This window comes from Colias philodice, chromosome 10 (genome assembly GCF_061535455.1).
Source record: "Colias philodice isolate Cphi_HAF_F1 chromosome 10, ilColPhil1 Martin Lab GWU primary, whole genome shotgun sequence".
In the NCBI taxonomy this organism is placed as follows: Eukaryota; Metazoa; Arthropoda; class Insecta; order Lepidoptera; family Pieridae; genus Colias; species Colias philodice.
In genome coordinates, this window is record NC_143095.1 from 159,752 (window position 1) to 303,930 (window position 144,179).

At 35.2% G+C, this 144,179-nt stretch overlaps 3 protein-coding genes across 4 annotated transcripts; 1 reads left to right on the forward strand and 2 right to left on the reverse strand.

The window, feature by feature from the left end:
- Positions 1 to 1,900: 1,900 nt before the first annotated feature.
- On the reverse strand, positions 1,901 to 3,367 carry LOC149484978 (uncharacterized). Its single transcript, XM_089699574.1, has one exon. It carries the CDS (start codon positions 3,365 to 3,367, stop codon positions 1,925 to 1,927), a length of 1,443 nt encoding a protein of 480 aa, XP_089555700.1. The 3' UTR covers positions 1,901 to 1,924.
- Positions 3,368 to 25,283: 21,916 nt separating this feature from the next.
- On the forward strand, positions 25,284 to 119,027 carry LOC149484979 (uncharacterized). Its single transcript, XM_089699714.1, has 12 exons — positions 25,284 to 25,445; positions 43,680 to 43,760; positions 67,376 to 67,453; positions 67,851 to 67,997; positions 91,390 to 91,470; positions 98,858 to 98,943; positions 99,159 to 99,311; positions 99,498 to 99,620; positions 100,938 to 101,048; positions 102,158 to 102,341; positions 102,819 to 102,986; positions 116,686 to 119,027. The coding sequence occupies exons 1-12, from the start codon at positions 25,422 to 25,424 to the stop codon at positions 116,890 to 116,892; spliced, it is 1,443 nt and encodes a 480-aa protein (XP_089555840.1). The 5' UTR covers positions 25,284 to 25,421; the 3' UTR covers positions 116,893 to 119,027.
- LOC149484980 (uncharacterized) lies at positions 73,276 to 76,777 on the reverse strand. 2 transcript variants are annotated; one of them, XM_089699577.1, is made up of 4 exons: positions 76,248 to 76,777; positions 76,081 to 76,158; positions 73,601 to 73,736; positions 73,276 to 73,478 (listed from the first exon to the last, which is right to left on the reverse strand). In XM_089699577.1, exons 1-4 carry the CDS (start codon positions 76,749 to 76,751, stop codon positions 73,306 to 73,308), a joined length of 891 nt encoding a protein of 296 aa, XP_089555703.1. In that variant the 5' UTR covers positions 76,752 to 76,777; the 3' UTR covers positions 73,276 to 73,305. The 2 variants fall into 2 exon arrangements, with proteins under 2 accessions (XP_089555703.1, XP_089555704.1); XM_089699578.1 differs by lacking the exon at positions 76,248 to 76,777 and having other exon boundaries at positions 76,081 to 76,176.
- Positions 119,028 to 144,179: the final 25,152 nt, after the last annotated feature.

The following is a 144,179-nucleotide window of genomic DNA, read 5'->3' on the forward strand; positions in this document are numbered from 1 at the left end:
CCTTTCACTCAGGTAGCTGCTAATCACCCGCCTCATGTTCACCGGACACCCAACTTCGGCCAACCGCACCTTTATGGCTGGCCACCAGGCGCTGTCGAAAGCTCCCTCTATGTCCAGCGAAACCACAACAGAAACCTTCTTCTCCTCCCTCTTATCTCTGATATGGTTCACTAGTCTATAGAGGGCGTCTTCGGTGCTCCTCTGTGGCATGAAACCATACTGGTGGGGGCTTATTTTGGGCAGCAAGTAGAACCTGAGTCGGGCGACCAACATCTTTTCGAAGATTTTGCCGAGAACAGGTAAGAGACCAATCGGTCGATAGGCTTTCGGTACCCGGTATGATTCCCTGCCCGGCTTTCTCAGGACCACCACAGTCGCCCACTTCCACTGTTTGGGGAAGTAGGCGACAGTGAGGCACCTGTTCAACAGCGCAAGGAACCACTCCGGGTTACAATCTACAGCGTGCTTGCAGATGTCGGCCGTGAGGCCATCCGCCCCGGGGGCCTTCTTGGGATTGAAGGACCTAACGGCTCCCTTCAACTCCTCCATGATGAAAGGAGGATCGTCCGGACCCATCGGCGGTTCGGTGTCCAAGGACTCCGCCCGCCGGCGCGTCAGACGATGTTCCTCACTTTCACCACTCTCCGAGTCCACGGGGTAGAAAGTCTCCGCCAACAGTTCTGCAGAGCTTCGGGCGTCGAGGGTTTCACCGCCCCTCGTAAGAGACAGATCCTCCTCTCTCCTAGTGGCTCTGTTCAGCACTCTGTAGATGCCCTCCCAGACCCCCTCTCTATCCTGTTTCCGGCAAAACTCCTTCCAGCTCTCGCATTGCGCATCTTTCACAGCCTTTTCATACTTCTCCTTTTGTTCAAGATACAATCCAACAACGCGGTTTCTGCGAACAAGTGCTGCGTTTCGGATCCTGCGTCTCCTCGTGGCAACTTCCTTTTTCATCTGCGCGAGCTCATCATTCCACCACGACAAATTGAATTTTTGTGTGTGTTTTTTGGTCGGCATAGTGTTTCTGCATGTCTGTGTGATTGCTTGTGTGTAACTGTCTATTGCCTCGTCTATTTGTTGTGTGCTGTGTATTGTGTCTATGTCGTGTGTAGTCAATTGTCTGTCCGACATCAGCTGAGTCAGTTTCTCATGAAACTGAGTCCAGTTTGCCTTGCGTGTGTTAAATATGCGTGTAGTTCGTACTATGTTCGTGCCTGTGGATTTCTGTTGTCTGATGCCGAATGATATGCCGTTGTGGTCCGAGCTCGTGAGACCCTCCTCTACTCTCCAGTTGCCCACTCGGTTCAGCAGATCGTCGGAGCACGCTGTCACATCCACGTAGCTGGAGAATCTTTTCCCCCCTCTCACGGTGTCGAATGTTGGGATGTCCCCGGTGTTGAGTATGTGCATACCCATTGCTTCCAGTACAGCAGACATATCCCTACCTCGCTGGTCTTCCTTGTCGCCACCCCACCACGGGCTCTTTGCGTTCGCGTCGCCTCCCAGGACCATCTTATTGGAACCCAACTCTCTTCCTATCCGCATAAGATGGTCCAGGTAGGGCCCTATTGGCTTGTCAGGTTCGAAGTAGAAGGACACTACAATCATCTCCCAGGCTTTGGTTCTGAGGGTGGCCACAACAATATTGTTGTTGCTAAGGCGTGCATGTAGTTCGACGTCCAGTGAGTCATCGAGTACCACTACAGACGCCTTAACTACTCCACCTCCTTCCCCATCGCACTGAAAGATCCTCACTCCATTGTATGTCCCCATACTCCGAGCCCCACCTACGTAGGGCTCTTGTAGTAACGCTGCGCAAGCCTTACGCTTGGTGGCCTCGAGCAATAGCTCTTTAGTGGCGATTTGACTCCGCTGGAGGTTGGCCTGCAATATTTGGTACTGGAAGTACTCACCTTGAACAACCTTAGCAATACGCTACCGCTGACCTGGCCAGAGCATCCCACCTCTTTCGTTCAAAACATTCACGATCAAAGGCGCTGTGCTCAGCGCTACTTTTCTTGGCTTTAGTGCAGTTAATGCACTGTGGCGCTTCTCCCCGCAGCCACTTATCGCATTCAGTCCTCATATGAGGACCGGCGCAGTGGCTGCATCGTTCCTTTTCTTCCCTACACATCCTCTTGGTATGCCCATACCCAAGGCAGCGGGAGCACTGCACCAGTGGACTTTGGTCCATTACTCTCACTCTGCCCAACCCTATGTGGGCGTATCCTTCATTCATCCATCTCCTCCATACCTGTGGGTTCGCTCTTATCACCACGTGGTTTTGGAGGGGGTTCCTAGCTTTCATCACATACGCTACTTCAACTTTTCGCTCTTCCCCCCTCAAGCCCTCAAGTATGCCTGCGTTTTGGTTCTTTAGCGCAGTGATGAAGTCACCAGTGTCACATTTCATCACATCCCTGAAGACCAGAAGGGGGCTCTTGTTTTTCACTTCTTCCACAACTAGTCCCTCATTCTTTCCCAATCTCTCTTTCACCTTATCTCTTTCTTCTTCACTCACACAGCCGACGACTACTTTTCTATTCTTCACCTTTCGTACTCTTTCCACTTTTACCCATCCATCTTTTGCATCCACAGTCTTTCTAATCTTCTCTAATACATCTTCTCCCGTTTCCTGTTCGTCCTTGGAGGACACCATAACTGAATGCAAAGCCCTTGTTTCGGGGAATCTCTCAGCGACTCCTCTCGAAGCAACGGCTGCGTAACTTGTCGTTTTGGCGACAGTCATGTTGCCCTCCAACAACGAGCTTAGCCTTTCCATTCTCACCTCACTCTCTTTCATACTTCCACTCATCTCTTCTATCCTTTTTGTCATTTCTTTCATACTCTCTTTCATGCTTTCATGCAATTTGTTATTTTCTTTCATGTGTCTCATCAGTGCTTGGTCAGTAATCGTCGGAGCGTCGGACGGATGGGGGGGGTGTAAAGTGTCCCTCCCTTGCCCTCCGCCGCTCCCAGCCCTGGCACTGGTGAGCTCTATATCTAATTCTTTAATTAACTGGTAGAGTCTGTCTAGCGCTGCGATGACTCCCTCTTTTCTTTCCGCTTTGAGATTTCGGGAGTCCCTTATATGACTTTTCGCTTTTAATAGACAGGCTTTACCCTCTATCAAATAAATGGATGCCGTTGGAGGTGGGCTTCCCTCCTTGTCTTCGGCTTGTTTCTTACTTACGACAACTTTCTTTTTAAGAACTGGAGGCTCCCGGATGGGGGGCGAAACAGTAGTGTTCAGAGCCTCCAGTTTGTCAATACTTTTCCGCACTACGGATGCCTCAGCTTTTGTTGGAGCCCTGCTCACGTCAATTGTCAAGGTGTCACTCGTACGTTTTTGGGGTGTGTGGAACATCGTTAATAATTGTTTGTCAAGACAACCTAATCTAGACAGTTGTTCCAATAGGGACACAACTGAATAAAATAATAATTAAATAATTATTTGTCAAAAACAACCTAATCTAAACAGTTGCTCCAATAGGGGGACAGCTGTATAAAATAATATTAGTGTTAAAAAAAAAAAAAAAATAATAATAATTATCTGTCAACAGTATAAAAAAAAAAAAAAAAATGATAATAATAATAATAAATAAATAAAAAACCTAATCTAAACAGTTGCTCCAATAGGGAGACAGCTGTATAAAATAATTATATAATAATTACTTGTCCAAACAACCTACTCTAGACAGTTGCTCCAATAGGGAGACAGCTGTATAAAATAATATTAGTGTTAAAAAAAAATAATAATTATTTGTCAACAGTGTAATTACTAACCTAGCCTAACCTAACAGTTGCCCCAATAGGGGAAACCCTGTCCTTACTTATTAAATATATAGTCAGTGTACGTATATATATATATATATATATATATATATATATATATATATATATATATATAGTCAGTGTACGCTAGACAAAAAAAAATAAAATATTACAATATATACACATATATAGATAACACAATATGTAAATAAAATAATATAAATAGTCTGTGTGGTGATAAATAACGGATGTTCCTATGCTCCCAGAATAAGGCGATAAAACTATTAATAAAAACTAATTGCCCTAGTAACTACACAAATAATAAATATTGTCATTTAACAGTGGCTCCGATTGGGGCTACTGGTCTTGCAATATCCCTGGCGCGGTGTTGCGGCAGCGTCTACTTCTCGTCCGATCCAACGGGCGGAATGTCAGTACTGATTTGCGTAAAAATCAGTTTACAATATTATTATGCTTGTAATCCTTTGAATACACTGGTCAGTGTTATTTATCGCCTTCGAATTCAATTGAAGCGGCAGTCGGGTGAGACAGCAATTATGACAGCTGTCCTTGTTTCACAGAAGTGAGTATGGGCCGCGAAGAACTTCTCGACTTGTAAAGTTTCACGCCACTTTATTCACAGTTATCACTGATTTAAAGGTTATATTTGCGTACATGAACTTTTGAATAATAATTAAGTACGCGACCGCTTGCGAGCACTGCGTGAACGGAACTCTCACTTACATTATATTCTGATACTGGCTGTGAGAAAATATTTTTATAATGTATTGGATTCTGAGTTCGAGTAAATGTTTCACTGTTTCAACAACGTCGTAAATAATAATGATCTCACAAAATATATGTAATATTCGAATGTAAACCGCTACTTTTAGTAGGTACGAAGTAATACAATAAGTTGGGAATACATTTCTAGGAAAATCTGTAGTAATATTATTGTTGGAGAACCAACAGCGTATTAATTAATGCTTTAACGTAGTTGAGATGTGGGTAATAAGTAATTAATAATATGGTCTGCGTCAGAGACACGTGGTTGCTCGCTGATATTAAATCAAAGGTATCTTGTGTATCCAGAGAATGTGTTAGATATTATTATATTATCTAAATATTGAGCTATGTGACACTATTTGTGTGTCAGATTCAATCAAAAGCTATCGACTTTAATGTGGACTAAAAGGAAAGGAAAACTTAAAACAAACAAATTTTAAATAGTTCGATAAAGACTTAAATGAATTTATCTTCTTAAGTTAATTTCAATAAATTTTTTGAACTTGGACATACACTTTTCCGAATTATATTTAATTTGTGGTTAATATTCTAAATTACGGTTGTAATATTAATTAATTACATCAAAAGGAAACCCGATCAGTGCGTATGTGCTTCGGTACTACTACTTAGTACATACATATAGTTAGGTACAAGTCCATATAGAGTTACCTGAAGAAAGTTTGGGCGCCGGACAATGGGCATGTTGGGAAGTCGAAACTCGCAACATGCACTTAACATAAAAGTCGTTCCGTTCGTAGACAGCTTTCCGATTGCGACCAGCCCCGTAATGGGACCTGAAACTTTTTATATTACGCTTTGCTGTTCAATATTTCCAACTCCAAATAATATGGGATTATTTGGTTGGAAATAAGGGTAATAATCTTTGATAAGTAATATAATATGAAATATTTAATATTGGGCATTTTGTATATTGCATATTGGCTCATGTAACGTGCCTTTAACGACAACCCGGATATAGTTCTTAACTTGCGATCATTCTCAGAAATATCATACGAAACAATATCATGAGGCTGAGCTTGGCTTTTAAATATTTATTTTATGAACAAATTGATTCTTTCTTTTATTTTCGATGCGATTATTTTGTATAGAGCAAACAAAATATCAGTATACATATATTCAGTTAGTGTTTATGAAATTTCATAAAGACGGTCAATCTTTATTTCTGTAGGCAGACTCTATAGTTAGAAAATATTACAAGAGAAATTCAAATTAACCTTCATATGAGTCGACGTTGAAGTCATTAATATCAATCATATTTAAATTACATGCCGTATTTAAAGCACAACAAAAACATGGCAAACCGCTGAAGCTTCATATCGCGACAAAAACATCGCTCTGCGGCGATATCCCCACCGCTAATATCAGACTAGTCGACAACTTGTTATTAATCCCGACTACGATATTAACTGCGACAAGAACTTAAAACTAATTTAGAGTTCAGTACTATAGTTTGAATGGATACAATCAAGTGACCTATGCAATGAGAGATATGCAGTTTAACAGTAACTGATTTTATGTATTAGGATAAAAATTACGATAAAAATTATCGCTGCAAGTTTCGTATAATTATAATGTCTTTAATGTTTTATCATGCGTTTGTTCATTGAGTTAATCCTCTTTAATAAATTTACGAAGTTTTAATACTGTTTGTTAATTTAATACGATAAGCGTATTCTGATAATAGCATGTATAATTTCCCGCTGATTTTATTACGAATCGGCGCGTTAACTTCGGCTGACATGTGTCCATACATGTCAATGAAGCGGTTTTATTGGATTTATTAATTACGTGGGAAATAATCTCTATTGAATGGTTGAACGTGGGTTGCTAATTCGGCCATTGTACGGGTTAGTAATACATTTGGAGTCAGCATTTGACGTGATAACATTGCATTACAGAATAAATTGTGATTAAGAGGACATGCGCGCGTTAAGTGCTCAGAGCATAATCTTCAATCTTGTTACGTTCAATTTCCATGTTTATTATAATTTATTATGTATTATTTAGGCAAACTATAATATTGGAAATATTCACATGAACATTCATATCGAAAAGGAGGCACACGAATCATCATATTATGCCCTTTGTATGCAAGTTGAAACGGAAACGCATCAATCAAAAATAACTATTCTTAATCTTTTAATTGAATTCACGTTGTATATAAATGTACATGTATTTATACAATTTACAGGCAAATGACCACAAGATAACTCCTCACAACTATGCCCCCACAGCTCCGCGATCTCAAGTATGCTTTTGTGTCTGCGCTAATTTAATCTCACGAGCTGTTCCAAAGTCTAGCTGTCTTAGCCGCTGGACATGTTAATAAAATTTGACGTGTTTGTAGTAGCTGAGGTAACTTAAGACTGAGCAAAGTCTCTCTAACTAGAGAGACTTTGCTCAGTCTTTTAATTTTGACCTATTTAATTTTGAGTACCAAATAGCCAACTGGCTTGAAAAGTTTTCTGTAATGTGTGTGTGAATGAACTTTAAATGTGTTTGTGTGTTTAGAAAATCGTTTGTTAAAGTTAAAATTATCGAAATCGAATATTATTGAACGCGAGGGAGTAGAATAATTAATCAAACTCAAACATTTATTTATTCAATTAGACTTCTTCTAGAAGCACTATTGAATCATCATTACATATTTGTAACATTTACCACCGATTCGGAAAGCAGTATCTATGGAGAAGAACCGGCAAGAAACTCCATAGTTGCTTATAATATTTACCTTTTATATACGTGTAGACAAGAAGGTCCACGGGCGGTAGCTAGTAAAGTTATAAACATGAGCTGCGTTATCCAGCTCTCTTCTCCAAGTTCTATTATAAGGATATCGACCGCTTTCAATTTCATATCGATAATTCCTCTATAATGGACCATTGTGAGCTCAAATATATTCTCGTATCGCTATCCTAAGTCTAATTTAGCTTCGGAAAAATTTATTTTCTCGAAGAGCTTACCTTTATTTTTTATAAAAGAAAAATTTTTGACTTTTAAAATAAATGCATTATTTATTGGAGATTAATGCAAACAATGTTGTTGGACGGATATAAAAAGAACGCTTCGGATAAAGAGAACGCTTCATGAATTCGATATTTTGATGATGCTTGAAGATGATACTGTTATTATATTTATGTACTAGCGACCCGCCCCGGCTTCGCACGGGTGCAATGCTGATACTAAATACACTACAGAAAAATTGTGAACGTTGTATAGGTATAAAAATATAGCGGCCCGCTCCGGCCTCCGGCATCGCACGGGTATAAAATACATAGCCAACGTTAGCAAACGCTACGTCCTGCAATTTTTAAATCTGTAATATCTTCGAAAATATTCACTTAAATCATACGGTGTAAAGGGCCATATAGATCTATATTAAATGAACAATGTATCCATGGTATTTAATTGGTTAAGGATTAATGCTGTATTGGTTAAAATCGCTTCGAAAATTAGCCATTATTTGTCGTAAAAAGTAAATGACAAAAAAAAGTTATTGTGGGTTATCCATAAGAGTTAGACATATACCATCGCGGACTTTTCTGTAGACCTTTTCAATGTGTATAATACTTAGTACATTATTTTGATAAAACTCGTAGGGTTCAGCCTGCGTTTGCAATGTAAGCGGAATAAATGTAATTTTTTACGACATCACATTAGAAACCTCAAAAATAACAGTACTTCTCCACTACTTGATGGATCTTATTATACATATAAACCTTCCTCTTGAATCACTCTATCTATTAAAAAAAACCGCATCAAAATCCGTTGCGTAGTTTCAAAGATTTAAGCGTACAAAGGGACATAGGGACATAGGGACATAGGGACATAGGGACAGGGAAAGCGACTTTGTTTTATACTATGTAGTGATTTATACTATGGTTACATTATTTTACCTTCACATGTATATATAATCTATCTTTTTTATTTTTAATGTTATATAAATCTGTTTTAAATGCATATAAAATAAACTTGTTTCTGGGATTAAGGTTTTTAAAACCCATTTTAACGTAACAGTCATGTCTTTGACCTCGTAACAACTACTTTCCGCGATCTCGCCGCTAAATTAGCCTTTCATTCCCTCAGCTCGTGCTCCAATTATTTTCATAATATTACACGCTTTACTCATATTTTATATAAAAAAATACAATCAACAAACAAATAGTGTTATCACAATAGAGTTCTATCGAAAAAAAAAAGAATTATCTGTAGTGTACGTCAACAAAAAATACGTATCTATAAATGTGAAGTAAAATAATTTCATATCCCGGATATTCGTATAAAAAGTTTTATTTGAAACTTGGCGATGCGCAGTTCGTTGCAAATATTAAAATCGGTTACATTTACTCCATTTCTCGAATATCGCAAGCACAGTGTAAGTTGTAGTGTTACATAGACAACACACTCTTTGCTCCTCCAAGTGTAATATGTATGTAAATGATGTGCCCGATTATACCGAGCCAGATCTTCTCCAACTTTACTGAACAAATATCTTTATTGATTTTTTTTCCTAAACATTATAAACAATTTTAATGGATGTATAAAAAAATTTCGCTGCGTAGGTACTAAGTAAAACAATCCATTCTTCAGTTTTTCATAAAATTATTTTTATTATAATAACATAGCAATCTACATTTGGACGAAGGTATAGTTAAAAACAAAGCCGAGAAGGAAAAAGTTTATTTTAGCCTGCAGTTTTAACGATCTGTTGTTATTTCCACATTATCCACGCACTACATATTTGAGAAGCTGAGCGAGCGATGCTGATATAAGGAGATGTAAAAATATTCAGTCTGTGTACATGCAGTCATTGTGCGCGGATCTTCTGCCGATTTCCAATTGATGCGACTATCTGGGTTACCGGCTATGATCTTTATTCGCAGATATACGAAACGATGTTATTTACCATATTATCTCTGTTGGGCTTTGTGTTCTAAAGAAAATAGACAAAGTAGTAAAGAGGATGGTTTCATATTATATACGATAATAAAATATTGAAGCAGCCTCTAGGTACATTGTGTTTTGCGTTCTTAAGATTCGTGTTTTTGTTGTTAAAGTTGGGAGAACTTTTATACAAAGCCTTTTTCTTAACGTAGAAAATCACAGAAAATCATGGGAAATTAACCAACAAAATAGTAATGTGATAAACATTACTATTTTGTTGGTTAATTTCGTACGTTACGTTACGTACGTAAGATAAACATTTTTTCGTGAGTAATAATTGTTAGCTAAAACCTGGATTGGTAAGGAATAAGGACTTCCTTTGTCTTTACATGACATTTAGCAAGTAAATGCAAATCTCTGCAAATCTTATTGAAAACGAATTGTAGTCGCGTGCGACACCTAGTAACCAACACAAGATAATAATAGTGGAATATTTTGTAAGGAATAGAAAGCAATCAGTTTCGTTTGTACAAAGCCCACTCGTATTGTGGTCGCGGGAACAAAATATACTTATGAATACAAAAGCCCCTTGTAGTAAGCGATTCTGTTAGTTTCGCTCGACCAAACAACGGCGGAGCTGAATTGATTTTTCCCAAAATAACAAAAACAACATGTCAAAATAGAACGAGATTCCCAACCTGGGCTTGGCGTTGAATTCTCTTTGACCCGCCAATGCAATATTTCATTGGACAGGTATAAATAAATAGATAGAAAAAAAAACTTTGTATTCTTGTAAGCGAACTCTCCTTTGTTTAAAGCAACAACAGTTTTAAAAAACTAGCACAATACGTGTATCAAATACCTTAATCTGTGAATGAATATGAATAAATAACAAATGTAGAAAGCGTTCGTAGTTCTCACCGTTGTGATTCTAAACAATAAAATATTTTAATATAATTCTGTGAAGTTTAGAAAAAAAAATAATACTTAGTAACAGTTAAGTAAAGGCTGCATCAATTGACCGCAACCATGATAGGATTATGTAAGACTAAACAAAACGAAGACTTGAAGGAAAATTAATCAGCTTACACTCTTCAATAATGAAGCGATCAGAACTCGATATTGAAATTTCCCCGGGGAGTTGAACCCGGAAATCATCCTAGCCTTTCAGTTCAAATAAAAAATATTGATAAAATAACATTGTAAAATGAATGGCTATTTAAAAGTATAGAATAATGTTAGAATCTTGAAATCCCATGTTTATCTTCTCGTAGGAAGAAGAGACGTTTTTTATCTATTTCACTGAATAATTTTCAACTGATAGGTAACCTGTTAGATCTTTATTTAAGTTTCCTTCAGGGGATTGAATCCAAGATGTCTTCGCAGAATTATTTATTTTTAATAACACAGATAAATTAACAAAACTTATAAATACAGAACAAAGTGAAACTCGTGCCCGTGTCAGTAATTTAATTAACCTTATAATGTAAGGTTATAATGTAAATAACAATAATGTAAAATTTGATAAGTTATACAAACGAATAACTTGTTTTTACAGTAAGAATATTTGTTTGTGGAGCCTACGTTTATGGCATCAGTTACGACATAACGCGACGATTATTCTGAACAATATCCGCCAGAAACAGTTCCACTAAATAATAAATATACGTCGTTCTGTGCGTGCGAGACCGAAATAGAATGGCTTAGCTATGAGCCCCTTTTTGTTCCTACTTTTAGAAAAAATAGTATATTACTAAATACAATTTTTATTAACTGGAATCATGAAATATTTTATATGTTTCATTCTCAGGCTGAACTGAAGATGTTGAAAAATTGCGCACTTAAATGTAAAAAAAAATAATATCGATACTTAAGAAACAAAAATCACATAGAATATACTTTATAAAACATTGGTTAGGTTAAAATATAGCAGAGGAAGTCTTTTGAGACACGTTAATGCATATTTGTAACTTATTAACTTACCGCTACATTAACTCATTGATCTGTTAAGGAACAGCAAACCGCAGTATAGTGAGTAAGAGGTCGGTGGTTACATCGGGGCCTTGCCTTTGAAGGGTTCTTATGTAAATAATACTTGTACGTGCTGTATTTCATATTTTCTAATTTGTTATTACTACGGATATAATTTTCTGTCTTGAATTTAATAAAAATGTGTTCATCATACTTTCGTATTAAATAATGGATGTGTTTCATTTACATTTATATATTTATATGAAGGTATAACTTATTGTAGTTACCTTTAGTGTTTTAATTATACTCGTTTTAATTTTAATATTAAGAAACGTCCATCAATATAACACTAAATTGAAACATGTTATACTAGTGTGTCGTAAAAAGTAATGATTTTGAATAATATAGCCATACTCTAGCAAAAAACCTTTTATAAATATTTGACTAGTCAACGTATTGTATACGAGATTCTGAAATAGGTTGGCAAGGATACAAACAGAGCTAGTACTCTTTTATAAAAATATCTCACGCAGATGTAACTTGGTTCATCCGATGTTGAATATGGCATGTTTCATGCGAGACCACAGAATGTTCATATAAATGTTTACCCGATTTTCTGGATGTTCTTTTCAAAACTAACCATATTTCACCGAAACCGTATGTCGTTACAAAATTATAGAAAAATATTGTGGATGTAGCGAAGTCCATTTTAAATTTAATTTTAATATATTCCTTGAAAGATGCGATATGCGTTTCCCGGGAAAATTGTCACTGCAAAAGATCCCAATTACATTCTAATAGGATTAGTACATAGGACCTTTTGTGTTTAAACCGAACAAATGACTAGAGGCAGGCAACGGCTGAGATAATGAACAATGCTAGTAGCTACGCGCTACGAGCTACGAAGCCTACGAGGGCCATCCGTCCACTTAGCGGGAGGCTTAGTGGGCACGTTCCAGCCTCCTATCTAATCTGTGACCTGAATTCTTAATGCTTTTATTGAATTTTAGTTGTACTAATTGTGGTTTATTTTGTATGACAATAAAAGAATATTATGATTGAATTATGCATATCATTACGAAACTGTATACACATTATTTTTGGAAAGGAAAAAACATTTATCATGAATATGACGCAAATTATTGCTTAATCGTTTTCTCTACCATCAAAAAAATGTGATCAATTCTTTAAAGTACAACATTTTAATAAATGAAATTCCATTCAGAATGAAAGTATACCGTTTGGCCGTATTAAAGAACATACATAAATTCACTACAACGTGTCTTATGTAAAACTAAAACATTTTCTCATAACATCAAAATCAGTAGTTGTATAAGATTGGATGTAAAGCGTTCGTTGGACCGTGAACAGCGGAGTGGTTTCCAGTTGTTGCTCTTTATTTACGAAGTGCACTTCTTGGAGCAACTCGATCGCTTTGGGATGTATCAAAGGCGGACAAATGCATCGGTTTTGTTTGGAACGTTTCAATAAACTGCCTTGAAACTTTGTTATGTGTTATATTTGATGTTAAAAGTTAGTACATGATTGTAAACATTATTTAGTTCATGAGATTATAAAAAAGTTGTCTATTATTACTGAAACCATATTACAGAAATGGCCTTCCTTACTTATCTTATTACATTCTGTATGATTTATCACAATGTCTTGTTACATATTATGTATTATTCCGCTCGTTATCATTAGTGAATTATCGGAACTCACCTCATTACGCTAATACGAGAAAATACAGTTATTTTACACATTCATTCCCATAGATTCCAAATTCCTTTAAAACATTATTGACGCATTCAAATGTTATAAAGAAAGATTGAAATAAAATATAAAAATACGAAATAAAAATTACATAGAAACTAGAAAATATTTTATGATATTACATTCACTACTTTAACAATAACCGTCATTTTTATTTTCCACTTTATACGGTGAATGAAAAATCGAATATTGCATTAGGCTATCGGGAACGTTTTATAGGGGTCAAAGAACAGTCAATGGCTTTATAAATCTTATAAATGACAACGTATTGAATGCGGAACCACGTAATACTTTGAGGCATGGCATAGAGCAGGCCTGGAAGAAGCTTAGGCAGGAACGAATTGGCTGGTTTGCACCGTGATCCCCTGTAAAATCTATTTCAATTTGTAAGAAGAGAATAAAGATTAATTGCGAGGAGAATTGGATTATAGTTATAGGATGAGATTGCAAAAATGATCGTAACTGAGAGATAGCTTGATTGTTTGCCATACTTGTTCTAAGCGGATAAAATTTACTAAAAAGTACTAAGAATTTGTTACCGTCTAAGCAGAAAAAACGAAATATCTGTATTTCGTTTTTGCGTACTATAAATAAATGAGGCTTTAGAAAATGTACGGTCTGTTAATTTCTCATATTATCATAAGTCTAGTGTCATTGTGCATTCGGTCACCTATAATTTTAAGAGCTGTCTAATAAATTACCTGTATGGCTTTAATGGGGCATTATTTAAGTTAAACGTCTGCTCCAAGCTATTGACTTAGCTGCGATTAGTGCTGCTGGTAACGGATGATCTTGCTCCTAACTAACCTTGCAGTTTAATGTCTTGTGGAAAGCCTTTTAGATGAGAAGTAAGCAGATAGAACACTTAGATTGACTTAAAGGAATGCGCAGTCAAATTATTTCTTCCAAAGCTCTTTTCCGACCTAATTTTAGTGCATTTAATTATGGTTATTCTTTACGCCTTACATATATTATAGCTGTTATTCAAAAAACTAAATTATTTAATCTATAAAAATATCAGAGTAAAGGTTTGTACATAAAATGTTAAATTTTTAACCTTGTTTTTATTGTCTTTACATGATTTATTATCATCTATATCGTCAAAATTCTAACGGTTTTGAATGTAGTTTGTATTTTTTAGAAGCGCTTTCGACCAAAAGAGCAAAATTCGTAGTTTATACAACACGCTTGTCAGATTACTTTACAATGTACGCACGGTAGCTGCTGCAAAGCGCTGAGCTGTGATCGCTGTAATGCTTCAGGCATGATTGCAGGGAAAAGCGAATGCAGTAGCGGGTAGAAAATCGAATATAATATGAAAGTGCAAACTAAACACACATACAGAGTTAACAAAACTAAACGATCATATTAAAATATAACAGGCATTGTCTGTAATTGATTAATTTATATTCGACATAAAATGGCTGGACACCTATTGTTTTGGATTATATTATCTTTTTATTTAATTCTAGTAATGTAAACTGCTAATTTCTTGTTATCACATTAAAATTAATACGACACTAAATATTTTCATACATGAGTGCAATTAAAACTGCATCTATCTACTCTCTTTAATGTTAAATATTAGGTAAACATTACCCTTCTTCATTTTATTTTATAGAGATTTCCACCATTCCATATTCATAATATTGACGATGTATGAGCTTACACCGGAGCGTGGTAGCAGGCGAGCGCTGCACACAGCGTTTTGTTAATTAGAGTACAAGTTGCCAGCGCACGAAAAAACATTAAAAGTAATGGTGTAATAAAAACTCTTTACACACATTTTATTTTGAATGATTTTTTTTTAATTTAAAATGCTTGATGCTTTGTTTTAGTTCCGTAAAAGCAACTTGAAATTATATTTCTTAAATTATAAAGTATGTTATTTCAGTGCAGGATTGAAACTGGACTTTTTATTTTTATTTTTCGGTGTATTTCATCATATTAGAGTCATTGTTTGAAAACAATCAAATTCTCCGTCTAACTTTGAATTTGGAGTAAAAAAAATTTAATTCTTATATAGGTATTCATTTCATTTAAGAAAAACTGCGTGAGTTATTCCGCGTAATATTTCATCTAACTTATCGTTATTTAAACCCTTCATAACTCAATATAACTAGTAAATTACTTTTATATCTACATTGAGCCCAACAAGCACGTAGGTACAGCATCTCCTAAGCTATAAAGAGACTCTCAGACTACAGCGACAGCGACGCGTGGATAATCCCGGGCCTCGGGACACGGGACGCCGCGGCATGAATATTCACCCGGAGATCAGTTAGCGATCTCCGCACGATATGTATCTGATGCTTATTTGTGTATGTAACCTATGTATTAACAACGTCCACGAACATTTGTACTGATAGATTATCTTAGTGTAAGCGTAAAGATTTAGTATGTGGGCAATCCCTATACTTCGATTTGGGGATTTATTTACTTAAAAACAATTTTAGAAAGTACATAGAGTCCGTAAGCACGCTCACATCAGTAAACTTCGAAACGCTGGCTACAATTCAAACCAGAATTTTCCTATTCCATAAAAGAGAATAATTCCCAACCTTTCATCTCCTTATAATAATTATGAAAATTTATATCACATAATGGTGCCGATAACCTCACCTTCTCAGCGAAACGGTCAGCTCGCTCGGATTAAGTAAATTGAAACCGTTTCGCAGAAACATACGGACAGAGATAAGAATGAACCGAAATAAATTACCCTACCCTTCCGCAGAATAAAGGGGAAAATTATTACCTTCTGAATTGTCATTTGTACGTGAATTATTCATACGTTTTATTATGTTAAACAGTTTTTTGTAACGCGTTTTCATGGATTAACAAATTAGCGGCTTATGGCCGAAAGTGTCAAGAGGGATGAAATTGTAATTAGGGATCACTTAGAAGCCAGCAGTTATTATAATTTGAGATGTTTTTTTTTAATATTCCTTCTTCTTTAATCTAAAAGGGTTGTATCATAGTTATATTTAAAAATATATCCCAAAAGGATTTAAATAATACTATTTGTTTAAATAACACACGCACATATTTCGAAATTATTATAACAACAGTTAATAAGATAATAGATTTCACCTGGTTACCTTTACGCATACGTAACAAAACTCGGACATGAGTCTACCTAGATTGTTTCCTTGGCTATTCAAAAAGCTCACAGAATACCGAATTGTCCTTCTCACTCTCATAATATTATGTGTAGCTTAAATGAAAGATGTAATAGTGTGATATGAACGCAACACGTAATCCTAGTGAGATGTGCGCGGTGCGGCTGGTTGCAGTCAGGGGACTCACATGAATATGCAATAGCAGCATTGCTAGAGGATGCTTAGCTGCCTTTGTGAAGGAACCAATCTTGTGTGTTCTTAGCTTTTTTAATTATGCATTTTTAATCATAGGTTATTTTTATTTCATACAGTTAATTGGTTGAGATATTCAGAAATTGAATCGAAACTATTTAAATAAACCCTGCAACAATTTAAAATAAAGAAGGGAAAGAATAGTAAATAATTGTTATAAGTTTTGTTATTTTTTTGGATTCATATAAAATGAAGCATTGAATAAATATAAAAGATAAATCTATATAAATTTTTAGAAACATATTTCTTTATATAAAACTAAAATGAATGTTAGCTTGGTCTCGCTGACATCTGCGACTCATTAAATATTGAGATCCAATCGGAAGCTCAAATCTTTGAAACATAGAAATAGAGTGGTTCTTGTATGATGTGATGCTATCATAGCGAGAGTGTAAATTATTCATTTATATATGTATTTTTTCGTTTGCGAAGTTGTGTTCTCATTTATAAAATAGAAGAAATGTGAACACAAAAAGTAACGTGAACGGGAAAGCATCACATACGTAAATTATTCGATTGTCATTACAAGCGACTTATTTTATAATATAGATTTTAAGAAATTATGTAAACTTGCTCGATGTTTTTCAAATGATCAATATTACCAATGACCTACTTATATTGTGTTGAAGTACCTTAACATAAAAGTGACACTAAAATATATGAAAGAGCATGCTCTATTGTTTGAAACCATATTGATATATTTCTAAGTCCCTGATTAAAGTGGCCATTGCATTGAAACAAAGTAAATCCGGTTATAATATATGACAATTCATATAACGTAAAGCTTGCGGATCACAGAACACAATAGTGTAACTGCACACGTGGCCCCGATGGTGACACTGGCTTTAAACTGATTTACTGCTCTGTAGTCATACAATATTACGTAAGTACTAAGTTTCCGCCCGCGGCTTCGCTCGCTTTTCGTTATAGCGGTTCCTAGTGTCGTTCCTAAAACGTGTTCGTGTTCCTAAAACCCATAGAGGTTGTCGCGTAAAAACCACAGGACAGTTCTTTGGCATATTATGATAATATAATATGATGTTACATATGTATTTTGTAAAATTAAATTGTAAAACTGACTCGATTAAAAAGAGCAACTATGGAGTTCCTTGCCGGTTCTTCTCTGTAGATACTGCTTTCCGAATCGGTGGTAAATGTTAAAAATATGTAATGACGTTACAAAAGTGCTTCTAGAAGAAGTCTAAACGAATAAATAAATGTTTGAGTTTGAGTTTACTACAAATAATACTGAAAAGGATAAAATAATAAATTGTTTTATCAATTATACATCCCCTTGAAGTTGCAATTTTTCATACACTGTTTTTAACATCTATGTTAAAACTAGGTGTAATCAGACTACCATGATACCTACTAGACGACAGCTTTTAATTAATAATCTTAAGGTTTTTGTTTTGTCTTTATTTATTTTTTCTTGCTTACTATTTCTCGAGTTAAGACTAAATGTATATCCAATTATATAATTCAAAATTTGAAGCCATTACCATTTACCATTACCCATTACCATTTACAATAGGGACAGCAAGATTAACCATTGATGTAGAAAATTAGAAGTTCAAAATGGCCAAGTTTAAACAGATACAAGAGATTGGGAAACTGCAGCTAAATCTTAAATTGAATTACATACACGAGGTACAGCGGAATGTTGGCGAATCTCATAGATATACATTTTACTAGATAACGCAAACATAAAATACTTTAGTTTTGAACTTAAGATAACTAAAGATTGATAATTTCAGGCAATATAAGCTTTCATAATATGACAAAAGATTATGTAGTGTCACTATTTATATTGAATTTATACAATCAATAATTAGTAAAACACTTTTTTTTAACAGGGAAAAAACAAGGTAGAGTATAATTAACACATTCGGATGTATATTGTAATACATTATCTGTTATTACAAATGAAAGATAAGCAGCAAAACTGTGGTCAAACATTGCAAAAAGCAAAAGCAAACATTTTTAGAAAAATACGCAAGAGTTATAATCCTAAGGGATGATAAAGATAGCACACTTGATTGACTGACTTGACAATGACGATTCAAAAGTACGTCTAAAAGAAGTCTAATTGAATAAAAAAATGTTTGAGTTGGACTTTTGTACTATTACTTTATTTATTGCTCCATCTAGTTCGCTATATCCACGCTGTATCTCCACTGCACAGTACACTTCACGTGCGAAAATACATCGAACACAATAATCTAATCACAGTTTGTTACTATTCGGAAACGACACGACTTCGCACTCTCCTGCTTCATTATATTACCAACTCATATGCAACTGCAGATAATTGAAGCCTTTCAATAGCGACTAACTGAATACAAACATTTGTTTATTAATTGTTGAATGTTTAAAAATGAATAATATCGTGACAACATGTTCCCATGGTTCATAATCAAGACAAGTAATGTAATGATGTTAGTTGGAAAAGAGTGGATATTAGACGGATTTGGATACGACATGAAAAACAAATTATCAGTGTTTTAACAGATAATTTGTTTTTCAATAAATAAGAAATAAATTGTTAAAAAGGCGTATTATGTTTCATTTCATTTGTTTTGGGTTGAACTAGTATTCTTGTTACTGTTTGTTAATTATTCAACATCATATTTCAAACTCTCCCACAAAGTAATTGAGAGTTGAGACAATCACAATATTCGCTAAAGTTGTATAGTCTGTCGTCGATTCATATAATGCCAAGAAACGGCCTAACTATACAAGTTCAGAAGTAAACTACGAATTGTTATTTTTATTGCACTAGGACACAAATAATGATTATTGGAGGCTGTTTCGTTCCCGCGGGAAATTAAACGATTCTCTCTTATTGAAATGCTCTCACATTTAAGCCGCTTAAGGTTTTCCTCCCGACACAGCGTCGCTTCAGTGATTGCTGAGAAATTATCGCTGAAAATAAATAAATACTCGCTTTACCCGCGGCTTCATTTACTTTTAATTGTAGTGTGAATGTCAAACATTTTAAATCTATGTTGGATTGTAGCTTAAATAAAAATGGCTAACAATGTGTTGTGGTCACAGTAAAATATCCACATTGCAAAGCCATGACGCGTTGTACATATTATACAATCTGTTAGCTGACTCGACTTAATAATCTGTGTGTTATTGTTAAGCTTTGGCTATTATTATTTTATTTTCCAGAATTCCTGAATAATTATATTAATTTTAAGTGCAATCTTAAATCTGATTTTTAGAAAGAGCCTTTCGAAAGATAACTACTTACATAAAAATTATAAATATATTTCTTCTATTACCATATTTTAATATTAGGTAAACATAATTATATGTATAAGGTACTAGATTTCATCAAAATAATAATATTTTCCATATCATTTCTAGAAAAGTGCAATAAACATTAATAATCATTAAATTCATACAATATTTCAGATTTATAAAACGAGTAGAATAGAATTCATAAATATATAGGTTGCATATAATAGAGTGCTCATCATTCATGCTATTTTTCGTTCATATAAATCACAGATAAATTATGTAAAGTGTGCTTTCATTTCGCTGGAAGCATTCTCACATATTTGAGTTTCACTTTTCAACTTTAATTAAATTCCATAATAACGCTCTTATATTATGTACTTTGCAAGAGATGTGGAAGCTAAACTTATTTAGTCACGACCTAGGGAATATGGAATGAATAAAAATGTTTTAGCGTGTGCGTTTTGGATAAGAAGTTTATTTAATCTGAAAGTATTTACCAACTTTAAGCGATGGACTATATTTAAACACTTCCTTAATATAAGCCGAGTATAAAGTCCATATTATAATGACGGACCTTAGAAAAAGGCTGATATAAGGACGGCTCTAAAAATCCAAATAATATAAATAATAAAATATAAACCTAATTGAGATTAAATATGAAGAGTTGAATCGTCTGACTTTCGTCTCATCGAGTACAAAAAACAACGGTTAGATTTTATGCTTATGAATTACCAACTATTATAACATACTATTTTTTTGTAGTCTAAGCTCCTTTTACATTTAAAATCATTTGAATCTTTTTAAAAACTATAAAAACATGATGTTTGAATCTAAGCATTATAGTCTCTGCAACGTTGGTCATCAAAATTGATCGTATGTACAATCTTAGTTTGCCGTATTATTTCTTCTCAGTTAATTTAGCCTAGCGCCAAGGAAAGCAGTAAGCCGACATTAGCGTCACATATCAGCCTGTCAACTGACGGCGGCTGACGGCGGCTGACGGCAGTTGACGGCGTGTTCTGAACGCAAAACGCTGACTTGCCTCAGTTATGTATATCAGAGGTCGGAGATGCCGCGTTATTTGTCATTATTTTCTGTGAATGTTATAACTGATAACATATTAATGCGTTAGCAAAATTTCTACAATATTATATAAAGTTATTTATAAGTATGTGAACATTGCGAGCTGTTATTTAAATTCTGTAGTTTTTGGTTACACATCAAACACATACTTCATTCTAGATAATGTTTCTGAATTTTATTTTAGGATTGCGATATCGTCATTTATAGTACAATAAAACGTATTATATTTCTATTATTCAGGTATATAACTTGTATCAACGGACGGATAAATGTCTCCTGTAACACAGGACATTTCCTAGCATAGGAGACATTGTTCAAATATTACAATTAATTGTACCTACAGCTACGGTTTATGTTTTTCTTTTATGAAGTTATCCCATAATTGCATGTACATATATATTTTTTGTTGTCAAATAAAGAGTTTATTATTTATTATTATTATTTCTAGTTAAGCTCGTGGAGAAAACACGTAAATATTTACCATACTTACTATGTATATATAATAATATATACCATATTATGACATAAGTGATCTATAATATATAGCTAATATATGCAAACTTTAAAACTTAGGGTTGATATACAAAGTATTTTTAATTAATAATAAACGCTGTCTACATTTCGAAAATGAGAGCCACAGCAAAATAGCAAAGCACTGCAAATAAGAGCCTTAAATGCACGTTACATAAATAACTTTGCATTAAGCTTGTCGCATGTCAAGTCTTTACTTTAAAAACCATACAAAATATATGAACGTCAATTTAATTGAGAAGCGTTGTTACAAGTGACAGCATTACATAAATCACGGCATCATACGAGGGCAGAGACGTATTGTAGTCTACGAAGAGGGGTCAAAGCAGGATTAGAGAAATATTATATTTTGTAATAAAGATATACAATAGATTTAAAAGCGTGTGTAATTTAGATTTCATACCACGTATTAATTGTATCACTACATAGTATAAAACAAAGTCGCTTTCCCTGTCCCTATGTCCCTATGTCCCTATGTCCCTTTGTACGCTTAAATCTTTGAAACTACGCAACGGATTTTGATGCGGTTTTTTTTAATAGATAGAGTGATTCAAGAGGAAGGTTTATATGTATAATAACATCCATTAAATAGTGGAGAAATACTGTTATTTTTGAGGTTTCTAAAAATTACATAAAAATTACGTAAAAATTACATTTTTTCCACTTAAATTGCAAACGCAGGCTGAACCCTACGAGTTTTATCAAAATAATGTACTAAGTATTATACTGAATACATTGTTCATTTAATATAGATCTATATGGCCCTTTACACCGTATGATTTAAGTGAATATTTTCGAAGATATTACAGATTTAAAAATTGCGGGACGTAGCGTTTGCAGCGCTACAGGCCGGCCGCCCGGCTATCTATTTTATACCCGTGCGAAGCCGGAGCGGGCGACGCTATGTTTTTATATACAACGTTCACAGTTTTTCTGTAGTGTATTTAGTATCGGCATTGCACCCGTGCGAAGCCGGGGCGGGTCGCTAGTAGTACATAAAACAAAGTCGCTTTCTCTGTCCCTATGTCCCTTTGTATGCTTAAAACTACGCAAAGGACTTGGATGCGGTTTTTTTAATAGATAAAGTGATTCAAGAGGAAGGTTTTAGTATATAATTTATTCCGTTTTAGAAAAGCGGGCGAAGCCGCGGGCGGTAAGCTAGTAATGGATAATGATAATAAAATTAGGTATATTCGATAGGGACAATAATAAATTTAATACTGACCGATAATATTGATAAAAAATATGTTGTGTTAGAATAAGCACGCCATAACATGAAACCTTGTACGAATACCATAATTATTATTCCTCCGAGAAACCGTGAGTCCGGCTCTGTCGTGTTACCTCCTTGTTATAAATAATACGTGAAAGTTTATCACGGCCTGTAATATGTTGCATATCGTGTGCAGCCATCGCGCTTAAAATTCGAGGTATTTTCATATTTGTCATAATCTCATGATCGAATACATTATGCATTACCTTAATTTCCTTGATGTTATTTAAAAATATACTGTAAGAAAATTTCATAAAATTAAAATTGTAATACGTATTTATTGTAATTATACAATAAATCGTAACATATTAATGTTACGACTTATCTGCAATTTTCACAATCTCAAATATATATTTAGACGCTCTATTAAATGGCAGTTATGTATTTGTAACACGATAATTATGTTAGCACTAATTTTGAATTTTTCGTTTAGTAATTTTAGTATATCCCACAATTTTTTATCAATTTATTCACTAATACCAGAGTCCATTCAGGTTTTACAACAGTGTTTCTCTTGTTAATACATAACTGCAAGTAACAATCTCAACGAATAAGGCAATAAGACATTAGAGCAGTCTCCGTCTCCGCAAATGAAGCCGGGAACAAAATGCGCGACGCCGCGCAATCAGCGAGTCTCGACGTCTCTCCTAATGTTTGTTACATCACGAAGTTATGAACAGAATTATCTTATTGTGTGTGCTATTTTGTAGCCTTGATTATTTGAAAGGAGCAAAAAAAATGTAGAGGATAATGAGTTTTGTAAATATTAGACAAAATATTGCGCATTATTTTTGCACTACCACATTTTAAATAGTATTTTATTGAACACCGATTTCTACGCTAAAAACAATAAAGAATGAACAAAACGAAGGAGGAAGTTGCAATCAGGGAATATTCAAAAAGTCAAACACAAAACCTTATTCAGCGCATGACTCTACTTTTTCGTATGAAGAAGTTTTATAAGCAATGTAATAATAGTAATTAATTTATAAAATACAAGGAATACATTGTATTTATGCGAGGCGATATTGGCAAAGGTCACTCACCCCGTTTAATTGTAGGCAGGATCCGATGTGACATCACAATTCGGTCCGACCGGTCCTTGCGCGCGGCCGAGTATCGAGGCCTAGGGTTGCTAAATACTACAAATATATAATCAATAATAAATTATATAATAAATTGATTTGCAATCATTTGAATTTCAAATACGATAATACGACAATATGGTAATATTTTGTTACTTCTACACGGTTGTTCATTATATCATGTGTCAGGTATCAATCGTTAAGGTTTTATGAAATTTTCTCCATGATTATTTTTCCGAAGACTTTTAGTTTATTATCCGTAGATTTAAGTTTATAATAAAATTCGAGTAAATATTTTAAACGATTGTTTGTATTACTATATAAATAAAATACTTAGATGTTTATCTGCAAATTTGTATATATTGCTGGTAAAAAAAATCATTACATTAATCCTACAATAATTGTTGTCTTCTGTTAAAAAAGTTTAAACATTGTAACATTGCCCAGGCAACAGTATTGCTAAACCTCATTCTAGTCACAGTGCATGGTCAATTATTGAAAGTTATTGATGATTTGAATAGAGCCTTTCATCAAGATGTCGACAAAGGCTAGCTCAATATAATTTAAGATGCAGATTGGTTCATCGAACTGTTATTCGTATGAGGTATCCTCTGCTTACAAAGTTGAATTCGGTTCAGAACTTACTAATGTTCGTTTTAAAGGTAATAAATTTGTATCTAAATGAGGACTACGTTTACTTAAATGATTATAAAAACGCGGCCTATAGTTTACTATAGGCCGCGTTTTTATAATCATTTACTCTTGCCACTCACACACGAATTTAATTTAAACGAAACATTTCGCTGCGAAAGTCCCATAACGCTGGTGTAACAAAATTGGGTTACAAACACCGTAACAAATTTTCATTTATTATGTAAGAAGATGATAGGACATTAGATAAACCGTGGTATTACGCCATTTTGTTTGTAGCGTATAACTTGAAGCTTTCGCCTTAAGTTTGTCAGCCAAATATAAAGTTGGTTATTACAATGACTGGATGTAACTGACTTCAGACATTGTTACTTCTAGTTTATAGGTCAGGCAGAACTTCGTAATCCGCGGATTTGCTGTAAAGTTGCTTGTTTGTGTATTGCTACAAGTATTATAAAACGTAAGTGCAATAGAAATTTTGATGAAGTTTCATTTGTATTATATTTGTTAAGTTAATAAACATATTATCTCATAGCTAGAGTCATATAGTACATTTTAATTATTACAACAATTAAGTAAAGTTGATCAAAATCAACGTTTTTCGTTCGTTGATATATTTTTAAAGGATATAATAAAATAATGAACTGTTTTAGAAAAACTTTAAATTTAGAAATACTTAAACGACTGTGGATGGATCTTTTATTAATAAATTTGATCTTTTGTGATGAGAAGGCATTTTTTTTTTCTTCGACATCGTTCCAATTTATTTTATGTTACGGTTGCCAACCCTAGCAAGACCAGTCAAGCCAGCTCGGCGGGCTGCGCACCCGCACAGAGAGCGCCCGCGCCGCCGGTCGCGCTCCCCGTCCGTCCGTCCATCGGTCCGTCGTCCGTCAGTTTGTTTGTTTCGCTAATGTGTGTTGTGTAGTGCTCCCCTGGCCCGTGGGGTGATGTGGCCAACATCGCAACATGTTGGCAGTTCGCCATGCCAAGGTATGATGCTATTTTTATACAAGTTTAAAAATAATAAACTTCGCGAGTAACGAGTATGTTTTTGTATACATATACATATAGTATGTTTTTTTTGCTATATAGGTTTTGAAATGCATCTTATGCAATATTTTTAATGTTATTAGACACAGCGTTAAATAATAATATTTTATTATTTGAACAGATAAACCTATATTTAATTTTTCCATAATAAAAGTTACATAAGTTAATAAATATAAACTTGAACCACGGAAAATCTTGTGAAAATATTTCAGGCGTTGCAAAATAATACGCATGTTGTTATATTCAATAAGCTGTTATTTAAATATTTCACATAAAAGACACTTAAATTTTATGTATTTGTATAGAACTGTTTGTACAAAATCTATACTTACTAATATTATAAAGCTCAAAAGTTTGTTTGTTTGAACGCACTAATCTCAGGAATTACTGGTCCGATTTGAAAAATTCTTTCGGTGTTGGATAGCCCGTTTATCAAGGAAGGCTATAGGCTATATATCATCACGCTTAAACCAACAGGAGCGGAGACACGCGGGTGAAACCTCGGAGAGCAGCTAGTTAAGAATATAGAGTAGGTAATAAGTAAATCATGCTTGGCTATATACCTAAAACACACGACTGAATAAAACAGTTAAACGATAAAAATACCATCTACATCGTTATATATATATGCCACCATCTCATGATTAGTTTGAGTATAACGTACAATATACAACGTACTTGAGTACTCTAGAATCATTCAAAATGAACAATGCTATCTTATTACAAAGAAAGCTGTGCCATTTCACCGTGAAGGTCGTCATAAGGTGAAAGAGCGCTTGTATTATGAATTCGAAAGCCCAGGACCTACTTTAGTGTATTGAGTACATAATTATGTAGGGCGGTGACGTCATAACAATAAGTATTAAATTAATAAACCCATTTATTTTTATTACTTTATTTCAAACACATTTCTCTCCATAAAGAACGACGTCAATATTATTTGTCCTTGGAAAAGTCAATATTTATAAATTCCTTTCGTAAATTATAAATGTCTCTCTCAGAAATATTTAATAAATTAATTTATCAAACTACATATTTTCACCGTTTCTAGGCTTTTACGTAGGATCTAATTTAATTACACGAACAGACTTATTTTCTAATTACTTGATAATATTATAGAGCCTATGGGTAGAAGTAAGTATAATTTGCTAAGGAAATATTCCTGTTGTATCTTTTTATCTGTGTCGACTGACGACTGCTCTCCCCTTACCTCTTAACCTCAATATCATACAACGCTGTGGTATAATTAACTACAGCCCTCTAATCAATAAGTAGCCCGTACTTATACCGACATAAAAGATTATTAATTGATTGAAAAGTAAATGTCAGCCATTTTGATATTAATGTAGATTGCATCTATATTTTTATCTATATAAATATGGAGGAAAAAGCTAATCTTACCTCTGGAATATAAAACTTTAATGTTTTGAAGTATATGATGCCAGCTCAAAGGTAAAATATAATAGAAACCTGCAAGTAAATTGTTTTCTCTTTAGTGTTCAAAGAGTGGTTCTTAATTTTCATCTTAGAAAACTACAAAGTAACTACAGTAACAGGAATTATAAAAAGGAAATAAACTAAGACCATTTCTGTTTAATTTTCGCCACAAATTCACACTATGCAGTTTTGTTATCTCAAGCATAATATAAATAAAAATAGGTACGGTTAAGAACAACAATTATGAAGCGCACGTTGTTCCGTAACTCGCTTCAAACAATTATGTTAAACACCTTTGAACAATAAAAAGCTCTATAATTATGTACAGTTATGCACAGCTGCGAAAAATAATCAATAATCAGTTAGTACCAATAACAAACTTAATGTTTTAAACATAAAGAATGACCAAAATAAACAGATAATTGTATACTTAATTACTCGATGATCAATTAAGAGATAATTAATTATAAACAAGCACGTTTTACTGAAATTAAGAAATTGAATGTTAATTTTAAATAATTAATATCCCGGCCCATTATTTTTCGTTGGGTTAATATCATTAAAATGTATGCAATTTGATACTTAAATATTAAACGTAATAATTACGGAAATAATTAACAAGATTTTAATAATAGTGCAGCAAATATAAAAATAAGACTTGCAAACTTTAAAACTTGCGTAATATTACGACGATTAATCTTGTTTCATATTTATTTTTCTTCAGCTATAGAAATAATTTTTATAATAAGATCCTTTGCAATGTAATGTTCGATGTGATGATATTAAACTATACTATCGCAGAATTAAACCAATTTTGTCAATAATCTTAATATAGAGATTACCAAAACATCTCAAGTGCTTCAATACTACAATACGTGTACGCTCGTAACATTTTTTCATAGTAACGATGACAGTGCAAGTGAGGGACAGCATTCCTCTCGGCCCTCAGAGGCTAATTGTACCTCACAAAAAGACGCACTGACTGACATACTGACAACATTAATTTTATTTCATAAGTACCGTTGTTAGTGGGTATTGATATGACCTATATTACTTTTCAATTAAATTAGTTGAATGGATACGGTGTGGATGCAGTTTTATTTTTATTTTTATAGGAACGTATTTAAATTTTTTATAGGATTTTACAAAGACTGATAATGTAGAGCGATATACCAATATATAGAGCTCTTTATTCTTATTATTGGAGGGATTCATATAATTTGAATACTTTATCCAGTTTTAAATCAATCTATTAGATTTCATACATTCACTCCTCTAGCAAAATTAAACGAGCCTAATTAATTTGGTGGCAAAATTTCTACACGAGTACTAACTCCATAATATTCAAATGCGACCACTCAGTGCCTCCATTACTTCTAATAATACTAATTACCTGTAACTGAATGAGCTCTTAAACTTTACGTACGTCGTAAAATTATAATTACGTTTATCGTTTTATAGGTAAATAAATAATTAAGTGTTAATAGTTGGCTGGGCCACAAATGTTTACTTAACTGAAATTCGTATAATGTTGTTCATATGATCTCCATGAAATGTTTTATTATAATTTTTCTTATTATATGACAAATATTTATAAATTACAATAGCAGGCATACAGTTGATTCGGGTGGTAAAAAAGGAAGCCTGATTAAAAATAAACCTCTCATTATCTACTTAAAATATTTAAGTAGATGAAAGAAAGCATTATATATAAATTAATCATATTATATAATATTTAATGTTCAATTCAATACATAGTAGGAAATATTAATAATATCTACTTTGCATAATTAATAAAACATGTTTGACAAACGTAATTTCACGCAATGTCGTTAATAAAAGTATTATTATAATAATTTACAGCATGAGAACGCTTCATATGATGTTTGCATAATGTATGTTAAACATTTTTGCATTACAATAATTGGACACTAAATAGTAAATTATTCCGAAATCTAAATGCGCTCTAGATAGAGCGGATTTTGGACATTTTATTATATCTATATATTTTTAAATTAGACTGAAAAGTGCATAATAAACTATATCTAAAGTTATTTTATAAAGAGGAAAAAGATTAGTTTTTTTGTTTAAATCTACATACCACATATAATTTTCAAAATATATCTCACCTACCTACACAATAGATAGAATCTGCTGTTACATAGTATTCCAATTGAGAGGTTCAGAAAGGTATCTACGCTTTAGTGCAAAAGGCAGGATTCCTATCTACCGATCCGCGAAAACCGGGTCATGGACATTCTTTTTTATTTTATAAATAAAAAGTAATGTAAGTAATCATAACATTATCTTTACATATACCTAATGTAAATAATTATACAACCTCTTTAATATATAATATATCGCCATTGATTTGCATTTTCCTACTTAGAATCTAAAATATAGCTCATCTACAAATAGCTTAGAATTTAGATGTTTATATCAGGTCAAGGGTACAAATGTGTAGATTTTCAAAGGCCAAGTTCAGTTAGGCCGCGGGCATCGCATAGTTCATCACATTACAGCCTTAAAGGAGAGTGAATGGCTCGCACAATAAAAGGAGCGAGTGTAATTATAGACCACTTGATGGACCGGTCCGACGACGTACGATACGATGGGCTTTGCAAATTTTAATTCACTTCACTACTTATTGAGTATTCAAGTAATAAAAGCAGGGTATGATTTATTGACAGCTTATTATTCTTTGCCATTGAACTTTATAAGTAATAAGTTTAGGAAAATATTATTTCTAACAGAATAAATAAAATATAGTCAAGTCAAAATGTGTGTTAAAAAATATTGTTTACAAAACTACGTACAAAAACTTTCATAGTCTATTTCTTCAACTACACATTTTATTCATTCCATCACCTGCCTTTTCCTATTCATTAAAAATTTCATCCAAATCGGTGCTGTGATTTAACCATCAACACCGAACACAAAGACGTTCGCATTTTGCCCATAAAGTAAATACGAAATATAGGATACACAACTAAGCATTGCCTAGAGCTCAACGAATGTTCTGTGACACTTAACGCATTGTGATTCCTCGTGGAATTTCTTTTTGATCTCGACTTTATGTTAGCTAGAACTTATTGTCCAATAATACCTAGACTTAGAGAGCGACTAAGCTTATCTTTTATAATCTATGTTTATGATATATCTTATATACATTCTTAGTTTATTTTAATTTAAGCACCAATAATAATTATCATCTTACCGTAATATTTATATGAATCTGTTTTTACATCAGAATATTATACATTTCTCTTTCCAACCGAATTCTCCTTCGCAAAAAGTGTCATTATGTACAAAAACCCGATATTACAATATTAAGAATGCAATAGATCACGATAATGCAGCTTCGCACGTGCACCGAACAGTCTGCAGATATTTTTGCTAGACTTTATGTCTTTCAATGGATTTTAAAGTACGCTATCTGAAAAATGGCTTCGGGATCATCCAGAATACGCTTAGAATTGGAAACCAACCGACCGAAGGCGATGGAGTCACTATTTTACCATTACTTTGTTAGTTGAGTTTTTTTTTTTTTTTTTTTTATTCAAAAAACTGTTCAGGCATTTGACCGCGATCTCGCCTGATGTTAAGCGCAGATGCGGTCCGTTTGGTTAGCATGCCTGATCAGAGAGGTATAGCCTATTCACTCTTTTCTTAAATAAATCCAAATTGTACTCATTGGGAAACACAGCAGGAGGAAGGGAATTCCACTCCTTCGCAGTTTTGATCAGAAAAGTGTTTTGATAACGCTTGGTGCGCACTCGAGCACTCAACCACGAAGGGGTGGAAACCGGCCGTTCGTCGCGAAGTTCTTAAGTGGAAAGGAGAAGGCGGTACAAGGCTGTGCAACTCGGATCCGCATTCGCCGAAGTGAAGCCTATAGAAGACCGATAGGCAAGCTATTTTTCTTCGGTGCTCAAGAGTAAGGAGCTTCTTCTTTAGCAGACTTGGATCTCCTATAAGTTTTTTCGCGCGCTTTTCCATCGAATCTAGGGCCCCTAGATGAGTTTTGGCAGCACCTGCCCATATATGACTGCAGTACTCGACACACGACCGCACTTGGGCTTGGTATAATCTGAGAAGTTGGTCAGGTGTGAAATATCGTCTTACTTTAGCCAAAATGCCGAGCTTTTTTGCAGCCAATTGGGCTTTTGACTCGATGAACTGCTTGAAGTTGAGGTCCGATGATACTGTGACACCAAGCAACTGCAGACTGTCGGACACTTCAATTGGCACACCGCGAAAAGTTGGAGTAAGATGGAGTGAACTCTTTTTCGCTGTGAATAAGCAAGCTTGTGTTTTGGACGCATTGAATTTTACTAGGTTGGCATCACCCCACTCTGATATAGCCTGTAATCTGTTGTTTAAGCGCTGAATCATCGCACCTCTTTCAGAGGTTATCGAATCCTTCGTCGCTGCTGCACTAGATAGGTATCTTTCAACAACGGTACTGTCGTCAGCGTACCCAAAGATGTTAGGCCCAAGCATATCATTAATATGCAATAAGAAAAGCGTTGCAGAAAGAACAGACCCCTGAGGAACACCCGCGTTTATATCCAGGGGATCAGACTTGCATCCGTCGATAACCACTTGGATGTATCGCTCACTCAGGAAGTCGGCTATCCAAGTGCAGAAGGCGGGGGGTATTCCGTATGAAGGAAGCTTACTTAAGAGGCCAGCGTGCCAGACTTTATCGAAAGCCTTCGATATATCAAGGGAGACAGCAAGTGCCTCCCCGTGATTTTCGATGGCGACTCTGAGTATGTATTTTTCAACAACTTTGTATAAAAATGTACGACAAAACTTAGAAAAAGCCCCACCTGTTATCACATATTACATTGAGAATTGAATTGAATTGAATCTATCGTTTAATTAAAGATGTAGGTACGTAACCTACATCTTCAATAAAACGATAGATTAAAATCTTAATTTGAAAAAAATATTCACATCATTGCTCTGAAAAGTAACTTTTTGTTTCAGTTTCGTACAGTAACGAAAATGTGACAACATACCTTGAAATAGTCTGTTGTGGTAACTTGAGTTCCAACTGGTCCGAGGCTTGCAATTGTTACGTGTGATTTATTCCCATTGTCTAGTGTACAAAGGAAGTGAAGCCGTTCCCACTATAAGCCCCATTTTATCTAAATAAGCGTAAAAACCTTTTCCGCTCCGTAAACAATACTCGGTAATTAATTCCATCAATTCCCTGTAGATACCATCACTTAATAAAGAAGCATTGAATTGTTGTAGACAGAGAGCTAGTGATATATTTGCTATTTGATTGGATACTTAGTCCGGACTGCATATTTATTTACTTACTTATTTGATATTTCTATTCATCAAGTGTACTGGAAGATATTTAAGCACATAAAGTCTGAGTTTATCAGGATTTTAGATTTTTGAATGAAAGTAAGCAATCAGTATTTTATTTCAGTATACATGACAGACCAAAGTGAAAAACGTGTTGAGTACATAGGATTACACACAAGGATTACGTATCACCACAAATTTCAATGTGTCAACGTACATGATGTAGAGATTTCGGCAGCTGGCTCCTAGTGCATTAGAATGATCCGCTAAGTGTTAGCAGCCGTACGAATAATGGTGATAAGTAGCTGGAACTTTGCGAGTAAATAATATGAAAATGAGTCGAAGCCAGATGGCGCTGGCGGCGCAAATCATAAAACACGCTCAATTTATTTTCAGTACGCGGGAGATTATTTGAATTATTCGATAATTATAGAAACACAAAATCGTCATTAAATGTAGATAAAGACTTGTGTTAAGTTTGTGATAAAATTCATTCAATTTATCGTCAAAAGAATACGTCTCTATTTTCCATATTATGTCACAGATAATAATGTTTTCAATTTTTTATTATAATAAAAACATGTTTGGAGAATATTTCAATCTTCACCATACAATTTGACGAAAATGCGCTTTTTATAACGTGAGTAATTAAATTAAAGAACTGCCAAAAGCGGTTAAATAATTATAATTATAATAATATAATATATTTTATAGCCTTTGAAACGAATGAAAGAGGTGCGAGAAAATACAGAGCTAGAAAATCCCCAGCGACATTAAAACATAAATTTTAATTCAGTCTTATTTAACACGAAACGTTTTTATTTTCATTTGGGGCTTCAGCTCAAAGAGATTTGGCGATTGTGAAGTGCCCTGCTTTAATAGAGTTGTCAAAGGACGAGAAAAGGTTACAAGATATTTTGTAATGTAATTTCACATCATAACGTAATTAAAAAATTTAAAACCATTTATTATATTTTTCCAGTTAAGAAAGTGGAAAAATAATCTTGTCTTAAAGTAAGGAAAATGTAAAGAAATGCGAAATTACAATATTCTGGGTACTGTGGTCTGTGGCTACTTTACAAAAGGACAGAAATTGAAATGATATTATTAATATGAAAATTCAAGTATTTAAAGCTAAAGATTTTGTTTACTAGAAAGCCCTAATCTCGGAAATAATACGATTCCTTGTTTAAAAAACGCTTTCAGTGTTTGATAACCCATTTATGAAGAAAGGCTGCAATAAATCATGACGCTAAGGTAGGAGCGAAGAAATGCGAGTGAAACTTCGAGGCACAGCTAGTCATGTAGAAAATCATTTGACATTTTGTGTAATTCTGATAAATTTTTGAGGTGTAGTTTTGTTAAGTACATATTCAATAGTATAAAATTGGAACTCCAGAAGTTACTAATAGGTATACGGTATACCTATATGTATAACCAATATATTTTCGTTCTTCGAATCACTACGTCATTTCAGTCTTAGAAATAAATGAAAAAAACATACAGTCAAACAATAAGTCCTATTTGAAAAATGTAGATATACTTCAATGATTTTTAGTGGGCAAGTTTCGCAGTCGAACGTCGCTGTAAGCCATCAAAGGAACGGAAGGACATTTCAGAATTCAAAACTACTTAAAATATAATGACGAGGTGCAGTGCAATTGAAGTTTTTCTCAAATAGCAGTTGTAAGTTGTAGCCAATTGGAAACTAAAAGCAATTTCTTCTGCAAAGTTTGCGAGCCACCTTGAATACCTAACTAGCAACGACCCGACACTATTGCTTTAGTTCTTTGATATTAATTGACGTGTGCAAAAAGTTCACTAACTTCCAACTAAGTGAGAAGATGAAGTATTTCATAACGAGTACAATTAACTTGATGTTCACTTTAACGTTTTTGCTGTGATCAAATAAGACTACAAAAGAGTCATCTGCGTCATGCTCTATTTTGATAATTTAAGAACTGTGAACCAAACCCAACCACCGATTTTATTAATACAGTGTTATTTAATTAAATTGGACAAAAATATATTTGTGAAGCCAAAACAATTGGTCGAATTCATAAAGTATTCATATACCCTAATACCTGTATGAAATCAAATTAATTATAAGGGATCTGAAAATTATAAACTTCTAGGCTAGGTAGCGATTAATTAGTATTCAGTTGGGGAGAAATCAGTTTCGCTAATAGCAAAACTGAATTTCTTAACATTGATATAGTTAGTAAGTAATTTATTTTTAGATGAAATCAAATTATTAAAGTTCAAAGTTCTTGCATCAGATTAAGACTGATAGTTGAATAGAAGGTATCATATAAAATATATGATAAGTAATCTTCGTTCATGATCCAGTTAAAATGTTTTTTATAAGTAAGTACTAACTTTCACAAATTCAGATGTGTTTGACTAACGAATAATATGAGAAAAATAATCCATACAACCAAGCCACATATTACTATGTCAGCAGAGCAGCGAAAAAAAACTAAAAATACCAATTCCATCCCCTTAATCAAAGTTTTAAACTAATTTCCCTACGAACGGATACTCACGATGCAAAGTTTATCTCGCGCCCAACAAACATTTTCGAGTGCAATCTGCACAGCCTCTTGAATTAAACTGATGGCTGCTTCAACTTCTACATTTTAAGAAGCGTACAATCGAACGAAATGTATTGAACACAGCAAACTGAGCATACAAATATAACTCGTATTCCGTAGGTGGACATGCTAAGTTCGCGTGGAGGATTATCGAGTGCAACTTGAAACTTCTTTGATTAAAACTTCAGATCGCAAGAGGCAAGTTGAGTGCCGACTGTCTATGATGGATTCGAATGGAATCAGTTAAAAACTATTTAAATATGTATGGAAGTGTTCGCGCACTTCACGGGTGAAACTTTACCTACAAGAAATTTTGCTTGGTTGCTAAAGCAATTGGTAGTTTTCGTTCAGTCAGCTTTTTATAGGAATTGTGTATCTTATTAATTAAACTAAATTTCAAAATAATTGCAGCGGCATTGACAGGTAGTTAGTAAGAATTACAATGGTTTTGGTTTTTAAATTAGAATAATATTCGATATTTATTGCATTTTTGCCGCAAATAACTAGTACGACCATTTCTGTTTCAAAAACTTCACGTTTCAAAATGTTATAAACTGCTCTGCAGTTAATAAAATCTTTCCGCGACCTATTGTTAAAGTTTCGCAAATATTTATTGGGAATTACCATGAAAGTTGTAGCTAATGACGCTCGAGTCTCGAGGGGAAGTTTGCGCAAGTTTGCATGGCAGTGGACCGCCCGCCGGCCGCGCCTGCAAAACGATAACTTTGAACGGTACGTGACTGATAGCTAGCGCGGGAAATAACACATCTTTACGGATTACATTGTACTACCACAGTATTACAATATTTAGGAACTAATATTGTAATACTGTGGTACTACTTTGAAAACACGCTGGCACTCATGAAATTATTGTCGTCGATACTAAACTTGATAAGAGTACCTACAAAGTTAGAATTAAATCTGCCTGTGTAAAGTGGGTCAAAATCGGAGTCGGTCACATACAAACATAAAAGTGAATACGAATGTACCGTGTAGCTATACTGTATGTACCTACGTGTTATAAACAAAAGCGGTAATTTAATATTATCGATACTCTATTCATTGTTGATCGTGTAAATAACTTTATTTTAAACCGACCAACACTACCTATCTATTTCAAACCCAGTAAAGATGTGTCCTATATTATGTATTCTGCACCTATTTCATTTCCACTAAACCATAGACAAATACTTGATTTTATTAGTCCATGGTCCATGACTAAACCTTCATTTAAAATATGGAGTCAATAAAAAATAAAAATATTTTATTTTGTTTCATTTCGACTGTTTTGTAGGAATAATGGTGAGTTTAATTGACTGAAAGGGTATAGATTGTCCCTGGCTGTCGAAGTAATTCGGTGGCACTTCTGTAGATTGAAGACTCGCCTCACAGTTCATAACTCAACTCAAACTCCAGACCAAAACCTTATTTGTAACCTTTCATGACGTGACTTGAATGAATTTTTTAACGGAACGTAGTTATTGTTAAAGATTTATTGTTCATTAGTACAGGAATACAGGTATAAGTAGGTATTATAAAATATATATAAAATAAAGTACTGATATAGGTAAACCAGAATCTGATGGCAATTAGGGAAATCAAAATTTTGAGTGTGCAACCCTAGGGAAAATGGACTGAACGATCTTGATACTGCGTATTTTTTATTTTGTCCTGAATATCATTAGTCACATTACATATTAAGTAGACAATACTGTACTTAATAATGAGATATCCACTTAATATTATGTAAGTACAAACTTACATAATATATATTATACATTTTACTTTTATACAGGTACCAGTTATTTGGCAACTCTCTATCTCAAGGTGGGTTTATCTTCTGTTCTCCAGATATTGGATAGCGTTATATATCATTTGCTTGCATATTTAATGATATATTTAAATTATTTCCAATAAATATTTAAAAAATAAATAAACAGAACATCGTATGATGAAACTATAGATAGTTAAGTACATCGACGTTATTCCAAATTTATTTGTAAGAAATTATGACATCCTTATTCTTTATTTATTCTTATCATATCTATGCATTGCATAAGGTTTGAATAAGCAAGTTTTTATTTGTACGGCTGTTAGAGTATACCAGTACCACAATATACAGATACATACAGTAAGGAAACTTCATACAAAACGTTCGAAATGGCACACGCACACAAGCAAGCGTGCAGAGTTTTATTTTATTTTTATTTTATTTTATAAAAAATTATAAGCAGTCTAGTTTTGATCTACATTATCATTATATCGATATTTTCACATGGCATACTGATAATGAATATATACAAATATAGGTATGTGTAAATAATAATATGTATTTATTATTATTTACACATACCTATATTTGTATATATTCATTATCAGTATGCCATGTGAAAATATCGATATAATGATAATGTAGATCAAAACTAGACTGCTTATAATTTTTTATAAAATAAAATAAAAATAAAATAAAACTCTGCACGCTTGCTTGTGTGCGTGTGCCATTTCGAACGTTTTGTATGAAGTTTCCTTACTGTATGTATCTGTATATTGTGGTACTGGTATACTCTAACAGCCGTACAAATAAAAACTTGCTTATTCAAACCTTATGCAATGCATAGATATGATAAGAATAAATAAAGAATAAGGATGTCATAATTTCTTACAAATAAATTTGGAATAACGTCGATGTACTTAACTATCTATAGTTTCATCATACGATGTTCTGTTTATTTATTTTTTAAATATTTATTGGAAATAATTTAAATATATCATTAAATATGCAAGCAAATGATATATAACGCTATCCAATATCTGGAGAACAGAAGATAAACCCACCTTGAGATAGAGAGTTGCCAAATAACTGGTACTCAAAACATACAACTCCAGGCTTAGAAGATTTATATTTTCAACGAAAGTGTATAATATTGTGATAAGTTTAGAAATAAGTTTTATGTATGTATGGTTTGGCGCATGTTGTAAATAAATAAATCATTATAAATATCAAAAGGGTTTTTCATAATTTCGTATATTTTGACATTTCATACAAAATTTTCCATTTCAATAGGTACGTAATGAAATTATTAATTTGCTCAAGTTTTTCTACTTCTTGTATTACTCTGATTGCTATTATCTCAAATTTAGATTGAAAATTGCTTCTAAAACTTGTAAAACACAGCACAATGTACTAAAAGATATGTTATAACTCGGTTATGTCAGACTTATACTAGGGTGGTAGCCACAGGTGGTAGCCGTAATAAGGACGGAATAGCATTAGTATGAATACTTATTTAACGAAGTTATAGTAGGTTACATTTATTTCGTGTTTATTTGTATGATTTTTCCTTATTCTTAGTTTATTCTTTGCATAAAATGTTATAACTCGTTTATTTGTACGGCTGTAAGGGTATACTATTGAATGAATAAAATTTTTGTAAAAAAATCTATCGTTTTTCGGAAAATAAAAACAACTTCATTAAAAAGGATTTGCTGCCATCTATATATTTTCTCCTGAAACATTAAAACCGTAAAAATCGGTTGGCGAGTAAGTGGTTTGAGTTCTAACCTTCAATGTTCTAGTATATGCTCCACCCGCTAGATGGCGCTCAAACTATTTATCTCTTGTTGTTAATAGTGATGATAGATGGCGCTGTGGCGAATATATTTGATGAAAGTAAACCAACCTATAGAGGTGCCCACTGCCCACGAAGTTATTTTAAACTTAAAATTTGAAATTTTACATAAACAAGCGCAAAAGTTCAAATAATAATATTTGAACATAAGTTCAAGTAAAATACAGTACCATATTCATTTCTGAATAACAATGCCATTGAACGAGGCTGTGGAACTAGGCATTCTTCATTTCTCGACCGCGGGAGCAAAGTCACAATTTAAAGCGAACACGAACACAGCGACGTAACCCGAGTCGGCTGCGGTCGACTTACGTCCAGCCGATAATCCTACATGCTAATAGGCAAGCCTCTTAGTTAACGGATCTGTTTCCTTGAAGATTGGGTTTCTTATGGGTGTAAGGACTCGTCTGAGCGTTCCACTCGCTTTACAATAACTACTTAGGTACTACTTTGTTTAAGATACGGTTATTACAAAGCTGCACTTTCTGCCAACGAATCCTGATATTCATTTACTGTAGGTAGTTACTACAAAAAATTAAACCATTTTAATAAATAGATACCTACATCTTCTTATTATTTTTAAACGAATTTATTCTAATATAATATAAATGACAAGATAATAGAAATGACTTATTTAATTTACTAGGTAACAAACATTCATATGTCTAGATGTAAACATAACCCTCGGAGGTGCATAACAATTACTTGCTCTGTGGACTGTGGTGCATAATATAGGATCGATAAATGCATACAAGTAAAGCTGCAGGCTGTTGCTTTCCTCATGCGGCATGCATCATGCCGAGTGATATTCTCATTAAATCAGCACACGCTTGGGTTTTAATTAAATTCAAACCCGCAACTTGTGCCAGCAGACGCTCTGTTTACAATTCATTTACTGCTTGACATTTTGATTAATTGAAGACTATTCAGTTTTAGAAAACAAGCTATTATTAAAATATTAATTTTGTTATCGTACATAGTTACTTAACTACATAAATATAATTCTGAATATGTTTCAATTTTTACGTATTATGCAGTGATATATTTTTACATACTAGTAATCTCATATTATTATGACCATTTCCTCGTAATCCAGGTTTCAGACGTAATTGTTATTTTAGTATAAGACGTAATAATAAACGAACGTGCCTCGTCGTATGTTTTTATCATAAATCTGTAGCCAATCGATATAAATAACATACCACATTATAACATCCCATTTCCAACCCCTGCAACATGTTGTATTTAATTTAGCGTGTGTTACAACAATTAGGGTCACTATAGCCATTAAACATATTGTGAGTTGTGACAGTTCCCCTGGGAGCATGTGCGATGGCTTAATTTGGTGTTGATTGGAACACTCGTCGATCCTGTAAACCATATGTTGATCTTAGTAGCTACGTAATTAAATCCTATTTTAGTAAAATAATATTCTATATTGGTATATTTTTTGCCATTGTTCTTATTCTATGCTAAGGGTTTTAGAACTTTAAATTAATTAAAGCTCGGCATTCATCATCACTATTTTATGATCTCTGCTAACCGTGGTTGTTTTCCAATTACAGAGCATGGTAACCTATTAAAAACTCGAATTTCTATTACCCGAATCTTAAAACCCCGAAAACGGTTGTTAGAACTTTTAAAAGACAGATGTAATGAATGACAAATTTTTAAAATTCCTTTTTTAATTTCCCAGATGAATCAATTTCCAGATGCACCAAAACCAGATTTTTAAAAAGTATTTTTTTGTTTCCCGTATTCTCATAATCCAGATCTAATTATACCTACCAGATTCTCAAAATACTTTTTTTTGTTTCCCATCGTACCATTTTCCAAATAAACTATTGCCAAATTTTCATAATCTTTTTATTTGGTTCCCATATAATCATATAACAGATAAACTATTGCCAGATTTTCATAATCTTTTTATTTGATTTCCATACAATCGTGATTATACCTTTACTATCGACTGAAAATAAACATTGTCAGTAAGTAAATTTATTGTTTTACTTGTCCATTACAGACCGGTTTTAGTGTCAAAGTCGACTCAGTAGGTTAGGTTTGAACTACGACCCCCACGCTAGAACTGACTCGCTATTGTTTTACTTGCCTATTACAGAAAGGTTTAAGTATCAAATTCGACTCAGTAGGTTAGGTTAGGTTTGAACTGTGACCCCCCATGCACGAGCCGAGCGAGCGAAGCGAGCGTGCCGCGGCAGCGGCCGGCGAGTGCCAGAACCGACTCGCTATTGTTTTACTTGCCCATTACAGAAAGGATTAAGTGTCAAATTCGACTCAGTAGGTTAGGTTAGGTTTGAACTGTGACCCCCTACGCACGAGCCGAGCGAGCGAAGCGAGCGTGCCGCGGCAGCGGCCGGCGAGTGCCAGAACCGACTCGCTATTGTTTTACTTGCCCATTACAGAAAGGTTAAAGTGTTAAAATCTATTCAGAAGGTTAGGTTAGGTTCGTGCTGCGACCCCCTGGAAGGATTACGTTTTGCTGGATATCGTTTATTTGAATTTCAAAAATCTGGACATTGTTTGTCTGGATATCAATTAACTGTATTTCAAAAATTTGTGTTTTAAAAATCTGGCTTTCGTGCATATGGATTACGGTCATCTGGATTTTGTGCATTTAGATTTCGTATGTCTGGAACTCATTCGTCTGGATTGTAAAACGTCGTACAAATAAAGAAATGGGCAAATGAAATTCGGAGTTGCGATTATATGGCAAACAAAACTTCGAAATTTTAAAATTCGGGGTTATGAAAAAATATCCAAACGTTTTCTGGATTATGATATTCGGAATATTAAAATTCGAGATTAAGATAGGTAACCACAGAGCATAATGCGACTCAGTGCCGCACAATGCCGAATTATGCTGATGCTTAATTGGAACGTGAAACGCCAGCAGGTTGCGCTAAGTTCAGTGTTGAAAAAAAAAATATTCATAGAGTTAGCAATAACCTCATTAATGTGTAAATAAAGTGGTATACATAATAATTTTGAAAAATATTTACGGTTATTTTAAGTAATTTGGATTTTGATTATTTCATTAACATTTTTTTCAATGTTTGTACCTTCATCCATACTTATATTTATTTTTTAACACAATTTGAATTAACTGTGATTATTTCGAAAACTACAATGAAACGAAAGCTTTAAATTTTTTTCCAACAATTAATAATTACTAACGATAAATCGATTGCACGCATCAATTCACGCGCATTACTTTTTCTAGTGCTCGATTGTGCGAAGCATTGCTGTGGAACATTCAACGTTAAGCATTATGCCGCATAATGCGCTCTAGTGCTGTAATTGGAAAACGGGGCGTATCTCACAGAGCAAGTAATTACCGTATCTATAAATTTTTGATTGACACACCACTCATATAGTTTTTTTTTTTTCGATTATCATGGCAATAAACTCATATACTCAGAGGAATAATTCCTCTGAGCTCATATAGTTATTCTACCTTTGTTATGAGCCGTACAGACCGTTCACAGTTATTTTACCTCTGACAGATGACGTTTTATCATTTCTATATGTTGGTTTTTTTATATATTAACTAGTATTATACTTCTTCCACTACTCTGAATCCTTTTCGGCATGATTGCAGAGGAGATAATCACACACAATATAAAAAAACCAACAAAGAAATGATAAAACGTCATCTGTCAGAGGTAAAATAACTGTGAACGGTCTGTAGACGGTCTGTAGTTGATTTCAAGCTGTGATGATTTCAAGCTCAGAGGAATAAACCTAGGTTTATTCCTCTGAGATTTCAAGGGTATAAAAATAAAATTTAGTAAAAACGGAAATGTCAAATGACAGTTCATTTGACACTGACGTCTGACAGTTTTACGTTTAAATCTTATTTTACGTTATTAATTATTTGTAAACATTGAGCCGTTTCCTCGTATATTTAACGTAATTAAATGAAAATGCAGATAACTACACCAAACCAAAATGGTAATTTTTCAGTACTTACATTCCAATGCAATTTGCAAAATAAATTACTAGCCGTAACAACTTATTTCAATTCCAAATTCAAATTAAGAAAAAAAATATTTTATAGAACGATTAACGAATTCGATAAAACAAAAATGTGCATCAAATCATCAATGATCATCGATCAATTTTAATTAGTGTTAAAAGCATGGATTCGTAATTCGTATATCTTACGAGATGTGTGAAGATACTTAATCAAAGAATAATTATATTTTCATTTACATATTAATTTATCATTATCCACAAGATGTATTCATTATCAATCTTTTTTCAGTTATACAGCTTGTCGTTAAGTTTTTAGATGGATATTGCAAGAAGGGATGTAATTGTTAAATCAATCGTATGATGTGGTTTTTTCTATTTTACAAGATCATCAAATACTGTACACTTACACTAATATAGTATGCGCATGTACTGCCTCCTTGCTTATATTAAGATATTTAAACAATTTATTTATTTTTCAGCAAGGTGGTGTGGTTACAAACCTTTGGAACTTCTCTGTCAAGTTAAATAAGCCTGTAGTAGGGAAGCAGGGAAGAAATATATTGTCATATAGTTTTTGAAATAATCCAGAAGTAATGCACCTTTTTACTGAAGAAAGAATTTTCAAATATTAAGCTAAGAGGTCTTATATATAAGTACCAGCTTTTAATTTAATTTTATATTGTATAATTTATGTTAAGTAAAAATTTCTACTTACAATAATCTTTGAAAGAAAAACTCACAATTTTTAAACTAAGAGTTAGACTTAAGTATTTAATTATCTATATTTGCAATGATCGATAATAATGATACATTGATTGCTTAGGGAAGGGAGATTTTTAGGAAGAGTGAGTCATTTGCAGTTTTGCAGAGAGCCCTACTTTTTATTTTTGTGAGCGTATCCATGGTGTCAACCATTCAGATTGGATTTATTGTGACTTAAATTTTAATGCATATAGATTTTAAGTAAGTTGTACTTATGTACATTTGTACATGCTGTGTATAATATGCTGTCAACTTTATTGTAAATTAACTGAATCGTGATACTTATATTTTTTTTATTTAAATTGATTTTGTACTAAAAAGAAGTGAAATAATGTCTGTTGAAAATGTCTTGTTTTAAGCTTACAATGAAAATAATTCCCAGAAAGATCATTAGTTAAAAAATAATTAAAATGATGTGTGGCTTGTTGCAGTACCTGGGTTCATTCCCGGCGGCGGGCGGCGAGCACGCGGCGCGAGTCGACACCGTCACACGGAGACTGCATCTTATGAAGGTTAGTTCTTCAGAAATTAGGATACTTAATAGTTATTAATTAGTTGTATGGTTATTATAAGTACTGGTTATCAAATAACAATCATAAATGCTGTGCGAATCCCAAATTTTTATAGGTAATTAATTAATTTTACTTTTAGTTTAAGTTTCAAGGATTAAGATTATATTAGAAACTTGCAACGCTAAAGTAATTTTAAGTTTTTTATGGGTTCTTTGCGCAGTGAATTTTTTTCTCTATGTTAGGAAATATACACAGACAGAAAATTTACAAGTACATAATGTTCATTCAAGCAGATGAGTTTGATAAATTATTAATTAAATGGCTAATTGTGTATTGCAAGTTGCAACCAGACACCGGTCAAAATCAGTTTATCCTCCAATTTTTACCTAAATCATAAAGCAGACAAAATATGTAACGATTTACACAAATTTCCATCTCGCAAACTTCATGCGAGTCATGTGCCATCAATAATCGGCTAACAAGGTGATCGAACAAATCGCCGCCATTTGTAGCGAGCCGAGGTCCGCTCCCAAAGCGCATTCATCTCCAAAACCCTTTACAACCTGTCCCATTTCTCCACCATTCAGCCCATGTAGGCCACACACTGTATGCCATTCAAATTTATATCCTATTTACAAAGTCGCTGAGCTTACATTTGAATGCAGCGCAAAGATTCTCGAAAATCTTCTAAAATACAACGATATTCTGATTTAAATTTTTGGCCATTGAGTTAGGGTTTGAATTTGTTACACTCGGCACGGCGGTTTTCAACTGTCCATAGATTTTCATAATGCAAAATGGTTTTGTGATCATAAAACTAGGGCTTGGTTTTTGGGAACTGCTGTACCTACATAAAAGAATCATCCTTTTAAAATGGAAAAAATGGAATGGTTTATTTATTTTAATTTTAATTTATTATAATTACAGTATAATTTTTGTAATTGACCTTCCTATAATTTACGGGTAACTCCTGTGTGAGTTATATGAAGTTCCTTATGTTCCTATATCTACAGGAATGCTTTTTTGACCAATAATTATGAGTGACATTATAGTTTATGATTTCACATACCTATTAAATGCAGCCTTGTTACGTGTTGCGTATAATCATGTAGGTACAATGAAACATCATTGTGTTTAACAGGTACACTTTTTATAACGTGTGCAATACGCAATACATTATACATGCCAATCATTACATCAGTTTTGAGCTCAGTAAAGTTCATAGCTCAATTGTTGTGGATAATGTTTATAACATAGGGTGTGCCGGCTAGATCCGACCCGAGTAATTATAATATAATCATGGGTGGGATCTTTGCATAAACCTTTTGTATGTGTGATGTGAGGACTGAGATGTAATTTCCCTGGGCTTAATTTAAATTTAAATTTACATTATGATTTTTTTGGGGAACCGGATGGCTTTTTAAATAATTTACGTGAGAATTATGTTTTGCCATGCCTTCCCATAGATGTCAGAAGTTATTTTGACCTTGTAAGAAGGTATCAATTTGGCATGTTGAATTTTGAATTTTGCTATGATTTTGAAAACGAGACATAATACATATTTACAAAAAATCCCCGAGTTTATAAACACAAAGTTGATATACGTTAATAGTAAAAATGTTGAAAAGAATTAAGTGTTTGGGTTCACACAGTTTACCAAGCGGAAAGAAACTTGAAGTTGTGTCTGCGAAGCTGTTGTGAAGTTCTGGCGAAAGCTTCCGTAGGCTGCGGATTAAACTTTTATATTGCACTTAATGTAACTAAACTTACGTTTAGGTATTTGAACTTGAGTTGCGGCAATCGATGTCATAAAACATGCTCTATGTAACATCATTTAAAGCATATGCTATTCGTTTTAAATAGATTATTTTAGTTTTAATTGATTGACTGCATTTTAATTTTTTGTTAAATAATATTAGCCAGAAATCTATTGAATCTTTATTAGATACGTTGCATTGATACAATCCACTTGAATACATATTTAAAATAAAAATAAAGTATGTTGGCGTTGCTGGTTATGGTCAGGAAGGGATAAGTATTTAAATTTTAATGTAGGTATAACTTTATAAAGTAAGTGTAAGTTTTACATATGAAAGTCCGTCATGTAAATTTAAGTTCAGAACAAAATTCTACCGCATATCGTCGCCGCAAAGCGCTTTGGCACAAAACGCACTATTGAGCATGTTTTAAAATTACTTAGGAGGTCATTACCCGGCAGGTTCCCTAGGGCTCGTAGTGGGCCCGTTTTTGCTTTAATTACTCGAGGCAAAGGACCGATTCCATAGGGCTACGAGTAGTTAATTACTGTTTGCATGAAAGTGATGATTGGTTGGTAGGGTTGGGGACATTGGAGGGTGGCGCCCTTGGTGTAGACATGTTTGGTTATGGTGTCGTTCAAATCGAGAAATAATGATTAGCTTGTTACGTTTCATTTAACAGTATTAACAGTTACTTGCTCCTCTGAATACCTTTTGTTTGTCAAAGGATTAGTTATAATCAACAGATAGTTGGCAAACAAACAGTAGCTGTATGTTTCCATCTGTGATCTCTAAACGTCGGCTATCATCCTGGCGAGCCTCCAGGAATTAATCTGTTGTCGCCACATATCATAGATTGACTAGTTACTGGATAGATACTAAACAAATAGATACAAAGTTTTACTATTCATCATATTTTTTTTAATTTTCTAATAACGTCGAGTGCGTCCTGGATCGCTCTCCGTGGTAATTAAATCTTATTCAATTGATGTTATTTTAGATTTGTGCATTTTATTTTAATTCCCAGAAACGTCAAAGTGGCTCTTTACAACCAACATTATATTATAATATAGTTGCAATAGTAATTGTTTGTAAAGAAATATTAAATTTTTCATTTCAATACAACTAAAACGGGTAAAGTTGAGTGGCGTGGATTATTTTCGTGACGTCATAAACAAACAGAATGCTCGAATTTCCTTGTGACTGACGCACTTGCGCCGTCTAGTTTATATTCGATCTGTGGTCGTCTCGTTTCGCCAGTCGCAAATAAAGCAAAAGCTCGGACAAATCAAAAGCCTTTGTGCGTAGGGCCTAGTATAATGCCGTCTGGGAAATATTAATATTTTTTACAACTTCCGTCTGCTAAAGCTGTAGAGTGTAGGTATGTCTGGACTTCATTTAATTATGAGAATCGAATTGTCTTCTCGTATTTCAACAATTCTTTCAGCGTTGAGCGTAAATTAACAGAGATATTCTCGATTTTATGTTTTTTAGACTCGACGGACGGAAGAAAAGAAATAACAAATTTATTTTAATTTTCTTCTGGTATACAATTAAACTGATAGAATAATACGAAGTCGAATCTATTAAAACATTCAGAACTACGTAGAAGGATAAAATATTAATTTATACGGTATATTATTCCGGATAACTAAACAAAGAATTGTTTAAGGATATTATAGTAAAGAAAGGCATTTATATCCATAAATTGTTTTATGCCGTAATTGTCAGGCTGTTGGTCGACCTTGAGTCGTCCGTAGCACTCGTAGTGCTCGTCGTAGCACTCGTAGCGTAACAAATGTTCTGTATCCAATCTGCGCGGCACCGCTACGGCGCCTGTGGGACAGATATAAATAGGCGTGGATTTGTATCGATAAATTCTTTATTATTAATTTATTTATCGATTTTGTACCCTTTTTCTAAAGCGTTTGTCTCATTGCTTTGGAATGAATTTGAAAACAAATTTTGTAAATTAAAAATACTTTTTTCCTAATCTTTTATGCTCACTAGTCGCTTTGCATAAAGATCGCTATCAAATTCAAATTAATTTTTTTTTCAAATTTAAATGATTTATTGTGATTCACAGGTTATAAGGGTTATGTCATTGTATGAGGTGATCCGCTGTGATCTGCCATGCGGCGTACAATTTAATCTATATTATGTATTGAAATATAACTTGATTTGGCAACTTTAAATGGCTTTCTTATTTCTAATAATGTAATAACTTATAATCTTCTACTACGGATATAATTGACAAAGTTTCATATAATTTCAACATTATAATTAATCGCATTCTTTGCTTTTTACATACTAAGCACGTTAACAATATAAATAATATCAGAAAGATTAGTTTTTTTTTGTCGTACGTGTCTTATAACATATTTTGTCGTACTTCGAAATTGTCTCTTTTGTCACATTTTATCGATATCTTGCGAACATCCCTAGCACTCAAAGTTCCACACTAGTTGGTCTTCCGTCCCTGACGACTGGGTAAATTAGACTAAGACGAGGCCGCGCCACCTAAACGATCTTTTACTGCAGCTCACTGAGACTTACACGATGTATGTTTAGTGCACTGTTATAAATCTACACAATATGTACTTAAGCGGTTTACATTAAGTGACTAGACGCTGCCCGCGGTGATGGTTGTTTTTAATTTAAATTACCTACAATGTTTGTTTTAAGTTTCGTCTGCATTGCACACGCAATATAATAAATTCTATCTTTGTAGCTGAAAATAGTATCTGTGCAGTATTTTGTTTACGGTTCAATTTTTATATTAAAGTTTTGTATACGTTGATTACGTAAAAAAATATTAAACAAGTTGTTAGGTTAAAATTGTATTGCAAGTGATTAGGCGCTATTTCTCGTAAATCTTTTTAACCCGTCCTATCTGCTAGAATGCTATAAAGAATATTAATAATAATAAAAGTTAAAATTAACAAAACTCTCCATTCTTACTTTATTATCCCATAAAATGGAGGATATTAAAAGTTGATGTGATGCTTTGTCGTTAATCTTTGATAATACGGAACGTATGTTAGATTGTTCTTATAGACATACTAGTTCCTGACACAGCTCTGCTTGTATTTCATTAATCCATACTAATATTATAAATGCGAAAGTAACTCTGTCTGTCTGTCTGTTACTCAATCACGCCTTAACTACTGAACCAATTTTCATGAAACTTGTTATAGAGATATTGTGATACCCGAGAAAGGACATAGGATAGGTTTTATCCCGGAAATCCTACGGGAACAGGTTTTTCTTTGAAAACGCGGGCGAAGCCGCGGGCGGAAAGCTAGTTTTTATGTACGCGTGCTAGAAACTGACTGACTTTGCTTTGGTTCAATGCGTCGCGTCGTCAAGTTGACTTGCGCGTCACTAATTATAGAGCAAATCAAATCAGAACGAATATTACTAAAAAATAATAAAAAATATCTTCATCCGGATAAATTTCATTTAATAAAATTAGTTTTTTTAATAATATTGGTCTTGAATTTTACATTACTGAAGTCACAATTTGTCACTAAAAATTTTGGTATCAAATTGTGAAAATTTACTTCCTAAAAACACTTTATCCGTGTCACATATCTATTTAAATTTTGATTGCACGCATGGATAAAACTCATAAAACACGTCCCGAGCAATGAAACTTTGATTATGTTTTTACGAGCTTACATTGCGTCCTCACCCCTCACTGGGATGACTGATGAATTAATTACTGTTGTTATAATACTGATAGAAATTACACGCGAGACTGGGTTAAATATTAGTTTGAAATGTAATTAGAATGTACTGCGATTCTACACAGCTACCTAATTGATTAACAAATCGCAGCAAGTCAACGACTATTAGCAAAGTGAAGGTAGTTGGGTGAAACGTCGTATAAACAACGTCCGAGCCCCTAGGCACGATCCGTACGATTGCGCCACGAGTCAAAGGAAAGCGGCAATTTATAGTATTCGACAGCTAAGCATGTTCTGACAGGTGACAGTGACAGCTATATTGACAACTATTCATCCACAAAAATATTAAATCAAATGTTACGTCTAACACGGCCATACTGACAAACGTACGTCCTCGTACGCCTTTTCTCGTATTACAATACAACGGTAGTTCATCTCGGGATTTCAAAAACACACTGCCTCGGCCACACTGACCATACTTTTCTACGCACTCGTTAGTAAAACAGCGACTAGACAATACCTCAACGCTCAACTCCGACTAGTGAGTCAACTCACTACGGACATGCAGACGGCGACTTGACGGTATATCTACGCTCGTACGACTAGGTAAATACATCACTACGATACGTCAGCGACTAGACAATACCTCAACGCTCAAATCCGACTAGCGAGACAACTCACTACGGACATGCAGACGGCGACTTGACGGTATATCTACGCTCGTACGACTAGGTAAATACATCACTACGATACGTCAGCGACTAGACAATACCTCAACGCTCAAATCCGACTAGCGAGACAACTCACTACGGACATGCAGACGGCGACTTGACGGTATATCTACGCTCGTACGACTAGTGAAATACATCACTACGATACGTCAGCGACTAGACAATACCTCAACGCTCAAATCCGACTAGCGAGACAACTCACTACGGACATGCAGACGGCGACTTGACGGTATATCTACGCTCGTACGACTAGTGAAATACATCACTACGATACGTCAGCGACTAGACAATACCTCAACGCCAGGGTTCGACTAGCGATTTGAATCACTACGAGCCAATAACATTCATCGTCAAAAAAACTCGGCACATGCTTCAGGACACCACTCGCCACGCCAGGGCACCATATTATGCTGTGCCGCGGCTTGAGTCTTCTTTCCGTAGTCACCACAACAAGTTTCAACTCGTATCGATCACTAGGCAGGATGTTCACTACTTCGTAGGGCCCTCGCATCCCTCAATCTAATTTACCTGTGAACTGAGAGGTTTTTATTACAAACACTGGACCGCAGCCCAGATAGCACACACAATTTCTTCGATGGACTACATTCCCGTTACAATAATCCACGTAACAAACTTTTACTTTACACAACGCACGAAATAAAAAAACACAAATGCCAGTTACAAAACTACGTAAACTTAAACACATTTAAAAATAGTGGGCTTGAATTCTATCCCACTTCTGATGTAAGAAATAAGAAAGCGAAGCTAGTTTAATATTAGTTTGAATGTAATAAGAATGTACTGCAATTCTACACAGCTACCTAATTGATGTAGGTAGTTGATAACAAAACGCAGCTAGTCAACGACTATTAGCAAAGTGAAGGTAGTTGGGTGAAACGTCGTATAAACAACGTCCGAGCCCCTAGGCACGATCCGTACGATTGCGCCACGAGTCAAAGGAAAGCGGCAATTTATAGTATTCGACAGCTAAGCATGTTCTGACAGGTGACAGTGACAGCTATATTGACAACTATTCATCCACAAAAATATTAAATCAAATGTTACGTCTAACAATACCCTATTTAGAAAACTCGTGCTATATTGGATACGAAGGAGTGATCGAAATTGGGAGAGTCTTCTTGTATGGTCATATTTATTATAGTTTCTATACTGTTCTATAAAAATCTTTAATATTTATAATACTTCACTCAGACGCTTGCATTGGATAAAAAATTGGCTTTAGCTGTTATTGTTTCAGTTGTAATTCCTAAAAATACAAATGTACGCAATAATGTGTTAATGTTAAATATATTGTGTAAAATGTGACTTTAGTGTAACATAATTAATGTTATCATCACTCCACGAAGGTCCACTGTTACGGTAAGGCCCCCTGGCCGTGCTTAGCTAAATGGAATTTCGTCCATTCCCCTTTATATAGGTCTTAGAATTAGCTAGTGTCGAACCTACGTGACCTTTTATAAGGCTGAGAAATACCTTCCTGACTTTGCTTGTATAATTTTATTATTTTTCTTTTATTCGTCGTTTCGTTATGATCCGTCAATAAAATAAATATCACCCATCATTTTTATATTAGTCGCATGCCGGACGAACTGTGGGCTGAGATAACGACATTGTGGAGCCCAGACACAGCTAGAAGGAGTCGCGGCAGGCCGAAGAAAAGATGACGCGGCGGGATGAACTGGACCAATTTAATAGAGACTGGTCTACAATAGCCCAAGATTCATATGGAAGCGCGTTGGGGAGGACTTTGACAAGGATTGGGACACAACCGGCTAATACAATACATTACAATGTTTATATTTATTAGTATCTATTGATTTTAAAGAATTTACAATAATTGTATTTTCACGATTCAAAAGCGCTTTTTACATAAATCTAGTTCAATAAATAAATGTGATAGCTTAAAGCTATTACGTTCGGTTTAGATTTTAGAATATATATTATGTATAGTGTAGAAAAAGAATATGGGTATCTAATTTCTGAATAATAATTCTTTTGCCATATTCGTATTTATTTTTGATTACCTTTGTGAATAAAAGTAGATTCCTAAAGGGATCACGTGATCAGAAATTAAATGTTCTTCATTCTATAACAGGAACTCAAGTACCAAATTAATTTAGATGTAGAAATAGTTACCTGTCTTTTTTATATAGTACTAGCTTTCCGCCCGCGGCTTCGCCCGAGTTTTCAGAGAAAACCCCCTTTCCCGTGGGATTTCCGGGATAAAACCTATCCTATCTCTCAAGTTGAATCGAACTGCACATGGTGTGCGAATTTTTTTCTTATAATTGGTTAAGTGGTTTAGGAGTCCATTGAGGAGAAACATTGTGACACGAGATTTATATATATTAAGATATGCGTGCTAAAAGTGCTTACAAGTCAACCAATTACTAAACACAAGATTAGCGTGGCTTGTAAAAATGCTGGTACATTAAAAATTTACGAGGCGCAGGTGAAACCAGTTATAATTTAGACGAGCGGCAACCTACCTACCTTAGATATTACGGGGCTCTATCGCTGATGACAATATTGAGTAGCCCAGTTACTGGAGTTAAACAATATCGTCGTTCCAAGGCTTTCTTGTCTTAGTACGTTTAACGTTTACATAAGTGTAGTTAGAATTTATTTAGTTTTATAAACAAGTAGATGGATTATTACCCGAATTTTATGTAGATTTTTTTTTCATCTGGTTAAATATATATTTTTTACTTTACGCTTTAAAAAGGCGGGTTGTTTGTTTTCACACCAATTTTTAAATGTACTATAAAATGATAAAAGCTGCCTTTCTTGAAAGTCGGTAAAAAGATAGCAGCAGCGCCGGCAGTCAGTAAATCATGCGCCCGTGGCGTTGATCGCATTTTTATGTTCACGATCTAAGTTTCAGAATAACTTGCTCGATTTCATCGTCACGAACAACTTTCGAGGTTTTTCTTGTTATATGCCGCGATTCGTTCCATCCTTGAGGTAGATATTAAATTAAAATACTGAAATGTTATTGGTTCTTTGCTTGAAAAATAAAACCGCTTTGCGAATCATATGAGCGAAACAGTATAATATCAAGAGTGCAGCCAGCCGATTTTATGCGATGAAAATACAAGAAAACGATACGTATTAGTGTATCGTAGGTACTTATTGTCGGTCGCCGCTTCTTTATAAATTCGAAGGATATTGGAACGTCAATGAAACAACGAGTGTGGAGTCTGACTGGTTTATTAAAAACTGTTAGAACTACCGACAGTGAATTATTACCAAACCACCCTCCATTTTTCCCCTCTTTAAAATACATACATATTTGAATACAAAATACAACTTTAAATAACAAGAACTTAACAAACTTAACATTTTAATTTTTTTTTACTCGTTACTAAACAACTTACGAGAACGCTCGTAAGCTCGTACAGCTCGAGCGGATGCACCGTCAGGAGGAGGGGTGGGGGAGCGCGTGACTGAATTTGCGGTCGATTTACCTGTATCCTTATCGGTCGCGTCCTGGTCCGCCTCCTCCTCCGCCACATCAGCACATGTCCCGTCAGCACCATAGCTTGCGGGGGCACAATCAGTCGATTTATTCAAATTCGGCCGGGATAAAGAGAATCGACTTTTACGGTTCCCGCTATCCAGTGAAATAATTTGATCTTGATGCCTACGCCATTCGACCCCGTCATCAACCTTCACCTTATAAGAAACAGGGCCGGTCTTTTGCGTCACATTACCCTCGACCCATTTAGGCGACTTACTGGAATAACTACGTACAAGTACGGGATCCCCGTTCTCGAAATTCCTATCCTGACCTCCCTTGTTAGCCATCTGCCGCTGCTGTGCCGTGCGCACCTCTGCAGCGACGTCCGGACGTAACGCGTCTAAGCGACCGCGCAGACGGTGGCCTAAAAGCGCTACGGCCGGCGAAACTTTAGTCGTGGCGTGCTCCACGTTACGATATTGAAATAAAAACTTCGACAGTGCTTTAGAAATATTTTCGCCTTCATAAATAGCCCTTTTAATTACCTTCTTTACCGTCTTAACCGCATTCTCCGCGGCCCCATTACCTTGTGGTCTGTACGGTGCCGACGTTACATGTTGTATACAATTTTTATTACAGTAAGTTTTAAAATCTATAGACGAGAACGGGGGGCCATTATCAGTAACTAGCTGTGACGGTAATCCGAATCTAGCAAAGATAGACCTCAACACTGACACCGTGGATTCAGTGTCTGTTCGTTTCATTGCAATTACCTCAATCCATTTCGAGAAAGCGTCAACTAATATAAAATATTTTACACCCCCACATTCAGCAAAATCCGCATGAACCCTTTGCCAGGGCCCTAGGGGAAACTCCCAAGGATGTAAAGTGGCGTGGGGCGGAGCGTCCCGAACCACTCGACATGCCTCACAAGATCGACACAAATTCTCTATATCTGCATCCAAAGCAGGCCAATAAACGTAATTACGAGCCAGACTTTTCATTTTGTTCACTCCTAAATGCCCTTGGTGAATTTCCTCCAGGACCCTCGCGCGTAGCGGAGGTGGAACAACAAGCCTGTATTTAAAGATCAGACACCCCAATTCGTGTATGATTTCGTCCTTACGTGCGAAATAAGCCTGCTCCTCCTCACAGCTGGCGCGAGCCGGCCATCCAAACAAAACATATCCTTTGATTTTACATAATAATTTATCTTTATATGTCTCCGCCGCAATATCTTTAAAACTTACAGGCAATGAATCTTTAACTAAATCTACATAACTTAACGCTTCCGTGGGGCTCCGCTCACACGGAAGGGGCAGACGAGACAACGCATCCGCGGGACCGTTCTCACAAGATCTCACAAATTCTACCTTGAAGTCATAGGCTGATAAACGCACGGCCCACCTTTGTAAGCGGCTTGCAGCTGTTTGTGGTATTCCACCCTTTTTACCGAAAATATGTGATAAGGGTTGATGATCGGTACGCAATATGAACGATCTCCCATACAAGTATTGATGATGTTTAATTACCCCAAAATAAATCGCGAGCGCCTCCTTGTCTAACTGACTATAATTCCGCTCCGCCGAATTGAGCGACCGTGAAACACAGCTGATAGGGCGCTCACTCCCGTCTGAGTAGCGATGCGCCAGGACCGCGCCCACCCCATACGCACTGCTGTCCACTGACAACATGAGTTCCCGACCGTCTTCATAATGCGCTAATACTTTATCACAGGTGAGAGCATTTTTTGCTGCAATAAAAGCCTCCTCACATCTCGAATCCCATGTCCAATCGATGTCTTTTTTTAAAAGTGCATGCAAGGGTTGTAACATAATGCTTAAATTTGCAATGAATTTTCCATAATAATTTAACATTCCTAAAAAACTTTTTAATTGTGTAATATTCTGGGGCCTCGGGGCCTCTGTAATAGCGGCTAGTTTATTTGGATCGGGACGTAATCCTGTTTTATCGATGATAAAACCTAAATATTTTACACTTTTTTGTAAAAAACTGCATTTTTCAAATTTAACAGTAAAACCCATAGCCCGTAACCGTTCTAATACTGTACGTAAATTTCTTAAATGACTTTTCCTATCCACCCCGGTAACACAGACGTCGTCCAAGAATACAACGGTATTTGGAACACCCCGAAGGGTTTCCTCCATGATCTTTTGAAACTTCTCCGGGATACACGACAAACCGAATGGAGTGCGACGATATACAAATGTACCGACGTGCGTAGTTATAGCCGTATAACGCTGTGAATCATTCGATAACAAGCATTGTTGATAACTATGTTTTAAATCAATTTTTGAATACTCTTCTCCCCCACTCAGTGAAGCGAACAACTCCTCGATCCGAGGAAGTGGATATGGATCACGCTTAAGAATCGGATTTATAGTAATTTTATAATCACCGCAAATTCTTATATCGCCGCATTCTTTAACCACGGGTACTATCGGCGTCCCATAATCGGATGACTCAACACGGTAAATAATTCCCTCTCGCTCTAACCGCGCCAGCTCGCTCTCAACGCGAGCGCGCAGTGCTAACGGCACGGGTCGCGCGCGCACGTATACGGGCTTCTCATCCTTTACATATAACGTTATTGTTTTTTTACAAGTTCCTAACTTATCCGTAAACACCTCCGGAAATTCACACATTAATTGACTCACAAATGGATCGCTCTTTACATCCACATTAATTTCCTGTAAATCTATGGCTATATTTTTAACTCCAAGAGCGCGTACCCACTCTCTGCCTAACAAAGGACGTCCCCCGTTCTTAATTACATAAAGTTTACAATTATACACGGAGACCTTACCGAGGGTTACATTTACATTAATAAATCCAAGCGAGTTTATCGTCGAACCGACATAACTGCGTATGTTTATATTATTAGATAATACAGTTTTATTACAAAAATTACGCCTAAAAAAATCTTCGCTTATGGTCGAAATTCGGCTGCCGGTATCGACTTCGAACTCGATTGGACGTCCATCCACTTTAACCATAACTAAATAAGGTTGGTCACCTGTACCGTCCACTTGGATGTTGAAAAATTCCTCGTCTCGCTCATCGTCACTCACGTAATTATGTCGGGCGTTCGCCCGCCCTTTGCCACTCACTGATTTACACATATTTTTTAAATGGCCACGCACACCACACTCATCACAATTATAATTAGCAAACCGGCACTTATCCGGCCGGTGCGGCCTCCCACACCGCCAGCAGCGGCCGGTGCCGCCGGCCCCGCCGCCCGCGCCGCTCCCGCCGCCGCCGTGCTGCGCGGGCGGGCGCGCGGCCCCGCGAAGCTGCGAGCGCCGTACGCTCGCCTGGTGCAGGCCTTCGCCCGCCGCCGACCCGCTGCCGCCGCCCACGCCTGCTGCGCTCGGGGCTGCGCTCACCTCTGCGTGTCGTTCCGCCGCCTCCAAGGCCAGAGCCAGCTCCACGGCCTGTTTATAATTTATGTCTTTTTCGGCAAAAATTCGCGATCGCATCGCCTCACTCGCCAATCCAGAAACGAACTGGTCACGTAAATTCTCTTCTAAATTGCTGCCGAAATTGCACGTAGTCGCCAAATGTTTTAAATTATGTAAATATTCTGTGAGCGGCTCGCCGACGAGTTGTCGACGTAAGCGAAAAACATGGCGCTCGGCTATCTCAGAACGCTGTGGTTCTAGGTGTTGTCTCACGAGGTCAACGAGCTCTTCAAACGACTTTGATTCGGGATGCTCCGGCGAACATAAATCGCACATTAGTGCATATGTTGTCTCTCCCACAACAGTAATTAGTAATGGCACTTGCAATTCATTTCTGATTTCGTTCAACAATAAGAATTGTCTCACACGGCGAATATACGCTGGCCATTGTTTGGAGTTAACATCAAACGGCTCCAATTTCCCTATAGGCATGTTCACAACACTTTACTCACGTCACGCGTAGTTCCGACTCGTCATTGATACATATGCATTTCAGCTTCAAAATTAATTCGTTATGTGTTAACAGCAAATTAGCATCTTCAAATCTGATAAACTTCCCACTTTATAATATTAAGTAAAAAACGTTTGATGCTTAAAACTAAAGTTAAGATTATTTTTCTGATATTATATGTAGGTACTTTTCCATTCCAAATATTTCGGCACTGCAACTGCAAGACTAATATTTCTCAGTGCCATTTACCGTTTAACGTATTGGACAAAAGAAAACAAGTCGTTGCGCTTCGACCCCGGGCCGTTTGTTTAAGCGTGAGCCCATTTCTGGAATTCTTGCATCTTTTTCGTACTTATGAATATGTATCATTGCGAGAATGGGATGGAGTTAATTGTTATTTATGATGAATAATTCGCGCATCAATTACGTAAAGTTATATGCGGTTTTGAGTAGGTACTGATTTCGTTCATTATTTGTGGCTTACATGTCATGCCGATACTAGTTTTTTTATGAACAAAATAATTTGTCCAAATTGCGTTGGAAGTATTTACAATTAATAATAATAACTCTCTATCAATAGAGTTACTACAAATAAATGATCCGGACATTCAATTATACCATAACGTTTCCGCGATAGACTGATGGACATCAAACCCTTTCTTATCTCGCTTGTCTATTTGTGCAAGGAAATATGAAATATAAAATCTAAGTTCCCTACATCAAATTTTCCTGTATTACGTCGCGACAAGTAGCACAAGTTAATTTTCACTGGGCCGTTTTCACAGCTTCCTTAACTGTCAGAAAAATGTAGATGTAGAGCCAAATAGGCTACATATCCACAAGCGGCAAAACCGGCCTAAAAACTTAATTATCACCTTTGTTATATGTAGGTAATAGTTATATGGTATAATTGAAAAATATTTTAGTAGTGGCCGTATTATGTGATATGTATATTAATAAAATTACCAATACATATACAATTATTTTTGATAGCTCTACATTTTCCATTTAAATAGATACTATTATTATTTGCATTTCGTTCATTCGGTTATTTTTTAACACAGTATTTATGCGTTTCGAGTAAAAACTGTGTGAAAAAATAACTGAAGTCTTTAATATTCTCTTAAAAGAAAGTGCGCGGACCTCTAAAACATACAATTTCTTGTAACATCCAAGTGCCAAGGTTTATGAGGGGCGGAAAGATAAGAAAAGTCTCAAGTTTGAGGCTTTATCCTAGACTGGCTTTGTTTCGAATAGGCCTCGGGAAATTTTAACATCTACTTTCGTGTTTTAATATTAACCAAGAAAAAGTTCGTCTGAAAGGTACAACTTCTGGTTTTAATCGGTACTACATACTTTACCGAGAGTAATTTACTTTTGTAAAATTTGATTATTGCTTTGCATGGTTTTTGCGCAATTGCAAATGGCTTATATAAAATGCCTATACAAAACTTTCGCTATGTTAACAAGGATCACATACGAAGCCTTTTTAGAAGTTAAATGTATTTTTGTGATAAAGTTATTTGAAAATTCATTATTTAGTGTAAAAACTGAACACATTCTTACACGTGTGTACAATGTACATACGTGTAAGAATGTGTGTGTAAGAAAATATTTTAATATATTCCTTTGCAATGCAACGTTTACTCGTTTCTTTACAAATTAATAAAATAATATGTCGACGTAAATACTACACGTACCTATAACATATTTGGAAAGAGCGCGCTCGCTAAAATATGAAAACGTTTTCATAAGCAAAGTTTGTATGAAAAAATTTAAATGAATGCCCGAGATGAACAGATTGAGATAAGAACCTTCAATTTTGTGGAAAATTCCTCGGAACAGACCTCTGAGTTAGTTAATATCTTATCTCTTTATTATCGTATGAAGGATGAAAATATTCATTCTCAGCATCAAATGTTTTATTTATTAAAGACTTAACGCAATAATAAAATTAATTTTTAAAGCTTATCATATTCTACTTACAATTAAGTATTTAAATACTATTTACATCGTCTATATTTTATCTGAAAAATATTGTTTTCACGTAAATATATTTTCTCTTATTAAGTACTATAAAAAATAAATTGTTTAATTTGGTTAAAATTCTTAATAAGTGAAACCTCAAATTATAATAATTATGGTGTTTAAAGTCATGAAACTCAACAAATTGGAGAAATTTTACGGTAAACGTTTAAATTAACTTGTACTTTAATTCCTCGAGAAGGAAATACATATACCTATGTTTGATACTTACTTGTGTATCAGAAAACTCAAGAATATACAACTTCATGAGACTTATGGGTATTTGCTAAAACATATGCACTAAGCAATTGTTGTATGTTTCTTAAGATTATTATATTTTAGAAAAATATTTTTTAAATTCAGACGAAAACAATTGGGTAAAGATTGAAAGTAGATGAAGATTTCTTAATATTTCAGTTATATAGGTATTTGTACTTAAAAAACAATATCGTCGTCTTCATAAGTAACCATGAAGCACTCTCTTTAACCACTTCATAGTTTCACGAAGACCCATTTTCATGAAAGCCGCTATACGAGTAATTCCTTCAGTCTCGCGCCGCACGTGGCTTCAAACGCACGTGTGCAATTTTTCCGCGCAATTAAACTTTCAAACTGTTATAAAAGTTTTATACGCTAGTTTGGAGAGGTGAGCATTTCGTTATAGATGTGATAGAGTAGAATCTGTAATTGGCGTATGTTTTAAGAAAGGCCACGAAGCTCCCTAATTTATTATTCATTAGTTTTTTGCACATAAAGTTCTACGAGGTACATGCTCATACATTAATGCATAAGCCAAGCTATTCACCCGGTTATGCCTGCCTTTACTCTACATACTTGCCAAAATTTAGGTTTATTATAAAGTAAATAGTTAAAAAATGAGGTTTTCATTATTTATATAAAAACGATTACATAATGCTTAAACGTAAACCATAAACTTTTACATAAACTATTAGAATAATTATATTTCTTCTAAACTATTTAACCAATTTTGATGAGATTGTCATCCAATGAGAAAGTTTAATATTCAATAATATTAACATATAATAATATTACAATTATTGGTAAAGTCCCAGAAGATACCATAACCTTAAAATTTTTAATTGGCTATATCTAAGCGCTATCAATGCCCAAACTTCCATATGAATAATATTTAGCGCGCATTACTTATTCGTATTAGTTAAGTTTTCCCATTTACGTTACGGGACATAAGGCCGTCTCTACATTGTAATGGTAATTTATAAATTCAAAACATAAAATCTATACTTTTATATTCATTCTTTGTAAAGCGAATATCGAAAACTCTTAAGTAAAAGACACAAATCAATTTTTCAAGATTTCATTAAACCTTGCAAAAAAACCTTTTTATGTTTGTTTTCTCTTTATTTTGTGTATGAAAAAAAAAGTCTTCTTCAATGTCAAATCTGTTGAACAGTGGTGTAGATAACCCATTTGGAATTGAACGAATTTCGTTTAAAATTTCTCAAAAGTTTATTTGTAGCAACTCCTTCAGGAATTTGATGACGACGATATCGTGATTTCCGTGTTGTACCGCAAGACGTACTGTCTACTGCTTACAATATGTGGCAGGAACGTCCCGTTCGCGTTGGCACGGACGGAGAATTGCTGGATATGCAAGCTCTGCTTCCAGATACAGATTTATTTAATACTATTATGAATATATATAAACTTGAATCAAAAGCACTTATTCTTATAAAAAATATTCGTAAGTTTTAAATTAACATGTAGGTAATGTATGCATTTTTTATTTATTATTTACGAGTTGCCGATTAGGTAAAACCCGTTGTTTACGATAAGTAAAAATAAAATATTTTAATTTTAATCTAATAAAAAAGCAGTAAGCTATACGGTTTTTGGGACTAAGCAGATATTATTATACAGATATTAGTTGAATACTGTTATACGGCGTAATGTGCACACACCATAAGTTTAATTAAGCCTGAAGGGTAGACGTCACCAAACCGGAACAATTACTTTTTCTAATTTACGAGCTGGAAGTTAGCTCGTAGCTGCGAAACTTTGTGATTTATTTAAAGATGTTACATGACTTTCAAATTATATCTTTGGTTCCACATGAACTTATACTAAGTATGAGAAAGACGTTATTCAACCACCTTGTTGGTACCTCAAGTGTAACTGTTAGATTGACCTAATCAGGATATTATTTTAATGAGGACAATGTCTATAATAGTTTGACAACGATAAATGCTCTGCATTATGCGTCTTAAATGACATTAAGCTTTGTTTTTCTTTCCAAACAAGCCAAAGAAGCACTAAAACTTGTACAAATTATAAAGGAATTTAAACCTTCATAAGTATTCCATGTAAAGTAATCCGTACATTAATAGACCTACCCCACGAAATATTAGTATCGATTTGACATTCGAGTCAGCGTTCTCGAGTTACAGACGACCAGACAAACACGCCACCCTCGTAAACGGTATCTCAAGGATTTGCAGTGATTTCTATTCATCGACGTAAGCGCTTTTAAAAGGCAACCATTTATTTATAGGTAGAGCACCTACTGGCACTCTTTGAAAAAATATGTTTGTTAAAAGTAGATTTATAAGCGTATTGATAACATCATACATAGTACTTATTTATTTTTTTAAAGCAATGTCCATCATTTAATTTAATAGCTATTCATTTTAGGAATTTTTAACACATTGCAACTGCTATTAATAACCATTTGACGAATATAGACGATTCATTACTTTAAATTATTATGGTATAATAAAAAATATAGAGATTTGGTGCTAGGGTTCTATTTATTTTTGAGCTTCACAATATTTATTACGTATTTACTAATACAAATCCGATCCAGGGATCATTTAATAACGTTAATAAAAATTCACGATCCTACATGATAAAATACGCTGAAATAAACAATCCATTATATAATTCGCTGATTACACACGTTTAATCAGACTAATGAAGAGCACTCGAGATGATTGCGAATACTCATAATAAAATATAAACGATTATCGAGTGCGATATCAAATATGTGCATCGCAATCGAGATGTAATCGAGTAATCGAGTCGTTCAATGGTACTTGTTTTATTTACGAGTTAAATAGTCGCGCTGATATCATATTTTCTGTTTATTGATGTTAATTTTATTTTATTTCATGTACAAAAGGTCGTGTATAGTGTATACCGCTTAGGCCGTCATAAATTTCTTGTCCAAAGCCTATGTTAATCAAGTTCATAATATTTACTATCTCGAATGCTAAACTACTTGTAATAAACTCTTGCATAAAGATGGTCGTTAACTCTGTAAAATTATATCTCACTCGACATATTTGCGTAATGTATGTGGATTGTGGAATTATCGTCGTCGCGTCGCCTCCTGACATAGAAATGTTAAAATAATAGTTAAATGGGATAAGAAGTAGGCACGCGCTTGCAGAACTCCAGCTCTACTAATGGATGTGCGCCTTGTCGCACGGTCCAAGTTACTAGCTTTTATTCAGACGAATAAATTAAGTTTGTTGTATCATTATAGATTCTTACATAGTTTTAAGTACAAGGTAAGCGGAGTCATTTTCAACTTTCAACAATTTTAAAACACACAAAGATCAATTTGTGATGTGTGCGTGCGGATGATTACGTATTCCTATTTCCTATTCATGTTTTATTTTCGCCATAAAATGTAGCCTGTTTCTAAGGTTTAATCTAAGTCTATACACATCAGGTATTCAAACTCACAATACTTTTATTTTTTATGATGAGTTCGCATATTTTTATATGAACTATTGCTATCTGAAAATCAAACTCGCTACCGTCTACACCGTGCTCCACAAAATTATAGAGCCCTTCAAAAAATGGTTGTCGATGTACAAAGCGGAGAAGCTTCGCTGTTCCGCGTTCGCTTCGCGTTCGAGGGCACTCCATATCACTTTGTAGCGCCGCCTTACCACGCCACTGCACTGCAATAACCGTGCTTACAAATATTATCGACTGTATTGACGACGAACTTTGCCAAGAATGTTACATTTGCGATGATCATTACGATTTGTAAATTTCATATAACATTTTTAAATTCATAGAATTTGGTATTTGGTCGATATACGCCGATATCGACTTGTACTCATCTGTACAAATATAGTCTTTTTTTTTATTGAGATTCGCAAATATTAAAATGAGTGTTGTTGTTTATTCAAAATTGTGTGAATGATTGTTATTTTTTTTATGAAAAATACATTTATGCGTAGGTACTTATATTTTTTTATGAATTTTTCACACCGGAACACCTTCTAAGACTATACCAAGCACAAGTTCGATCGTGTGTGGAGTACTGTAGCCATTTATGGGCTGGGTCTGCGAAGACGCATCTGGGAGCATTGGATTCGATGGAAAGACGAGCTGTTAGGCTGATAGCTGACTCGAAATAAACTAAGAGTAAACTTCTTAGTCTTGATCACAGACGTAAGATTGCGTGTCTTTCAGTTTTCTACCGCTTGCACTTTGGTGAATGTTCAGCTGAACTTTACGCTCTCATTCCATCTTCACCGTTTCACCATCGAACATCTAGACGTGCCGCCGGCTTCCATCCCTTCGTAGTTGACGTACCATTTATCCGCACAAAACGTTATCAGAAATCGTTCATCAACTTAACTGCAAGGGATTGGAACGCCCTACCCGCTTCCGTCTTCCCAGATAAATACAACTTAAACTCATTCAAGGCAAGAGTGAATAGGCTCTATCTAGGCAGGCATGCCCCTTCATAGACTGCATCACTACTTACCATCAGGTAATGGTGCAGTCAAATGCCTGGCTATTCCTATAAAAAAAAAAAAAAAAAGAATTAAAAATCCTACGTACCTCGTGGTATGAGAGCTGGACACTAACTTCACCACCGAGGGAGCGGTAATGTGTTGCTGGACGAGTTCCCAGAGAGTAGATTACTTTTGTGACACCTGGCTTTATATTTGAGGAGGGACTTATTAAGGAAACTTTGCAAAATTTCGTAGAAATGGCCTTATCAACTTAAAAATTTTGATACTTCGGATATTACATGAATTCTTAAGTGACGAAAATGTTTATGTCGCTTTCTGAACTATAAGATCCAAAATAACTTAATAACAAAACAATGTAATATTTGAAATATTAGATAAAGATAAGAATCAATAAAATATAATCCCTGCCTATCTACTATAACTGTGCAGTTGATGTTTGAATAGCCGTGAACCCAATTCAATAAATCCTTAGAATTGTATGTAATTCAATTTATTTGCTCCTGTCGCAAACGTAAACCTATACGGGTTGTTAAACTAATAATATACTCGTAAATGTTTCAGTTTTCTGCGTACAATAATTTTATTGAAATACATACATTTTTTTTGTTTACAAAAACAAGATGTCAGTAATAAATTGTTAGACTAATCATCAAATGAATCCTGTTTATTATCGGTAGTTATCTTTGCAAATAAAGTGAATTAATTAAATGAATTTTAGCGCTAGAGTACCCAAAGGATGCCTAAAGGGCACACTAAAGGGCAAAATGAGAGACAGATGTAATAAAACTTAAAATACCTTTCTGTCCCTAATTTTATTTATAGAAGCAATTTAATGGAAATTAGAGAGAATAAAGTTGAAAGTCAATTCATGTAATTAAAAACTATACCTACTCTATAATATGATCCCGTTTTATGTTCATACACATTTAGGAGAACAAGCTTTTAAGCTTTATACAAGTGGATGTCATTATTATTAACTTTCTATTCAAATTAAGGGAATTTTATCAAACGTGTGCTTAATCATTGATTTTTAATATAAAATAGTTCTTAATCGATCAGATTTGCATTTAATTAAAAAGATCTGTTCTTGTTTAGCTTTCTCTTCATTCCCTATCGAATTTCGAAACATTACAATTAGCTCAAATGCCTTCCCATTTCAAATATTAGTAGTGATATAATGGCCCGATACTGAAACATTTAAAGGCTTAATTGAATAGAAGTCTATGGTGGTCATTGGTGTAATGGACGTCATCTCAGCTGTAATCTGAATGGCTGAAGGTTGACGGGCGAGGCAGACGCTCGTTAAGATGAAATGTAGCGAATTTAGCGGTTTTAATTAAAGATACGTTTCATGGAGGCTTCCCGTTAGCCCGACAGTAAGTGAATGTACAATTTATTGTGCTGAATTAGTTGTTCCGTAACAACCTCCTTAAGCATGAAAGTATTGGAGATTTGTACAATACAAACATTCATTTACAATGCCTTTCGTTGAATGGTTTTAAGTGAATGTTTTAGTTAACAATCATAGGAATATCTTTTGAAAACTACAATCACTATGCCCATCGTTTTGCCTAATATTTTACAATCTATTCCCATTATTTGTTATGCAGAAAATTTATAGTACATATTTCCCCGATATTTTGCACATACACGAGTTGTTTAGAAAATCGTTATTTTCAGACATAAAAAAACGAAAGCATTTGCGGGCCGTAGAACTAGAACCTGCAGTTGTAAAGCCATTACTTCCCTTGAAGGCAGCGTAGAAGGAATTCATGACACTCTGTGCAGGGAATCGTCATACATTCGTCAGCAGGCGCGAATGTCAAGAGATGCTTCGTTAGTGTTTGTTTTCGTAACATTTTGCGAGCTGCTTTGTTCCTTTCTGCTCTTAAAACTCGCAGTATTTAGGTCTCACACTTCGTTGTTATGCCAGAATTTTAATGTACCGTGTGTTTGTGCTTTGTAGAGCCTGGGGCATTATAAAAGCTCTAATGATAAAGAGCACGCTTTAGGAGCCGATATTTTCATGTTAAATATCGCAGTGATGTTATATTTTTGAGTCAGTGTTGTTCTGTTATGTGAAAGAAAATTGCTCTCAGTTATAGCTATTATATACATTGTATTTTTGTGTTACCTTGTAGATTTAATAAGGAAATAACTTTTTATCCTGTTATATTTATTGTTTGCAGTTATCTGTATCTTTTAAACTCAAACATTGTTTAGTAAGAATGTTACAAAAGTTACGTTAGATTCGGTTGGTTATAATTCAAGATGTGTTATATTTATCCACATTATACAGTACTATTATAGAGTATAGCCCAGAGTATGTATTTGAGTAGCTTTTTCTGCTTTGTCATCAGCACTATATTGCTCGTTTCGGTCTTTTCTCACATGGAAAGTATTTTATCAGATCTTCAGCATAATTCAATTGTTGTTCATTACAGTGCGACGAGGTCGGAGTCGGTTTGCATATAAATGTGAGTTAGTTGCCCGTTCGTTCAGATATTGCGACCTCAATGCTGTGCGCGGTATCACATTTTTAATAAAATATTCTCAGTGAGATTAAATTCCGTTAGTTGATGAAATGCTTCAAGACAGTGATCCGGAGACAGGCTTAGTTTGAATACTCGATTAAAATTTATATAAAAAGTGGTTAGCAGTAAAATGAAGCGGTTTATACGTTAAGAAGGATTACATAGAATGTTTCTTTCACAGTTTCAGAAGAATTAATATTTTTATTTTAATGTTTCTCCTGAAGGGACATTTGACAATTATTTAATTATTTTAATTTTATTTGTATCACTTTCTCTAATGATCTTTAATGTTCAAACTGTAAGGTATGTTTATAAAGTTATAAGCTGTCATTATGAATGTAAGCCGTTAAACACACGGTAGCGGCGGCTGTGGGCAGGTCGGTGCACAATATTCGCTCTCGAGACAGTGCAGTCGGCAGTTTGCGATGCTCAGCATAAGCACTTATACTAACAAATTTTAATAATAGAGGCTTGGAAGTATCACGAATGAGTTTGGAATTTATATAAGTATAGATAAGTACCATTTGGGGCCAAAGTATGCAGACTGCTTTGCATACTTATGCAATTGAATTGAATTTTTATTGAACCTAACACAAGTCGATTAATTATTATACAATCTTGATTCGCTGCATCTTTTTTGCACATTCTGCAAGTTTAAATGTAATAATGTGAACTGAAAATTTAATAGTATTTCTGTATTGTCAGCAGGAAAGTGGACACGCAGTGCCGGTACTAGTGGTGGTCGCGCTTTCCGGGGTCAAGGTATGCGACCCCGAAGACCAGGTCAGTGGCAGTTCTATAATTTATCATTCTCTTTATAGATCATTGTAGAGTTTGTTTGTAGCAGACGTAATTCAAGTTTGTTGCACTAGTCGAGTTTTGTATTAAATTTGTAGTTGTAATAATATTCTTGATTCTTAATGAATTAAATGAAACGCTGAAACTACTCTTATTGTTTTGAATGTGTTTACTGAAATTTCGTTTGTCCTTTTCAAAATAATGGGGAAGCACAAGTTGACGCAACATAAATGTAACATATTTCACACTCGCCAATATACCAGTAAGGCAATCGTTGTATGCATAGAGCGTGCGTACAATAACGAGAAAGAATAAGCTACCATAGAATATACATACAATATTTGTCTAACTCCACCAAGTTTACCAATGGTTGTGTGCGTAGAGCGTGCGCATGTCGCACGCGCTGCGGCGCATCTCGTACGCGACGTGTGAGGCGGCGCGCGCGCTGTTCGCGTTCGTGGCGCGCGAGCCGCGCTCCGAGCCCGCGCACCAGTACTGCCACGCGTTCGAGACCGACTCGCCCGACCAGGTGAGTGCAGCAGTACACAGACACACAGCATACGCACAGGCACAGGCTCACACACACGCACACACACGCACACACACACGTACAGGCACACGCATACGCACAACCCACACGCATTGCACACGTATATGCATATACGCACGAAGACACAGGATAGACAATATACATGTATATTGTAGAGACTGCGTAGTGTATGTATACTGGACAATGTTTTACAATATGTAACATTTTAAATCGATCACAAGGTGGGATTCGAACCCGCATCTTTTTGACAAACCGGGGCAGCGCCAAACTCAGCCACCCGTGAATATACCTTAACGATCGAATTTCTTCTGCTCTTTCGGTTTTAACTTTTAAGTGTCTAACGTTACTATTTTTATGGAGCATTTGAATGCTATAAAACAATATTAAATGTCGATTTATATATAACGTAATAATCGCATTAAACTAAAGATAAATAACAGACTTAGCAGTGTATTGTGGCTATGTTTTCAATTTTAATAAGCAATAAAGCATGCAGTATGCAAAAGTACTTAAGATATTGCGAATTGAAAATGGAATAGATCCTTGAAACGGAACGCTAATAAAAGCTTCGATAGCAATCTGTGTCGGATCTTGGACCCGGAAAAGCAGTCTGACGTATTGCCACGGTATTGCGCCGGACCACTCTATCGTGTGGCCTATTGCACCCGCAAGATACAGGCATTGGCGAGATTCTGTTTAATAATATATTATGTATCATTATATTAATAACAAAAATAAATAGCTACCAACCTATATTTAATGATGGGTTTCAGGATCAGGATTTCTCGAAGTTATTTTAAAGAAATTATATCGGTGTGAGGTACTCTTTTACTGTTTGACAATAAGAATATATATTGATTTATATTGGTGATTGAAAATAAGTAAATTGAACACTATACTATCCATACCATATAAACTGAATATAAGCTAAGAGTTCTTGAAAGAACATAACTTGGAGATAATTATTTGCCTTACTGCGAAAAATTCCAAGACCCTTATACAACGGGAAGCTTCCATTATATTTCAAGTCTTTGATAATTTATTTTGATCTACCCAATAGTTGATCAATTTCATATTAAAACAGTCATTATCTTTTCACTTACGCCGTGCAATTTTGTCCCACTTTTCGTTGCACTTGTGGTATATTCCAGCGAAATTCCGGCAATGTGCAGTTCGTTGAATATCACTCAATACTTATTTATCAACCAAAAATATTCACCTATGAAATAAATACCTATAAATATTCAATGAATTCATTCCAATTTCAATTTATTAGTTTACTTCCTAGTATTTCAACAATTTTCCATCCCCGTTCAGCGTTCAGCAGTTCAGCCACGTTTAGCGTTCCTCCTGTCCGCATTTCCCAAAAAATGTGATACATATTGATGATTAATATTGGACATGATGATTATTTTTTTAAACGTGAAAGCTAAACGTGATGTGCCTCTAATACATATTGGAAAATGAAAAAATTATAAATAACCCTCAACTTGACACAAATGGTATGTATAATGTGGTAACACGAAAATCGTGATAATCTATGTGTGTCATTGCGTTGCTACGGCCTTGCGGAGGCTGCATTCCAATAACTGAACGACTACACGGCTTGTTTAGATAATCCCACACGAATGCGTGTTTGTTCATTAGAAACAACGATAACAGCTTTTAAGCGTGTTTATTATTTACGATTAATTAATATAACAACTTTATTATTAGAACACTCTGACTTTCGTATACCCCGTTTTTTACAATGAGGAGTGGGTACAACTAGTGCTTACAAGATCAATCAAAGTGATTTCATAACGACAAACTATTTAGTGTAGAAGAAAGTGGACCAATGTTGTGTAGAAGTTTTATACTGTGACGCGAGTTCAGCCAAAGAGATGAGTGAACTGCAAGGCGACGAGCACGTATGTGCTCATGAGGTTGAGGAACACGAGCGACAGGCGCACGTCGATGGAGTACAGCCGCCACACGCGGAACTCGAACGGCCGCAGCTCCAGGAACCGCACCACGTCCGTTATCTTGTCGCGCACACACGCGTCTGGAAATTAGGGGAACGTATTCAATGTGCTTCATGTTAAATATTTAAGTTTGCAATTCTCCATTTTAACCAATTCTTAGCAAAAATTTTAAAGGCCTAATGCCTGAATATAATAATTAAAATTGGCTCCATTTTTTTGCCCAGACAATAGAACATACTTGCATTGCTTTGTATCGGTTTTCATTTTAATGGATAGTTTTTTTATTGTTATTTTATTTAAAATATACATACCTTCAGAGTTTCGATATATTTCAAGGAGTGTTTTTTTAAATTTTTCAACTTCATTTTTAGTTAGTTCTAACAAAATACAAGGTAGCAAAAATATAATAATGAAGGATGACGCTTCTACTGCTACGATCCATTTTACCTAAAATGAGTGAACTCATATTATGTATAGGATAAGTAGGTACATATTTAATATATGTATTACAACTTCCATTGTGTATATGAAGTAATTTTAACCTCATTATAAACTGAATTGTTTGGTCAACAATTACTACCTGTTTGTTTTTGTTGAATGATATTCCTACTGTTATTACCAAAACGAAGTACATTGCAAAGCTGAAGTCACGAAAATTCTGAAACCAATAATACACATGCTAACTCGTGCTTTAAGATACAAGTATTACATACAATAATGATAATGAATACTACAATTGTTTAAGTCAAGCAAATTCTTGAATTGTATATTCGGATCAAAGTGTTTTACCATTATCCTGAAAATCAACCCAGTTGCATTCAAATTTTCCAAAAGATCCTTATATATATCGGCATGCTCGTTAATCATTGCGGTCTTGTCGGCTGCTTTTTGGATTTTTGTTTCAAATGATAATCGGAGACTTTTCATTCCATTATATGTCAGCTGGAATGGTATGGACCTGCTCAGATTGTGGAATAATTGACCCATCTTATACATACTCCATACCACATTTATTGTTTTCAAATATTCCTCAGGCACAAACTTATGACCTATAAAGTTCCACAGGCTATTCAATTTTTCTATCATTAAGATGATTAAACTGTAGATAATAATGAAATCTGTTCCGCAAATCTTTTTTTCTCCTATCCTGGTTTCCAATAATAAACTCGATCGTAAAAAACTGTGTAAATCTTGTTTCCCAGTAAAAAATGACGCCAATGAACATAGTAAATAATCAAGAAGAAGTCCAATAATTACATAGAAATAATAATCGCGTTGTGTATTAGCAAATACTATAAATCCGTACGTATAGAAAATTAAAATGAATATGCAGTACACTCTTGATAAGTAGTTCAAGTACCACTTCTCAAATATATTCGAGTAATATCCAAGGACACATTGAATTGCACATAAACCGTTTATAGCTGTCACAAAGAAACGATTCATTTTGGGAACTATTAATATACTCAAATATTTGATACGAAGGATGTGTTTTCTAATTCAATATTACGGAGTGAACCAGTTAATAGCATCGACTAAACTACGTGTGTGTCAGTCGTATGAGTAATATTACGAATGCGATACGATCATCTTTGTCTTAATGGGATTGGAAAATCTATTATACATATAATGAAAAAACTAACGAGTTATATTGAATTTATTGACGATAATTGATCCACAGATAGCAGGATACGCTTTACAAGGTATTTTTTTGGGGTGGTCAATTTTGAATGAGATTGTACATACCTAATATAGTTTGTTTAGTGTAATAGCATATACTATAAAACCATAGATATAACAAATTATAACGGATAAGCAATACACCCTTGCTATGTAATTCAGGTACAATCAATATGTAGTTGTCATTATTTCATGTCTGAACATGCTTAGCTGTCGAATACTATAAAAAGCCGCGTTCCTTTGACTCGTGGTGCATTCGTTCGAATCGTGCCTAGGGGCACGGACGTTGTTTATACGACGTTCGACCCAACTACCCTCACTTTGCTAATATAGTCGTTGACTTGCTGCGATTTGTTATCAACTACCTACATCAATTAGGTAGCTGTGTAGAATCGCAGTACATTCTTATTACATTCAAAGTAATACTTCACCCGGTAATAATGTAATTTCTTATAATAATATTACGAAAGCGATAACGATCATCTTTGTTTTAATGGGATTGGAAATGCCTGTAGGAAGTTCATGCATAGCTCAAGGTTATTATCATTAATTTCCTCATTGTTTTACGTTTAAAGAGATCAATTGGACTACATTTAATATTTGTGTGTAGTCCAGAGATATGTTTATATCCGTGGAATATAATAAACATCTTAATTTAGCACAAAAAGAATATATTATTTTAACCATTCATAATAGTACCTATAGACTACAACATAGGACCGAAAGAGATAGAAAAGTTAAGTAAATATCAACTACTCAAGACTGAAGTAAGTCGTTTGTGGAAAACTCAAACAACAGTCATTCCGATTGTCATAGGAGCCACAGGGGTAGTAGCTAAAAACATTATAAAATATATAGATAAATTAGATACGTTTATTGACATCAGCATTCTTCAAAAACAAGCAGCCATACATTCATCAAGTATATTAAGTAAAGTACTTGGCGATAACGTATTTAAAAACACAGCAGTAAATCATAACACACAATGTATAGGACTATGAACACATACATCTCAACAAATGAACATACATCACACATCACAAACAGACGAACCAGTCAATCGATTAGAGCCACATCAAATATCTACAGACGAACAAACAATAAATACCTATACCACCAGATTCAATTTCAACAGTTCATGCACCAAGGAATCAAGAACAGAACAAAAGGCGAAGAAGAACGAATAGTACTATATACCTTTCTTACATTTTATGACACAACTACCTATACAATAACACGATAATAACGATTTAATTAAGGGGATTCTAAATACTTTTATTCTCGTGGGATACGAGACGGAGTATTTAAAAGGTACCGACAACATGTCGTGAAAGTGGGCATCCACAAAAAAGGTTATTTTAACCATTCAACTTACGTTCATACATTTCACCTGTGTGTTTCAAGGAATACAATGGTTTAATATTCGGTAATAAAAAATAGCTACACATATAATGTTTTAAGCGTGTTTATTAATTTTTTATTATATTAATAACATAAGCATGTGTAGCGGGACAAATAACATCTACTTACAGCTGAAGCTATTACAAGACGGATATAAATAATAATTTGAATAAATGACAAACTCAAGAGTGTAAATGCAAATGGACCAATGTTGTGTAGTAGTTTTATACTGTGACGCGAGTTCAGCCAAAAAGATGAGTGAACTGCAAGGCGACGAGCACGTAGGTGCTCATGAGGTTGAGGAACACGAGCGACAGGCGCACGTCGATGGAGTACAGCCGCCACACGCGGAACTCGAACGGCCGCAGCTCCAGGAACCTCACCACGTCCGTTATCTTGTCGCGCACACACTCCTCTGGAAATTAGAGAAAGGCTCCTTTCATGATTTTTATAATTCCAGAAGTTTCCATATATCATCCAAAGAGGTCATGTGATTCGACCGAGAAAAATACATTTAAATGTCGTTCTTATACATACCTTCAGAATTTCGATATGTTTCGATAAGTACATTTTTCATTTTCTCAACTTCATTTTTAGTTAACTCCAACAAGATGCAAGGCAGCAAAAATATAATTATTAAGCATATCGCTTCGATCACTGTGTTCAAATGTATCTAAAAAATTATACATACATATAATATATTAAATAATAGTATTGTAAACATTTCTATATGGAAAAATAATATATTTTACGACTTGTAGTGTATCCACAGAGTGTATCTAAAAAAAATAGAGATATTACACTCACCGGCACGGAATCTTGGCCACTGCAAATTTTTGGGTAAAATAACACTATTTATTTTCTACTACAAAATTCATTAAAAATTTAATCAAAACTAGTTACTTTAATGTTTTTACTAACTTTTAGTAATAATTGGAAGTTTATAAGAAGTACTACCGCGTAGATATGAATTAAACAAGAATTTACGCTTTTCCTGTGAAATTTAAATGATTTCTTAAAAAATGCACAAAAATTAAAAAGAGCGTTTCCATAAAAAAAAATTGAACCTTTTAATATAGGGTGTTTCCTTCTCTTTCCTTAAACACTGTTTGCATCCAGTCTAGCATACTCTAGAAGACATTTTTGATGTCCACTTGAGCTATAGTGTACCAAACGGCCCCAGCTGTATTTCTAAGCTCATCTAACATTGGTGCTGGGTTGGAATCGAACTTAATGTTTCTTTTAAGCATGTCCCAGATGTATTCTATTGGATTAAGATCCGGGCTACGAGCTGGCCACTCCAATTTTTCAATAATAACCTCTTGAAGGTACTCTTATACGCATCGTACGACACGCGAACGTGCGTTATAGTGTATTAGTTGCAAATTGTCTTCACTGATAAACCTGTAATAGGGCTGAACATGTTCCTGGAGAATTTCCTCAATGTACCTGATCAAATTTAAGGCATTATCTACGATAACTAACTCCGTGCGAGCATCGGAACTTATACCTCCCCATACCATTATTGACCCTCCATGAAAAATCGCAGTTTGAGCACAGAATACATAATAGTAGCTAAACGCTACAGAACGGACACTCTCCGCCTCCCGCCAAAATTAAACTTACCTCACCCCCGCGCGATCAGACATAAAATGGGCCATATTTTTCTGCAAGGACGATACGCAACGAAGATTGACAACATTAATCAAATTGACTTAAAGTAATTTTATTATTTTGGATTTGTGATTATCGTCTTTCGTAGAAAATGGTTAGATATTGTGCTGTTTACGGATGTATTTCATCAGAAAAACGCGAATTTTTTTTACGCTAGTCACAAATGTGCCAACCATAAAGCGTTAACACACACATTTGCAGTCTCTACAGTGTGACTGTCAAAACGATCATTTTGTATGGAGTGTCCGGGGTGTGGTTTGAGTGTGGTGATGGGTGAAAACCTCTCTTCTCGTCTCCTCTATACTGACTCTTGGCTATCAGAAGCTCGTAAAGTGCCTTAGCAGTCATCTGTGAACACCACACGAGCGCACTGGCTGTGGGTCCAGTTTTCATGTTCTTGTGCAAAACGAAGACGTGCTTCTCTGTGATGTCTGAGGAGTTCTGGATGGCGTGCTGGTCTGCAAACCTTCAAATTAACTTCCTTCATTAGTCTTCTCACCGATTGCTCACTCACATTTATTATCCTGGTGTTTTAGAGCCGGTGGTGTATCTCAAAAACTGTCAGAAAGCCATTTCTGAGTATCTCTTGAACAATAAACGGGTCTTCTCGAGCTGATGTGCACCTCATGCCTTCATTTCCTGGTCTGCACGTGTAGCTACCAGTCTCCTGGTATATTCTCCATGCATAGTGCACCGCTGAACGTGGTACGTACTGAACATTAGGTACTTTACGTTGCGGCATTCATTGGTCTAACATTGTGATGGCCTGAGCAGGTTGTTCAGATGTTAACGGCATTTTTTATTGTTTGTTATGATCATTGACTACAGTACAACAATAACAATATCTTAAAACGTCATAAACGATATCGGAAAAAGTTTAAAACGAACAATTCGTAACTTCGGCTTAACCGCACAAATCACAAATTTCGAGTAACTCTTAAAAAGTGGTAAAAGATTATTCTCAAACTTAATGATTTCTTACCACAAAATTAAACAAATAATATGTTAACATATCTGCATACAAAAAAATCGTGAAAAACACTTCAAACTTTTTTTATCGGCAAATTTGTAAGTGGCCAAGATTCCGTGCCGGTGAGTGTATTTTGTATCAAGTACACCAGTCGTGGGGTTAGCTCATAGCTGTCATTAGTCTTTAGTTGTCAGTCGACGGCCGATGTCAGACTGGAACGGACGAGCGCCCGAATTGATTGTAGGAGTGAGCCATTGCAATTCTACCTAAGTACGTACTGTTAGGACAGTACACGACTTATGAATGCTACTTTAATTCTGCTAGATGCATCTTTAAAACTACTTTATGCTTTAATTTGTCGTAAATTATTTACTTCTCTGTTTTCGTTGAACGTAATTCCAATTGTTATCAATAAAGCGTAGTACATTGCAAAACCGTAGTCACGAAAATTCTGTAATAAAATATAACATAGTGAAATGATAAATAATGCTCAATTGAGGCAAGCAATTCCTATTTCGATTAAATAAAAAAATATTTTACCAATATCCTGAAAATCACTCCAGTTGTATTCAAATTTTCCCATAAATCCTTGTAAATATGGGCAAGTTCGTTGATCATCGCAATCTTCTCAGTTGCATTGTTCGCACCAATGATTTTGGTTTCGAATGACAAACGGAGACTTTTCATTAAATTATAAGTGAATTGGAATGGTATGGATCTGTTCAGGCTATTGAATAACTGACCCATCTTATAGAAGCACCAAAATACACTAACTATTTTCAAATGTTCCGCAAACACAAGGTTATGCTCTGTAATCTGCACTATGAATGCCAATAAGTAGTAAAGTTTTCCCGTGATTAAAATGATAACACCATAAAAAATTATGAAATTTGTGCCGCCCATTTTGGCTACTCCGATCCTAGTTTCCAATGTTAAAGACAATTTAATAAACCTATGTAAATCTAGGTTTCCAGTAAACACTGACGCCAATGAACATAACAAATAATCAAAAAGATATGGTGCCATTGTGTAAGAATAAAACATGCCTATTTTAAGGGAAAATAGCTTTGCTCCGTAGATGAAGAAAAATATAATAGATATACAGTACACTCTTATTATACAGTTCAAGTACAGCTTCTCAAATAATTTCGAATAATAACCAAGAGCACATTCGATTGCACACAAACTCTTTATAGCTATCGCAAAGCAACGATTCATGATCAAAACTTATTGTACTAATTCAATATTGCTTTTCTACTGTAACGTTAGAGTGAGCCCGTCACTGTCATCGATTTAACTACGTGTGTGTTGTTCATATCAAAGTCATATTAATAACATTACAAGAGCGATAACGATCATCTTTACATTAATGGGATTGGAATATCTATATTATAAGTATTATAATATGCAATCTTTACTATACTACAAGCCATATATTTTGTGCTCTGAATCAAAAACTCAATAATTTATTCATTCAATTATTTTTTAATTCTTTCAGGACTATTTCTGAATCGTCATAACATAGTTTACCACTTATTACCGGTTAAGCTGAGAAAAAAAGTAAACATCAAGATTCATAAAGTTTATATTTAATGAGACCGAAATACATAGATTTTCTACGTGACAATGGAAAAAGTCCGTCGCTTCACTCCTGAGTGTCCCATTTTTACACTATAAACTAATTTAAATTTCCGATATATAAAACAATCACTATAAAATATTTTGATGTATCCGTATATTTCTTAAAGATTTCCGAGCCCGTGAATGATATAATATACGAGGTGTGCCTCTTTTTTGCAATATGAATTTAGTTTCAATATCTGCTGCCCGGCTCCACAGTCTATATATTCCGTATGACAATTGTTACTATGAAAATAAAAGTAAACCAATGTAACGTATCAGTATCGGTGGGATCCCTAATTTTTCCAACTGCACATGCAGCTGAACAGTTTGTTAATATGTGCTCCCCGTTGTAGCTTCCCATCTTGTATTTACTCAAGAAATACAGTTTGTCCTTCAAAAATAATATCTATTTTCACCTTTTTTGCATTTTCATTGTATACAATTATTTTTTTGTTAACTGTAACAATAATGATTGTAACCTATTTGGTATGCGTAAAAGAGCTAAGTTTACTTCATCAACATATGGATTATGTCTATCCACATTCAATATAAAATATGATGTATCTTGCAAATAATAAGGTAGACCAAGAAAAAGGGACCTAAATAGATCCTTGCGGAACTCCAATGTTCAACGGCTGTAAGAATTTTCCTCAGCAAAGAAATGTGCCATATGCCAACGGTTTTATAGCTAAACCTTTGAAACTATAGACAAAGATCTATATCTTCGTAGTATACACGTACAGTTTATATTATTCAAGTTTTGCAAAAAAATAAGATATTTTAATAATGCAAAAATCTTACAATTTTTAAAATGAAGCTTCTTTAGGCGCGTTGAGAGTAAAATTTCAAGGTAGCGTCATGGCAGTACCGTCACGTAATGGTTAGGCGACGATTTTGGTATGTTTGGATTTTGCCAAAGAAGTATCACTTCTGACACGTGCGGGCCTGATTTTAGTCAAAAAGATGAGTGAACTGCAAGGCGACGAGCACGTACGTGCTCATGAGGTTGAGGAACACGAGCGACAGGCGCACGTCGATGGAGTACAGCCGCCACACGCGGAACTCGAACGGCCGCAGCTCCAGGAACCTCACCACGTCCGTTATCTTGTCGCGCACACACGCGTCTGGAAATTAGGGGAAAGCCGCTACAATAGTTTCTTATTATTCAAAGTAAATTTTCGTCATAATTTTCTCTATGAACGGAAAAAGTCCGTTCATTTTTCTATTATTTCGTCCATAATTCGTCCTATACTAGTTAATTACGTACCTTCAGCACTTCGATGTATCTCGATTAGTTTATTTTTAATTTTATCAACTTCATTTTTTATTAATTCCAACAAGATACAAGGCAGGAAAAATATCATTACGAAGCAGATTGAGTCGACCACCATATTCAATCTTACCTGAAATGATGATAATATATATTATTCTCTATAAAAGTTTTTCAAACGATATTGTACGTATTAAGGGTGGTACTGTATTAGCAATACTTTAGCAGGCGGTTATCATCTCAATTGCAACGGTATGCGTGGAAATTTTACTGATTTCTTGAGTAACGCTGACGCGGATGTTTTTGGGCAAAAGGTTGTGGTAGGTACCTCTTTATTATGATTGAATGAAATTCCTATTGTTACCGCCAAAATATAGTACATTGCAAAAGTGAAGTCACGAAAATTCTGGAACAAATTAAAATATATAATTTATTTTTCAACAATTTGAATTTGAAAATATAATTTGCAGGGCTTTTAAGTATGATATTCTTCATCAGCGGCTCAAAATTGAGATATAATAATAAATAAAAAATGAGTCAATTATAATTTCGAATAAAATACCAAAACCGCTTACCATTATCTTAAAAATCAGACCACTTGCATTCAAATTTTCCAGTAGAGCTTTGTATATTTCAGCATGTTCACTTATTATTGCGATCTTGTCAGCTGCGTTATTGCTAACAATGATTTTTGTTTCAAATGACAAACGCAGTCTTTTCATTTCATTAAAAGTCAGCTGGAATGGTATGGATCTGCTCAAGCAGTTGAATAACTGACCCATTTTATACATGATCCAAAACACTACCAATTTTGTCATATATTCCACAGGTACAAGCTTATACGACGTAAAGGCCCATAGGTAGTACATTTTGAGAATACTTAGTACGATATAAGCATAGAAAACAACGAAATCTGTTTTGCGTATCTTGGTTACTCCTATCCTAGTTTCCAATGACAAAGTCAGTCGTGAAAACCGGCGTAATTCATGGATTCCAGCAAAAAGTGACCCCAATGAACATAGTAAAAAATCCAATAGAAGTCCGATTATTGTGCAAAAATAATATGTGTCTAATGTATGAGCAAAAAATATAAATTCATATGTATAAAAAATTATGATGGCTAAACAATACACTCTTGCTATGTAATTAAGGTACCACTTCTCAAATAAATTGGAATAATATCCATGAGCACATTCAATTACGCATAAGCAGTTTATAGCTATCACAAAGAAACGATGCATTATGAAAACTTTCAGCACACTTTTGAAATATTTATAGGAAGAGATATGTTTTGAATAATTCAATATCCCTTTTCTCTTTTTACAGAGACGTTATCTAGTTACTGACATCGACTTAGCTAAGCGTCGATTAGAATGAAAGTTACGTTAAAAATATTACAAAAGCGATAACAATCATCTATATCTAAATGGCGGTAGAAAATGTAATTGCATGTCCATATAATATATTAAATAGGTACCTATGTCGGTTCGCTTTGTACCCAAATATTTTCATAAGAATAACAATTTATTTTGAATTTTTTCGGTGGTTAGATATCAAAAATCGTTTGTACCTACTCAATCATACACGAAGTTTTATATATAACTAGCAGTCCGCCCCGGCTTCGCCCGTGGTACATATTTACGTTTTCTCTACATAAAAACCATCCTCGTACTTCAAGGAATATAATAAAAAAAGAATTATCGAAATCGGTTCAGCCGTTCTCGAGTTATGCGCTTACCAACACATTTTGCGATTCATTTTTATATATAAGATTACATACCTACTGGTGCAGTTTATATTATCGTAAAATGGACATAAATTCTGCTTAACTTAAAATCACTTCGGTTGCTATGGCCCGTAAAAGAACAGTATCTCGTTGGGCGATAGAAGTTTAACAATTAGACTTAAAACGTCAACATTACTCCAACTTACCATTCACATGTCCCTCATCTTGATGAATTATCGCAATTACATACCTCCAATTGCGAAGTTAATGTCGGCATTCAATGTAAATTCGTAAGTTCATTAAATTCGAGAGGGTCATCAACCGAACTCGTCGCAGAAAACTTAAAAAAAAGTAAAAAATGCATACAGGTGCGCAAGCGTTCGTATTGTGCCCACTGAGGCTTTGGAACGGGTTATCGTGTCGAAGTTTGAGGGCTCGAAGCGCTTCAGTAGCGCTCGAGACTTCGTCGAGTTTGGCTGTGTGTAGTGTGTGATTGTTCAAATTGTGCTTGTGCATGGGATTGCATTCGTGAGACGCCAACGTGGGAGCATTCGGATCGGTATGCGCCTCTTTTATATCCTATGGGAGAAATTTCTCGTAAGATTCAGCTATATTGAATGATTTGTGCTTTAGTTATTGTGTGAGTTTTCTTTCCCAGGCTTCTCGATTACTTTTGCAAGTGTTATAAATAAATAGCGCCCAAACAACCGGTTTGTTTTGAATTAACTTTCTTGTAGTACATAATCAATTATTTTACCATGCGCAATTTTCTTATCTTTAATTTTCATTAGCATTTCATCACTTCGAAGATTATTAGCATCTTGATAATTGATAATTATGAATTTAATGTAAGTAGGTAATAAGTATTTTTTTAACAACTTAGACAATTCGTTTATTTTGAAGTAAAGATGTGTACGAAGTTATTATATATGTTTTGGAACTGCAATGATACGTACGTTACCTATTAAGAGTTTTTTTTTATATTATTGTTCATAGTATTTATATTGAAAAGTTTTATAGGTTGCATTTTATAAATACCAATTTGTTTAATAAATCTCAAACATACCCATGTATTATTACCTCTTCATAATTATGTCCTAGCATGCATCCATCTTTATTGCCGAAGTCCACAAGGCAAGAATTTCATTAACATGGACAAAGCACGTGTATGGAACTAGTTAACGGGTGGTCGCGATAACAAAACATTCTACCTGATGTTTTAATTACTTTTACAAATAATCCGACTTTTGTTTTTGTTATCATCGTAAACTGCATAATAGTGCAGGATAGTTGGTCGCCATGTGTCCAGAATAGTTTTATGAATGTAAGCTCCTTTGCAAATTTGTTAAATATACATTAATCTTATCTTATAAGTAATTAAATAAAAATAAAATGAACGAAGCAACAGATCAAATAACACAACAAACACAAATTGCATCATCAATCAATCATCATCATCATCATCATCATCATCAATACATATAATAAAATTCTAGAAAAGTGGTGTCTGTACAGTGAAAATATGTAAAAAAAAATTAGCAGGGGTTATTACTAAATCGATCCCAAACCCAAAACTGTTGTTAAAAAAATTTTTGTCTGTTTGTCTGTTTGTCTGTTTGTCGGTTTGTCTGTTTGTCTGTATGTTTGAACACGCTAATCTCAGAAACGGCTTATCCGATTTAGATGCGGTTTTCACTAATATATTGTGGTAAGCTTCATTTAACATTTAGTGTTTATTTCATGTCAATCGGTTCATAAATAAAAAAGTTATGACCATTTAACTAATCACAGCGAACATTTGCTAAGGCATTCTAATACATGAATTACTTTATTACGTAAATTATACGCTAAAGTTATTCCTTGACATGTCCAGATGATCATATCGAAAGTCCCCAAGCGTGGGGGGGGGGTGGTTATGCTGAGGGGGTAGTAGGGGGGGTCAAAGGACCTTTATTTAGATTTTTGCTCATAAGTCTAAAACCTGCACAAATATGTAGCATTATGGTTACTTCTAGGTAAATTTTCTATATAAAAGGTCTTTGAAATTATGTCGTAGGTATTATTTTTAACCCCCGACGCAAAAAGAGGGGTGTCCGCTATGTGTGTATTGCGTGTCTGTCTGTGCCACCGTAGCTCGCTAACGGGTAATACCAATTAGATGCGTTTTTTGTTACATTAGTTGTTTCTTATATTATATAGGGGTAAGTGGGAATGAAAAAAACGAATGTTAGTTGTTAATGTAGGTTGTTAATGTAGGTTATACCCAAGTGATATATCAAATGAAAATAGACGACATGTCAGAAACAATTAGTCAAATTTTATCAAAATCGGTTCATCCATTTATTTGATACTAGCGGTCCGCCCCGGCTTCGCCCGTGGTACATATTTACGTTTTCTCTACATAAAAACCATCCTCGTACTTCAAGGAATATAATAAAAAAAGAATTATCGAAATCGGTTCAGCCGTTCTCGAGTTATGCGCTTACCAACACATTTTGCGATTCATTTTTATATATAAGATATAGGGGTAAAAGTGGGAATAAATAAATGAATTTTATCAAATATACTCAAGTGACGTATCTAATGAAAGACATGACGTGTAAAGTACAATAAGACATATTTTATCAAAATTGGTTCATCCATTTATTGGATATAGGTACAAAAGTGGGAATAAAAGTTGTCAAATAATATACCCAAGTGGCATATCAAATGAAAGGGCATGACCTGACGTGAGAAGTATGATGAGGCATATTTAATCAAAATCGGTTCATCCATTTATTGATTTATAGCGGTAAAAGTGGGAATGAATAATCGAATGTGGTCAAATAATATAATCAAGCGGCATATCAAATGACGTGTGAATTACAATTAGTCATGTTTTATCAAAATTGGTTAATCTGTTTATTACATATAGGGCACCTTAGGGGTGATAGTGGGGATAAATAATCCAAATGGAGTACCAAACGAAAGGATATGACATTTACATAATATATAGGTATGATTAGACAATAGACATGGTTGAGATCAAAATCGGTTCAGCCATTTACTAGGGGTGAAAGGGAAAAGTTGAACGTCTGTGAAAGTAGAAGGAATATGGGAGCGGGAGAATAACCACATCCTGGAAATTTTGAACTCTTCTGTACCTAAGTTTTATACCTAGCTCAGTTTAGTAATAAATTTTACTAACAGTTCTTTTGTGTTATTATTTATTTTATTTCTTAACTTTATAATAATGTGTAAGTACTTATAATTTAGTTGTATATATATAATTTATTTTTTATATAATTTATATATATGTAATTTAGTTGTATATGTACGTGTTTCAAGACGTGTTTACTCAATAATTGTGTGTTAAGTAGTAACTACTATGCAGTCACTATTCCACGCGGACGAAGTCGCGGGCACAGCTAGTATTAACTATCTGCTATTATAATAGGTATAAACGCGAAGTTTGTATGTGAACTGGTTCACGCGAAAATCACTGAATGTCTGAATAGATTCTGATGATTCTTTGTAAAAGAATCGTAATTAGGTTGTTTGTTTCGAATTTTCAATGTTTCGTAGTTCCAAAAAATAAATATGAAATCATACCTATATGTATCATCAAAAGTTTTACAATAAAATGTAATAAACTTTCACAGAAGTATAAGCGCAAAATCCGCTCACGAGTCGCCAATGACTTGTATTAAAAAATATTTACCTGATATCTTAACGATTGTTTCACAAAAAGTTTTGCGCTTTTGTTGTACCGAGTTTTTATTAGCGCTCGAGATAAACATGATGAAGTACTTTTGTTACTTACGAAATAGGATTTAAAAAGTAATTACGAAGGCCCTTTTAAGATTTCCTCCAAAAATGTTGGATCACGGCGAAAAAAACTTTATTTATTTTTGGGTACAGATAGCCTTAAAGCTGTTTTTAATTAACACAAAGAGTTATGTGTCACTATGTTCTTTTTAGAGAAGTAATTAAGAAATAAATAAATACCAATAACTCCATAGATTACTTTTGAGTTTGAATAATTTGTAAATGACGATAAATTATAGTTTTATTATTATGTGGTCCGAATGTAAACTGAAGCCCGTAATACAGTACAAAATACATATTTATTACATGAATTATTCAATGTAAAGCTATTGAATACGATATTATTTATTCAGTTATTTTATGAGCATCGTGATTACGCCGGTACTTTGAATAAGTTTGAAAATGGTAATCTAATACTCAATATTGAAGATTTTATCAGCACTTTATAACGCATAAGCTCTCTTAGTCTGTAGAAGATTTCGTAGAATATGTTATAGATATTAATTCCAGATAATAAATATAAATATGAATTCAAGATTGCAAAGTAGGTAGTCTACTTTTTGTACCTACGTGTAGGTATTTGTTTTGTAATTGTGTAATTTCTATGGCTCTATAAGCTCAAAGCTAAAGTAAAAACTAAAATTTTCACAACACTTGAGGTGAAAAGTCATAGTTTTTCTATTATCACCATAGTAGACCGTACTAGGATAGTGTATATTGTGGGTTACAGCCTGCAGCGTCTGGCTCATTTCTAGTAATGGAGCTTTGTTCCCAACCGCAGCTGGCTTAATTATCGGCGCATTGTTCATGCTCAGATATTTTGATGTACAAGTTATGATTAAAGATACAAATAATATTCGAGATAACAGACGTAGGTATTATGAAACGTTTTATAGATCGATGTTTTTTGTAACAATACACATTTCCTTGTTACTTGTTCTTTTACATTGCTTTTTGGTGATTTGATACAAACAAACAGGTCTACGTTTCATAGGTAGACCTATAACTGGAACTCGTCCATTTACAAACCTGTCTTATTTTCTTTCCTTGAATTTACATGCTAAGTTATAACTTATAACCAATATTGTTTTTAGAAATAGACCTTTCTTGAATTGACTGGAGAAGCCAAGTATAACTCTCGCTCATAAACCACATTCCACGAAATAAATCGATTAAAACTAAAACGGTGCACATTACGATTCTTTAATGCCTCACATACAGATAAATGGTATTGATTTATTGCTTGTATTTCACTTATCAGCTACTTTACTGGATGTTTTAAAAGGATTTCATGTTATGAGGTACTTTGAATGCGCTACAGATAAACGGTTTTAATATTGACATGGAGTGTGTATTCAAGAAAAATCTAAGTAACAAGTCTTCATGATGACAATAAGTAAATTGGACGCGAATAGCTGATAGGTTCAGGTTCAGTTTTAGGAATCGGATGAGATTAAAATAAATTGAAACCAGGTTTGAATAGTCTGTATCTAATTAACTTCTGTAAAAAGCATTTTGTGTGAAAATATTTATTCTTGGTCCTGCTATAGAGACAAGCTTGCTGTGGAGGCTCAGTTATAAATTAAATAACTAATAGTAATGTTTTCGATTGAAGGTAGATACTTCGTTTTCAAACATTGATCGTGTTTCCACGAAAATATTACTAATTTCTAAAAATTACGACACCGTATTGAACTCGCAATTTAGCGACATTATAAAACCTTGACAATTTGATAAAACTATGAAGAGAAAAGTTTTACGAGCACTAATCTTGGCTGAATTCATTTGTTTGAAATCAGTTTTGCTCTGCTAGAATTAATTAATGATAATAATAATATGTGATCAATCATAAAGCTTGACCCAATTCTTCGGCTCTCTACTTCATTGTTAAATGGGTCATATATGACAACCATCTTGTAAGAAATTCGCTTTAGACTTAGATACTTGACCCAGTGTTTTAATACTCTGATAGTTCAACGTTACTATATGTATCTCTACTTCAATGAAGTTTTCGAGATATGTCTGTATATACATATCTGTCTTGAATATAGCGAGAGGTACAGTTTTTTTCCACTTGTTACTATAAAAATAATAAGATTTATGTAAACATTACGTGATAGGATGTATCATGTACCCTTTATTGTTAAGAATCATCTGATTGCGTACAAAAAGCTGTGACCAGTCGTTTTTGTACATAATTAAATGACACGTTTCTTTTGGATCCTTGTTACTATATAAAAGTCGAGAATTAGTGGCTAATTAAGTGTAAAATGGGCGTTTGCGTGAGAAGACGAGGCTCTTCGGGGAATCAGTCGCGTTTCAAATTGTAATAATACGCCGACATATTGTGTTACACTTTTGTTATCTAGATTCCAGTGTTTTCTGGGAAATAGTGTAAATAAATACAAAATCTAAATTATAGGTAATACGGTAGTCTTTGTGTTAAATAAACCAATAACCTTAACTTTAATTAAAACGTTCATATAACATATATTATGATACCTTTTAAATATATAAATTAAGTATTCAATCACTATCAGCTTTTTGCTAACATACAAAAAAATATATCGACTATTTCATGAAATACCAGCGTGATACCAAGTTTTACCCATAATCGGTTTAATTTAAAATATCTATATGTTTCGTAAAGCGGATATTACACAACAATATCAAAGTCCCGTATTACTTTAATTTGAAAATAACTAAACGTGAAATCAATTCCGTATCTGCAGGAAGACATCAATAAAGCACGCGCCCGCATCGGATCAAAGCGTAGTAAAAATAAATTTTATTACATAGTAAATATCCTTAAGTTAGGCCCTGCACACACGTGAAGTTTAAAGCGCGTTAAATGCTTACTGCAATAAGTCTATAGATTTAATAAAATGATATAAAAATTGTGATCACGTCACAATCACTTAACACAATAAAATATAAGACTGGTAAACATTCATTTAGGGGTTAAATTGTGTACATTTCGGTCATATGGTCGACCCTATATGAATTCAAATTCTACCACGTCATCAAACTTCTCTAGCTTTCGTTGAATCACGTCTCTACTTTATATTCAATTATTAACAAATGCATTAATTTAAATTAACACAACACTAACACGCGCTAACCAAAACAGCTGAGTATGGACAGAGCTTAAAGCTCTCGTAATTTTGAGTGCTTCGGATTGCTTGTTTTGAGAGGATGTTCCGAGACAATTTGATGAGTTTATTGGGCAGTTAAACTTTAGAGGACATTAGACACATTCTTCTAAAAAGATCTGCGACACTTCTGTTATAACTGTAGATAGAACTTATTAAGAACCGGAGACACATAGGAATGTTATAGTCGTAAATACCAATGAGTATTGTAACAGGTGTACTTTATTTCTTTAATATAGTATCATTACAAATAAAATCAAGTAATAATAGATACTAATACTATAGGTATGCAATTTTTTCAGTATAATATTTTAAATATATTTTGTTACTTTTTCTCTATATTCATCAGTTCTTAACTTCATCATCAGATTATGAGGCTAAAATTAAATTTTTGTATGCTACGAATCCCCAAATGGTTAAAGAACATCCACGGTATTTAAATTAAGTTTTTTATCACATGAGTTGACTGACAAATATCGAGTAGTTCTCACAAATTATTTAGTAGTTACGTCGGTTGTTCACATCCTGTTGGCTTTAGGGTTCCGCCTAAACCCAAAATACACGTAACATAAAAATTATTTATTTTCTATACAGGCAGGAAGCCGATATGTTTACGATTCGGCCACACATTGTTAACATGCATGAAATTATATATTCCGTAGAATTCTATGTCCATGTTTATCTAAAACTGTTGCTTTTTCAATTCATTTCTTTTATAAGGTTTTTGTTTCAACGATATGTAAATCTATAGGTAAGTATAATTATCTATAATAATAAGGTATTCTAAGTATCTATGTTGCATAAATATTAAGACCGAATAAAAAAAAAACAATTCACTAGATATTTATTTCGTGATAATGACTCACTTTCATCGACTGGTTATTTTCTAACTACTAATATCTAAACACCGATACTACATTCATTTAATATGAAGGTAGACATAGATAGACAAATGAGACATATCAATGATAACAAATGAAACGTGCGATCACGACAAAATTCTGAGGTCACATTTTTCCAGGCGATACCCCTCACACTAGTTTTTATTAGCGTCCCATGCGATTGTATAAAATGTTCTCCAATACACGGGTAAGAAAATTGAATTGTATGAAAAGCGATAGACAATAAAAACGTAATTCGAGCGGTTGGCCCGCGCCCCGCTGCCAGCGTTTCATTTACATTTTATTCGCCGATACTCCGTGACACGCATTTCTACATATTGTATAATACGAGTTGTTTGCGATACTGTCTCTCTTTTATAACAAAATCTCCTAAAAACAGGACGGATTCTGAATCCTCTCCATCTAGAGTCTCTACATAGAGATTATTATTTCTCGTTGGTCTTATTGCTACAATTTGAAAAAAATCTTATTTCAATTAGTTACAATGCTTTTAAAAATCAGGGTGAATGAAACAAATAAAACTATCTCTGACATCCAAAATGAAAATCAGTGCAGCAATACATTTTAAATAATGGTTGCTGCTTTGCTGACGGAGAGTCCTTTTTGCCTCCATTACTATCTTTTTTTTCTTTCTGTTTTGTGTATTAATTACTAAGAGTTACATGGTGGCAAATAAAACGCTTTCTATTTCTATTTCAAAATGGCTGAATTTGCAATTCTGCTAGGAAAACGTTTAAGTAGGTCTTTTTTTCTGCTTTTATCTTACACTAGCGACCCGCCCCGGCTTCGCACGGGTGCAATGCTGATACTAAATACACTACAGAATAACTTTTAACGTTGTTTATAAAAACATAGCGGCCCGGCCGGCCGGTACCGCCGCAAACGGTACGTCCCGCAATTTTTAAATCTGTAATATCTTCGAAAATATTCACTTAAATCATACGGTGTAAAGGGCCATATAGATCTATATTAAATGAACAATGTATTCAAGGTATTTAATTGGTTAAGGATTAATGCTGTATTGGTTAAAATCGCTTTGAAAATTAGCCATTATTTGTCGTAAAAAGTAAATGACAAAAAAAAGTTATTGTGGGTTATCCATAAGAGATAGACATATGCCATCGCGGACTTTTCTGTAGACCTTTTCAATGTGTACAATACTTAGTACATTATTTTGATAAAACTCGTAGGGTTCAGCCTACGTTTGAAATGTAAGCGGATAAAATGTAATTATTTACGACATCACATTAGAAACCTCAAAAATAACAGTACTTCTCCACTATTTAATGGATGTTATTATACATATAAACCTTCCTCTTGAATCACTCTATCTATTAAAAAAACCGCATCAAAATCCGTTGCGTAGTTTCAAAGATTTAAGCGTACAAAGGGACATAGGGACATAGGGACATAGGGAAATAGGGACAGAGAATGCGACTTTGTTTTATACTATGTAGTGATATCTGGTTTAGCATGTACAATATTTACTTTTATCAGAGCTAGGATTTATACTATATTCACATATTTGCATTACGATGTAGTAAATATTTTGTAATACATCTAGCAAGTATGTCATGACTAGTTTGTGGTTTTAAGCACTTATTCCATAAAGTAGTTGCATGTTAACCGCTACATAAAGAAAATCGTTAAAACTCATAGTCAACATTCTCATAGTTAACGCTAGAATAGGGAAATTAAAAGCGATTGGTTTTATGCTTTGCCAGGAATATGACTGAGTTATAAATCATGAAAAGTATTTATATTGAAATCATGTAAACTGTATACAATTTTGACCTACATAAAATATATAATTAACCATATTAACGAAACTTCCAAAGCTATGATTCACTACTATTTCCATATATGTAAAAGCTTTTTACTGCTGTTCTAATATTATTTTCTTAGTCCGTAAAATTTGCTATTAAACAAGCCACAAAATACGATCAAGATGTTAATAACTAAAGTAGGATCGGCTCAAAGTACTTTATGAGATAATCACAGGAAAGTGACCGAAGTAAATATTGATTTATTTGCAACGTTACAATGTAATAGCTGTGATCAATATGGAAGCAGATTGTATCTTAGCTTGCAATTTAATATAGCTAGGCAGCGTATAATCAATGAAAATACAGCTTGTACTTTGTGTAATATCGATACAATGAATTTATCATCGACATAGTAGAATAGGCTTCTAAAGAATAAAAGAAACAACCACAAAATAAATTAATTTGGTCTGGCAATTGATACTTAGCTAAGCTATACATGATACATTTAGTTTTACCTTTACAATGTGGCTAGAAGTGTGTGTATCTGCAGAATGAAAAGTGATAATGAGAAGCTCTCACAATTAATGATACCGTTTTATTGTTCTTTTAATAGCTGTAAATTCACGCTGACGGATTCGGAGGCATTTAGTGAAATCCTGAGCGTTCGTCGTAGCTTCACGTCTGAATTTAACGTCGGAATTATAGGAGCCCGTACCTTTTGAATGAATTTAAAGAAAATATATTACATCTTATTCGTAAGATGTGGAATTTAAGATTTTAGTTTAAACGAAAATAATTATACCATGTTAGTAACAAGTAGAGTTTTGTTGCATCTATTCAATGTATGAAAATATACGAAAATGTTTTGTAGTTTAAGTCATATTTTATAACGAATTGTTTATGATAAAATTCTTAACAGAGTTGAGCAATTCTTGGCAATTTCAAAGGTAATTTCACATACATTATACGTCTGTTCTATAAATTTTAAAGCAATGCGGTATGTAGATGTAATCTAACGTTTCAGTTAAATCGATATCTGTGGTAAGCTCGGAGACTTTATCTCGGCCCACGACATTCGAAGCGGGTATTTATGCTTAGAGGCGTTCCCTCAATTGATGCGAGTGCACAGGTCTATCCCTAAAGACATGTTTGAAGTTTTACATGAATTTCAAACGTGATATAATATTACTCTTTGGAATGATTGCACATTGTCCATACGGAACACTAGACACAACATATATTTTGAATGGATGTATTCCAAACGGACTCTAGTTCTGGTACACATGAATAATATAATTTGTATTCCAAGAGCTTTTTGACGAAAAAATTCCTGTAACTCATTTACACATCTGACTTAAGAGAAACACATATTTATCATGAATTTGAATAATTACGATAAAATACAACGAAATTATCTAGTTTTTTTACATTTTCAGGCGGAGGAGTTAAACGCGCTGGTGGGAGATGCGTTCCGCATGGCGTTCGCCTCGCAACTGCAGCCCTCCGCTCCGTTATGGGTATGTTGTTTATTTCAACTACCCACCATGATTTTCTGTAATTTAAATGTTCTAATGCTATTATGTGGACTAGTTATCTATATGGGAAATTCGAATAATATTGAAATATTTTGATAATAAATTATTTGTAAATCACACTCCTATGTCCTATTATAATATATTCTTTATTTCTATAAATTTATAAATCCTGTATCTATATTTTTCTGACTTTAATTATACTTTTGAAAAAGTATTGCATACCTATCTATAGATATATTTTAAGTTACAAACATATTCAGAAAGTATTTTATTGTATGAACTGCATCACAATTCCCCTCGTATTCTAACAACCTATACAAAAAGTGCCATAATTCATACCAAAAAAAGATATAATGTGAACTATTTCATCGCGAGCTACCGTAAATGCTAGTTTAATGATGACACAGTGTTATTTAATAGACGGTCTGCTATCATGTACTAATATTGGCTTACAACGCTCGCTCTGTAATCATTTTGGGTCTTTTGATTTTAATACCATGTTTTATATGCAGCTATTTCAACATGCGATGGGTTTTTTTATAGTTTATAGCTAATAGTGTTTGTGGAGGAGTTCGTGTTAGGTGAGATAGCAAGAAGTAATGTGACATGGATAAATTTATTAATATTATTTTTTACAATATTATCAAAACAATTTTGACACAATTTTAAAAGTACAATCCAATAAAAGATATGAAACGAGGAGATTGGCGCAGTGGAAAAGTCCACTTGACAGCCAAGAGTGCAAAAATATATCATTTCTGGCTACAACGGGCATTATGAAATTTAGGCTACATTTATTATAACTTGTTTTTAATTAAAAATTCAATACTTTATCTTTAAAATCACCGTATAATATAGTCACCAATCTTCTAATATTTTAATTAAGTACAAAAATAAAAATAATATCCCAGTGTCATTTCTACTCTAGCTATAATAATTCAATCGTAGCGGTGTATTTTGAAGTTTTTTACCGGATTCGTTCAATTTTTTGCGTGGGTCCGTATCCGTCACGATGTACGTGGGTTGAATTGATTTACATAACGGTTGTTTGGGTCGTGTTTATAGTCGATAAAAAGTGTAGAAACCAATATACAAGGCGTGGTAAACAATAGGTGCAAAATTGTATGAGGAATGTCCCTTGATCCCTCTCCCTGTGGTTGACTAGCTGATGCATGTGACTTTGTTCGTGTTTATGAAGATTGGTTGCAGGTTTTCGTTGGCTCCATCTATTATATTGCCCAATATGTACACCTTATAACAAAAGTAATATGTTTGTGAAAGGATCAACGTAAGGATCACTTCTTGTATGAGCGAATCTATAATTCCACATCATTACCGTATTAATACGGTAATGATGTGGAATTATATAGTTATATACTGATGTTAATAACATCAGTATACATTTGATACATTTATTTCAAATTATATTTTATCGAATAACATTTAATAAAGATTAAGTTATATTACAAACAATATTAAAATCAGTACTCGACACCGTGGAACTATTAGAATTTATTGCCTTGTGAATTGATATTTTAGGTTTTAGAACATTAATAATATTATGTTAATTCTCAGTCAAATCATTTTATATTCGTTTTATATTTGTGTGATACAAGCCAATTAGTTTTAATGAATATATTAAACACACTACTAAATACTACACTAATTTATTTCCTTCAGAAAATTTACGAGAAATTAACTGTTAACCGACTATAAATTTGAATGCACCAAAGACCTGGATTCATTCGAAAACGGTCACAACATTAATAGTGTAATAATGAAGATGCGAAAGGGATGGGTATATGGGTACCATTGAGATAGAAAGGGAAAGGTGATATTAGGGACAGATTTAATTATTGTGGTATTTCTCTTTAGAAAGTATTCGTGAATGGCGAGTACTTAAAACTCGATGTATATTTTTAATTCGTTGGGTCGGTGACTTTTAAAGGGCAACGAGAAATAGGATACTGTGTGATCTGTTTTGGTGGAAATAATTATGATTGACGGTAAATGTCACAATACTACAAAACACAATAAAATGATGTGTGCAATGGGCTTTAAATAAAAATATAATGTCATCAACTCACAGATCACACTGTACATTCTGAAAACTCTACGACAGATTTTTTTTGTACTGTAGATATCTTTATCTTAAGGTAACCTAACTGAACTTATTTATGGACTGTTTATAGAGAAGTAAGTTTATGTTTCCTGCCATAGAGATTCTAATTGGAAACTAATCGACTCATCAAAAACTACACGTCTGAGATTACAGCGGACAATCTCTGATAGGCCCGAGTTGATTATCGTTCAAACAAATTAATTACCTAAGTCTAAACATTTTCTACCATTCTTGCAACTCATAAAAGACCCTAAGTATATCAGACGCTACCCAAAATTGAAGGGCTAATGTAAAATGCGTGTTAATTTTAATAATTACTCGCTGAGGTCGGATTTACCCCCGTAATGAAACGCAAACGACCTCTGCTTGTCATTTGAATTATGTATCATTTGAGCGAGACATGCGAGAGCTCAGAGTTGGAACCATCTTAGGTCATAATTATGCAAATAAAAAGGACATAATTATGTGCTCACACCACAGAATAAATAACGTAGCCACATCCTTTTGGAGAAGAAGACACGAAGGCAATGCACTATCGATTAATTTTATCTATGGGCAAGTTAGTGATCAAGCCTCAGTACTTTGATCAGTATCTTTCGAATTTATCGGTGCTCTAACCACCCCAACCCACCATAGAGTATTCATACTAGTATATCCATAGCACCACACATTCTTAGGTTGATGAAAGATTAATTTCATGCAAAAAATGACATTCTGAATTTATTTCATCAAACGATTCGTCAACAACCAGGAATGAAGCTCGCAATTCTTGATGCTTCAGAGAGCACGGTCGTGATTCAAAAAACTATATAAAACATTTCAAAGTAAAGTTCATATCGACCAAACGGAATTTCCATTTCGAAGTTGAATACAAAAAAACGCAGTTGATGTTAAAAATAAATTCGCTGTCTACAGCAGACCCATATTTCACGAGTTCTTTCGTGATAGAAAACAATTTTAACATTTAGAACCCGCCTTAAACAATTAAGTCGAACTATTTTCATATTACATTGATATTTTTAGGAAGGTGACTAGGGTTGCCAATTTTCTTTTTGTACAGATTGAGCGATACACTAAAGAATTTCAATTGCAATCGTCGCCTATTCTCCAATTATTTACTGTAGGCATTTCTATGATGACCTATTTTTACTTTAGTTTTGATTTGTTAGTTGTAAACTGCAAGTGTTGTATTTATACAACATTTGCAGTTTACGATTCGCACAAGCAATCATAATTTATGCACATGACGACATTACAATTAGTTAAACGAAATTGTAAAATATCCTAAAATATGTGGGATATTACATTTATTTATTTTATTATTGGTAATCTATACTTCTATACTAATATTATAAAGAGGAAAGGTTTGTATGTAGGTATGTATGTATGTATGGTTTTCACGCATAAACTACTGGACCGATTTTGATGAAATTTGGCACAGATAATCTTTAGACCCTGAGAAAGAACATACCTTTTATTGCGAAATATGTACCACGGGCGAAGCCGGGGCGGACCGCTAGTCTAATAATAAAAGAAATAAACCTTTTAGAGTTGGAATCAGAAGTCCTGTGCTATAAATATAACAAGGGAAAATAAATAAGTTATAAAAAAACATCGATTCTGACAACCCTATCGCTAGAAAGGTCTCTACAAAGTCAGGGGTGAGGCCGTCGTGCCAAGTGCTACTAAGCCCGGAACAAAATAACCCCGATAAACGCCCCAGCGATCGCTCGCCCCAAAACAATTGATTTTAAGCCTTGGATTGCGAGCTTTAATGAAAAATCTAAAGGATATATTTTTGAGGCTTAATTCTTCATAGTGTAAAAGGTCTCGTAATAATATAATTTAGATTAAAAGATTTCGTCCACGGGAATAGTCTTTTGCTTTATAATATTTTGCAAAATGTACAGTTTCCACAATATTCTAAAACCAAGCAAGATTATTTCTTTCAGTCTTTCGCATTTTCTACCATATTACAAAGATTTAAGAATATCCTCTCAACAAAATAGCAAATGTAAGATTTAGTACAAACTTTTGTGAAGTAAACGGTCGGCGCTTATTTGCTGACTGAAAACGTGTCGTGCGCGTGACGGGTCCGTCCCGAACACTCGATACCGGTTCAATATCCAAGTATTTGTATCTATTTGTTGAGAATTGTATAGCTTTTAACCTCTTTCAGAGTGGAAACTATAATCGGATTGTTATTGTCGTTTATAGTTTTTAGGAATAAAAATGATCACCTAACTAGATATCATGTATGTTTATAGGGCAAACGGGTGTTTAATTTGATACAATACTGCATTAGAAGATAAATAGAGAACCAACTTATCAAGCTGCTAAGCGGTTGCAAAGTAACAACCCTTTGCTATTCGGTAAAAATATAGCCAATTATTTTTTTCTATTGATTTCTATATTTAAACTAGAAGTGTGACAAATGTCCCTGTCTATCTTGAAATCCATCACAGACACATCTGCCGTTCGTTGTAATTTTATCTTAATTCGCAACAATCGAGTCGGGTCTGTACTCCGTCCCAATAAAATGCTCTTACTTGATAGAAATCGCATCGTGTCCGTGACGGCCCCGCTCCGATACCGCTCCAATATTCCTGATTGAGACCATTGTGATAAAATGTTTCGGCGACGGGTTTCCTTTCAAACGATTTTCGTTATTTCAGCAGATTCGAACAAGATAAAGTAAACTTGTATTCTACGTATGTAGAAATGTTACTTGAGAAAATGTTACCGTTGTTATAATATAAACAAAGACCTTCTTGCTTCTGCTATTATTTCGATAATCTCAAAAACAACTAAAGGAATGTTCTATTGTTATAATATTTCTATTGTTCAATTCTTCCTGTCTTAGTTTTCAGTTTGCACTTAGATAAATTAATCCTACTTAATATAATTTGTTAGTAAATAATCAAAGCTTCCTCTGAATCCTTGGTTTTGCTTTATATTTAAATTTCAAATACATTGATCAAAATTAATCTTGTAGGGAATTTTATTGCTAAAATTCTTTCCGGCGAAAACACTTTAATCCCGCGATCTAGATACAAGTTCACTCCAGATTAAAGCGGGCAAGTTGAACGGGTAACAAAAGATAATATGAATATTTAATGGGGCAAGTGTCGCAACTCGCAACCCGCAGCTTCCCGCCGCGCGCCGCGCGCCGGGGCCCACCGGGGCCATACCTCACGTGTTATATCTGCGATGCATTTAACGTACGCTCCCGTGCGCTATTTTGTTTTGGAATTTTTGAAACCCCACGGGTTTTACTGTACAGGTCACGTAATTGTCGATTGTAATATTTATGCTGCTTTTGAATATACACGGTTATCGATTTTATCGCAATGTGGTGGGTATAATTGACCGACTTCAAAAAAGGAGGAGCTATGTTCCACTTTATGTATTTAATTGGCATATTTACTTGCTTCGTTCTGAATCAACCGAAAAGCTTCCTTTCTACAGAGACTAGTGTTATTAATTAATTAATTGTTATTATTGTGCTACGTAGTACGTCGCGGAGTATAATATTTTATTTTATGGTAATTACTAATTAGTAATTACTAATTGGTAGTACCTAGATATGTCATACAATATAACTTTCAGGTTAACTCAATAGGTATAATATTCACTATAGTACCAAAGGATAAGACAGGTAGAAATAAAATGAATGTAATAATTTAAAATCCATAAACAATTTCATATTCCAGACCATAAAATATTATTGTAACAAACTGTTTCAAAACAGCGAAGTTATTTTTATAAATCGTAATAATTTGTTTGTATCGTTGGATGTCGTGTCCCGTCACGCGACGCGGCTAGTCGAAGATATAAGACGACTGGATAGCCTTCATTATTAAAGGTAGGTAGGTACCTATTTTATTTAATGAAGGTGAAGTCGCGATATTACATAATTAACTTTAGATCGTATATCAGTGTGTTAAACATTAATAAGAGTTTGTTGTTATAAGTATCTAACAACAAAGTACACGCAATATCATCAAGTAAAATAATCGTAATTCTGTATGAACTATGATCTACAAATATCGTAAGATTGCATTTAGCTAAAATATTTATGTTAGTAATAGCCGGTTATTAATTATCATGCTCTTCTATTCTTATTTTCAATCTAAAAGAATCATCAAAAAATTACTTTTATATAGCATTGTGGCTCCCAGCACTGTTTATAACTTGCGGTATCTGGACAGAGCTAAGTCTGTGGAGACAGACAAATAAATTACCGGAAAAAGTTTACAAGCCAAATTCACGGTGACAAAGAGTTGGTGTCGGTGTGTCATGTTATTTACAATTCGATACTTTGATCCGGTGTTATAGTGGACATGTATGATCTACTACCAGATGCAGTTTTGTATATTTATAAACATCACACTATGACGAGGCAAACAATGTTTGTTGGAAGTGGATATTTTCAGTTACGAATAGGTATGTATTTGTAAACATGCAAAAGATTATTTTCTATCACAAATCAACAAAATATAACAAAGATATCATATATCATGGTATTGTGTTATTTTATAAAATTGATAAGCTTAAACACGTGTCTACGCATTTGATAAACATTAAAATGCCTTCTTGGTGGTTGCAAGTATGAAGATATCTCATTTAATCCGGGTTCAAACCATGTGTTAGTAGAATATTAGAAAATGTGTACTCGGCGTAAAATCTTAATAGATAAGAACGTTAATCTAGCTAACAAGCTACTCAAAACTACAATAGTTATCTATGAAATTACTGAAAATATAAATTTTTTTTTGCTTATCGGACAAAAATTTCCTTATTTTTTTAACTAGGATAAGTAAAACTATAACAATATAGGGTAAACTATAATGCATAAATAGTGTTGTAAAAGCAGCTAGTGTGAGCGCGCAATGGCTACATTCCTCGGTCGGAATGTGAACCGACGACGTCTTGAACAAAAGCGCTGACATAACTTATCGTATTATATTCAATGGGGAATTTCATACAGTATCAAACTATCGTGGACTGCCTTTTATGTGTTTCCTTTTACCTTGCTCGTGTCATTGTAATAATTATGATTTAGGTTTTCCTTACTTGTTTTTTTACGAAAAAAGTATAAAACAGCTACAGACTGATCAAATTTATTGTATCTACATTCTACAACCATTTCGATGACTTATAATTTAATCGATGTACCTAATAAAAAAGTAGGGGCTACAACTATGTCTATTATTATTGTTAAAAGTATCAATACGACCGTTTCAGAGTAAGGAGCTAAGCGGGGGTTCGTGCCCGCGCGCTCCGGACTCGCTGCCCGGCCTCAATCACCACTATCCTCATTGTTTAGACAGGTAACACACCTTTCTATTGTTTTTATAAAATAATTATGGTGTTTAAAAATAATAGTTATAAAAAAAACATATATTAAACAGATTATATTTTTATTAAATACATATGCATTTATGTGCTATGTCCATAATATTTGTTATGTACCCATTATACATAACAAAATCAATTACCACACAAAATTGCAAAGCCAACTCCCAACCCTCCCAATTGGCAACAGATCGGGCACGCAATGCGACATAGCGCACGCGAAGCTGGAGGGCTCCGCGAGCTCGGCGAGCGAGGCCAGCGAGCCCAGCCCCAGCTCGTCCGAGGACTGGAACTCGCCCGCCGAGCTCAGCTGCTACCGCCGGCTCGGCGACCGCGACCAGCGGTAATAACAAACAAAAAAAAATCTAAAAAAAAGCAAAAAACATTTTTTTTTTAAAAACTAAAAATGTCAAAGACGCTTTTAAGCTTTGTTGCAATGATATTTTTATATTGCAGTAATGTACAGCTTTAGCTTTTAGGCAGTCACATAATATGCGTCTTTTTTCATGAAAATGCATATGAATTCCAGTGTGGAGCGTGCAGAGCGCGAGCGGCCACCGCTGATGAAGCGGCTGGCGCTGGGGCTGAGCGGCGCGCTGCTGCAGCCCTCCGACGACGACGCCACGCCGCTCGTCGCCGACACGCCCTCCACGTGAGCACACACACACACACACACACACCGCCGCTGATGAAGCGGCTGGCGCTGGGGCTGAGCGGCGCGCTGCTGCAGCCCTCCGACGACGACGCCACGCCGCTCGTCGCCGACACGCCCTCCACGTGAGCACACACACACACACACACACACACACACACACACACACACCGCCGCTGATGAAGCGGCTGGCGCTGGGGCTGAGCGGCGCGCTGCTGCAGCCCTCCGACGACGACGCCACGCCGCTCGTCGCCGACACGCCCTCCACGTGAGCACACACACACACACACACACACACACACACACACACACACCGCCGCTGATGAAGCGGCTGGCGCTGGGGCTGAGCGGCGCGCTGCTGCAGCCCTCCGACGACGACGCCACGCCGCTCGTCGCCGACACGCCCTCCACGTGAGCACACACACACACACACACACACCGCCGCTGATGAAGCGGCTGGCGCTGGGGCTGAGCGGCGCGCTGCTGCAGCCCTCCGACGACGACGCCACGCCGCTCGTCGCCGACACGCCCTCCACGTGAGCACACACACACACACACACACACACACACACACACACACACCGCCGCTGATGAAGCGGCTGGCGCTGGGGCTGAGCGGCGCGCTGCTGCAGCCCTCCGACGACGACGCCACGCCGCTCGTCGCCGACACGCCCTCCACGTGAGCACACACACACACCACTTAATACGTATATTCATGTATGCTCACCTATACGCACGCAAGCATGCACGGTTTATAGTATATGTGCGCATTAACTCGCATATGCACATTTACAACATACTTTTATCCATGCTTGTACACTCGCTTAAACATGCACCATAGTATAATTAAGACTAAATTGAAATAACGCGTTCTTAATGACCACCATGGAAGAGTGGATATAATATTTACATGCAAGTTGGATGAATAAACAAAGGTATTATGTCATTTGTTGTTGATTAAGTATTCTTACCATTGGCTCGTGTTAATTGTATATTCTTTTAGCAATTTGTAAGTTTATTAGTAACTCGTTAGTATAAGTATTAGTAGTATTAATTTAATATATATATATATATATATATGTATAACATCTATAGTTTAAGTCGGTAGCGCATTAGGTTAATCCTGTAATGGTATTTGATATGTGTGATTAAATAAATAAAATTATGTTTGAATATATTTTTTTATAGAATTTAAATGCTTTTTTTATTATCGCTTCGGTAAAGCACAAGACGCGGAGTCGAATTCCGTCTCGTGATCGCATTTTTCTATTGTTTAAAATGTTGTTTTCAATAATAACAATATACGTGTACATGCAGGCCGACGAACGCGCCCTTGTGCCTGTCGGGCGGCTACATCAACGAGGCGAGCGAGCGGGCCCGCCAGCCGCTACACGAGTTCGACAACAGGCACAAACACATCACTAACGGGTTCGTTACATATTACACTTATTTTTAACTAGCGCAGCGGTCCGCCCCGGCTTCGCCTGTGGTACATATTTCGCAATAAAAGGTAGCCTATGTTCTTTCTCAGGGTCTAAAGATTATCTGTGCCAAATTTCATCAAAATCGGTCCAGTAGTTTATGCGTGAAAACCATACATACATACAAACCTTTCCTCTTTATAATATTAGTATAGATAATAACTAAATGTAATTGTATTTTTGTATTTTAATAGTAAGATTGCATATCTACAATGAGTGACGAGACTCACGATCACGCGTTAAAATTGTTTTCCAATAATGGTTTAATAGTTTTTGAATGTTACTGCTACGAAATAAAGGGTGATAATTTCAATCAATTTTTTATACCTGTTAAAGTTGTTCGTACGTCGATTACTAGTATGGGGATATTGCCGCGCTTCGCCATTATAATACATGTAGCTTTTAAATTTCTGCGATGACCACTCTAGAACTTTGCATGAAGTTTAAGCGACCAGCAAATCTATCTATTTGATCATCTTAAAAAAATAAAAATATGCTCAGTTTGTAAAAAATGACTAAGAAAAATATAAAATATATTTTTCTTAGGAATATAAAAATAAATTCAAAATTAAAAATATGATGTTAAAAAGATTATTTAAGTAATGTAGTTTATTTTCATTCATCAATTTATTTTAAAATTCCTTTTCTTAAACTGTTAATTGCATTCAAAGTCGCACATGCTTCGCGCTTACAGCTGACATCTTCAAAGACCTATTTTGAAAACTAACCTTCTAAATAACATTTCGTATACATACCGAGGATATATACAAGTGTAACATACTGAAATATAACGGAGATCTGAAACCTGACCCTGAAATCTGTGACCGCTTCGCGTGAAATGCCCCACATATATTATAGCATATTCTACCATTTCGAAAAACAGTTACTTAATTATTTATTTAATTTGAAAAGTCAAATGCAAAAGTGCACAATGTACAATTTCATAAAGATGTTCGCCATAAAATAATCTTTTGAAAAATATTCCAAATCAAATCAAATCAAATCTGTTTATTTGCTCGTATATGGTCATACAAAGGTTAATATACAATATTCCAGTCGGCCATCTGGCGGCAGTGTAGCGGCATCATCGTCATCAGGCGAGTCTTCGTGCGGGGCTTCACGGGACTCGCGGGATTCACGGGATTCACGGGATTCGCGGGACTCGGGGAATAATAACTTGCGGCCGCTTGAACCAGAGCTGAAGAATGCGCCCTGGTTCCAACAGGGTATACCTAGAGAGGTTAGTGGGAGTATGTGTGTGTAACCAGTGCTAATTTGTGAACACACAGTTTGTAATAATAATAAAAAATAATTTGATTTGAATATGATGAGTTTACAAATTAAATTGTGAGTATGTTTAGGTATGTGAATGTGCCTATGTATGTCTATGTATGTGAATGTGCCTAGAACAAAGTAACTATTTAGTATTCTTTAGAAGTGGTTTGTTTTAAAGTGAAACTCATCAAATATGTCTTTGTGTGTTACGATATTGCACTTATAATTCAAGTAATACGGCAAAGTGCAAAGGAATAACTTTTGATCAGTAAAAAATCTAAGATGAAATCCTAAAATTGTAAAATATCATCATTAGAGCCCCGCTTTGATTTGCTTGATTTTCTAATTTGCTTACGACATCGATAAATGTGCATATATATCAATGTGTATGGTTTTTGTCGTTGGATACATAATTATTTATTTATAATATGCGCGTGCTTAGATCGCGCTGGAGGTGCTGTCGGCGGCGGCGCCGGGCGCGTTCCTGGTGCGCGGCAGCACCACGCAGGCGGGCTGCCTGGCGCTGTCGCTGCGCGTGCCGACCCACTTCGCGCCCTCCGGCATCGCGCACTACCTCATACTCGCCACGCCCAAGGGCTACAAGATCAAGGTGTGCATTGTGTTCCTGGTACCTGACGCCATGGCTCCGTGTATAACTCATCTGTCTGCAAGTGTATATAACTTCAGAGCATGTGTCCGCGTATAACTGGTATGTCAGCAGCTGTATATAACTACAGAGCATGTCTCCGCGTATAACTGGTATGTCAGCAGCTGTATTTAACTACAGAGCATGTCTCCGCGTATAACTGATCTGTCTGCAGGTGTATATAACTACAGAGCATGTCTCCGCGTGTAACTGGTATGTCAAGAGCTGTATTTAACTACAGAGCATGTCTCCGCGTATAACTGATCTGTCTGCAGGTGTGTATAACTTTAGAGCATGTCTCCGCGTATAACTCATCTATCTGCAAGTGTTTATAACTTCAGAGCATGTGTCCGCGTATAACTCATCTGTCTGCAAGTGTATATAACTTCAGAGCATGTCTCGGCGTATAACTGGTATGTCAGCAGCTGTATATAACTACAGAGCATGTCTCCGCGTATAACTGGTATGTCAGCAGCTGTATATAACTACAGAGCATGTCTCCTCGTATAACTGGTATGTCAGCAGCTGTATATAACTACAGAGCATGTCTTCGTGTATAACTCATTGGTTTGCAGGTGTATATAACTTCAGAGCATGTCTCCGCGTATAACTCATATGTCTGCAGGTGTATATAACTACAGAGCATGTCTTCGTGTATAACTCATCGGTCTGCAGGTGTATATAACTTCAGAGCATGTCTCCGCGTATAACTCATCTGTCTGCAGGTGTATATAACTACAGAGCATGTCTTCGTGTATAACTCATCGGTCTGCAGGTGTATATAACTTCAGAGCATGTCTCCGCGTATAACTCATCTGTCTGCAGGTGTATATAACTACAGAGCATGTCTTCGTGTATAACTCATCGGGCTGCAGGTGTATATAACTTCAGAGCATGTCTCCGCGTATAACTCATCTGTCTGCAGGTGTATATAACTACAGAGCATGTCTTCGTGTATAACTCATCGGTCTGCAGGTATATATAACTTCAGAGCATGTCTCCGCGTATAACTCATCAGTCAGTAGCTGTATATTACTACAGAGCATATCTTCGTGTATAACTGGTATGTCAGCAGCTGTATATTACTACAGAGCATGTCTTCGTGTATAACTCATCGGTCTGCAGGTGTATATAACTTCAGAGCATGTCTCCGCGTATAACTCATCTGTCTGCAGGTGTATATAACTACAGAGCATGTCTTCGTGTATAACTCATCGGTCTGCAGGTGTATATAACTACAGAGCATGTCTTCGTGTATAACTCATCGGTCTGCAGGTGTATATAACTTCAGAGCATATCTTCGTGTATAACTCATCTGTCTGCAGGTGTATATCACTACAGAGCATGTCTTCGTGTATAACTCATCGGTCTGCAGGTGTATATAACTTCAGAGCATGTCTCCGCGTATAACTCATCTGTCTGCAGGTGTATATAACTACAGAGCATGTCTTCGTGCATAACTCATCGGTCTGCAGGTGTATATAACTTCAGAGCATGTCTCCGCGTATAACTCATCTGTCTGCAGGTGTATATAACTACAGAGCATGTCTTCGTGTATAACTCATCGGTCTGCAGGTATATATAACTTCAGAGCATGTCTCCGCGTATAACTCATCTGTCAGTAGCTGTATATTACTACAGAGCATATCTTCGTGTATAACTGGTATGTCAGCAGCTGTATATTACTACAGAGCATGTCTTCGTGTATAACTCATCGGTCTGCAGGTGTATATAACTTCAGAGCATGTCTCCGCGTATAACTCATCTGTCTGCAGGTGTATATAACTACAGAGCATGTCTTCGTGTATAACTCATCGGTCTGCAGGTGTATATAACTACAGAGCATGTCTTCGTGTATAACTTATCGGTCTGCAGGTGTATATAACTTCAGAGCATATCTTCGTGTATAACTCATCTGTCTGCAGGTGTATATCACTACAGAGCATGTCTTCGTGTATAACTCATCGGTCTGCGGGTGTATATAACTTCAGAGCATGTCTCCGCGTATAACTCATCTGTCTGCAGGTGTATATAACTACAGAGCATGTCTTCGTGTATAACTCATCGGTCTGCAGGTGTATATAACTTCAGAGCATATCTTCGTGTATAACTCATCTGTCTGCAGGTGTATATCACTACAGAGCATGTCTTCGTGTATAACTCATCGGTCTGCAGGTGTATATAACTTCAGAGCATGTCTCCGCGTATAACTCATCTGTCTGCAGGTGTATATAACTACAGAGCATGTCTTCGTGTATAACTCATCGGTCTGCAGGTGTATATAACTTCAGAGCATGTCTCCGCGTATAACTCATCTGTCTGCAGGTGTATATAACTACAGAGCATATCTTCGTGTATAACTCATCGGTCTGCAGGTATATATAACTTCAGAGCATGTCTCCGCGTATAACTCATCTGTCAGTAGCTGTATATTACTACAGAGCATATCTTCGTGTATAACTGGTATGTCAGCAGCTGTATATTACTACAGAGCATGTCTTCGTGTATAACTCATCGGTCTGCAGGTGTATATAACTTCAGAGCATGTCTCCGCGTATAACTCATCTGTCTGCAGGTGTATATAACTACAGAGCATGTCTTCGTGTATAACTCATCGGGCTGCAGGTGTATATAACTTCAGAGCATGTCTCCGCGTATAACTCATCTGTCTGCAGGTGTATATAACTACAGAGCATGTCTTCGTGTATAACTCATCGGTCTGCAGGTATATATAACTTCAGAGCATGTCTCCGCGTATAACTCATCAGTCAGTAGCTGTATATTACTACAGAGCATATCTTCGTGTATAACTGGTATGTCAGCAGCTGTATATTACTACAGAGCATGTCTTCGTGTATAACTCATCGGTCTGCAGGTGTATATAACTTCAGAGCATGTCTCCGCGTATAACTCATCTGTCTGCAGGTGTATATAACTACAGAGCATGTCTTCGTGTATAACTCATCGATCTGCAGGTGTATATAACTACAGAGCATGTCTTCGTGTATAACTCATCGGTCTGCAGGTGTAAATAACTTCAGAGCATATCTTCGTGTATAACTCATCTGTCTGCAGGTGTATATCACTACAGAGCATGTCTTCGTGTATAACTCATCGGTCTGCAGGTGTATATAACTTCAGAGCATGTCTCCGCGTATAACTCATCTGTCTGCAGGTGTATATAACTACAGAGCATGTCTTCGTGTATAACTCATCGGTCTGCAGGTGTATATAACTTCAGAGCATGTCTCCGCGTATAACTCATCTGTCTGCAGGTGTATATAACTACAGAGCATGTCTTCGTGTATAACTCATCGGTCTGCAGGTATATATAACTTCAGAGCATGTCTCCGCGTATAACTCATCTGTCAGTAGCTGTATATTACTACAGAGCATATCTTCGTGTATAACTGGTATGTCAGCAGCTGTATATTACTACAGAGCATGTCTTCGTGTATAACTCATCGGTCTGCAGGTGTATATAACTTCAGAGCATGTCTCCGCGTATAACTCATCTGTCTGCAGGTGTATATAACTACAGAGCATGTCTTCGTGTATAACTCATCGGTCTGCAGGTGTATATAACTTCAGAGCATGTCTCCGCGTATAACTCATCTGTCTGCAGGTGTATATAACTACAGAGCATGTCTTCGTGTATAACTCATCGGTCTGCAGGTATATATAACTTCAGAGCATGTCTCCGCGTATAACTCATCAGTCAGTAGCTGTATATTACTACAGAGCATATCTTCGTGTATAACTGGTATGTCAGCAGCTGTATATTACTACAGAGCATGTCTTCGTGTATAACTCATCGGTCTGCAGGTGTATATAACTTCAGAGCATGTCTCCGCGTATAACTCATCTGTCTGCAGGTGTATATAACTACAGAGCATGTCTTCGTGTATAACTCATCGGTCTGCAGGTGTATATAACTACAGAGCATGTCTTCGTGTATAACTTATCGGTCTGCAGGTGTATATAACTTCAGAGCATATCTTCGTGTATAACTCATCTGTCTGCAGGTGTATATCACTACAGAGCATGTCTTCGTGTATAACTCATCGGTCTGCAGGTGTATATAACTTCAGAGCATGTCTCCGCGTATAACTCATCTGTCTGCAGGTGGATATAACTACAGAGCATGTCTTCGTGTATAACTCATCGATCTGCAGGTGTATATAACTTCAGAGCATGTCTCCGCGTATAACTCATCTGTCTGCAGGTGTATATAACTACAGAGCATGTCTTCGTGTATAACTCATCGGTCTGCAGGTATATATAACTTCAGAGCATGTCTCCGCGTATAACTCATCTGTCAGTAGCTGTATATTACTACAGAGCATATCTTCGTGTATAACTGGTATGTCAGCAGCTGTATATTACTACAGAGCATGTCTTCATGTATAACTCATCGGTCTGCAGGTGTATATAATTTCAGAGCATGTCTCCGCGTATAACTCATCTGTCTCCAGGTGTATATAACTACAGAGCATGTCTTCGTGTATAACTCATCGGTCTGCAGGTGTATATAACTTCAGAGCATGTCTCCGCGTATAACTCATCTGTCTGCAGGTGTATATAACTACAGAGCATGTCTTCGTGTATAACTCATCGGGCTGCAGGTGTATATAACTTCAGAGCATGTCTCTGCGTATAACTCATCTGTCTGCAGGTGTATATAACTACAGAGCATGTCTTCGTGTATAACTCATCGGGCTGCAGGTGTATATAACTTCAGAGCATGTCTCTGCGTATAACTCATCTGTCTGCAGGTGTATATAACTACAGAGCATGTCTTCGTGTATAACTCATCGGTCTGCAGGTGTATATAACTTCAGAGCATGTCTCCGCGTATAACTCATCTGTCTGCAGGTGTATATAACTACAGAGCATGTCTTCGTGTATAACTCATCGGTCTGCAGGTGTATATAACTTCAGAGCATGTCTCCGCGTATAACTCATCTGTCTGCAGGTGTATATAACTACAGAGCATGTCTTCGTGTATAACTCATCGGGCTGCAGGTGTATATAACTTCAGAGCATGTCTCCGCGTATAACTCATCTGTCAGTAGCTGTATATTACTACAGAGCATATCTTCGTGTATAACTGGTATGTCAGCAGCTGTATATTACTACAGAGCATGTCTTCGTGTATAACTCATCGGTCTGCAGGTGTATATAACTTCAGAGCATGTCTCCGCGTATAACTCATCTGTCTGCAGGTGTATATAACTACAGAGCATGTCTCCGCGTATAACTCATCTGTCTGCAGGTGTATATAACTACAGAGCATGTCTTCGTGTATAACTCATCGGTCTGCAGGTATATATAACTTCAGAGCATGTCTCCGCGTATAAATCATCAGTCAGTAGCTGTATATTACTACAGAGCATATCTTCGTGTATAACTGGTATGTCAGCAGCTGTATATTACTACAGAGCATGTCTTCGTGTATAACTCATCGGTCTGCAGGTGTATATAACTTCAGAGCATGTCTCCGCGTATAACTCATCTGTCTGCAGGTGTATATATCTACAGAGCATGTCTTCGTGTATAACTCATCGGTCTGCAGGTGTATATAACTACAGAGCATGTCTTCGTGTATAACTCATCGTTCTGCAGGTGTATATTACTTCAGAGCATATCTTCGTGTATAACTCATCTGTCTGCAGGTGTATATCACTACAGAGCATGTCTTCGTGTATAACTCATCGGTCTGCAGGTGTATATAACTTCAGAGCATGTCTCCGCGTATAACTCATCTGTCTGCAGGTGTATATAACTACAGAGCATGTCTTCGTGTATAACTCATTGGTTTGCAGGTGTATATAACTTCAGAGCATGTCTCCGCGTATAACTCATATGTCTGCAGGTGTATATAACTACAGAGCATGTCTTCGTGTATAACTCATCGGTCTGCAGGTATATATAACTTCAGAGCATGTCTCCGCGTATAACTCATCTGTCTGCAGGTGTATATAACTACAGAGCATGTCTTCGTGTATAACTCATCGGTCTGCAGGTATATATAACTTCAGAGCATGTCTCCGCGTATAACTCATCTGTCTGCAGGTGTATATAACTACAGAGCATGTCTTCGTGTATAACTCATCGGTCTGCAGGTATATATAACTTCAGAGCATGTCTCCGCGTATAACTCATCTGTCAGTAGCTGTATATTACTACAGAGCATATCTTCGTGTATAACTGGTATGTCAGCAGCTGTATATTACTACAGAGCATGTCTTCGTGTATAACTCATCGGTCTGCAGGTGTATATAACTTCAGAGCATGTCTCCGCGTATAACTCATCTGTCTGCAGGTGTATATAACTACAGAGCATGTCTTCGTGTATAACTCATCGGTCTGCAGGTATATATAACTTCAGAGCATGTCTCCGCGTATAACTCATCTGTCAGTAGCTGTATATTACTACAGAGCATATCTTCGTGTATAACTGGTATGTCAGCAGCTGTATATTACTACAGAGCATGTCTTCGTGTATAACTCATCGGTCTGCAGGTGTATATAACTTCAGAGCATGTCTCCGCGTATAACTCATCTGTCTGCAGGTGTATATAACTACAGAGCATGTCTTCGTGTATAACTCATCGGTCTGCAGGTGTATATAACTTCAGAGCATGTCTCCGCGTATAACTCATCTGTCTGCAGGTGTATATAACTACAGAGCATGTCTTCGTGTATAACTCATCGGTCTGCAGGTATATATAACTTCAGAGCATGTCTCCGCGTATAACTCATCAGTCAGTAGCTGTATATTACTACAGAGCATATCTTCGTGTATAACTGGTATGTCAGCAGCTGTATATTACTACAGAGCATGTCTTCGTGTATAACTCATCGGTCTGCAGGTGTATATAACTTCAGAGCATGTCTCCGCGTATAACTCATCTGTCTGCAGGTGTATATAACTACAGAGCATGTCTTCGTGTATAACTCATCGGTCTGCAGGTGTATATAACTACAGAGCATGTCTTCGTGTATAACTTATCGGTCTGCAGGTGTATATAACTTCAGAGCATATCTTCGTGTATAACTCATCTGTCTGCAGGTGTATATCACTACAGAGCATGTCTTCGTGTATAACTCATCGGTCTGCAGGTGTATATAACTTCAGAGCATGTCTCCGCGTATAACTCATCTGTCTGCAGGTGGATATAACTACAGAGCATGTCTTCGTGTATAACTCATCGATCTGCAGGTGTATATAACTTCAGAGCATGTCTCCGCGTATAACTCATCTGTCTGCAGGTGTATATAACTACAGAGCATGTCTTCGTGTATAACTCATCGGTCTGCAGGTATATATAACTTCAGAGCATGTCTCCGCGTATAACTCATCTGTCAGTAGCTGTATATTACTACAGAGCATATCTTCGTGTATAACTGGTATGTCAGCAGCTGTATATTACTACAGAGCATGTCTTCGTGTATAACTCATCGGTCTGCAGGTGTATATAACTTCAGAGCATGTCTCCGCGTATAACTCATCTGTCTCCAGGTGTATATAACTACAGAGCATGTCTTCGTGTATAACTCATCGGTCTGCAGGTGTATATAACTTCAGAGCATGTCTCCGCGTATAACTCATCTGTCTGCAGGTGTATATAACTACAGAGCATGTCTTCGTGTATAACTCATCGGGCTGCAGGTGTATATAACTTCAGAGCATGTCTCTGCGTATAACTCATCTGTCTGCAGGTGTATATAACTACAGAGCATGTCTTCGTGTATAACTCATCGGGCTGCAGGTGTATATAACTTCAGAGCATGTCTCTGCGTATAACTCATCTGTCTGCAGGTGTATATAACTACAGAGCATGTCTTCGTGTATAACTCATCGGTCTGCAGGTGTATATAACTTCAGAGCATGTCTCCGCGTATAACTCATCTGTCTGCAGGTGTATATAACTACAGAGCATGTCTTCGTGTATAACTCATCGGTCTGCAGGTGTATATAACTTCAGAGCATGTCTCCGCGTATAACTCATCTGTCTGCAGGTGTATATAACTACAGAGCATGTCTTCGTGTATAACTCATCGGGCTGCAGGTGTATATAACTTCAGAGCATGTCTCCGCGTATAACTCATCTGTCAGTAGCTGTATATTACTACAGAGCATATCTTCGTGTATAACTGGTATGTCAGCAGCTGTATATTACTACAGAGCATGTCTTCGTGTATAACTCATCGGTCTGCAGGTGTATATAACTTCAGAGCATGTCTCCGCGTATAACTCATCTGTCTGCAGGTGTATATAACTACAGAGCATGTCTCCGCGTATAACTCATCTGTCTGCAGGTGTATATAACTACAGAGCATGTCTTCGTGTATAACTCATCGGTCTGCAGGTATATATAACTTCAGAGCATGTCTCCGCGTATAAATCATCAGTCAGTAGCTGTATATTACTACAGAGCATATCTTCGTGTATAACTGGTATGTCAGCAGCTGTATATTACTACAGAGCATGTCTTCGTGTATAACTCATCGGTCTGCAGGTGTATATAACTTCAGAGCATGTCTCCGCGTATAACTCATCTGTCTGCAGGTGTATATATCTACAGAGCATGTCTTCGTGTATAACTCATCGGTCTGCAGGTGTATATAACTACAGAGCATGTCTTCGTGTATAACTCATCGGTCTGCAGGTGTATATTACTTCAGAGCATATCTTCGTGTATAACTCATCTGTCTGCAGGTGTATATCACTACAGAGCATGTCTTCGTGTATAACTCATCGGTCTGCAGGTGTATATAACTTCAGAGCATGTCTCCGCGTATAACTCATCTGTCTGCAGGTGTATATAACTACAGAGCATGTCTTCGTGTATAACTCATTGGTTTGCAGGTGTATATAACTTCAGAGCATGTCTCCGCGTATAACTCATATGTCTGCAGGTGTATATAACTACAGAGCATGTCTTCGTGTATAACTCATCGGTCTGCAGGTATATATAACTTCAGAGCATGTCTCCGCGTATAACTCATCTGTCTGCAGGTGTATATAACTACAGAGCATGTCTTCGTGTATAACTCATCGGTCTGCAGGTATATATAACTTCAGAGCATGTCTCCGCGTATAACTCATCTGTCTGCAGGTGTATATAACTACAGAGCATGTCTTCGTGTATAACTCATCGGTCTGCAGGTATATATAACTTCAGAGCATGTCTCCGCGTATAACTCATCTGTCAGTAGCTGTATATTACTACAGAGCATATCTTCGTGTATAACTGGTATGTCAGCAGCTGTATATTACTACAGAGCATGTCTTCGTGTATAACTCATCGGTCTGCAGGTGTATATAACTTCAGAGCATGTCTCCGCGTATAACTCATCTGTCAGTAGCTGTATATTACTACAGAGCATATCTTCGTGTATAACTGGTATGTCAGCAGCTGTATATTACTACAGAGCATGTCTTCGTGTATAACTCATCGGTCTGCAGGTGTATATAACTTCAGAGCATGTCTCCGCGTATAACTCATCTGTCTGCAGGTGTATATAACTACAGAGCATGTCTTCGTGTATAACTCATCGGTCTGCAGGTTTATATAACTTCAGAGCATGTCTCCGCGTATAACTCATCTGTCTGCAGGTGTATATAACTACAGAGCATGTCTTCGTGTATAACTCATCGGTCTGCAGGTATATATAACTTCAGAGCATGTCTCCGCGTATAACTCATCTGTCAGTAGCTGTATATTACTACAGAGCATATCTTCGTGTATAACTGGTATGTCAGCAGCTGTATATTACTACAGAGCATGTCTTCGTGTATAACTCATCGGTCTGCAGGTGTATATAACTACAGAGCATGTCTTCGTGTATAACTCATCGGTCTGCAGGTGTATATAACTACAGAGCATGTCTTCGTGTATAACTCATCGGTCTGCAGGTGTATATAACTTCAGAGCATATCTTCGTGTATAACTCATCTGTCTGCAGGTGTATATCACTACAGAGCATGTCTTCGTGTATAACTCATCGGTCTGCAGGTGTATATAACTTCAGAGCATGTCACCGTGTATAACTCATCTGTCTGCAGGTGTATATAACTACAGAGCATGTCTTCGTGTATAACTCATCGATCTGCAGGTGTATATAACTTCAGAGCATGTCTCCGCGTATAACTCATCTGTCTGCAGGTGTATATAACTACAGAGCATGTCTTCGTGTATAACTCATCGGTCTGCAGGTATATATAACTTCAGAGCATGTCTCCGCGTATAACTCATCTGTCAGTAGCTGTATATTACTACAGAGCATATCTTCGTGTATAACTGGTATGTCAGCAGCTGTATATTACTACAGAGCATGTCTTCGTGTATAACTCATCGCTCTGCAGGTGTATATAACTTCAGAGCATGTCTCCGCGTATAACTCATCTGTCTGCAGGTGTATATAACTACAGAGCATGTCTTCGTGTATAACTCATCGGTCTGCAGGTGTATATAACTTCAGAGCATGTCTCCGCGTATAACTCATCTGTCTGCAGGTATATATAACTTCAGAGCATGTCTCCGCGTATAACTCATCAGTCAGTAGCTGTATATTACTACAGAGCATATCTTCGTGTATAACTGGTATGTCAGCAGCTGTATATTACTACAGAGCATGTCTTCGTGTATAACTCATCGGTCTGCAGGTGTATATAACTTCAGAGCATGTCTCCGCGTATAACTCATCTGTCTGCAGGTGTATATAACTACAGAGCATGTCTTCGTGTATAACTCATCGGTCTGCAGGTGTATATAACTACAGAGCATGTCTTCGTGTATAACTCATCGGTCTGCAGGTGTATATAACTTCAGAGCATATCTTCGTGTATAACTCATCTGTCTGCAGGTGTATATCACTACAGAGCATGTCTTCGTGTATAACTCATCGGTCTGCAGGTGTATATAACTTCAGAGCATGTCTCCGCGTATAACTCATCTGTCTGCAGGTGTATATAACTACAGAGCATGTCTTCGTGTATAACTCATCGGTCTGCAGGTGTATATAACTTCAGAGCATGTCTCCGCGTATAACTCATCTGTCTGCAGGTGTATATAACTACAGAGCATGTCTTCGTGTATAACTCATCGGTCTGCAGGTATATATAACTTCAGAGCATGTCTCCGCGTATAACTCATCTGTCAGTAGCTGTATATTACTACAGAGCATATCTTCGTGTATAACTGGTATGTCAGCAGCTGTATATTACTACAGAGCATGTCTTCGTGTATAACTCATCGGTCTGCATGTGTATATAACTTCAGAGAATGTCTCCGCGTATAACTCATCTGTCTGCAGGTGTATATAACTACAGAGCATGTCTTCGTGTATAACTCATCGGTCTGCAGGTGTATATAACTTCAGAGCATGTCTCCGCGTATAACTCATCTGTCTGCAGGTGTATATAACTACAGAGCATGTCTTCGTGTATAACTCATCGGTCTGCAGGTATATATAACTTCAGAGCATGTCTCCGCGTATAACTCATCTGTCAGTAGCTGTATATTACTACAGAGCATATCTTCGTGTATAACTGGTATGTCAGCAGCTGTATATTACTACAGAGCATGTCTTCGTGTATAACTCATCGGTCTGCAGGTGTATATAACTTCAGAGCATGTCTCCGCGTATAACTCATCTGTCTGCAGGTGTATATAACTACAGAGCATGTCTTCGTGTATAACTCATCGGTCTGCAGGTGTATATAACTACAGAGCATGTCTTCGTGTATAACTCATCGGTCTGTAGGTGTATATAACTTCAGAGCATATCTTCGTGTATAACTCATCTGTCTGCAGGTGTATATCACTACAGAGCATGTCTTCGTGTATAACTCATCGGTCTGCAGGTGTATATAACTTCAGAGCATGTCTCCGCGTATAACTCATCTGTCTGCAGGTGTATATAACTACAGAGCATGTCTTCGTGTATAACTCATCGGTCTGCAGGTGTATATAACTTCAGAGCATGTCTCCGCGTATAACTCATCTGTCTGCAGGTGTATATAACTACAGAGCATGTCTTCGTGTATAACTCATCGGTCTGCAGGTGTATATAACTTCAGAGCATGTCTCCGCGTATAACTCATCTGTCTGCAGGTGTATATAACTACAGAGCATGTCTTCGTGTATAACTCATCGGTCTGCAGGTATATATAACTTCAGAGCATGTCTCCGCGTATAACTCATCTGTCTGCAGGTGTATATAACTACAGAGCATGTCTTCGTGTATAACTCATCGGTCTGCAGGTATATATAACTTCAGAGCATGTCTCCGCGTATAACTCATCTGTCAGTAGCTGTATATTACTACAGAGCATATCTTCGTGTATAACTGGTATGTCAGCAGCTGTATATTACTACAGAGCATGTCTTCGTGTATAACTCATCGGTCTGCAGGTGTATATAACTTCAGAGCATGTCTCCGCGTATAACTCATCGGTCTGCAGGTGTATATAACTTCAGAGCATGTCTCCGCGTATAACTCATCTGTCTGCAGGTGTATATAACTACAGAGCATGTCTTCGTGTATAACTCATCGGTCTGCAGGTTTATATAACTTCAGAGCATGTCTCCGCGTATAACTCATCTGTCTGCAGGTGTATATAACTACAGAGCATGTCTTCGTGTATAACTCATCGGTCTGCAGGTATATATAACTTCAGAGCATGTCTCCGCGTATAACTCATCTGTCTGCAGGTGTATATAACTACAGAGCATGTCTTCGTGTATAACTCATCGGGCTGCAGGTGTATATAACTTCAGAGCATGTCTCCGCGTATAACTCATCTGTCTGCAGGTGTATATAACTACAGAGCATGTCTTCGTGTATAACTCATCGGTCTGCAGGTATATATAACTTCAGAGCATGTCTCCGCGTATAACTCATCAGTCAGTAGCTGTATATTACTACAGAGCATATCTTCGTGTATAACTGGTATGTCAGCAGCTGTATATTACTACAGAGCATGTCTTCGTGTATAACTCATCGGTCTGCAGGTGTATATTACTTCAGAGCATGTCTCCGCGTATAACTCATCTGTCTGCAGGTGTATATAACTACAGAGCATGTCTTCGTGTATAACTCATCGGTCTGCAGGTATATATAACTTCAGAGCATGTCTCCGCGTATAACTCATCTGTCAGTAGCTGTATATTACTACAGAGCATATCTTCGTGTATAACTCATCGGTCTGCAGGTGTATATAACTTCAGAGCATGTCTCCGCGTATAACTCATCTGTCAGTAGCTGTATATTACTACAGAGCATGTCTTCGTGTATAACTCATCTGTCTGCAGGTGTATATAACTTTAGAGCATGTTTCCGCGTATAACTGGTATGTCAGCAGCTGTATTTAACTATAGAGTATGTTTACGTGTATAACTTATTTGTCTGTAGCTGTATATAACTACTAAGCATGACTCTGATAAACTGTCTCATGCTGTACATTAACTGGAATTAAAAAAAAATTCACAACTTGAAAAATACCTGACCTAATTTTTTTTTTAATTTTTCTGATAATTGGTGTGGCATAACCTGTCAGAAAATTACGACTCGACGTCGACCTCTGGAACACCACGTATATAAAATTACAGTCAGTATATAAAAGTCGAGTGACACTAATAATGTGTCGCAGGGTTTCACGAAGGAGTTCAGTTCGCTGAGCGCGCTGGTGACGCACCACAGCGTGATGCCGGAGCTGCTGCCGGTGGCGCTGCGCCTGCCGCGCGCGCCCGCCCGCCCGCGAGCCGACCTCGAGCCGCTCGACGCGCTCGTGCACGAGCTGCGGCGGGACACACACCCCCCGCCGCCGCACTCGTACCGCGCGCCGCTCGACGTGTGACGTACCACACTAGTCGAGAAAGACTTCGACCCAGATCTATGTATATCACCAGCAGCCCCGACACAAAAAGTGCACAGATAGCACGTGTATCACCCGCTGCCACATCGCATGCCCGCGCGCCGCTCGACGCGCTCGCTCAGCACGTGCGGCGCGAGCCGTGTAACATGTTATATTGAAAATGATTACTGTCTGACGAATCATTAGATTGTGTCGCGGTCAAACGAATGTGAAAATGTTAGTTTTAAATTAGGTCCTTATAAATCATACAATGTTTAATGGATACTGCAATCGTTTATAGTGTTATAATACGCATGACGACTCCATGCTATAGAAGTTACGGAAACTGACTAAACAGATTTTCATATTTCTGTTCTCTCCCTATAACACTTATAACCGAACAAGTCAATGTGAAATCTCTTAAAAAAATAGTAAAAAAGCATGCAAATATTACATGATTTATAAACGACCACAAAAATTCCTAAGAGGAATCATAATTAAGTAACACTAGGACTGATCATAATATCAACGTTACAAAATATATAATCGTGATTGTGAAGTGCATTACTCTTTGAGTTTTAAATTATTTAACAAATATTATAAATTAGGCGAAAAAGCGTATAAGTCATCGTTGGGAAGTCATTAAATTATTGAACGTTGTTTACTGGTCGCTAAGATAGGTTTTAAATAATGTGATAATTATATAGTGTGTATTATATATATGTAAAATGTATATGATTGTAATTATAGTGATTTTGTGTCATATTTTTTTACGTAGAGAAGCAATGCGGTTATGTTGTGAGGTCTAATAGTGTCACTTGATATAGGAAATTAATGATTTGTAATACAATAATGGGTAAAACCTTAGGGTAAAACACTACAAAAATTGATTCTTTGACCAAATTAATAGAATATTATTAACATTACTCAGTCTTAGAACTACTGAAAGTCAATTAAAATTAAAAACTGTACTCATAAAATTATAAAAAGTGACAATCTAATTGTTCTATGTCAAGTGACACGTATTAAACCCGTTTTATCACGCTATTTTAGATATCTCTAGTCTTAAATTTTTGTATAGATTAATTTTGAATCCATATCTTCTGTAATCGTAAAATTAAATGGCATGTTTCTGAGTATGACATTATTTAAGTATGCGTTATATTTTGTCTGTATAAACACAATACTGTCTGTTACAAAATTGCAGATTATAATTAGCCTTTGTTATATAAATGCAATACTTAATAAAAAAAAATAATATTGTGCAAATTATAAATCTTTGGTTGACTTGAAATTATTTGGATTTGAGTTTTATACATATTTTATTTTATTTATTCTTATACTAAAATGTAGTGTATCTAAAAGCTTGCATTATAATATGTACCAATATCACTGCCATAGTACCAGTAATAATATCAGGATCCAATAAGTAATTTTCAATAATCGATACTTAAAAAAAACTGATATAGTTACTTGCTATTTATATAATATTATTATGTAGGTACCTACTTATATTTTGCCAAGAAATATTCTTACTGCATGATTTTTCATTTGTGCAATTCAATTTATTGGTACTTAATTCATAATTTTAATATTTTGTTTTTAAACACCAAGAATAAAAAATGTACAGTTAAGATTTTTAAAACACGATTGATTTGTTCTATTGTTGTAGTCATTTTATTTAATCAAGTAATTGTATTGTTCAAATAACTGGGCACAATAATTTGGTATACAATGTATCATGTAATAAAAATCAGTGTTGTATTAATTATTGTATTATTCCATCGAATGTTTTGGAAACATACAGATGTACCTTTATTGTCTGTTTCTCCAATGATTATAAGTAAAAAGGTGTAGATATGTTAAAAGCACGTCGAAATGTGGCTAGTTAGCCAGAATTTACTTCAGTTGTCTCTTTTTCGCACACGATATTTGAATCATGCCATCTCACTTTAACCGTGTGTGTACCGTTTTTGAAAATCGAATGTTGAGTTGGTAACCTATCTAGTATCTACACCTTTTAACTTATAATACACTATACTAGACTATGCTTGAACTCAATAATCTTATAACCATCTCATTGTCGTAGCAGCCGTTAATTTATTCGTACATAAATAAATAAGAAATACGTTTATTTACATTTGTTTTATTTATATTACCTTTTACAAACCTTTACTTGATATCAGTATGAGATTGAGGGTAAATAAATATACCTATTAATTCTTATTATTTCAACCAAACATGTCTGAGAAGGACAAAAATTTCATTAAATTTGGTTTAAATTTTGAATTTCGTTACCTAGTTACCTATCTTTATTTTTGATTTATTTATTTGTAAATCTGGTTAGTTAAAACATATTACATACTACTCTGTACATATTATACTATCGTGAGATAGGAATGGACTAAAATGTCTGAAAACCTTATTAAAAACTAGTTATAAAATATGAAACAGTGACATCTAGTAATCATATTCAGTACTACAATGTATCATCAATTTACAACAGCGCTATTTAATACCGTTATAAAAGTACAAACTCCATTTCATAGATGTCGCTGTACTTAAAAAGTCTTAGAATTGAAACGAGAATCGTTTCGTACATTGAGATAATAATTAATATGGAGTCGACACTGCCTACATCACTTATGTTCCACTCAACATACGTCATGTGACGTATGTTGTATGTGTACGCGCTCGTGCACGAGCTGCGGCGGGACACACACCCCCCGCACCCCTACCGCGCGCCGCTCGACGTGTGACGCACCTCGAGCCGCTCGACGCGCTCGTGCACGAGCTGCGGCGGGACACACACCCCCCGCACCCCTACCGCGCGCCGCTCGACGTGTGACGCACCTCGAGCCGCTCGACGCGCTCGTGCACGAGCTGCGGCGGGACACACACCCCCCGCACCCCTACCGCGCGCCGCTCGACGTGTGACGCACCTCGAGCCGCTCGACGCGCTCGTGCACGAGCTGCGGCGGGACACACACCCCCCGCACCCCTACCGCGCGCCGCTCGACGTGTGACGCACCTCGAGCCGCTCGACGCGCTCGTGCACGAGCTGCGGCGGGACACACACCCCCCGCACCCCTACCGCGCGCCGCTCGACGTGTGACGCACCTCGAGCCGCTCGACGCGCTCGTGCACGAGCTGCGGCGGGACACACACCCCCCGCACCCCTACCGCGCGCCGCTCGACGTGTGACGCACCTCGAGCCGCTCGACGCGCTCGTGCACGAGCTGCGGCGGGACACACACCCCCCGCACCCCTACCGCGCGCCGCTCGACGTGTGACGCACCTCGAGCCGCTCGACGCGCTCGTGCACGAGCTGCGGCGGGACACACACCCCCCGCACCCCTACCGCGCGCCGCTCGACGTGTGACGCACCTCGAGCCGCTCGACGCGCTCGTGCACGAGCTGCGGCGGGACACACACCCCCCGCACCCCTACCGCGCGCCGCTCGACGTGTGACGCACCTCGAGCCGCTCGACGCGCTCGTGCACGAGCTGCGGCGGGACACACACCCCCCGCACCCCTACCGCGCGCCGCTCGACGTGTGACTACCCGACTAGTCGGGAAAGACTAAACTTCGACCCAGATCTATAACATCGCAGCCCCGACACAAAAAGTGCACAGATAGCACGTGTATCACCCGCAGCCACATCTCATGCCCGCGCGCCGCTCGACGCGCTCGCCCAGCACGTGCGGCGCGAGCCGTGTAACATGTTATATTGAAAATGATTACTGTCTGACGAATCATTAGATTGTGTCGCGGTCAAACGAATATGAAAATGTTAGTTTTAAATTAGGTCCTTATAAATCATACAATGTTTAATGGATACTGCAATCGTTTATAGTGTTATAATACGCATGGCGACTCCATGCTATAGAAGTTACGGAAACTGACTAAACAGATTTTCATATTTCTGTTCTCTCGCTACAACACTTATAACCGAACAAGTCAATGTCAAATCTCTTAATAAAATAGTAAAAAAAACATACAAATATTACGTGATTTATAAACGACCACAAAAATTCCTAAGAGGAATCATTATTAAGTAACACTAGGACTGATCATAATATCAACGTTACAAAATATATATAATCGTGATTGTGAAGTGCATTACTCTTTGAGTTTTAAATTATTATTGAATATTATAAATTAGACGAAAAAGCGTATAAGTCGTTGGGAAGTCATTAAATTATTGAACGTTGTTTACTGGTCGCTAAGATAGTTTTAAATAATGTGATAATTATATAGTGTGTATTATATATATGTAAAATGTATATGATTGTAATTATAGTGATTTTGTGTCATATTTTTTTACGTAGGGAAGCAATGCGGTTATGTTGTGAGGTCTAATAGTGTCACTTGATATAGGAAATTAATGATTTGTAATATAAGAATGGGTAAAACCTTGGTAAAACACTACAAAAATTGATTCTTTGACCAAATTAATAGAATATTATTAACATTACTCAGTCTTAGAACTACTGAAAGTCAGCCATTAAAATTAAATACTGTACTCATGAAATTATAAAAAGTAAAAATCTAATTGTTCTATGTCAAGTGACACGTATTAAACCCGTTTTATCACGCTATTTTAGATATCTCTAGTCTTAAATTTTTGTATAGATTAATTTTGAATCCATATCTTCTGTAATCATAAAATTAAAAGGCATGTTTCTGAGTATGATATTATTTAAGTATGCGTTATATTTTGTCTGTATGAAAGCAATACTGTCTGTTACAATATTTCAGATAATAATTAGCTTTTGCTTCCTTAAATAAATGCAATACTTAATAAAAAAAAAATAATAAAATAATGTGCAAATTATAAATCTTTGGTTGACTTGAAATTATTTGGATTTGATTTGTAATATTGGATTTGTAATCTAAAAGCTTGCATTATGTACCAATATCAGTGCCATAGTACCAGTAATAATATCAGGATCCAATTACTTAGTTATTTTCAATAATCAGTACATTAAAAACTTTAATATTATATACCTACCTACTTACTGCTTATGTATTGTGTACTTACTTATTTTTTTCAACAAGAAATATTATTATCGCATCTTTGTAATTCAATTTATTGATAATTTAAATATTTTGTTTTTAACACCAGGAATTAGAAATGTTCTAAGGATTTTGTTCTATCATTGTAAGTAGTAATTTTATTTAATCAAGTAAATGTATTGTTCAAACAACTGGGCACAATAATTTGGTATACAATGTATCATGTAATAAAAATCAGTGTTGTATTAATTATTGTATTATTCCATCGAATGTTTTGGAAACATACAGATGTACCTTTATTGTCTGTTTCTCCAATGATTATAAGTAAAAAGGTGTAGATATGTTAAAAGCACGTCGAAATGTGGCTAGTTAGCCAGAATTTACTTCAGTTGTCTCTTTTTCGCACACGATATTTGAATCATGCCATCTCACTTTAACCGTGTGTGTACCGTTTTTGAAAATCGAATGTTGAGTTGGTAACCTATCTAGTATCTACACCTTTTAACTTATAATACACTATACTAGACTATGCTTGAACTCAATAATCTTATAACCATCTCATTGTCGTAGCAGCCGTTAATTTATTCGTACATAAATAAATAAGAAATACGTTTATTTACATTTGTTTTATTTATATTACCTTTTACAAACCTTTACTTGATATCAGTATGAGATTGAGGGTAAATAAATATACCTATTAATTCTTATTATTTCAACCAAACATGTCTGAGAAGGACAAAAATTTCATTAAATTTGGTTTAAATTTTGAATTTCGTTACCTAGTTACCTATCTTTATTTTTGATTTATTTATTTGTAAATCTGGTTAGTTAAAACATATTACATACTACTCTGTACATATTATACTATCGTGAGATAGGAATGGACTAAAATGTCTGAAAACCTTATTAAAAACTAGTTATAAAATATGAAACAGTGACATCTAGTAATCATATTCAGTACTACAATGTATCATCAATTTACAACAGCGCTATTTAATACCGTTATAAAAGTACAAACTCCATTTCATAGATGTCGCTGTACTTAAAAAGTCTTAGAATTGAAACGAGAATCGTTTCGTACATTGAGATAATAATTAATATGGAGTCGACACTGCCTACATCACTTATGTTCCACTCAACATACGTCATGTGACGTATGTTGAGCGGTATTTTTTAATGGTTTTAAAGTGAAACGCATCAAATATGCCTTCGTGTGTGTTACGATATTGCACAAATAATACGGAAAAGTGCAAAGGAATAACTTTCATCGTTAAGTACCTAACTAGATAATCATTTTTAAAACTTAGTTAGAGCAAAAAAATGGCGCACAGATTTTGTTCGTGGTGTCTCCTCCATACGTAGTAATATTATCTCAATGGTTTCGTACAACTTTTTTATAGAATATAGAATGGATAGAATATAGTAACTATATTATGTACAATATGTATGTATCTAGTATAACTATTACTTAAACTATCTATAGTACATAACATTGCAAACTATGTTCGCTAGATATATTACGTTTGTATGTTTACTATTAAAAGTTTAGTGTAAAGCAATATTAACGAAGTACCTAAACCTCTATACGACTTACGAGGGTTCGAACATTTAATAAAGACCAAGTGTCCTACACAGCCTTTAGGTAATGAATATTCAGCAAGTTTAATAATAAATTGCGAACTTTGAGGATTTCGCTCTAAGTTAACACTTTGATTGCAACTACTGTTTCGACGGCGTTAATTGTTGCCAAATATTGTTATTTTATTGTGTTTACCATATCTTTGCATAATTATCTAAGTTGGATAAGACTTCTTGCAGACGACAATATTATTATAATAAACAGAAGCTTTGTATCCAGTCCACGTACCTACCCTACCACATGAGTATAGATTTTCTTTATCATGTTTTGATAGTTAATTACATTGCACTTTTTACGGAAAGTCAAACAACACTAAGAAATTTATTGTATGTATTTAGATTGTAGAGATAAAAAAAAGACGGGTTGCACTCCGGGAGTGCCGGCAGAAGTGAAAACTTGATTATTAACGTTGAGCATGTTTTGATATTTTGGAATGGTACGTCCTATCCGTCTTACGCTTTTTCGATCAGGTCACGTGTCCTGACGCGAGTTTAAGATTTTATACCCATTACAGAAAAAGTGCTCAACGCCGCTAAAGAAGTTTTCACTTCAAAAATGTTCAATTGAGAAATTTCTTACACTAAACACAAAACAAAGAATTAAAATATTTAAAATCAGCATTTAAAAGGAGTAAAAATCAAACCCATGTTTTGCCTGCGATATGGACTAAAAACCATTTAATACACACAAAACGTACATTTAAGTTAAAATATATAACCAACTTCACAAGTTTAATCATACATTACAGTAAACGAAATGAGAGAGTGGCCTGACGTCATTACCGGTGAGGACGGTGGACAGAGGACAGCGGAAGGCATTTACATAGGGTCACCACTTGCTAGTTGCTGAATATGTTAATGTGTGGCCAGTGAGACATGCAATAAACGTTTTATTACCAACCCTGCAACTATTTGCACTTGTATTTGGGCTGGTGTGAAGAGGGTTTGTAATGTATAGCGTGGTATAGCTGTTCCGGATCCACTCGGATTGACGTTAGGCTGTGCAGTGTGCACTGTGCAGGCAGGAAAAAAGAAAGGACTTATACTATGTAAAAATAAAAATAGAATGTTTGAAATTATAATATGGCGACTATTTAATATGTATCTCATGAAATCTGAAGAATCTTTAAATTATATCTATTGGCCAGTTACTGATACTGATGATAATTTATTATCTATAGGTGAAACGGTGAATCGGGTAAGGTCTATAATACAAAAAAAATCCTGAATTTCGCTCTAGAAATAACCTATATTAAATATAGTGTACATTCAAAGACTTTTCTAAAATATTATCTATCGCCTGTGATTATTAGAATAGAATCTATATAAAATATCTGCATCCAATATTCGGAGCGCCAAATTCTCTATAACAATTACGCAATTATCAGGTGAAAGTAATGCTGAGTTATAAGACGAAGGGAATATTCAATGGGACGCTAATTACGGAATCAGGGGAGTTGTCACTAAGAGTTGGACTATACTATAATATTATATTATTATAGGATGAGTAGATGCTTAAGTTACGAGTTAAAGCGTTGGTTTATAACGAAGAGGTTTCATTAGATTTGCGATTGATTGCTGCGGTTGGCGACCTGGCATGGCATTCTGCAACAGTGTGATTTCACTTCCCACTACGAGAAAATATTATTTAACAGGGTCTGTTATTACGAATGCTTTAGTAGTCCCAGTCCATTTGGACATTACTCGATACAACGAAATTTTCATATTACCATAATAATTGACCTGCGCTTATGTAATACTTATAAACATTACATAGTTACAGTTATAACTTATATACATACATGAGTACATTCTAATGCAGTCGATATAACCACCTCCTTTTTGTTGAAGTCGGTTAAAAACGCTAGATATCATTAAATCATTAAAATCAGCCAATCCAAATATAATACAAATAAATCATTACCTAACAAACCGTATTCTATTTAGAATCTTTCCATTGCATGCAGCAACACATAAAAAAGGATAAAATCTCGTTCTCTCGCAACTCGCATTGGGAATCATTCGCAAGGTGTCCGCGAGCGCCGATAATGGCTTTCCAATTCGTTAACCCACTTTACACTTTTAGCGTCCCGCATTCAAGACGTTTGTTAATTTAGATTAATTCTCCATGAATAATCCAAGAGTTAGATCACAAAGCTTCTGGGTGAGAATTTCGAGGAATGTTTTATTTCGTAGAATGAAGGGATACCTGTTTGTATCAAATTAATAAAATAGTCATTGAGTTTATCATAGGTTTAATGGGAACAATTATTACAGATGCTAATTTTATATTTATATTATCTGACTCTACAAATGCGGTTCTGCCAGGTCATTTATCACCTAGCGGTATGAAATATAAGATATTATGCTTTATCGCCTACTCTTAGAAACACCGTGACAGGAGAAATTCATAGATAGAGATGGATTAAATTTATTTTCAATTAATCCAAAACATATACAGTACCTATCGCTTCATTTCATCTTCGACGTCATCGGGAATTTAAAAGCTGAACCGGAAAATCATTTTAGCCAAGTAAGTATAAAAATCAGAGAGCTCTATAAAGTTGAACTAAAAGTTACAAAAGGTCTGGATAAGAAATATTATGTAGTAGACAATTTGGAGTTCCACCAGTCACCACTAATATAATTGCACCTTGGCAAACTCGATAAAATCAAGGCACGGTTAGAACCGCTCGATAATATTGTAACAGAATTCTCAGTCATGTAATCAGAACTTATTCCAATAAGGAAATTAAATCATTTCGATTCCCCGACATTCAGAGTGGATAAAATTCCGGGCAGACTAATCCGATATAAGAAAGACGTCGTTGGGAATAAAGATAAATCTATTCAAGTGTTACACAATGGATGAAACCGTAGAAAGTACTGGATTGAAGAGTCAATGCTTTGTTCTTTGTGTCCCTTTACTTAATGTTCATAGTCTGCTAAGTCTATAGATACTGGGACAGAATAGCATCGGCGCTTTATGACAATACTGTCTCAAAATATATAAAAGCCAAGTAAAAGCATTTTATTATCGGGCAATAAATGTCAATCTTTGCTAAAAGGAAATAGTTGCGCAGTTGCCGTTAAAAAGGAATATGTTGAAAAGGTTAAATGTCATATCGTCATGTGGAAGTCGCCGTTACTATTGACATATTTTATAATATTTTGCAAACAATTTATAATAGTAGGGGAGCCCAGGATGCTAAATGTGGATTTACTCGAGCGTCACGGGAACCTATTAGAATTGGTAGATTAGACCATAGCGAGAAAAAAAGGTCCTATAATGTTTTCACTTTTAGCGGTGGGGAAGGGTTTTTTGATTTTTTTTAATTTAAAAAAGAAAAAAATTGGCTTGGAAATACTCAAGCGCGTTAGATATTGATATTTTGCATGCTCCAGGACGTCACTGAAAAAAAGTTTACGTTAATCTGACGATTTAAGTGGCGATTTAATCGCTATGAAGAAAGGGTAAAAAAATTAAAGTAATATTATTCGAGCGCGTCAGATTAATATATGGGGGGGTTAATTATTACAATATAAGAAGTCCCCATTTCGCTAATCTGACGATTCGAGCTCAACCTTAGGGAATTATGGATTATTCAAATTTTCCAGCGGGGCCCCTGAGCGCACCCACCAACCATAACTGCTCATATTGACTAGAGGTACTAATGAATAGCTAAGGTACCGTCCCTTATAGTAATCTGACGCGCTCGAGTAAATCCCAAAATCCCCCTCTTGGGCTCCCCTACTATAATAAAAGATAAGAGATATAACATTTATCGTAGATACTAGTGGAATAAAATAGTAATCTCCGATTTTCGATAAAGCGGTTAACGCGTTTCAATAAGAATATTTTTGATATTACACTGTAGAGCTGTGGACACTGATTTTAATCATCCCGAAATAATATAGACACCGAAAACCAATATAAACTTGTTCAGTTCTACAAGAACACCTACATAGAATTTGGAAAATTGCGGACTTGCAAGGACCCTGCTCATTGACTGTGACACACTAATGGTCCCATTACACAAATGTAGAAATCGTAAAGTTTTAAACAATTTCTTCTCGCCACTTCCGAGCCATCCAAGATGACAAAGCAATCAAGTAATCAGCACATAAATCGCTGCGAGCGCTGAGTCAAGTGGTGCAATAATAAGGCTATAAACGTCAAGCGCTGTAGCGCTGCGTCCCCCGGGACAGCGGGTAATTGAAACGCAATTAGCCGGTACTTTCACGAAACAACGCGTTTTCCATTCTCAACGCAACATTTTGTGACACAATTTAATTTTAACTTTACGGCTTTAGGATACAGTTGGGTAATCGTAAATTTGTATTTTAGGGTAATTTAGAACTCTACCTACATCCAGAACACAGACTATATAACATTTTCAATTTTCTCTACTATGAAGAGACGAAAGCTTGCTAAATATGAAGCTTCTTCATAGCTTATATTTTGTGCTCTTGATAAATATAGATAAGGTTACTAACTCTTTAGTTAAAACTAAATTTACTTACATATATTGTTGCATTATTATAAGCATATTTACGAACGACAGCATACAAATACAGTAGGTATTTCAATAAAAAGTCTTTTGATTTTGGTGCAATTTCAACTGAGCAACATCATAAAACTTTGCCACACCATACCTTAAAACATCTAATCTCTAACACTACATGTTGCCAAACTAAAACCTTTACCAATCGAATAAATCGCCAAACCACATTGAAATTTATTATTTTTGATATTCGGATAAACTGGCGGTAATCCAACGTTATGATATAGATCAGAGATTAAATCTCGTCTAGATAGGGCCTTCGCTACAGCACGTACCGTAACCGTGCTTAAGTAAAATTTTATTATTTTCAATTGTTGTGGAAATAAGCCTGCTATTGTAGATACGTGAGTTGGGCTTCTTTGGAAGATTTTTACTTCATTATGTCGGAAAAGCTGCATTAGGAATGATAATTTGTATAAATATAGTAAGGACTGTGAAGTAAATATGAGACACATTTATCCGGATAGCATGCTATTAGCTATTGTTATGCTATTGCATAACATTGCCCTTCAAGTATTCTTATTGGGTTCAAAAATACATTCTAATGAAAACTAATACTCACATTTTTCATAAAAGTTAAGCCTTCATGTATAAAAAGGTTATACTTACTGTTTTAGAAGTGTAGTTAGAGCAAGAAAGCTCACCAATAACAGAATATTGTCTATGTTCATGATGAAACAAAGCGTCTCGTATTTTCCTATCATTATTATTTTCAACGTATCTACTTAAAAGTAAGCTATACTTAGTAACAATTTACAATGACCAAATACCAAAAGAAACTTACCTACGTGTTCAGATGCCGAAAGAACTTTAGAGTTCTGATAGAAACTTAAGTGTTTAGACATCTAAAGAAACTGTTCTAATACTCCAGTTGTATCCAGTGTTCCCTAAATCAGTGATAGATAATTTTCGCCACAGCTGCAGCAAGGAGTTATTGCCCCCGCTCCCCGCGCCCCGCACCCCGCGACCTGCTTACGTGCCTTACATTTATTTTAACTGCTGTTTGCTTTATGATCTCCTGGTGACTCTTGAGACTCTTTACATGGCGAGAATTTTAATTAGCTTTATGATGCTCTTACGGCAGTTTAAGGCGATTTGTGTTGTGTTTATGACTAGGACAGACTATGGGAATACTCTTATAATATATAAAAAGGGTGCGGATGGTAAGATGGAGAAGAAACGTATTAATGATTTGATCTGGATGCTGGTGGATCATTATATGGGGGGACCTTTTATGGAATGAAAGAAATTGTAAGTGATTTATTTAAATAATTACTTAAAGAAGTGCAATATGGCGTGGTATAATTTCACGCGATAGCATGGATTACTTGCGAGCGAAGACTAAAGATCCCTCTTTGGTAGGAGGGAAGTCTATATTTGCTTCTATTATACGTAACTAGCATCATAAACAGACAGCAGGATCTAAAAACTTTGTTCCTATTCCCGAAATATCTAAGTTAATACCATCATAACAAAACGCGATCCAGTTAACCGTCTAACGCAACACAGCATCCATATTTCATCAGCACTTGTCTCTTTTTACTGTGCAAATAACACTGAAACACAATAAATAAACAATAACTTTTTTATTTCGACTCAACGCCGTAAATAAATAATATTTTATGTGATACATAAGCTCGTAATATTTGGGCATAAACATTTGAGTATTGCAGATACTCAGTAATCAAATTGTAAACGACTTTATGTCGGAAATTCTGCGCTGCGGTTCGGAGAGACTGGCTTCAGCCAGTATTGGACGATGAGGGGATCAGAGGTTCTTATTACTGGTATATATCCGTCCTATGGCGAAATACACTGAATTTTGTTAAAAATAAAGCTCTACATTTTTTCTAAGTGTGTACTTTTAAATAAGAACTAAACTAACTGATCAAACAAGAAGTTGATGTTGAGTGTTACTTGAGTAATTATGGTCATGTAAAAAAATCGGTCGCTATCGACACAGATCACTTAACAGGAACTCCATCCGTGACACAGATGTGGAAAATGCACCTGCTCCAAATTCCTCGTGAAATTTCAAGGATAGCATCAATCAAATTAATAAATTGCAGAAGTCAATTTAAAATTAAGCGTATATTTAAAAATAGTTTAAAACGTAGCTCATTTCACTCAGTTCACGAGTATTACATCGCTTCGCATTTCCAACATTTCGATGTCTTTCCGCTCTCCCGCCGTGATTCTATTACCTTTGTACTTCTTAAATATATAGGTATACAGAAACTGTTTCGTCTGACTGATTTATACGAATCGTACAGAATTTATTTATTTCACATTATTGGTTTTTAGCTTAATTCGATAAGCATTGCTGTGTACAGTTTTTTATCACTATTTTCAACTATATCAGTGGCCACTCTTTGTTTATTTTTGTTAATGCTTTGTGAAAAAGTAGGTATGGCAAAATCAACCTACTAATGTAATATCCATTTAATAACGTGTCTCAATTACAAAAATTGAACAAAGCACAATACATTTTATTCGATGAACCAAATGTAACCAGTTTTATTATAATAGAGTGTTGTGTTAATGGTAGAGCGTACCCGCGTGAAACAGCTAGACTTGTAAGATGCGCTGACCTACATTGTTTTAGAGCACGAGTTGAACATTTTACACGCCTCAGAAGTGCTTGCTCAAACACTATTTCGTTCTAAAAATCCATATTGTTGAGTTACCGCTCATAACAGCTCAGCGGTCGTTTATTTGTTCAAAATATGTTGCGAAATTTTATTGGATTGGTGCTTTTTTGTCTCTTAGATACAGGCTTTATAAATCGTTAATTCACTTTGATTCAAACAACGTCAAATCAAATTAAGTAATGACATTTAATTAAACACAATTTGCGTACCTTCATGTATGCAAGATTGATTCTGCGAATGGCAATACGTTTATACGTCGCGTAGTTAAAATATATGTATAGGTTATGTTTTAGTTAATTTCCTGTCCTTTGAATCACGTCTTAAATACACACGGTTACGATGTTATTGAACCTCGTTAATAAACGTTTATTTAAGTTTAATATTTATAAATGTGGATGATTTTGCAGTACAAACGAAGAGATGGAGTACGAGTCCTGATTCTCTTATTCTATTCTTCCAAACCTAAATTTGCACAAAACATCGTTATTAGTTAGGTTATAATTATATCGAATCCGTCTGGCTAAATCCGTCTCGCTAAATCTGAGTTGAGAACTTGAGTCTAAATCAATCAAACCAAAAAATCAATTGTTTGTTTGATTGTTAAAAAAATGGCCAGTCCGACTCCAGATTTCTGATCATCTATGGGCACGTATTGAAAAATCCCCCAGTGCAATAGATGTGCCTCTTGGGACTTCATTTTTATTGTTATTTTTCAAAACAATAAAGCTTTAAGAGCGAGCCATTCAATCAACCGAAAAACCCATATAGCATGTTTAAACGATTCCTGACTCGTGGCGGATTGCCAAGTTTTCACGCACTATTGCTATGAGCTATTCTGACCTTTGACGGGGTTCAAGTTTCTAGATGTATTTTATAAACCATATTAGTAGATGGATTGCTATCCATGACTTAATTTGTGAATGGTTTGGGTCAACGTTTCGGTTTTTATGTCAAGGAATGAATACAAATCAGCCACTCAATAAGGTTTTGGCCAAAATGGACTATATTTGCTATATACATAGATTTCTACTATCTGACTAATGTAGAGGCATTTTAATATTTTTTCAGAGAAATAACGATAAAAATTTTGGTATATTATAATATTATGCCTTCTAAACAGAAGGCACAATATTATAATATACAGTGGTTATTTAATAATTTAAAGCACTTATTATTGAAGTAGAAAAGACATATAATATTATATTTGGAGCAGGCATATTTTTTTCATGAAATCATTGACAATATTAATTATCAGTCTCATAAACCAAAACATCGACTTCCACAATCAAAACATATTTAAAAAAGCTGTCAGTGGTAAGGACTCAGCCAAAAGGTAACAAAAGGGGTAAGAAATAAAGCGATTCCTGTCAAGGGGCAAATAAAGCTGAGTCTACACGAGTGCTTCATCAATCATCAGTGGGAAATCGGTTAAAATGTGAAACGGGAGACCATTAGTTACATCGCGTTTGAGTAATTGCACAGATTGTACGTTACGAGAGTGTCGACTATTGAATAGTTTTCAATTATTGTAATATTTCCCGGTGGAGTTATCGTAAAGTATGGGCACTCGGATGATGTAAAGGATATTGCATCGGATATTATGTGTATTAAAGGAAGCATTTACAAGAATATTTAAAGATCTGTATATTAATTGTCAAGAAATAAAGAGATTAAAAATTGAAAATTGTTTTTTTTTATTGTTTTTGGTTGTATAAAAAAAAGCAATGTGATAAGTCATTGTGTGGTATCAAGAAGCTTATATCTTATACTTTTATCGTGTATTAGATATAAGCTTCTTGTGTGGTATTTTCAGTTTATGGCATTTAACTCCTTTTGCAGCTTTTTTCCAGTAAGTACGTAATATTAGAAAATATCAAATTTAAAGAATCAGTGATTCGTACTGCACTTTCTGGCGTCCATAGAATCGCAAATGACAAAGAAAAGCGATCAGTGAGCTACGATAAATCATGCTAAAAGCTATAGAATTACTAAACAAGAGTATCTTCTTTACCTTTTTCACAAAAGCTCAGTAAGTCTCACACGAGGCGACCAAATTCCGATATTTACTTCATTCAACTTTCAGTTGTGTGAAATTTTCAATCTAAGTTTTGCGGGAGAATTGAATTCACGGGAAATATTATTAGCTTCCTGTGATATCTCTTTGTTGCAGTTTTACAGTTGTTGAGCATCAGATAATATGAGTTTCTACCCTAAATGCAGGTTATAGGAATAACCTTATTTTGATGAAAATTTGTGCAATATTTCAAAAATTGTACCTTAATGATATTTAAGCGATTGTAGAAAACCTTTCTCTATTGTGTCCATTGAAATAATTAATAATAACGCAATCAATTTGTTTAAATAATTGAACAAAGGTTTTGATGCAAGTTAATTATAACATCCAGATTATTAAAAACAAGTCAAAATCTTTTTAATATACCTAGTAGGTACCTACTTCATAACAAAAACGTCCAAATACAAAAAGTTCACATTTTTAATATAACAAATTGTGTTTTCGTTCGATCTCATCCAATCCGTCTAAAAATCCGAAAATCCTTCCTGGAAAGCCCCGCATTCAATGCCTTATCTAATGATAAGGATAGAGATTAACAATTGACGTAGAAGCCTTGTTTAAATAAATGGATGATTTGAAACAATAAACGGTCGAGAGTTCAATGGAAGTGCAATAGAATTGACTTCCAGTTGGTGATAACAGCGTAAAGACGTTTCCAGAAGTTAGTTATCGAGTTTTACATTTCACACTCGATCCGATCTCAGAACTTGACTTGAACGGAATCGGAACAATTGTTCAATTTTCTATAGTTTTGTATAATTTGTTAATTCCAACACAATGTAAAATTTTGAATTATAAAGTTTGCGTGGTTCGGGTTGATAAATAAGCCTTTTGTAAAAACACAATTTGACAGTCTTTAAACCTAAATAAATAATTAGTAACACGATCAATTAGAGTCAATAAACAAATACACCAGGGGCCTTAGACAAAGTAACAATTACAAAACGATAACGAAGTTAGAAATCGCAAAAATGTATGGGATTGACATTAGATAGACCACGTGATCTAACGCGGCGTATGTCAATCCCATACATTTTTGCGATTTCTAACTTCGTTATCGTTTTGTAATTGTTACTTTGTCTACTGGGCCTTGTCTATTATGGTTTTAAAATATAGATTAAGTAAAAAATGAAAAATAATAGATACCATTAATTTATGTTAACGCATTTGTCTTGCATTCTATTCACACAGCAAACGGGTTTAATTACAGTCAAGATACTGTTTCTGTATTCACACCAAAGAGTTCAAAAATTTAATTAATTTTACGTTAACTTCTCAACGCATTGAATGGAAAGATCCCGACTAGATTTGCGTTACCGAGTGAATAAGTTTTCACCTTCAGCGCTCAATGTTTGAGACCTGCGGCTTCAATTCAATTCAAACTGATGATTATCAGCCTTAAGAGAAAGATTTCATTGACCCAGCATCTTATAAATGTGGCTGGATAACCGGAATTCACCTAACTTAAATAATTAATTTGTGAATTAATTAATAATCCCATGGCAAATCTTAAACTAAGCTTACAAGATTCTTTTTTTTTATTTGTTGGTCTTAAGAATGAACTATAAACATTTTTATTTATCTTTTAAATATATACAAAAATTTCAGCTCGTACGGGTTTAAACAATCTCAAAAATCTCAGGTACAATATTTTCTAACATTCTGTTGTCAATACATCCTAGCATCCTGACCACTTACATTATTAATTTATGAACAGAAAAAGAGCGACAAGATACATAATCCGGCGTTGAATTAGTAAACTCAGTCGCTATCTGTCCGTCATGTCCTAAGTAATGAATGTAATCCATTCATCGTGGGGCCGCGGTTAATGATCCGCCCAAAAATAACATCATTAGACCGTGCTGTTGGTAGCGCGGAGTGTGTGGGCGGGTTATCATTTATATCAACATTTTGAACAAAACGAATGACGGTAAAAAGGATTTTCTTTGTGTTTTAATGTATTTACTATTGTGCAAAGTGAGATTATCAATAGAAATAAAAATTATGGGTATGAACAATTATTATGGGCACATAAGTTAAGCTAATCCAGTTCGTCCTGTGAGTACGTCCGTAGAAAGGTGTTTTCAGAACCTAGTCATTCCAACGACTTCGTCTTTTTAATTAGAAGTAGAAAAATAACAATATTTATTTTTGATCTCGAGTCTGGGATCGGTCTTTTATATTCAAATATCCTAACCATAAGATGAACGAGGCAATTGTAAACATGTGAAATGATGAACATCATCCCATTTTTGTTTACACTGTACGCCACATAATATGAGGATCTTGGCCATAATTCACCACGTTAACAAATATAACAAAAAAGGATGGACGTTTTATACTTTTATAAAACCCATAAATAATGATAAACAAAATATTAGACAAGAAGCATAAATAAGCTATAAACGACAGTCATAATTTGAAGTTTTATCTATGTAATAGCATTATTCATTGTTCATCATAAATCATAACCTTTCTTTGAATAAAGAAATCTGTAGCGAAGACAACTTTGAAACACTTTGAAACCTAATTTAAATTTAATTCCGCTCCGATTCAACAATACTCAACTGTCAAAATATCAACTAGAGACTATCAGCATTGAATAGAAACTGTTCCCGAATTAATTATCTGAAAATAATTCAGAACCTCATCAAAGTCGTAGTATTCATTTTATAAGTATGTTTAATAATTCAATATTAACCGAAAGTTAACTTTATTAGTTATAGTTTTAGGCATCTAATTGCAATTTCACATTATAATACAATTAAAATATATTCACTAACATGAACGTCAAGTCTTATTATTACAACTATATGGAGTTGTTTTTAACTACTGAAACTACAATAATTAAGTAAATAAATGTATAATTTTTATACGTATTTTTATTCTTGAGATATTAATTAGGGTAATAATTTACAGTAATTCAGAATAAAACAATAGACCAGCGAACTACGTGGCATTAATTCATCCCTTTTCTATAAACGGGGCGTTCGCGTTAGTCCAACAATAATCCGCATGCGGCCAAAACTTTTTAATTTCGCAATCCCAGGACTTAATGAGACTGAATTCACTTAAAGCTATAATATAAGCGATTAAAACTGAAGTTGGTCTCTGGCATTTGGTGAAAATAATTGCTATATGAGTGAAATAATATTTTAAATCATACTTTAATATAATTAACATTCAAGTCAAGTCATAAGTCAAGTTAATAAATTAATAATTTAAAAAATGTTCTATCATTATTTAAAGTTAAAATTAGTGTTATTTCGAAAGTATCATCACACATCTTCAATTTTGATTTTACAAAGGGGGATGTTTTTAAATAGTTTGTAATTAATTCCTTATTATATATTACATTCTAGTATTTGAAACATACTCTCCTATATTAGATATTGTACGTACTATAATGTATTGCAATTTTATGCTAACGTAGCATAAAGCTACGAGTGTGCTACGCCTCTACGAACAAGTCCGCTACGAAAGGTGAAACTTTCGAATTATTTGCCGCATCGTTCTACTTTGCTTTTTCTCAGTTTTCTAATTAAAACGACTGTTCTATATTTTTACGTTATAATTACAGATACAAAAGTGTAATTATGAACAAAAAAGTTTAAAAATAATTACATTATTCATACAATAATATGACGAATATACTATTCAACACAATTTGCTGAATCAAATTAGCTAGTATTATTAAGAGCTAGATCGGAAATTGTTAGAGAAATCGTGCGTATAGTTATGTTAGTAAGGGTTGAAATGTTTCCTATAATTTGCAAATAAATGATCCTTTAGGAGCCTAAGTGTTAGGGTTTACAAAGTTCATGTGGGCGACACATCGGACCCGTTCTGTAAAGTTCCTGAGTTTAGACACCTCGCTTAGATTTATATTAATGATATGGTCAATGTCAGCCATGTTACTAAATTAATGTATTATTGTAATACCGTATAGTTTAATAGTTTAGTTTTGTAGTAGAATGATTGGGTATTGTGTGTATGAATATTGAATATGTTTATAATATTGAATATATGATTATGATTTAGATTTCCTCATAAATAGAATATTGAAATATTGCATCTGCAACTGTATGTATGTATAGACCATAACAAAAACAACACAAAACTAATATAATGATTATTGCTCTAATGAAAATAAAGGAAAGTCTTGCGAAATGAAAGTTCTGAAAATGAAAGAGAATATGTTCTATTGATAAGGAGCCAAACCCAATGTAACGAGTGCGTGTTTCACAGCCAAACCGAACGTCGCTAAGACCATCTAAGAAGCCGCGGCTAACAGCGTCAATTACTCATCCTTTTGACATCTCGGACAGTGTTTTCTCCAAAAGATTTTCCTCTCCAAATAGACAAGCATTTCGCATAAAGGAAATGTTTATTTTAGCCGCTTGTGATCGCTGTGGTGAAAAATCGGCCACAAAAGAACACTCCGGATTAGACATTATATTGTTTTTGGCTCGCAGCTACGACTTGTCAAAATATTATCCCTCTAAATGGGATATATCGGGTGGGATTTCCGACTACAATGTTAGATCCCAAATGTATTAACGTCAATTGGGGTCCTGTAATAATAGTCTCTATTTGATGGCTTTGAAAATATAAGAATTTGTGGGCTTCTGTGATGATGCTATCGTTAGCTTTAGTGAAATTCGGATTTGTTGTCCGCATACTTTTTATATCATCAATCGAATACATTGTGGGGAGAATTTTGTTATAATAGTTTTGTTGTATCTGTTTTGAAAAGAGTAGTCTTGGTTTGTGAAGTAAATAATAATTAATCATGGGTCGTGGTCATTCATTTAAGCCGTATTAGACTCTTTGGGTAAATGAAATGGAAGGCAAGTTCAAGTTTGGCAACTTGGAAGACAGGAAACGTCATTATAGATACACTTTCTCCACTTTCTTTTTCTCGCAATGGTCATTAATAATTTGAGTGATTAGGCAATAATTAGGATCTAGTAATGATTGATAAATTGATGTGAATGAATCTAGAAAGGAGCTTATAAATGGAGATAATTATTTTATTAATTCTTTATTCTTATATTTAAAAATTAATCTACTATATGGCCGAATAGTTAATAATTTATCCGTTTATATATCCATTGTTATGAAATTAAATAAAAATAAAAATATAATTGTTCTAATTACACACGCTGGCAGGGAACCGAGGGGATTCACTTTGTCCTCCGAGGAAGACGAAAAAGTCTTTCCAGTTATTATCCCTCACAAGGGTACTTCATGTCATGACCCGTATGATGCAGTTCATGTACTGGTACTAAATTACATAATTATGATATTTTAATTTACTTAATTATTTGTTTAATTGAAGATCATTCAATTAAAAATTGTAAAACAATTCACATACATAATATCTAAAAGAAGTCTAGTTTAATTTCAACGAATAGAAAATGTAAAATGTAATATTTGTGGTCTTGAAAGAAAATGTTAGTAAAGCCTGATAAATATGTAAATATGGCGGAACTTATAGAAAGTGGAGCCGGAGCTTCTTTGACTATATTTGTGAAGTTTGGATAAAACCCAATGTGTATATTATTTCTCCGATCTCTTATTTGTTTAAGGCAGGTTATATAAGAGCGATTGTTATTATTATTAACCAAAAATTACAATATTAGTATCATGTCAGCCAATATCATGTATTTTGTAAAAAAATTGTATTTATATTGTTAGTTAGTAGACATATAAGAATATGAAATACGTACACATTTATATTATGCATTCTGTTTATATCTGAGAGTATCAACTTTCTTATTATCTTTGTCTTTTGTCTGTCAAGTGAAAAAGAGGGAACTATCTTGCGTGTATGTTTTTTATATTTTGGTTTAATGTAATAAATCCAGGGTAATTGATTAATATTTCCAAGAGAGATTTTATAACAGCCGTCCAAGAATAATCAGCCTAAAGTCAAATTGTTCTATATCTTAAAACATAGTGAGGTCGGCCTAGTTTCATTTAAGCAGTGTTTTAAAATTCCCAGACGCCTGCCAAATGTAGTGCGAATCGGGAATAAGGCCGCAAACCCGACTGTATTTTACTGTGTTCATACTTTATTGTGACTTATATTAAATGCAATTATTTACTAGCTGTTCCCCGCGTTTTCACTCGCATTACTCCGCTTCTGTTGATCTTAGCATGATGATATATAGCCTATAGCTTTCCTCGATAAATGAGCTATCTAACACCGAAAGAATCTTTCAAATCAGACCAGTAGTTCTAGAGATTAGCGCGTTCAAACAAACAAACAAACTCTTCAGCTTTATAATATTAGTATAGATTATTTAGCGAACTAACGAGAATATGCTTCTTATTAATATTGTGTTAGCTTATTGGATTTAGTTAAACTTTGTGTATTAAATGCAAAGTCTTTGCTAATGATTTATTTGATTGATAATTATTTTTTTTAATATTATAAATACTAAAGTTTTTTAAGAAGGTACGGATGTATGCTATTATTTGCCCACGTAGGTGAAGCAACGGATTACAACTAGTGTTAAATAAATCGGTATAATTAAAAGCTCATGTAGCAAAGAAATTAAAAGAGATTGTATGCTTTATGTTGCATTATTTATTTCACGGGGACATGAATCCAACACGCAGAGGCCCTATAAAGAATTTTAATGTGCTGTGGGACAAATTATTGAACTACATTCCTGCCTATTTGGCCCTCTGTGAAAATAATAGAAATAATTAAATATTAAATGATATACAACTGCGCCATTAATTTTGTATTATTAAGACCTAGATTGGGACTTGTTAGAGAAATCGTGCGTATAGTTTTGTTAGTAAGGGTTGAAATGTTTCCTATAATTTGCAAATAAATGATCCTTTAGGAGCCTAAGTGTTAGGGTTTACAAAGTTCATGTGGGCGACACATCGGACCCGTTCTGTAAAGTTCCCGAGTTTAGACACCTCGCTTAGATTTATATTAATGATATGGTCGATGTCAGCCGTGTTACTAAATTAAGGTATTATTGTAATACCGTATAGTTTAATAGTTTAGTTTTGTAGTAGAATGATTGGGTATTGTGTGTATGAATATTGAATATGTATGATTATGTTTTAGATTTCCTCATAAATAGAATATTGAAATATTGCATCTGCAACTGTATGTATGTATAGACCATAACAAAAACAACACAAAACTAATATAATGATTATTGCTCTAATGAAAATAAAGGAAAGTCTTGCGAAATGAAAGTTCTGAAAATGAAAGAGAATATGTTCTATTGATAAGGAGCCAAACCCAATGTAACGAGTGCGTGTTTCACAGCCAAACCGAACGTCGCTAAGACCATCTAAGAAGCCGCAGCTAACAGCGTCAATTACTCATCCTTTTGACATCTCGGACAGTGTTTTCTCCAAAAGATTTTCCTCTCCAAATAGACAAGCATTTCGCATAAAGGAAATGTTTATTTTAGCCGCTTGTGATCGCTGTGGTGAAAAATCGGCCACAAAAGAACACTCCGAATTAGACATTATATTGTTTTTGGCTCGCAGCTACGACTTGTCAAAATATTATCCCTCTAAATGGGATATATCGGGTGGGATTTCCGACTACAATGTTAGATCCCAAATGTATTTACGTCGATTGGGGTCCTGTAATAATAGTCTCTATTTGATGGCTTTGAAAATATAAGAATTTGTGGGCTTCTGTGATGATGAGCGTTAGCTTTAGTGAAATTCGGATTTGTTTTCCGCATACTTTTTATATCATCAATCGAATACATTGTGAGGAGAATTTTGTTATAATAGTTTTGTTGTATCTGTTTTGAAAAGAGTAGTCTTGGTTTGTGAAGTAAATAATAATTAATCATGGGTCGTGGTCATTCATTTAAGCCGTATTAGACTCGGGTAAATGAAATGGAAGGCAAGTTCAAGTTTGGCAACTTGGAAGACAGGAAACGTCATTATAGATACACTTTCTCCACTTTCTTTTTCCCGCAATGGTCATTAATAATTTGAGTGATTAGGCAATTAGGATCTAGTAATGATTGATAAATTGATGTGAATGAATCTAGAGGGGAGCTTATAAATGGAGATAATTATTTAATTAACTCTTTATTCTTATATTTAAAAATTAATCTACTATATGGCCGAATAGTTAATAATTTATCCGTTTATATATCCATAATTATGAAATTAGATAAAAATAAAAATATAATTATTGTTCTAATTACACACGCTAGCAGGGAACCAAGGGGATTCACTTTGTCCTCCGAGGAAGACTAATGAAAAAGTCTTTCCAGTTATTATCCCTCACAAGGGTACTTCATGTCATGACCCTTACGATGCAGTTCATGTACTGGTACTAAATTACAAAATTATGATATTTTAATTTACTTAATTATTTGTTTAATTGAAGATCATTAAATTAAAAATAAGACGTGTGGCACTCGGGGACTGCCGCGGTAAAGCTATTGCATGCTATGCATTCAAGCCACACCTCCGCGCCCGTCGGAGTGGGAAGCGTGAGGTTTTTCGTTACGCAATTTCTGGATTCGGTCCCCGCGCTCAAGTCCCGCGATAGAAGCTATGCAAAAGCTTAAAATTGTAAAACAATTCACATACATAATATCTAAAAGAAGTCTAGTTTAATTTCAACGAATAGAAAATGTAAAATGTAATATTTGTGGTCTTGAAAGAAAATGTTAGTAAAGCCTGATAAATATGTAAATATGGCGGAACTTATAGAAAGTGGAGCCGGAGCTTCTTTGACTATATTTGTGAAGTTTGGATAAAACCCAATGTGTATATTATTTCTCCGATCTCTTATTTGTTTAAGGCAGGTTATATAAGAGCGATTGTTATTATTATTAACCAAAAATTACAATATTAGTATCATGTCAGCCAATATCATGTATTTTGTAAAAAAAATGTATTTATATTGTTAGTTAGTAGACATATAAGAATATGCATTCTGTTTATATCTGAGAGTATCAACTTTCTTATTATCTTTGTCTTTTGTCTGTCAAGTGAAAAAGAGGGAACTATCTTGCGTGTATGTTTTTTATATTTTGGTTTAATGTAATAAATCCAGGGTAATTTATTAATATTTCCAAGAGAGATTTTCTAACAGCCGTCCAAGAATAATCAGCCTAAAGTCAAATTGTTCTATATCTTAAAACATAGTGAGGTCGGCCTAGTTTCATTTAAGCAGTGTTTTAAAACTCCCAGACGCCTGCCAAATGTAGTGCGAATCGGGAATAAGGCCGCAAACCCGACTGTATTTTACTGTGTTCATACTTTATTGTGACTTGTATTAAATGCAATTATTTACTAGCTGTTCCCCGCGTTTTCACTTGCATTACTCCGCTTCTGTTGATCTTAGCGTGATGATATAATATAGCCTATAGCTTTCCTCGATAAATGAGCTATCTAACACCGAAAGAATTTTTCAAATCGGACCAGTAGTTCTTGAGATTCAAACAAACAAACTCTTCAGCTTTATAATATTAGTATAGATTATTTAGCGAACTAACGAGAATATGCTTCTTATTAATATTGTGTTAGCTTATTGGATTTAGTTAAACTTTGTGTATTAAATGCAATGTCTTTGCTAATGATTTATTTGATTGATAATTATTTTTAAATATTATAAATACTAAAGTTTTTTAAGAAGGTACGGATGTATGCTATTATTTGCCCACCTAGGTGAAGCAACGGATTACAACTAGTGTTAAATAAATCGGTATAATTAAAAGCTCATGTAGCAAAGAAATTAAAACAGATTGAATGCTTTATGTTGCATTATTGCACGGGGACATAAATCCAACACGCAGAGGCCCTTTATAGAATTTTAATGTGCTGTGGGACAAATTATTATTATTGAACTACATTCCTGCCTTTAAGGCCCTCTGTGAAAATAATAGAAATAATTAAATATTAAATGATATACAACTGCGCCATTATATATATTATTTAATTAAAGTAAATTAAGAAATATCTTAAATGGATTAAATTCAATCATAAAGCTCATTTTTTAACATATCTACACAAACCAACGAGACCTTCCTTACTTTATTAACAACTATTTTTTAACAATTATTCTGTCACAAAAATGTTTGAATCTAAAATTGATAGTAAACTACACCGGTCTGTTATAAGGTAAGTTTCTATAAACTCCCAAAACCCTTGAAGTAATATTCCTCATCTTACTATTAAATTCCCACAATATACTATCATTTATAATTATAACTATCACCTCTCATCACTGATTTAGTGCAAACATGACAATGTAGAGCAGCTGCACCGCGGGACAATATAACAATCTCTGGACATCAATAGCTCATTCGCAGTTTGACCAGCCGATAGTGGCCGGCGATAGCGCGGTAATGTGTGTGCTAATTGTCGGAAACAATTAACTTAAACCTCCATTAAACACGTTATAATGGCCACGTTGGTGGACGTTTATGGGGTGTTATTTTTTAGTTGCACGTTTTAGAATGTAGTTTAATTTTTAGAAACGCTAGAGGTTGAAGGTGTCGTCTTTGTCGTTTTACCAGTGTAGTGGCTCCACTTCTTTTGGTCTTAGCGTGATGATAGTATAGCCTATTATATAGCCTTCCTCGATAAATGGGCTATCCAACATTTTTCAAATCGGACCAGTAGTTCTGGAGATTAGCGCGTTCAAACAAACAAGCTTCAGCTTTATAATATTAGTATAGATGTGGCTAAATAATTGACGTTAAAATAATATACGCACAAAATTGTATGTCTGATTTAAAAACGTACATATTAAATTGATCCTTTTAATACTCTATTATAACAATAATAGGTATAAAGGTTCAATGTGATACTTAAATTTAAATTTACTTGTACCTAAATGTTCACGAACAACTAAAGCTTCCAAATAAATAATCAGAATGTTAGGCGTGTGTGTAATTTATGACGGTAGATGCAACTTTACCTGATCGTAAATAACAGCCCGCCCACAGACATCCAAAACAATTAGTTGCACAAATGTTGGTATGAGGGTTATTATAAAGGGATCTGGGTGGTTCTTGTATTGCAAAATCGTTGGTGAGATTATTTTTCCAAACTGATTAGGATAATATGATAATTCAATTGCAACGATATCCATGTTGTTGATTTTTATTTAAGCCGAACTATACTTAATACTCTTGCTTTATGATTGAATTGTATTGAAAAATGCAAATTTAATCAGGATAGTTAAATTCTATATATGCTAGACACCTATCACGAAAGTTTTTCAAGCATAACGAATATGAACCAATTCAAATAGTAGTTTTAGCCGCTGTCTACTACTATCAGTATGAATATAAAAGAACGACAAACTTTAAAAAGTTAATATC

Bases quoted from the DNA above. Each gene is read 5' to 3' on its own strand.
- LOC149484979 (XM_089699714.1), top strand. From the start codon at position 25,422: ATGTTGGCAGTTCGCCATGCCAAG. The intron at 43,761-67,375 runs GTTAGTTCTTCA...CTGTATTGTCAG, and splicing joins GGAGACTGCATCTTATGAAG to CAGGAAAGTGGACACGCAGT. The intron at 99,312-99,497 runs GTAATAACAAAC...TATGAATTCCAG, and splicing joins CTCGGCGACCGCGACCAGCG to TGTGGAGCGTGCAGAGCGCG.
- LOC149484978 (XM_089699574.1), bottom strand. From the start codon at position 3,367: ATGTTCCACACACCCCAAAAACGTACGAGTGACACCTTGACAATTGAC.
- LOC149484980 (XM_089699577.1), bottom strand. From the start codon at position 76,751: ATGTTTTATTCTTACACAATGGCACCATATCTTTTTGATTATTTGTTA. The intron at 76,159-76,247 runs GTAAAATATTTT...ATTTTATTACAG, and splicing joins GAGTGATTTTCAGGATATTG to AATTTTCGTGACTACGGTTT. The intron at 73,737-76,080 runs GTAAATAATTTA...ATAATTTTTTAG, and splicing joins CGTTCAACGAAAACAGAGAA to ATACATTTGAACACAGTGAT.